At 45.0% G+C, this 143,770-nt stretch overlaps 9 protein-coding genes across 10 annotated transcripts in view; 6 read left to right on the top strand and 3 right to left on the bottom strand.

Annotated features, from left to right (window-relative positions):
• The window catches only part of LOC142817744 (uncharacterized), a 625-nt gene extending 101 nt beyond the window's left edge, over window positions 1-524 (bottom strand). The window contains exons 1-2 of the mRNA XM_075895256.1: window positions 383-524; window positions 1-251 (exon numbers count right to left, since the gene is read on the bottom strand). The exon at window positions 1-251 is cut by the window's left edge and continues 101 nt beyond it. Coding sequence (XP_075751371.1) covers window positions 1-251; window positions 383-465 — 334 coding nt within the window. The 5' untranslated portion in view covers window positions 466-524. The remainder of the gene's footprint in view (window positions 252-382) is intronic.
• Window positions 525-7,022: 6,498 nt separating this feature from the next.
• Window positions 7,023-8,509, top strand: LOC142761734 (uncharacterized). Its single transcript, XM_075895259.1, has 2 exons — window positions 7,023-7,114; window positions 7,241-8,509. Exons 1-2 carry the CDS (start codon window positions 7,075-7,077, stop codon window positions 8,317-8,319), a joined length of 1,119 nt encoding a protein of 372 aa, XP_075751374.1. The 5' UTR covers window positions 7,023-7,074; the 3' UTR covers window positions 8,320-8,509.
• A 4,400-nt stretch (window positions 8,510-12,909) lies between these two features.
• On the top strand, window positions 12,910-14,357 carry LOC119174684 (uncharacterized). Of its 2 annotated transcripts, none has more exons than XM_037425711.2 (2): window positions 12,910-13,040; window positions 13,170-14,357. In XM_037425711.2, exon 2 carries the CDS (start codon window positions 13,188-13,190, stop codon window positions 14,175-14,177), a length of 990 nt encoding a protein of 329 aa, XP_037281608.2. In that variant the 5' UTR covers window positions 12,910-13,040; window positions 13,170-13,187; the 3' UTR covers window positions 14,178-14,357. The 2 variants fall into 2 exon arrangements, with proteins under 2 accessions (XP_037281608.2, XP_075751373.1); XM_075895258.1 differs by having other exon boundaries at window positions 12,913-13,040; window positions 13,173-14,357.
• Window positions 14,358-20,654: 6,297 nt separating this feature from the next.
• Window positions 20,655-22,255, top strand: LOC119174685 (uncharacterized). Its single transcript, XM_037425712.2, has 2 exons — window positions 20,655-20,818; window positions 20,925-22,255. The coding sequence occupies exons 1-2, from the start codon at window positions 20,693-20,695 to the stop codon at window positions 22,077-22,079; spliced, it is 1,281 nt and encodes a 426-aa protein (XP_037281609.2). The 5' UTR covers window positions 20,655-20,692; the 3' UTR covers window positions 22,080-22,255.
• Window positions 22,256-34,529: 12,274 nt separating this feature from the next.
• On the top strand, window positions 34,530-63,615 carry LOC142817741 (uncharacterized). Its single transcript, XM_075895253.1, has 7 exons — window positions 34,530-34,843; window positions 46,861-47,004; window positions 48,096-48,338; window positions 51,090-51,554; window positions 52,982-53,807; window positions 54,596-54,756; window positions 55,904-63,615. Exons 1-7 carry the CDS (start codon window positions 34,828-34,830, stop codon window positions 56,836-56,838), a joined length of 2,790 nt encoding a protein of 929 aa, XP_075751368.1. The 5' UTR covers window positions 34,530-34,827; the 3' UTR covers window positions 56,839-63,615.
• On the bottom strand, window positions 56,738-65,299 carry LOC142817743 (nectin-3-like protein). Its single transcript, XM_075895255.1, has 6 exons — window positions 64,953-65,299; window positions 62,411-62,521; window positions 61,765-61,959; window positions 59,779-60,069; window positions 58,704-58,982; window positions 56,738-57,622 (listed from the first exon to the last, which is right to left on the bottom strand). The coding sequence occupies exons 1-6, from the start codon at window positions 65,050-65,052 to the stop codon at window positions 57,528-57,530; spliced, it is 1,071 nt and encodes a 356-aa protein (XP_075751370.1). The 5' UTR covers window positions 65,053-65,299; the 3' UTR covers window positions 56,738-57,527.
• Window positions 64,600-115,951, top strand: LOC142817742 (uncharacterized). The gene is made up of 2 exons (XM_075895254.1): window positions 64,600-65,142; window positions 114,629-115,951. The coding sequence occupies exons 1-2, from the start codon at window positions 65,122-65,124 to the stop codon at window positions 115,790-115,792; spliced, it is 1,185 nt and encodes a 394-aa protein (XP_075751369.1). The 5' UTR covers window positions 64,600-65,121; the 3' UTR covers window positions 115,793-115,951.
• LOC142817241 (glutamate receptor ionotropic, kainate 2-like) lies at window positions 80,082-107,352 on the bottom strand. Its single transcript, XM_075894304.1, has 5 exons — window positions 107,160-107,352; window positions 98,022-98,220; window positions 95,096-95,321; window positions 82,430-82,749; window positions 80,082-81,265 (listed from the first exon to the last, which is right to left on the bottom strand). The coding sequence occupies exons 1-5, from the start codon at window positions 107,309-107,311 to the stop codon at window positions 81,176-81,178; spliced, it is 987 nt and encodes a 328-aa protein (XP_075750419.1). The 5' UTR covers window positions 107,312-107,352; the 3' UTR covers window positions 80,082-81,175.
• Window positions 115,952-139,233: 23,282 nt separating the features above from the next.
• On the top strand, window positions 139,234-142,100 carry LOC119186298 (uncharacterized). Its single transcript, XM_075894303.1, has 2 exons — window positions 139,234-139,690; window positions 141,116-142,100. The coding sequence occupies exons 1-2, from the start codon at window positions 139,258-139,260 to the stop codon at window positions 141,943-141,945; spliced, it is 1,263 nt and encodes a 420-aa protein (XP_075750418.1). The 5' UTR covers window positions 139,234-139,257; the 3' UTR covers window positions 141,946-142,100.
• Window positions 142,101-143,770: the final 1,670 nt, after the last annotated feature.

Here is a 143,770-nt window from a genome sequence, read left to right as displayed (position 1 = left end):
TTGACGACTTGACAGACGAGAACCGCAATGGAGGAGTCTTCTTCAACATGAACCTGATGGCCGTGGTTAGCGGTATTCTGCTGGACGCCTGGGGAGATGTGCTGATGAGAGTTGTGGTTGTGAGCAGGAATGCCGTGTGCCGAATGCTGCGACGAAGCGAATGTCCTGGCTGAGGGTACAGCTTCCACGGCCATTGAAAAGGCGAGGACAGCGATGATGACAGTAAAATGCATAGTGGCAAACCAGAGTTCCTGCGGGAGGGTCAAATCATAGGAAATGAGTATTTCACAAGAAAAGCCGAGGAGCTTTGCACTTTTCATTAAATCCGCAAAGGGTCAACATACAAGCAGATATATAGAGGGGAAAAAAAACCGCGACATACCACTCTTCACGTTGAGGTACAGTTTCAGGAGTGTGGCCATTGTGCAGGACGGGAGTGCTTTTATACGCTTCTTTCGATGTCATGGCACAGTGTGATTGGTTAGGCTGGATCGCATGCGTTCTAGCACTGCCCGCGCGGTTAACGTAATGCAGTGTTCGACACAGATACGAATCGAGGCTGATAATGCAAGTTTATATGTTAACGATGGTGGTACGTTGCTGTGACGTCTGGCGCCTTGAAAGGCTGTGTGGTGTTAATCACAATATCATCCCGGTAAGCTGCAATTCCGATGTGATTTATACGTGAGGTTTAACGTCCCCGAGCCACCGTATGCTTATGAGAGACGCTGTAGTTTAGGGTTTCCGCGATTTCGACCAACAGGGGCTTATTAACGTGCACCCAAATCTGAGCACACAGGCCTACATTTCAGAGTCAGATCTTTACGGTATATAATCATCGTATTTTAGAGCGGAGTTTTCATGTGATTTGTTACACCATTTTGCATCGACACAGAGTGAGCCAGCACGCGCTCTCTTTATCTGCTATATTTTGCTTCGCTATATAATAACATATAGCATATCCAACGGTAGCATATTGAGCGCGCGCTCGCGTCAACGAGAAGTCTTCTTCTTCTTCCTGTCCTTCGGGTACCTTGATGATGATAATGAGTTGGTCGCACTTCAGGGACGCGATCTGTTGTAAACAGTCGACGGTGTGCGTACCAGAAGCAAAACCACATTTAAAATTTGAAAAAAAAAGGTTGAACCACGTAAAAATGAAAAAAAGGAAATAAAAGAAAAAATGGAGAAAAAGATTAGCGAAGAGAGAAACACAATAACTTGAAAACAATGAAGAAACTGGAATCCTGAGAGAAACAAAGAAGCTGCCTAGCAGCGCACTTCCTGCAGGTGTGGCAGTAATAGGATAAAGCGGCCTTAACCTTTTTTACAATTACGGAACAGCAGTGGTCTTGGAGTAGACGTGCTCACTGCGTGACGAAAACTTTCCGCATTCACGCGGGTCATTCCACGTATAGAGCAGTATTTAAGGAACGTAGGCGATGCACTCTATGAAATGGAGCCGTAAAGAATGATACGAAGACATTTCTGTTCGTTCGAATACTGCCATATAGGTTAGCAATAGGGCACACTTTATTGAGTTTTCGTGTTTGCGTCACTGAATCCCCGAAATGAGGGAATTGAACTCCAAAATTGCGCCTCCGAATGTTTGCTTAGAAACTCCTAAGAGCGGTACGCTTTAAGTACTCAACATCTGTGGGCACTCGCCCGCTGGATTTCGTTCCGACCGGTTGTGCCCCCGCGATCTCCGACGACAGCGCAGCTCTGGCCAACTGGGCTCGCCCTGCGCCATCTCCTGACGCCGACAAGAGCTCTCGCCGAGTGGTGCCCCGTCCTCGGGCTGCTGCGACCGTGTTCATCTTTCCTATCTTCTTACTTCCGTCGTTTTCAGTCGTTCACTGTCCCTGTGCCTCGCTTTCTCTTTCATCTCTCTCTCTATCTTTTTACTTTATTTTTTTTATTTTATTTATACAATACTGCAGCCCACAAATGGGCCCAAGAAGGAGTGGGGGTGTTACAGAGCCTTTAGAACAATTACACAATCTTTAGCGAGGTAAAAACAATAAACAGGACAATACAAAATATTTTGAAAACACTGTAAAATAATAATACAAAATTTTACAAGTCAGACATTTGATCAATAGATTTCAGCATATTGTCAGATGAAAGAATGTCATGCGGGAGGTTATTCCAGTCGGTTATAGTGCGGGGAAAAAAGAATACTTAAAATTGTTAGTGTGCGCTGTGATAGGCGAGAACTTTGCAGAATGGTAATTCCTGGTGTGACGCGATGATAACGGAGTCAGGAAGGCCGATGTTTCGAGTCTGATATTCCCGTGTGATAATTGGAAAAGAAATTTTAGCCTATTCATTTTGCGCCGAGATTCCAAAGTAGGGATTTTATTCATCTGCATTAGTTCTGTCGGGGAGTCATAACGGCGGTATCGGTTGTAAATGAAGCACCCTCTGTACCTTTTATTCCCTCCTTTACCCCCACACCTCGTGAGCTACTATTGAGGTGTCCTCCCCTGAGAGACAGTTACGGGGCTAACTTCTCTCTTCCTTTCATTTAAAATCACTAACAACATTTGTGGGTCTATCATAGTGAGAAAAGAGGCGCAGAAGTCTTCGGCTTCTGGTGTTGTTAGTTTAAGCAAGTTGTCGTTTCTATTTTGTCATGTAATATAGCACGACCCTGTATTCATGACACATCTGACATGTCGCATCTGTTGCTTTTATTATCTAGCGAAATTTTGCACACTGTTCTTACGATATATACGCTATAATGGCCTGTAGTTTAACTGCATCACACCCGTAAGATAAGAGAGACGTTTAGACATTCTCGGTGGTCGGGCAACCCCCCACGGTAGAATTCCCGTGATCATCGAAACGGTTCACCGCCACTTAACTATAGTGGTTCATTTCAGGGGAAAAAATGATGCATTACAGATACATCCCTAACAATTCCGCGTGACGAAAAATTTGATTACCAGACACTGTTGTTTCGAACATACGAAAGCTTGGTCAGTTTGGTGTATCACCATTGTGTAGAAAAACAGTTTCAGTTAAGAGGGCCCTGCAACACTTTTCAGCATTGTTCGAAACCACTACCCATCGCTTGTCCAGGCTCCTGAGCACACGTAGTCATACTTTATTGCAGGGCTCTTGAATTCAGAAAAAAAAAGACAGAGAGAGGTTAAGAAAAGGAAAAGACGCAACTTCTGCAGCCGTAATTGGGAGCATGGCTCATCGCCCACATGGAATATGGGAATAATTCTCAAAGTCAGCTAGAAATGCCTCACTCTCCTCTCGACAAATGATTCTACAAACCCAAGTGACCAGGCTATGAACAGTAATACACGGGACACTGGCCGATTTGAGCATCGTCAGCAGCATGTTCAGAGGGATTTCATCTCTTTGCTCTCAAGTCTATTCTTTCTTAAAGGCGAAGAAATTTATTGTCGAGGTTTATCGATCCACGTACGTATCCGGCACGGGAAGATTCGTGATTGTGAGACACGCAAAAAAAGGTTTAACAATTCAATAATATCAGTCATAATTGCAACAGAACAATATAAAATACCTACAAGCAGAAACCTTTTATACCAGTGGGCGACTTTAATGTACACATTATAGACTTTAGGACCGAGCTTCGTCATCGACTTTTCAGGTCACTTCCTTTCGCTCAATATACATTATACGAGGTAACACTCGCGTAACACATACCAGAAGCAGAAAAATTCTGACAGTACACTAATATGAATCTTACTTGTGATGGAGAAATATGAAATAACCTTACACCGCTCTTTTGTATTTATGCCTGATTAGATGTGAAAAAAAAAAGGTGCTTGCCCTACTTCGTACACCTAAACTGTTTCTTGCTACGTACCACACTCATTGTATCGTCATTGCGACAGTACTGAGATTTTTTTTTTTTGTGATGTGACTTGTACAATGCATCGTCTCACAGATTTGCACCGTCTTGAAGAGCGACTTCAGTTTTTAAATTTTTAATAAGAAAGGAAGGAAGCAACTTTCAATAAGCTGTCAACTGATTGATTGATATGGGGGGTTTAACGTCCCAAAACCACTATATGATTATGAGAGACGCCGTAGTGGAGGGCTCCGGAAATTTAGACCACCTGGGGTTCTTTAACGTGCACCCAAATCTGAGCACACGGGCCTACAACATTTCCGCCTCCATCGGAAATGCAGCCGCCGCAGCCGGGATTCGAACCCACGCCCTACGGGTCAGCAGCCGAGTACCTTAGCCACTAGACCACCGCGGCGGGGCAATAAGCTGTCAACTAACATATACGGTATTCTTAGGAGAGACAGGTGGAACCACCAAAATGGTTGGCATGTGTCTTTTGAACATGACGCCGTCACAAGCTTCAAGTATAAAGACCTGTTTTCAAAAAGAAAACGCTCTGGCGAATTGCTGATCAAACTTTCAGGTACAAAAAGCTTTTTTTTTTCGAAGTAGTGTTTGATCTCACGGTAGTTGAATTGCCATGAAAGGTCATCGATATACTGTCGTTGGTAGATGACGACATAGCTAGCTTAAATTTGTATGTTTTCAGTGAACTGACGAGTACTGTGATTTTATCTATTTTCTTCCTTTGTGCTGTGGTCCTATAAATAGTCAAGATTATTGAACTCGGTTGTTTTCGATACCTGCTCAATTGACTCTGATATTGACTCATGTTTTTTGTTATTTAGTTGCGAAACTCCACAAACTATAGTTTTTTTTACTCTTTCTTCTTTTCTTTGAAACGACTACCTGGGATAATGAGCGCTTGTGAAATGCCCCTGTATATTAAAAAGTGCTTTTGATTTTCTACACATTTGACAACAAACTTTACATATATATATACTTTTGTTCTTTAAAGTACAAGTAATATGTTATTTTGTTAGCGAGCATTTTAGGAAACCGGTGAAATTGAGTACTTGTTGATGGCATGCACAGTTCTTAATTAATACTGAAGGCAAAAAAAAGAATAAGTAATTTTATTTTCTACAACCTTACCAGGTTTTGTATTTTAAAGCACTTTTTAGGACTCATCAACTCTCTACTTATAGACTAAATTTAAAATAAAACACATCTCCACCGAATGAATGTTTTCGAGCGGGCGAAGTTCACTCCTGAGGTCCTTGATGTCCATGTTGAAGTCACCGACTAGCATAAAGGATTAGTTCTAGTAGGTCTTTCATATTGCTCCGTCACAATCAAGATTCATATTAGTGTACTGTTAAACATTTTTTCGCGCCTGACATGTGTTACCCGAGTGCTACCTCCTGTAATGTATATTGAGGGACATAAAGTGGGCCAAAGAGTCGACGACGAAGTCCGGTCCTAAGGTATACATAATGTGTACGTTTAAATCACCGAATGATGTAAAATGTTCCTGCTTGTAGGTGTTTTAATTGTTCCGTCACAATTATGATTGATATGAGTCAATTGTTAAACCTTTTTTGTGTGAGTGTCTCACAACCACTCATCCCCCCCATGCCGTACACGGACGTGGTTGGATGTACCTCGATGCTAAGGTTCTTCCCCTTTAAAAAAGGAAAGACTTGTGAGCAGGCAGGTGAAATTCCTTTAAACATGCTGCCGATGATGCTCAAATCAGCTAGTGGCCGGTGTCTTAGTGTTTGGGGCGTGTTCATTTGGGTTTGGGGCACCATATTCGTCGAGATGAGCGTGACGCATTTCTCGCTGACTTTGAGAAAGAATTGTAAATTCCAGGTGGGCACTGAGCCGTGCTCCCAATTTCATCTGCCGAAGTTGCGTCTGTTCTTTTTCTCAACATGTCTCTTTCTCTTTATGAATTCCAGGCCGCGTGCCCCGAAATATTCAATAACTCAAGTGTGCTGAGGAGTCTGGACAACCAGTTGGCAGTGGCTCCAGAACATGCTGAAGAATTGTTGCAGGGCCCCTTAACTGAAAGTTCTTTCTTACACAATGCTTAGATCGAATGTCCAAGCCCTCGCGTGTTTTAGAGAACAGTGTCTGGTAATCAATGTTTTTTGTCACGGAGAATTTTCGCGGCTATAGCTGTAATGCATCGTTTTTTTTTTCACCTGAAATGAGTATCTATAAATAAGTGACAATGAATCGTTTCGATTATCACTGGAATTCCTTTGTGGGGCCTTGCCCGTCCACCGAGATTGTCGAAAAGCCTCTTTTATCTTACGTGAGTGATGCTGTTAAACTACAGGCCATCATATTTTCGATATCGCATAAGCAATGTGCGAACTAATGCTAGATACTAAAAGCAACATAGGTGATATGTAAGATGTTTCATGAATATAGATTCCTGCTATCTTATAGGAGGAAATAAAAACGATCATTAATTTTGCACTGTCAACCACAGGAGCCGAAGACTTATGCGCCTTCTTTCTTACTAGAGTAAACCCCCAAATGTTGAATAAATAAAGCGTACTGCTCTTGGGAGTTTCCAAGCAAACCTTCGAAGGCGCAATTTTGGATTGATATTTTCTGGCGAGGGGCATTTAGGGACGCAACCACGAAAACTCGATGAAGTGTGGATTTTCCGTAAAATGTGACAACAATCCAACGAACACAAACGTCCTCCTATTGCTCTTACGGCTCACTTTGAAAGAGTTCATTGCCTATGTTGCTTGAGTTTTACTTCCTACGTGGAATGAACCACGTGAATGCGGACACTTTTTGTCACGCGGTGAGCTACTTTACGCCGAGACCACTCCAGTTTCATAAGTGTAAAGAAATTAGGGCAGCTTCATCCTACTGGCGCCACACCTGAAGGTAGTGCGCTGCTGGGCAGCTTTCTTTTGCTTCTTTCAGAATTTCTCTTTTTCTTCTTTTCAAATATGTTTTTTGTTTTCTCTTTGTTTATTTTTCTTTCTATTTTTGTTTCCGTGTATTCTTTTTCTTTTTTCTTTTTCTATTTTTCACGTACTTCAATGTTTTTTTTTATGTGATTTTGCCTCTGGTACACCAAGCGTCGACTGTTTTGACCACAAATCGCATGCATGTGTTTGACCACAGAACGCATGCGATCCAGCCTAACCAATCACACTGTGCCATGACATCGAAAGAAGCGTATAAAAGCGCTCCCGTCCTGCACAATGGCCACACTCCTGAAACTGCACCTCAACGTGAAGAGTGGTACGTCCTGTTTTTTTTTCTATTTTTCTTCCTGTATGTTGTGCCTTCACAAATCTATTGAAAAGTGCAAAGCTCCTCTGCTTTTTCTGTGCAATACTTATTTCCTATGCTTTGACTCGCGCGCAGCAACTCGGTCTGCCACTATGCATTTCACTGCCGTGTTCACTGTCCTCGCCTTCTTAATGGCCGTGGAAGCTCTACCCTCGGCCAGGACGTTCGCATCGTCGCAGCATCCACAGCACAACATTCCTGCTCACAACCAGGACTCTCATCAGCACGTCTTCCCAGGCGTCCAGCAGAATACCGCTAACCAAGGCCATCAGGTTCATGTTGAGGACGACTCCTCGGTTGCGGTTCTCGTCTGTCAAGTTGTCAAGGTTCCTGTTGGACACCCTGTTCCTCGGCCAGCACCCGCAGTTCCAGCCACACCCCCAATAACTGCTGGCTCACCTTCTATCGTAATGTCTTCACAAGAGACTCTGTCAGACTTAACCACCCGCGTCAGGACTGCCATGAATAGCCTTGTGGAACCACTCGCCGCAGCCTTGCAGAATGCATCACTGTGGCTAAACCGTACGTCGCATCAGCAGCACCAACACATGGCGGCCCAGCATGAGCATGCTGAACTTAACCACCAGCATGCTACTCATAACCCTCACTCCCATCAGCACATGCATGGCAGCCAGGTCCACCAGCAAAGCGGGCACACTAATCAGCATCCCACTAACGTGCACACCCATAACCACCAGGCTCACGCTGCTCAAGTTCACCAGTCACAGCAAGCGGCTCCTGCGCAGGCCGTGCCGATGACCGTTGTCTCCGTTCCTGTCATGCTTCCAGCTGTACACGCTGGTTCTTTTCCCTTCGTGAACCTTTCCGCCGTCGTTCCTGCAAGCATGAATGTGTCTTCACTACAGTTTACTGGTCCTGTCCGCAATGCCATTTTCCAGGAAGGTTCTTCTTCTGTAACAGCTCCTGGTACGAACATTGTAGGCCGTAGTGGTGACCAACCCACGACCGTGGGTGCAGCCACCCCCGTAACTCTGCCGTCTCGTGGGCCCTCCTCCGCAGCCGTTTCTCACAAGTTTCTTGCCAGACAAGTCGCTACTCCTCCGCCTATTATTCACGTACTAGTTTGCCCTGACTTCTGCTGCCGCCGGAAATGTTGCCACCTTGACGAGGACTTCGATAAGCCGCTGTTATGATGCAACTTCACGTGCGATGCTTGTGCTTAGCATACTTTTATAGCTATTTTCAGGAGCGTAAGCCCGCTTATATATGTATTGTCACTTCAATTGAGAACTGAATGCATGAGTTTTTAGGCTGACAGATCGTGCATGTCTTTGAACCGGCAATAAAGAAACCACTTTTATACGTGTGACTTGTTCCACTTCATCGGAGTTCGTGCCTCGTCGATGGTGTTCGCCCTACTGTGGTGCCACTAGGGCTTCATTATTCGCCGGCCAGTTCAATTCGCGGCGACTCCCTCACAATTTCTCAGTTGCACTGCGTTGCACGCATCTGTGACTTTCTTGTGGGAGGCCTTACAAGTGCATGACAGCTTCGACTACCGCTAGCTGCAATGCCGATTGCCCCCCAAAAAGTGAAACAAGCATCGCACTGAACTTCGATTTGCGGCAGCCATCGTTTATGAAAGGTATCTGAAATAGTGAAGCCAGATGGCAAATGCTGGATGTTCCCTTTTAATCAAGCTTTTCCTTTGCTTAAAATCTGCTACACTGAAGCACACTCGTGATTTGGCAGATGCGATTCCAGTGGTCACGGAAGGCCCACCTAGTAGAATTGACTGATTGTTTAATTCGGAGTACTTACGGATTTGGTGCCAGCCCGATTTGGATGACATTGGTTTAGTATGCGAAAGCGGCTGCGTTGGTTAAGGCACATATTAAGACTAAATAGAAGCGTAAATACTGTGCAGCCCATAAACGCCTGCACGTCGTAACATGAAAAATTCGTCTAGCAATCTAGAACATGGTATTTTAAGGTCTTATTTCCATTTATCCTCTGGACAATAAATACATTTTCCTGAGCCTTCAAAATTGGAATTCGCCTTGTGTGTGATTACACGTATATACAGTTAAGAGTGTTGTTAATTTGTTATGCTATTGTTTTCTTTCTTTTTAGAATAAAAATAAATCGGTGCGATACATTAAAAAACACCAAGCAGGACCAGCGCTATTATTCTTTAGTCTTTTCTGTTTTCGTTTTATCGAGCTCTTTCCTAGTTTAACTATGTGTACTAAATTTGTACGCTTTGTAAGTCAAATTTGCACTTTATATTCAGATGTTTAGCTTGGCGAAACGATTGGCCTATAAAGCACGCTGTACAGGGTGCTCAATGGCAACTGATTGGCCTGCAGTAAATTTAAGTATGAATTTTTTGTAGCTCACAGGGTCAGGAATTAAACGCGGGTCTCCGTGCATGCCAATGGCAACACCTGACGGCAAAGGGTTTCAAAGCCTATTTGGCCGGATTTCATTCAAAACCATGCCACGTTTCCTCTTCCGCGCACTCTTTTTATCCGCAGCTGTTCCTCTATCGCATGGCATTGAGAGAGAGTTATGCGGGAGTGAACGAATTTGCTATATCGGAAAGAAACGACGACTGAGGTGGTGCAGCATATGCCGAAATAAGCTTTGCATGTAGCCGGAAGCACGAACCGCTTATGCTGTTCGAAAACCCCCAGGGTGGTCGCGTTTCAAAGAAGAGGAAATGCTGGTGACCCGTGCACTTTGCGATGTCAGTGCATGTGGAAGAATGCCAGACTGTTCAAATTGAAGCTTAGCACTATGGAGTGCCTCATAATCATTTCGTTGTTCAGTCGTGTATAGAATGCAGGAAGAAAATAAGACAATAGTCGCAGAGGTTAACCGGGCAAATGACCGGTTAACCACGCATGCGCGTGCCTGTTTGTGCTGCATCTCTACTGGCGTAGAAAAAAAAAATCACAGCATATCCACGCATTGAATGATGATCTTTAGGCGAATCTCCAGTGGTTCATCGGCAAAACCGTGAATATTCCGTGAATATTGTCCCGCACGTCATCAAAGACGACCGTCCATCTGTTGGTCTGTCTGGCTGTACCCTACACATCGGAGTGGAGCGAGCGCTGTAGCGCAATGCATCACCATCTAGTGAGCACTCCGAGTACTAGTAGGGGCTAAGACAAACAACTGCAACGGTAGGCAAGCCTACACTTTAAGGAGCTTCGTCCCTAAATGTTGGACTCTTCGTGGATTCCAAAGTGTGTTCGTCGAACGCCAATGTCCATTGACACGGGGGGACGAGGTTTCTTTAGGTGGCGTTACACGGGGTTGGTCATAATTAAACGTGAGTTGCACATATTCATTCTTGCATTAGTGGGGCACACTGGGCATAGAGATGCTGCGCAAACGACGCAAGAGTGCTGTATAGCCCGATGCCAGGCATGACCAGCTTCCGTTGGCGCAAGCCGGCTGCCACCTGGCGTAGTAAAGTGTGGGATTGGTCTAGTTTTGTAATGCACTAATAACCTTCTCAGCGCAAAACTTACGACAATTAACACTGCTTAAGCAAGTGATCTTATTGTCTTTTTTGTAACATATATATGTGCGTCGTAGCAGTGATAAATTTAGTTGAAAGTCTGCGCTCGTCATTGTCTCTTGTGTTAGTTGTAGGAAGTTTTGCGCTGAGAGGTTTAATAATGCCACCTGGCATCATGCCAGGGCTCGGATGGAGACAAAGACGAACGAATGAAAGTGAGCATGAGAAAGTAAAGGCTTTCACTTAAAATAGTGTGGGGCGTGTTGCGAGGTGAGAGTTTCAATTTAGATAGCAATGGACAGGGAAGTTCAATTGGCCCACGCGTGCTGATTGTGAGATTTACTGTGAAGAGAAAGAGAACTGATATTTAAAACCAATAATTTTTGGCCTAACGCAGGGGGATTTTCCATTCAGGGCTATATATAGACTGGTTACAGCTCATCACCAGGACTGGTCCATGGTTGTCGATTTGCAGGATCCATCCTCCTTAAGTGCAAGTTCTTGTGTTCAGTCTGGTATTGTTTGTCGTCTCGCACATTCCTATCATCTTGTAGACCTTACTTAGCACTCTAAATGCTGCAAATATTCTGTCAAGGTATCATTATTTCAAAGTGGCTGCAGCTAGAACCATCGGGGTGATTCTAGTATGTCTTCTGAATTTGAAGCAGTCATAGGCTGAATTCAAGCATGAAGACGTGTATTTAAAACAGTGCTCAGATGATTGTCGATCGTCTTTTTTGATTGATTGATTTGTGGGGTTTAACGTCCCAAAACCACCATATGATTATGAGAGACGCCGTAGTGGAGGGCTCCGGAAATTTTGACCACCTGGGGTTCTTTAACGTGCACCCAAATCTGAGCACACGGGCCTACGACAATCGTCTTTTTTGACTAAGGAGTTCTTTGCACTAATGGTTACGTAAAGTATTCCCGGCTTTAACCTACCATGAAAGTAATTAGCATTTCATTGCCGCAGGTAGATGGTGACATGACCTTAGTCAAGAACTATATATCTTTGAAAACAAGACTATCCTAATTTTATGTGCCTCTATCTCTTAATTTTAAGGGCGTGTAGAGGTTGTACGTTATTCAATAAGGACTTTTTTTGTCTGCGTGTGTATTTCACAGCATTATTGAAACATATGTTTTCCCTGTATTTCTGAAGCTAGAGAAAAACGTTTTCGTTTATTTTTATCTTACTGTCCTTTCACCCACTAAAGCGACTGTCTTCGGCACGCTTGTGGAATGTAAATATTATAAAAGCTTTTTCTGTGCTCTAGACGTTATAGAACGAGTAACATTAGGGCAATACTTCATCTTCTTTTTCTCTATTTAAAGCACAGCCTAGGGTGCCGTGTTTGATTCTAAACGCTTGGAGAAGCTGATTGTATTTCTTGTGAACGTAAGCAGTGAATAATATATTTATATATATAGAATCTGTCAAGGCGTTGTTTTACCGCTTTTGTGAGAGTCGACCGGTACTTTGATCAATGGCTCAATTCACGAATTCGAGAGCTTCCACGAGCAGTTCCTGGTAAAAGCAGGCTTACTAGATATGTCACTGGAGGAATTGACCCACTACAGGACTCATTCCTCTTCTCTATAAAACAAACAAGTGAACCAGAAAATATAAGTTTCCAATTTACTCGCGTTTCTTCAAATACTATCTAGCAGCCAGACCTTTGTCAAGCTGCTAGCTAGCAGCTTTTTGTTCCTGACGTGGTGTTAATAACTCGCCCTACTGAAGGCCTAATAAAAATTATTGAGTATATAACTAATCTAATAATCAAAGACCTCTTTTGAATAACATCTGCTATATCTTACTTCACTAAATGAGTGCATTGTGAAAGAAAAAAAATCAATACAGAAGAGAAGGCCGCACGAGCTGTGAGGCAAAATCATTCATTATTTCAAAAATTATTCTACTATGTATCGTGTCACGCAGCCATGATATATCAACCAAGGATGTTATAGTTGTGTGTTCCGGTTTGATTTGTAACCAATACACATTTCTTTTTTCCGTTGGCCTGCACACGAGTACTGAATCGCGCGAGTGTTTCCCGTTTATTTTCGGCCACTTGAATTGCAGCCTGTGAATCGACAAGACAATAAAAATCACTACTTCGCGCTAGCCCCCTCGACGTCACAGCCACGTGCCACCATGGCGTGTAAAGGCGAAAAGAAAGAATACATTTTTTTTATCGACCACAACCTGTATCGGCATCCAACACTACGTCACGTTAACCGCGATAGGAATGCTTGAAAACTTGTGATTCACTCTAACCAATCGCATTGCGCCATGACATCAAAAGAAGCGTATAAAACCACTCTTCTCTTGCACGGCAGTCGCAATCCTGAAAATTCACCACTAGAGAGAGAGTGGTACGTCTCGTTTCGCCATTTTTAATTATGTTCTTCTGCTTTGTGCCTTGACGCCTGTTCTGAAAAGTGAATAAGTGGTTCGCTTTTCATACTCAGTTACCTATTTTCTATGCTTTGATTTGCACGCAGCAGCTCCGGTCTGTCACTATGCGTTTTACTACCGTGTTCGCTGTCCTCGCCTTGTCAACGGCCGTGCAAGCTGTACCCTCGGCCAGGACATTCACTTCGTATCAGCATCCCCAGCACAACATTCCTGCTCACAACCAGCATTCTCATCAGCACGTCTTCCCAGGCGTCCAGCAGAATACCGCTAACCACGGCCATCAGGTTCATGTTGAGGACGACTCCTCGGTCGCGGTTCTTGTCTGTCAAGTCGTCAAGGTTCCTGCTGGGCGCCCTGTTCCGCAGCCAGCCCCCGCAGTTCCAGCCACGCCCCCAATAGCTGCGGGCTCGCCCTCTATCGTAGTATCTTCACAGGAGACCCTGTCAAACCTAACCACCCGCGTCAGGACTGCAGTGGATAGCCTCGTTGAACCCATCGTCACTGCCTTGCAGAATGCGTCTCTGTGGCTGAACCGTACATCGCAGCAGCATCTGAGCCAGCATCACCAGCACATGGGTCATCAACAGGGCGGTCACAACCACCACGCCCACCAGCATGCTCTTCCCAACCACCACGCCCATCAGCACATGCATGTCAGCCAATTCAGCCAACATGGTCATCATGGGCATGAACATCAGCATGGCGTTCATGCTAACCATCATCTCAATAACGAGCACCACCAGGCTAATGCGGTTCCCGCTCATCAAACCCAGGGTGTGGTTCATGAAATAGCTGTACCGATGACTGTCGTCTCCGTTCCTGTCATGATTCCAGCAGTACACGCTGGCTCGTTTCCCCTGGTGAATATTTCCTCCATCGTTCCTGTAGGCGTCAACGTGGCCTCGCTTCAGTTCTCAAGCGCTGTTCGCAATGGCACATCTTTCGGAGGCTCTTCTGCTGCAAGTGTCGCTGCTACCACGCAGTCGGCAGCAACGCCTACTCCTGCCGGTCCCAGGTTTCGTGCCAATGAAGTCTTTACACCCGAACCTATTGTTAAAATACCAGGCTGTCCAGACTCCTGTTACCGTCGGTGATGGTCTGCATCGGGTATGGTTCCTAAGGATGGGAGAAGGTTGCTTTACCTCTGCCCAGTTTTCCCCCTGTTTCGAGAAAGATTACTTTTATCATCACTTTTTTTTAAGTGGGAGCGTTTTACAGTGATAGATTCAGCATGTATGTAACGCTGCAATAAAGAGTCCGGTTTTATGCATAAATCTTGGTTCTATTCTTTTTTTTTGTCCATTTAGGGTCTACTATACATTCCGGCGTCGCAGAGAACTGGTCGTTTCAGAAATTCTTAGTGCACGCAACTGAGTTGAGTGCGCACCTGCGTCACTGCTCTTGGTCTTAGTTCAGCTTGCACAATAAGCAACCTCAAGGCTGTTGCAGAAGCGGTCTTTCGAACGTATTCCGATACGCTACCTGAACTTCCATTTGCTAGAGCAAATTTCCCCACCTTTCGCATAAAACGTCGTCATAAGCGGCCAATCGTCGAAGCAAGTTGGCAGGTACTCTCAGCGTGAAGTTATATCCGTACAGCCGGAAGCCTTCGCGATAGTGCAGTCCGTGCCACCCAGTTATCCCCGTGGACAGGCGCGCGCATCTTTTCTGGCATCTCTTCGCTTAATTGTGTGCCGATCCATGGTGATAAGTGGACGGCACGCACTATATATCATCACGCCAGCTTGCCGTTGTTCTGGTTTCAATCGATGCCGATAGTACATCCGCGCGATTCACTGATAGCAATTCAAACCGGTGTACTTCAGCCCTCTGGGATTGTTGCAAGTGTACGGCGCCTCTCACGGGATTTCGCAAATGGCGTTATGAAATTTCAGCTGTCATCGATGGTTTACAAAGCCGCGTCGAGTGGTACTCAAACAACATTACGAAATCATTTGCGCGCTTGAAAGTGGCTTTAATGTTAGCGTGAAACAGATGCCTAGCAACTCTGGTAACTCGGCCAAAAAGAGTGCGTAATAAGATGAACGTATGTTCGTTCATCTTATTAATGTTCATCTTATTAACTGGCGCGCATGGCTTGTAGCAACCGTTCATTGAAACTCAATGCTTACCTTATTTCGTCAACCCCCAATAATCACGCAGTGTCCTATGAAGTGCAGTCATGAGTGGGTAATATAGAAACACACCGTTCGCTTTGCGAAAGTCTATTCTCGATCATCGGGTGTTACTGTTGCAAGCGATCAGTCAGATAGCCTTAAGAATGCCTACTTGGAACCACGCTGATGGCGTAATAGTTCTCTAAAGTTTCGAAAAAGTCAGATTGGCCACAAGCACAAACTAATGAATTTTACAGCAACAAAACAGATTGTTATAAGCGGTAAGACTAGCAGCTGACGTTTCCAGCAGAGTGGCTACTTGGCTCAGTACTGTATACAGCCTTCAGCAAGCTTAACACGAATGCTCCGCAGCATCTCCTCAAACAGTTTGATTGATGCTAGCATCACGTAGCCTTGGGTTCTGTTTCCGAGATATTACTCGTGCATGCCGACATACTATAGAAACATACCAAGGTATTACATCGGCAACAGCGCGCAACGCTTCGCCGCTGGCGTCAGTCAAAGTAGTCACGCGTGGGAGAGTTCGTGTTAAGTTTGCCGACGACTGTAACGTATGGTCCTTGCACATTAAAGCCCTTACGTTTCAGAGTGATAAGTTCCTTATTTAAATCGCCCTTTGAGCACAGTTCCCACGAGGAAGCGGAGCTCATGTGCCGTCGAAGCGGCGCCTAATTATGTGTACGTGACAGGCCGCAGCATCGAGCGCCCTCTGCTGTGGATATGTCAAGCGGCTGATAGGAAAACAAGGCGCGCTCTACCACGCAACCTGACTGCGTGTTTGTTCGGGTGGAATTGCTGTATTGTAAATATGTTGCCTAATTTAAGAATAACATATATCCGGATTATCAGCCCACGAAGAATGAATCAGCCCGCAAGGCTGACTTGGTCGCATGTGATGCGTTAAAACTCGTTAGCAACCAAAATAATGCAACATTTTGTTTTACTTGGAATGGTGTATGAGGCCATTGATTTCAACAATAGGGTTCTGAAAAAATAGAAATGGCTTTAAAAAGCTTTTTTCTTTTAACTTCGGCGTTTTTGATGCATTTTATGATTGTCATGAGACAAGGAATAAAATAAAGCGTAATAAAACCACTAGCTATATACTTTAGAAATAGCGAAAGTATTAATGTTAATACCTACCGAGCTTTTTTATTTTCAGTAGAGGTTGTTTGTATAATTAACTTCCTGAAATAGACGTATTTTGTGTGGTTTGCCATGTTTGTGATTTTTTCCCTAAAGCATTTCAAGACGAAAAAATCATTTATTAAGATTGTACATCACTTGTGCTTTGAGAATAATAAATAGTGTGATTAAAATGCGCGCCATTTTTTTCATTACTTAGGTGCTCTCAAAGTACTGAAATCGCGGAACTGGCGACAAAGCGTTTTTAGCCGCCAATGTTGATAAATATTTGTTCAGCCGAACAATTTTTTTTTCATCACAAAACTAAGCTTAAAAGCAACGTTCGGGTTCTGTTGGCTAGAGCTACAGTAAATTTCATCACAGTCCGGAATGGTGACCATGACCTCGGTGTTCGATTTTATCTGGACAATCCAAGCACCGAGTACCGTATATAGTCTGTAGTAGAACTACTGGTCAGTGGTGAAATTCTTTTGCATATGTGCTACAGTACATTCCAGTGCTGTTTTCACTTATTGCGATAGCAATTAAATGGGCACTCTCGTTCGATCTTCGCCATCGCCTTCGCCATTTTGTCCCGGATAGGTACATGCATGTAATGTAATATTGTGAGAAAGCAACACAGACGCTGCATGCATTGGCGCCCGCTCGGCTAACGGAAGGCAAGGAGAAGTAAGTTTGATAAAGAACAGCCGACCTACAGAGCCGCTCTGGCTGCTTCCCCTAATCGTTGGTTTTGTGGAGTCCCCGAGACAAGAGACCATTATCTAATATATTCTAGAAGATCCGCCACATTGCGCTAAATTACATTTGTTGCCTTCTTCCGTCGCGTAAGATTGGAGTTAAACATTCCAAATGTACTTTCTTTGGGCCTTTGTCCCTAGGATTCAGGGACAGGAAAGTTGCCGATGTGTGTGGTTTATTAAAGCTTCGAAGAAATTCAGACTGTAGAACAGAATATCACTCCTGAATTACCTTTTTTCCGAAGTGCTTTATTTATTTATTTAATTATTTATTTATTTGCTTACTTATTGTTCTTGCGGAAATCTGCTTCATTTTCTATATCCGTTATCTTTAATTGTCAATTTGTCATATTTATTTTTTTCCTTGATCACTCTTATTAGTTTAAAAGACGCGAGCTAACTAATTAACCACAGTATTTTGTGAGAACTACTCGGTTCTTGGCCAATCCCCAAGCGTGGGTGTGTGCCACAGAGTCAAGGCTTTTTCTTTCTTTCTTTCTTTCTTTCTTTCTTTCTTTCTTTCTTTCTTTCTTTCTTTCTTTCTTTCTTTCTTTCTTTATTTCTTTCTTTGTTTCTTTCCTTCTTTCTTTCCTCCTTTCTTCCTTTCTTACTTTCCTCCTTTCTTTCTTTCTTTCTTCCAAGTGAACGGGTGCTGTATCTGAGTCTCGTTCATTAACAATGGCGCAGTCGTCGAAAACGCCGCCTCAAAGTGGACACTACCTAGTGCTCGTGCGTCCTCGGCGTTCCTGAGCCGCCATACAAGGAAAGCCGTGCGCGCTTCCTCGGCCATGAAACCCGTACGCCTAAAAAATAAAATGAAATGGCTATTTCGATCACCAAAGTGGTCCAATAGCGCATGCGCATGGAACAGCTACTACGCTGCAGAAAAAAGAATTCGAAAGACTTGCTGACAAAGAAAAACGTCTTTTATTTTTCACAAGCGCTACCCGTTATGTTAAGCAACAGTCCCAAAAAATTCTGGAACACAACTAACTCCGGCAACTTCCAACCATTAGCACTGTACAACGATCGGAACCATCCAATTCCTGCACGATCGTGATGCTGCTGAACAACTAAACAACTTTTTCTCTTCCGTGTTTATCGATGAACCTGTCGACAACTTGCCTTCATTCCCTATTTACAACCATAGTGTGATGCCTGACATCACATTCTGCCCCAACGTCATTGCTAAACTCATAGACTCATTAAAACTCTCATCTTTATGCGGCATCGATGGTATCAACGCAAAAATGCTCAAAAAGACAAAATCAATTGCTAGTACACTACTTTGCCATATTTTTCAGCAGTCACTATCATCAGGAGTGGTGCCAGAAGACGGGAGTGTGGGCAAGATTGTCCCAGTCCCCAAAAAAGTTCCTTCATCTCTTTGCAGCAGCTATCGCCCCACTTCCCTTACCAGCGTTTGCTCCAAGCTAATAGAGCGTGTAATCTACTCTATAACATCGTCAAATTCTTAACGAGTAATAATCTTTTTCATTCTAAGCAGCATGGCTTTCACTCAGGATTTTCGTGTGACATGCAGCTAGGTCTATTTTATTAGAATATTAGCTTTACCCTTGATTTAAACATATATAAGTGTTGACCCCCTCTTCTCAGACATTGAAAAACGCTTTCGATAAGATTCGACATAACTGGCTGCCGCTAAAACTTTCTCGTTTAAACAAAATTTCAAATGTATTTATTGGATTCGAAACTTTCTTACCAATTGTCTATAGTTTGTGCATGCTAAATAACTTTGTCTAATCGAGCCGTTCCTCTGTAATCTCTGGTGTGCCGCAAAGTAGAGTGCCCAGACCCCCCCCCCCCCCCCCATTACTTTTTCTCATTTATATCAGTGACCTTCTATCAGACATTTCTTCTAGCATTCGCCTCTTTTCAGACGACTGCGTCGTATACCGTCCAGCGCAGATATTAAAATATTACAAACCAACCTCCACCTTATATTATCGTGGTGTAATAAGTGGGCAATGTCTTTAAACGTAAAGAAAACTTCATTGGTATCGTTTCATCGCAGGCCCCATTACCAGTCAGCACAATATACCATTTCCGGCTACGCAGTCTCATCCGCTGATTGCTATAAGTACCTCGGCGTCACAATCTCAAGTTACACTTCCTGGTCAGCTCACGTCACTAATATAGTCTATTCCGCGAATCGCACTCTGGGTTTTCTGCGTAGAAACTTAAGACTTGCACCCTCATCAGTCAAATAATATCGTATACTACGCTTGTTCATCCGAAATTAGAATATGCGTGCTCTATCTGAGAATCCCCATCAATCTAACTTATCCAACGTTCAAAATCGATCGAAAACTGCGCTGCACGCTTTATCTATTCTGAGTATTCTTATAATTCCAGTGTTTCCAACCTAAAGCCCGGGCTCACCTTTCTGATCAAGAGACACGATGTCTCGTATCTCGGCTATGCCTGTTTAATAAGTTTTATCATGCTCCCATCAAAATTCCAGCTGTCCTGCCAGTTCATCGCACATCCACCCGCACAAACCATGCAATAGCAGTATACCCTCCGCCAACAAAAACTACTGCCCCTCTTTACTCCATTTTGTCTCAAACGCACGGAACTGGAACCGTCTGCCTGCATATACCGTGCCCTCGAAAATTCAAGATTGCCCTCGAGTCACTTTTTTCTGTAATCAATAATACCCATCCTTCATCTAATACCCCAGCTGGGCCTTTGAGGTATTCAAAATAAAATAAATAAATATCAACTACCCCACCAAGCACAATTCAGGGGCGACGTCTATGCCTTCTCGTCACGTCAAAACTTTCCGGTGCTGCAAACGCCGTCCGGGGACAGTGTCCAGGCCTCCTAGGCGGCTCTACTTCCACTGATCGATGCCACGACATCAGTTCTCGCCAAGGCACCACCCGGGCTCCTCTCGTCTGGGAACGCGGCTAATGCTCCCATCTACGAAGATCCCGTGAACTGGATTCTATCGTCCAATCAGCCTCCCCGGACGCCATCCACACGTCCTTAGCTACGGGTTGTGCCGCCGTGAGTCCCAGCGTGCTAAGCAGATACCGGCTCTGGCTCTCGATGCGGATCACCAGAAAGTGCAACTGAGATTTCCCGTACAATCGCACGACTCCACGTCACGGTTAACGCCGTGAAAGCGCCGAGTTCTGTGCTCTCTACGGAGATTCTGCCCAAGTTGTGCGCCGACATCATGTTGGGTGCAGCCGCCTTATATGACTATAAATAAGTCAACAAATATAGCAGTCCTGCATCAGTTTCATTTAACAGCTGTTAATAACTGAATAGACTTGTGAGATAAGAGTGGGCCCTCACAGGAATTGAAGTTGTTGTCTGCTTTGTTCAGTAGGCAGTGTGCCAGCTAAAATTATATTGACTGTCGCTCTGTGATCGAGGTGTGACGCTTTTCAAATCCTAAAAGCGATTAACGTGCTATCTCTGAGTACTTCACGAAATGTGCTAACTTGAGATTAGGTTAGCATAGCAAAACAAAAAAGTAACAAAAAACATGCTCGCATTTCTTTCCACGAGGTGTGTAGGGGCGTGATACTATGTCACGGTGAATTGATAGCAATGCTTATTACCTCGTGGCGTGTCTTAGCCAATCGAAGGGCTCCATGCGGCCGACATAAGCGTATAAAACGGCTCGCTTTCCGAAAGCGAGCGACACTCCCGGAATTACGCCGCTGGAACGTAACGGTACGTACAGTCTCCCGGTACTTCTTTTTTTTTTCACGGTGTCTATTGCGCCCTTACGAGCACGTTGCAAGTTTTAAGAATTTCTTCGGTTTTGCTTTTTACGCAGGAGCTCGGAGCCACCAAAATGCAGTACGCTACCCTGTTTTTGTTTGCCGCTGCCGCCCTCGCTGTGGCGGTGCACGGCAGGCCATCTGCCAGGACATTTGGTTCATCGCAGCACCCTGCTCACCCTCACGACGCCACACTAGGTGCTCAACATGATACCACAAACCACGGGGTTCAGGCTGGTGGCGACTCTTCGGCCACCATGCTTGTCTGCCAAGTCGTTAAGGTTCCTGTTGGCCAGTCCGGTGCGCCGCCATCTCACGCCGCACCCGGGGTTGACTCAGCATCGATCATGCCATCTGCGGGCGCCTCGGGCCCGCAAGAGGCCTTGTCTAGCCTCAACTCTCGCGTCAGGACGGCCTTGGAACGCATCATCGACCCCGTCGTGACCGCTTTGCAGAACACATCGCTCTGGCTCAACCGTACGTCGCAGATGCACCAATCGCACCAACACCCTGCTCTTCACCACGACCATCAGCACCAGCATGCTGGCATGGCCAACCACGCCCACGTGGCTCACAACCATCACGAACTTGCTGGCATCATCAACCATGCTCACAACCACGTCGAGCATCAGCACACGCAGCATGGTGGGCACGCCCATCATCCCGGCACTCAAGGGCAAGTCCACAACCACCCGGGGAACCCTGCTCACGTTCCCCAGCTCCCGCAAACAGTTCCGAACCAAGCTGTGCCCATGACCGTAGTCTCGGTTCCTGTCTTGGTTCCCGCAGTACACGGCGGCCCTATTCCTGTCATGAACCTGTCCTCCAGTGTCCCAGCCAACGTCAATGTGCCATCACTGCACTTCTCAAACCCCGGCCAGGGCAACGCTACGACATCGTCCCCCGTCGAGCTTGTCAATGCTACCTTGCAGTCGGCGTCAACGGCCGCTGATGCTAATCTTCTTGGGCGCACTGCTGACTTGCCTACCACGCCCGTCACAGATGTCACACTTACTCGGGCCTCTGATGTGTCAACCACTTCTACGCTTTCTAGTATATTCACTATTTGGTTTAGGTCCGGAACCGTGGAAGACTCTACCGAGGCTACCAGCACATCGGAACGAACCACGTCGTCCCAGGGGCCCGTCTACACGTCTTCCACGGACGCATCTACACCTGGTCTCGAGCGTTCGACTACGGTCTCGCCGTAACTATTGTGCGGCCATTGATGAACCATTACGGTGTGACAATTTTCTTGCTTTTTCAAGGTCAATCTATATTTATATATGCATCCTGCCACTTCAGCGGTAGCATTTTATTTCGCATGCACCTTTGCATCGACGCGGCTTCTATATGCAGTTGGCAATAAAGTGAGCGTTTTTATTCACGTGCCTCTCTTTTGGTTGTCCAATCTACCCACTTCATTTTCATAATGCCTTGAGCATGCCTTCGGTCTAGCGGAGTCGTTCGTGCCACGATGCACTAGTTTCTTTCGGCGTACAAAAGGTGTCCGCGCATACATTCTATCGTCTAGGAGTTGTTCTCCGCTCGTGACATCGCCAACACAGCACTGTCCGGCAAGCAGTCGTTCACGTGCGTTATCCTTGCGATAACGCTCGTATGGTATGACCAGCCTCTCGTGGCTTGAGTTTCGTGTCTTAGTGTTAATGCATGCCCATCGTGTTTCCCTCGGCCAGTGCTGTGCTCTTCCTACTTTGAGTATACGTGCTCGCAGCGAGCACAGTCCTTTTATAAGAGAAGGCACACTCCATTCAGTTGCCGAAAAGGGAGTCTGTGATGTTTCTGGAGCTTGGTGATGCTAGCACGTGATGGCTATGTAACTGTTGTGCAGTGACGCTTTTCGATCTTGTAGTTACCCTCGGGCTTTGTCTGACGCCCTGCTACACTGACGGGTTAGCTCTGAGATAAGGTTAAAGCAAGAGAGCAAACGCTGGACATGTAATATAAATGACCGTTTGACACCTGGTATATTGACGCTTTTTGCACGCCAAGCAGGTATGTCATTTTAATCTAACGTATAAGGTGGTGCTAATGAATTGTGCTCATTTGCAGATTGCGATGATCGCTTGTGCAAGGTTAAACTATATATTGGAAGATGTGGTACATTTTTAGTTAGTACAATTTAGCCCAGTTTTAGTGTAGTATTGTACCTTCTGAGCTGCTACAGAACTCTAAACATTACGAAATTTTATACATAAAACACCAGTCTAGGGCTGCTCGCTGTTTTTGTTTGAAACGTTCCTTTCGTAAGAAATCTCGTTTAAAAAGAAAATGTTAACTGGGTGTTTCGCTGCATTGGAAGAAAGGCTAATATCCTAACTTGCGTTTGAAAGTTTATTCGTGGCGCGCCGTATGGCACCGAAGTCGGTGGTTAAGCAACATATTTTCTAAGAATTTTTTTTACAGTAGCGCAGTACGTTCATGAATTCAAAATTAAAGTTGGCCAAGTTGAAACGTTGCTTTCGTCTGTCTCTTTCCTGGCGCACATGTTTTCTCGTGCCGTTCTAGCTACAAAAAAAAAAAAAAATCGCTGCATATCCACGCAGTGAATGATGATGAGAGAGGCGAAGCGTCCGCCAGCCCGTCCGCGCGAACATCCATGCGTCCATCCGTGACTCCATCTATCCGTCTGACCGTCCGTCCACGCGTCCATCCATCCGTCTGCTAGTCTCTGTCTGTCCGTTCGTGCGTCCATCTAGTTCACACTCCAAGTACTGCCATCTCGCATCCCCTGTGGCACATAGCAGCTCTAGAGCTGGTATGTGCTACCGGTGGCCACATACAACTACATACATAGGAGGATGTACAGACCCACGCCTTAAAGAGCTTCGCCCCTAAAACTTTATCTTTTTGTAGTAGCGACGATGTCAAGTACAATCGTTGTTTATGGAACAAAGCAACCTTAAGTTGACTGAATACACTCCTCCCCAAAAATTGAAAAGTGGCATCCATTAAAAAGAAAAAAAATCAACTTCGAAATTTGTCTTGGTTCACCTTTTTCGTCATTTCCAGTATACTTCTGGTTTTATATATGACCCAGCCGAAAATTCTCGGAGGCATAAAGGCGTCTGCTCTAATTTAAAGAGGACTTTAGGTAAAGCCGTAACTTAGCGCGAACTGGTAAATTAGGCTTCGAAACGTCTAGTGTCCCTAAATTTACTTAGGTTTATTATACGTAAAGAAAATCAGTGAGATGTGCCACCTTTAAATTTCCCACTATGATACCAATATTGAAGTGTCCCCATGAAACTTGGTATCTTGCGTTTCTGACTGCCCCAAGAGACATTGTTTTTAACATCTTACCGATTAGAAGGTGTGTAGCTCCCAGCATATGCCGTGAAAATCTGTGGGGTCAGAGTTATAGCTGCGGAAACATTATAGGACGGTGCAACCACCCACGTTTTTTTTTTCTCTTTTCCGTTTTATCGTTTTTCTAAACGTCTCACTGCATGAAGCGTGTAGTTTTTGATATCGGGAAAGAGCAGATTATCAATGCGAGAAAAGTCAGTTTTCTCTTCATTGTCGCTTTCTTATCAATAAAAATAAGTCAATTTTCATGAAAGAAAAACCTTCTTGACAACAAAGAAGTGTAAATAACCCCGTGGGGCATCTGCGCCTGCCGTTACTTTAACAAGAAGAAGAGAAAGGCTACGTGCGAGCTGGTCAAATTTCACGCCCTGACCGCGTCCCACCATCGGGAAATAGGTGAACCTGCAAAGAACCCGTCGACGCCTTGCTAAGGTATGACAACGTGTTCGTGCTGCAGGACTGTTCTAAATTACGCGTGCTTTCCTTAGCTCGTCAAGAGCTGCCACGATAGAGACAGGCGCACATTTGCGAAACTTTGACGTGAATAAGCACGAAGACACATTTTGCGTCTTTTAATTTAAAAACATAGTACTCTGTCATTCTTTATGAAAGGGAACACGCAGTCGTGTGACCTGCTCGCTACAACGGCTGCCTACAGTATCCTGCAGCACTTGTCCAGTGGCCATAACACGTTGTTGTGTTTGCCAATAGATGGCGCCAAGAGCTAACGTCTTTAATTTCGCTGTCGGTTGATGAAGGTCCTGTGCAGCCACCGCAGAGCGCAGGCCCCGCACTCGCGTGTTCCCTTTCATAGAGGACTACAGTGTACATTCAGACATTTCAATTGTTCGGATGACGGCAGAGAGCTTGGCATCGTAGTCCACGCGCCACGGCTTTCTTCAATCCTAAATTTACGTTGATGTCATTATTTTCCATTTCTAAGGATCGTATGCTGTAGTTTTTCTCTTTTTTTCTTTTGTATAGGCCCTATGTTTTCCGAACTGTATCCCATCTCAGTACAAGAAGCACTGCCTTAAAGGGACACTGAAGTCAACTATTGAGTCAACATTTATTGTTTAAATGGCGGTTCAGAAACCTCGCAGTGTTACTTTTGTGCAAAGGAAGAACTTATTTTGAAATAAAATCACGTTTTAGTGGTCCGCGTCGAGTTAGCGCACTTCAAATTACCCGACTCAAGAAGCGGACTGACCGGACCGACTCACGTCGCTGTTGCCGTGCACGACGTTGCCCGACTTTACTGCGCTAGCAGCAGCAGACTGAAAGCAGTGGGAGCCACAGCAGCAACAACTGCCATTGATCAATTTCCCGCCATGGGCTTTGAGATTGCAGACGCTATTGTTTCAACTGCGCCCCGCTAGATGACAACATCTGTCCCATGTAACCACGTGTAAATTGAATTTTTGAACCACTCGCGCCATTCTTCATAGTACGTCCGGCGGTTCTTTTTTCCATGAATCAAACCAAAACAAACAAGCAGCATTTTATTGAGTCTCCTAATGCACAGAGCGTTGTTTATTTAGTGCAGTTAGATCAATTACTAGTGAATAATTGTAGGCGGTCCGTCTGATGTCACCGGGATCATTTTGAAAATGCCCTACTGCGGCGCTTGTGTTCTTGTACTTTTTCTTTAATTTCTCGGTAAGTAGGGCACTGTTGATAATATTGTCGTTTCAGGTGTTGTCATGCATTGAGCATTCACTCTGACGTAAAATGTTATTTACTTTAGTGTCCCTTTAAGTATAGCACTGCTACTGCATACTTCGTTATAGATGTACTGTTTGATGATAGATTGTTGGCATTATACATATTGCAGTACCTATCTCTGCACGCTTCAACGTACACATAAAGCAATAAAATGGCAATGAAAGAGTACAAAGGCATGGTGGGCGCACCTTTCGTAGAGCGGCTTATTGTAGAGCGGCTAAATCATAAACTCATTTCGTAGAGCGGCTAACTCATTTCGTAATGAGCGGCTACCTCATTTCGTAGAGCGGCTAACTCATAAAAAGAAAAATAACTGTCAACTTTTGAAAAAAAAATAAATGGTTATGCGTGATTACGCCACCTTTTCTTTAACATTGACACTCGTGTTTCGATTATATCATGGTGAGCAGGTGCATGTGAACTGTTCTGTTCTGTTCTGTTTTAACTGTTTTGCCGTGGAGAGGTTGAGGTGCCTATTGCCTCGGCTACTCCATATCACAAAGTTCTGCAGCGAAAAATAAAATAATGAAACAGAACGGTACCCGAAAATTAACAGTAAGGAAAAGAAAAAAAAAACACATAATAGGACTGAAATCAGTTCAAATAACATGCCAATACACAGTTTTCTTCACGCAGTTCACACAGTCATAAACTACTTACACGCACACCTTAATAATCTAATGCCAGTATATACATGACCACATTTTACATAATACCAATCTCTGGCTGTCAGTCATAGGCGCTTGTCCAGTCCGGTCTCCACTAAAAAGTCTGTCAGGAAGATTATTGCCTTTTTCTGAAGATGCATCTCAGGCCATGGTCCAAGTAGTTTCTTGATTGTGAGGGGCCGTCTGTCCAAACTTGCATGTGAACTGTTTTGTGAAGTTTGTACCGTTTATTATAAAGACTTGCCAAACAGTTTGCAGCAATCTCGAGCTTCAGTTCAAAGAGTAGAGCGCGATAGCCTGATCTGGCTTCGTACGCACCGCTCTCTTAATCGCAAGCCTCGCTTTGGTTCTCAGTGGACACCAGACCCGTGCAGCTAATGAAGGAGCGTGTGTGCGCACAACATTGACCGTTTAAAGTTATCCTCGAATGCGTATATGGCAAGGACTCTATATACAAAATGCCTTGAACGCCATTATTCTTGCATTTGCGAATTAGCGAAGTAACAACCATGCGTCCTCAAAGCAGCACATGCGCCACTGCACACATCGTTTGTGCTGTTGCTGATAGTGACGTTGACTAGTTAAATCACGGTGCTCTGTAATTGAGGGCCTTGAAATCACCAACTAGCAAACACAAACCGAGTGTTTTGACTCCAGATTTCATGGCAGTCTTATGCGTTAAAAGACTGAAGGTTATGCGTTAAGGGACGGACAATCGACTTCTCGTGAGAGTTTTTACCGTGCGATCAAGCTGACTTGTCATGGCGTTTGTAGCTGCCGCAGTTGATCCTAAAAGCAACTGGTTATTCTATAAAGCAGTATTGATCAGAATAGTCCCTGAACTGTATGCAGACGTCCTCCAGAAACGCTGTGAAGCGACAGAAATGCTGATAGCCCTCCTCGAATTTCGCTCAAGGTTCAGCTTCACGGTAGTGAAGGAGGCTGTCGTTAACCATGCTCATGTTGACATTTTCAGCTATTTCTTAACATAAAAAGCTGGTAGAAGACAGGAGTATAGGCATATATTTTGGGGGGGAGGGGGAGGGAGAGGTGCACCTTTGTGATTTGAGGGGGTACCTACGTCCTTGAAATGGTCTTTTTTTTTTTTTTTGCTCTGTATGTCATGGAGAAAAAAAAATTGCGTGGGAGGGGCGCACAGTGCTTGTTGGGCCAGCCTCTGGCTACGTAGCCACTGGTAGAAGTCTTCCCAAAGCTTGCCGACTTATAAGAATTCTTTCCCGCCTCGCAATACATGCGTCGCCGGCTTCAGTGATTCACTGCGTCAGCGCGTTGACGGAGCTAAACGTGAAGACAGCGAGGTGCTCTTCTTACTTCTCCAACTCGTCTCAGCCATAAATTTCTATGCTGCCCCTCATGGGCACCCGATCACAGCCACTGTTTTGCTCAATATAGGATGCTTTGATGCACACTTTGCAAGCATCGCGACACAAGAGCTCAAAACAAGCGAAGGCATATCTGCACGTTTTAAATTAGAAAATATTTTTTAAAAAATAATAGCATTTCAACGCTAGTGAAGGGAAAATAGCACAAACCAGTGAAATGTCATGTGATTGCCTACAAGTACCTCTTCACTTTCTTACCACGAGAGGCCCCAAAAGAAAAAAAATTGAGTGACGAAATATAAATATAACTCTGCGTTTAACGAGAACACCTGCATGAGTGTAGGCAATCATTCCACTTGGGCGTTATCTCGATGTGTTATGAGTGGTTTGTCGGTCTCTTTATGAAAGCTTCTCCCTCGACGTGACATTTGAGTTTTTTTAACAGTCTCAAATACTCGTATGGCTTTGTGGTAGAGCACCTGGTTGCCGCGTTCAAGATAGCTTCAATTCGCAGTCGTACTAAAAATGCTTACTTTTTATTCATTTGCATCTATTTCAATTTTCACCAAACTACGCCGATTTCCCGCTCGAAACAAACGACGCGGATGCCAATTCCAGAATTTTTGCGAAGCGAGCTCTTTGACAATATCGTATTAACAAGCACGTTCGTGTGTGACTGTGTTATGTCCATCTGCCGTATCAAGTCACATTAAAGAATCGTGTGTTCGCGTAGAAGTGAAACTAACAAAACTTTACTATCCCAGCGCCATTTTAGGTTGTGCACTTCTGGTGACGCCATGGTGCCGAACCATCGGGAGGAGCCGAGCGAATATTCCAGGCGAACCATGTCCGTTTTACCGCGGGCACACATTTCTAGCTCGGGCTCCAGTGTAGGCCTCACCCGCAAGCCCTCCAAGCGAAGGCACCACAAGAAATCTTCAAAATCGCGATCCAGCAAGGACCCAAAGAGGACCAAGTTCTCGTCACCCTACGCGCCTCAACGTCGCCTGCGACGGCATCCCTCTGCAATCTCTCAGTCACGATTCTGTCCGCACAGGCGAGAGACATATTCGGGCCAGCTTCCGGCGGGGGGCTTGTCCGGCCTGCCGCGGAACCACCCTCTCCTGGTGCCGAGCATCTCATCGTTCTACCCTCCGGGTGCATCGCCTCTGGCACCCGGCACTCCAGTCAACATCCCGGGTCTGCCACCTCTCATCGCTGGCAACCCCGTGCCACTGCCGCCTGGATTGTTCCCGCCTTCGCCATTCATGGGCCTTTCATCCCCCGCAGCCTTGGTTGGTCCCATGATTGGAGGCGGCGCAGCGCAGCAACCCATCGTGCTTCCCTTCCCCATCCCGATGCCGATGCCCATGTCTACGTCGGGAGGCGCTCAACAGCCAATCGTGATTCCGGCTCCCCCTCCACCGCCGCCTTCGTATCCAGCACCAATGCCTTACCCGGTCTCGGCGCCAGTCGCGCAAGGCGGTGGAGGCTCGGACAACATGGCTCTCATGATGATGATGAAGGCCATGCAACAGGAGCGCCAGGCTGCCACCCAGCAGCGCCAGGAAGACGAGGAACGGCGTCAGGAGGAGAAGCAGGATGCGGAGAGACGCGCGCGAAAGAAGGAGAAGGAGGAAGAGAAGAAGAAAAAGAAGAAGGAGAAGGAAGAGGAGCGCAAACGCAAGAAAGCGGAAAGAGAGAAGGCCCTGGAGGAGCGCAAAAAGGAAATTGAGAAGATGCAGGAGGAGAATAAGCGCCAGATCGAGGAGGCCCAAATGAAGGCGGAAGAGGCGGCCGCCAAGAGAAAGGCCGAGAAAGAAGCAGCCCAGGCCAAGAAAGCTGCTGAAGAGGAAGAGGCCAAGAAGAAGAAAGAAGAGGAAGAGAAGGCGAAGAAGGAAGCTGAGGCCAAGGCTGCCGCTTCTGGTGCCGGAGACTCTATGAAAGATCCTACCAAGCACGTCATGAAGGACCCTACAAAGAACTCAGCCAATAACGATGCTGTTGCCAATGCTCCAGATTATGGACATCCCGGAGCAGCGGGCGAAGAGCATCCTCTTTTGGGTATTGAAGACCAACTACCGCCACTATTTCCCTACCAACACCTTCCTGCAGGTCCCATGCCTGCCTTCAATATGGGTCCTGACGTAAAGTATGCTGATTCAGCCTTCTTTTTAATGTTCCCTTTGTGCTTCCATTTCTGTAAATTGGGTTATTTTTCGCTGTTTTCTCGTGGATCTGCCTGTGAATACAGTCACGAGCAAACGCTTCGCAACCGACTGGTGCCACACCTTTTTTTTCTTGTTGGCAGCAAGTGTTTGAATTGGCATAGGTATACACATGTTCTAATGATGCAATATTGGAAGCTTTCCATGCTATAGAACACGGCTTAGCGCCACTCGGGATTGCTCGAAATTCTTACGACTGACAGAGGGGGGTATTTTGACCGGAATAGACAATTCTGTCCACCATTTTTGTTATCTGCTATAGGCAAATAACGGACTGATACACCGCTCGGTCCACTAGAACGGATGTAAAACGGTCTTTGCGCGTTTTGAGCTGAATGAAAACGCAAGTGCACAAGCCGGAGAATTGTACTGGCCTGCTTTGTTTTGTGCCTATCTTACTCGAATCGCGTGCTGATAATTTACAAAAAAATAATGCAAGGCAATTTTCTTGAAACGTCTTAAGAATTTGCGATAATATTTGTCCCCCAATGAAAGCATTACCACACGCGAATTTCTAAGACATATGCACGCGTTTACCGGTTGGCGTCGCTCTCCATAGGCAGTGGGCGCGTTGCCGCATCAAAATGCAACACGCTCACACGCTTTGATGCGTGCGTGTGGTCAAACAAGTGGTCTTGACGTTTGTGTATATGACGCAATTGGTTTGGGTATTTAGCATCGCTTGTAGAGCGAAGGGCAAATAAGTTCGGGCTAGCATTGAAATTATGGTTTCAAGTCCCTGGTTGTGTGCTGCGATGTAATGTTTGGCAGCCTCGACTACGGATCGGCAACAGTTTTTGACTACGTCCAAAACAGCTTTGCTGGGACCCTACTAGGTAATTTTACGCTACGCTTTCTGTCGTGCTTGAAGAAAATTTCTTATCGCTTTTTGTTTTTGTTATCGTCTCCAACGTTTACGGTGAAGCTGTTCGAATGACGTGTTTGTAAGTACCGCAGGAATGGTACCTCAATAGCCCAGTAAAACATGAACGCAAGAAGAAATGGGCTCGAAGACAATAACTAACTTGAAAAAATCAAACTTTAGTTTAATTTCAAAATACTCCACCGCTGTGGCACAGTGGCTACGGTTTCCGGGCAATTGATACGAAAGTCGCGAATTGGATTCCGGCCATGGTCGTAGCTTTTTGCTGGAGGCGAAACGCTCTAAGCCCGCGTGCTGTGTGATTTCACTGCACGGTGCACCATAGGCACGAAATTTCCGGAGCACCCCAATGTGGTGTTTCTCTTTCTTGTACAAGTATACTCAAACAAATATATCGTCATATTAAATCTCGCATTAGTCGTGCTTATGAACCTTCCCCAAACTAAAGAACGAAAAAAAAAACATGCCCATAAATATCGCTTTGAAAATATGTGCATTACTTAGTCACGGTAATTTGATACCTGTACATCAATCAAATACTGGCAATCATGAGTGACATGTCGTAAAGTGCGACAATGTAATGATATAATATGTATGGAAGTAATCAAGCTTTATCGCCGGAATCTTTGCCCGCGAGACTGTTTCATTATGTGCACATGCCGTAAATGTCCATACGTGAAGAGCACTAGGCCTCCCATCGACCATGAGACACAGCTCGAAAATCGATGCATATCTACGTATCACTCATGTTTCTTGATGTTCCCTGGGTATACCAACATAAGTTTACTTTTGCCTAGTCAGGAGCGTTTGGAGTTGATGTCGTTTGCCCACATGTTTCTATTTTTTTTTGGGGGGGGGGGGGGGAGAATAGTTTGTAGAGTTATGGATAATCCCGGGCAATAATTGTTAAAATTTGGCTCTTGTCGTCACCCTCGTTTCACCCGTCGTAGTACTCGAACGGTTATGGTGCTCATCTGCTTACCCGAAGGCCGTAGGTTTGAATACTGGCCACGGCGGCGGCATTTGGACAGGCGAATTGCTGGAAGCTCTTGTACTTTCCGGAGCTCACAACGAAGGCGTCCCTCGTAATTATATCATGGTTTTGGGATGTTTGATCTAAGCAATTAACGTAAAATCACGTGCCAGTGCCCCTGCGTGAGAAAGCAGACCCTTCCTTATTCTTGGGATTTATAATATGCACCAATGACCGAGCAAGCACAACCCCTTTTAACACATTTTTAAATGCGAAGCATTTCTTAGCGAACTTCGGCGACTTTGAGCGTATCTATCTATCTAGCCGCCTACGACTTTTAGCTCTCCTGGCCGTTTCGATGATGGCATCACTACCAAACTTCATATGGCATAACATGACTGTATGAAAAACATATCTGGTTAGTCATAACATGAAAATCGCTACATGTATGTCATGAATGTCATAATTTACATTTCATGGTCCTGCAGCTCTTGCGGTGGTTTCGTTCACAAGGCATGTTGCAAAACTGGTATGGTATGGTATGATTGCATTCTGAAGACAAGCGACCGACCCTAACATGAAAAGCATGATGTCAGTGGCAAGTAACAACATGACTACATGCCACGCTCATGATGCGCTCGCGGCCGTTTCGCTAGCGTCACATATACTAAATTTTGTATTACGGTACGTGAATGGATGACGAAGGTACGTGACTGGTGCAAACATGAGAATTATGAGATGCGTTTCATGTAACATGACTACATGCCACGATCATGATGCACCGGCGGCCATTTCGCTAGCTTCACTTATACCAGATTTGGTATACGGGACGTGAATGGATGACGAAAGTATAATACTGGTGTTAACAGGATAAACATGAGATGTGTGTCATGTAACAACATGACTACTTGCTATGCTGATGATGCGCTCGTGGCCGTTTCGCTAGCTCTAAATGTTCCAAACTCGGTATCACGTGACGCGAGCGGACGACATAGGTAAATGGCACATCCAAACACGATAACCATGACAAGCGTGTCATGTAACAACAAGACTACATGCCACACTCATGGTGCGCTCGTGGCCGTTTCCCTAGCCTCACATATGCCAAATTTTGTATTACGTAACCTCAATGAATGACGAAGATATGGGATTGGTGCAAACATGATAATTATGAGATGCGTGTCACGTAAGAACATGACTACATACCACAGTTAAGGCGCCAATACATTTCGACGTGACGTGATGCGCGTGCTCGTCAGCGTTCATTTCGTCGCGTCACTACGGCGTTGCCACGCTAGACACTGGTCTTGCCATACACTCGCAGGCACGCGCCGCGCCGCATTGCTTTGACGCAAGCACGTTTCAGCGCGTCCAGCGTCCCTCCGCCACGAAATGAGGGAGACGCAATGTTGTCTGGGTAACGCATCGGCGCGAAATGCAGCATGTCGCATTTCGCGCCGGTGGCCATCGCGCCGCGCCGACGGACGCTGGTCGCGCCTGGCGCAGACTATACAGTGCTCGCGTTTCGCTAACGTAGCGTCGCTGTGCCCAGCATGTGCGCCTAAACGCTACATTGGAGTATATTTGGCCCTTCACGATGCGCTCGCGACCGTTTTGATAACTCCACATATACCAAATTTGGTGTTACGGCGCGTCAATGGATTACGAAAGTATATAACTCGTACAAACATGATAATGCTGACAAGCGTGTCATTTAAGAAAATGACAACATACCACACTCACCGCATACTCGCGGCCATTTCGCTAGCTCCACATATACTAAATTTGATATCACGTGACGGGAATAGATGACGAAGGTAATCGACACATCCAAACATGATAGTCATGACACGTAAGTTATGTACGGCATCATTTACCTCCACCTCGTAACATTGCGCTGATTTTAGAGTGACATATTAACCTTCCTCATTCGTTCTTCGCATATCATTGATTCCAACTGTACCTGGGATCTTCCAATTTTTTTTCTTTTATGTTGTCCGCTACGGAGTCCTGCAAGAGAGGTTAGATATGTGCATGATTTATCAGTATGTTTTTTTCAATATGTGGTTTCTCGGGGTTGCTGTTATAGTTTTCAAAAATACTTCGAAGATTTAAAAAACGTTCTTCCACTCTTGTCATTACACACGAAATTTCTACCAATGATTCTTCGCAGCGTGGTAAATTCAGTAAGTTTACGCGTATTGAATAAATCATTTCATTAGAAGCACATTCGCGCATTCTTGTTAGAGACACTTTTACCACCATCTTCTTGGAGACGCTCCTACCGCCAGGCTGGGGCTAGCTTGTTCAGCGACCAAGCCAGCGCCAGCCTCCGAATCTTGTCCGATATCTTTCCTCGTAAAGAAGGCGCTGGCGCGGGACTTTGCGGTATCTTCGTCCTGGTTTATTTCTGCGTACATGTTTTGCCGTGCTATCTATATATAAACACTCGACTCTTGCTCCATAGGGCGATTCTTTGGACATGTTGTTGGTTCATGATGAAGGCTTCCTGTGCAGAAAAAAACGAGAACAAACGAAGAATGAAGACAGCACACAAACCAGTGAGCCTGCTGTCTTCGTTCTCGCTTTCTCCGTGTTTTCAGCACCGTTAGCCTTCATCAGCGGCGTTTTACTCTCGAATGTAGACTTGCCGTTCAATGCTTTGATTCCTCGCCCAACCGTCGTTCACAGCCCCGCGCTGCAGGTAACCCAGCCTGGATGTGCCGGACGCATTCTCTGCTTCATCCTGCTTGGCCTCATCATATTCTTGGTCATCTTCATCCTCCTGCTGTACTTATTCGCCCCACATATGCTCCCTTTCTTATGTAAGTCTCTACACGCTAAGCTTAAATCTTGACAGCGTCAGTACGTTTTCTCTTTACGGATTGTTAGCGCTACCTTTATTTATTTATTTATTTATTTATTTATTTATTTAAATACTCTCAATGCCATTTGCGGCGTTACAGAGAGGAGTGGTTACAAGTTAGAGATGGCAGTCTTGAATGATGCATGATCAGGGTTGCTGGCGATGGAGGCAGGAAGGTGGTTCCATTCGGATGAAGTCTTCGGCACGTAGGAGTGGAAGTATATGTTGGTATGGCAGAGTGGCACATGGACTTTGAAGTTATGGTCGATGCGAGATGAAACGTAAGAAGGTGACGAGAACAATGTGCCCTTTATTTCAGGATTCATAAAAAAAATTTTGTGAAAGAGACAGAGTCGGGCCTGTTTCCTCCTGTTAGAAAGGGTAGGAAGGTCTAGGGAATTTTTAATTGATGAGATGCTAGCGGTACGGGAGTAATTAGCGACAATGAAGCGAGCTGAGCGATTTTGGATGGCTTCCAGTGCATTAACAAGTGAACAAGAATGAGGATCCCAGATTGATGAGGCGTATTCGAGTTTAGATCTGACTAGTGTTTTATAAAGAAGAAGTTTTAATGAAACAGGTGCTAATGAAAAGTTACGGCGCAAGAAGCCGAGAGTGCGGTTAGCATTGTTAATCACATAACTGACATGATTATTCCATGTTAAATTGTTATCTATGTGAACACCAAGATATTTGTAAGTATTGACAGACGACAACAGAAAATTAGAAATTGAATAAACAGGGCTAGTGCAGTCAGTACTTCCTCGAGAGATCCTCATTATTTTGCACTTGCCAATATTTAGTTTCATTGACCAGAGTGAGCACCAAGATGTAATGTTGTCAAGATCAGATTGAAGTAGTGATGAATCATGAGAGTTAGTTATTATGCGGTAGATGACACAATCGTCGGCAAATAGCCTGATTGTTGATGTAATGCTGGATGGAAGGTCATTAATATAAATTAGAAAGAGTAAGGGTCCAAGGACAGAACCTTGCGGCACACCAGAGATTACTGAACAATTGCGTGAGTCATGATCGTTAGCTGTTACATGTTGGGTTCTGTTAGATAAGAAGCATTCGATCCATCGTAATGTGTTTGAGTCAATATTTAGCATGCTTAGTTTTAGTAGGAGTAAACGGTGAGAAACGGTGTCAAAAGCTTTTTGAAAATCAAGGAAAATGCAATCGATAATGGAGCCAGTGTCAGAAGCTGAAAATAAGTCGTTGGTGAAGAGAAGTAGTTGGGTTTCACATGAGTAGTGTTTCCTAAAACCATGCTGACTGTTGTGAAAGAAGTTATTTTCTTCGAGAAATATAATTAAGTTAGAATAGATTATGTGTTCGAGAAGCTTACATGGAATACTAGTCAAAGTGATGGGCCTGTAGTTAGAAGGATTAGATGAGTCACCTGGTTTAGGCACAGGAACCACCTTCCCCGCCTTCCAGTCACTGGGCAATGAGGCATTTTGTAATGACTGTGAAAAGAGCTGTGAAAAAATGACTGAACAATAAGTGGCAGTTTGTTTGAGAAATTGGGGAGCGATTCCATCTATGCCAGGTGCCGAGGCTTTCATTTTTAATATGAGGTGAAATAGCCCCAATTGATCAATGATGATTGGTTCCATTCGGGGATATCCAGGATCGGCTTGAATTGGTAAATGATTGGAGTTGTCAACGGAAAATGATTTTTTAAATACGTCTTGCAAAGCCTCGCAGCACCTGTCACTTGCAATCGCCAAACCAAGTTCGTCACAAAGATCAATGTTCTTATTTTTTGGACCATTTACTAGACACCAAAACTTACGAGGGTTAGACTGTAGAAGAGAGGGAAGGGTATCGCTGAAGAAACTATGTTTAGCAACTGCATAAGCTTTTTTGTATTCTAATGTTGCGTTGTGATAAGCCGCCCATCTCTCCGTGGTGTCAGATGATGAAGCGCTGCGGTAAAGTCGTTTTTTTTTATTACGTAAGCGAAGAAGTGCTGATGTGAACCACGGAGAGCGGAACGCCGTTCGAACAGTTCGTAAAGGAACATAACAATCTATAAGTGAATTAAACTTATTTTTGAACGATACCCAGTTCTCCTCTACAGTGTTATCAGCGGCACATGCAATGTATTTTTCAGTGAAAACTTCCAACTCAGTACATATAGATGCATAATCAGCTTTCGCATAATCTTTTATAACTTTAGTTGCGTGCATAGGACGCTGTGGTTGCATTGCGCAGGTGAAGTGTACAATGCGATGATCACTAAGCCCGGGTAGGTAGTGAATCGATGAAATGACCGAAGGATTAGTTGTGAAAACCAAATCAAGTATATTTGAAGAAAATGCTGTGATGCGCGTGGGTTCATGGATTACTTGGGTTAAATTAAAATCATTGCATATGTTTAAAAAGCAATTACCTTCCGCTGAAAGACAGCTAGCCGTTCCATCCCCACTGCCCCAAGTAACTTCTGGGAAATTAAAATCGCCCATGACAAATATATGAGAATTTGGGTACCTGACAGAAACTGCGTGCAAACAGTCATGGAAGTTTTCGCAAAAGTCTGAGGGGCAGCGAGGCGGTCGGTAGCAAACGCACAAAATCACATCCTGATACGCAAATCGAACGCACGCGCATACAATTTCTAGTGGCGAACTTATGGGAACAATATGAGAGGAAAATCTATCTGATATCGCGATAAGAACACCGCCCCCTGTTCTTGTTATACGATCTGATCTGTAAAAATTGTAGGTGTTTTTGCAGTGTAAAACCTCAGTGTTGCGAATTTTACTTGACAACCAAGTTTCTGTTAACACTACTATGTCCGCAGAACAGTCATCAATTATAGAAGATAACTCGTCACGTTTACTTAGCACACTTCTAATATTTGTAAACAAGACTGAAACTGGTTCAAGTGTTGCGGCACGTTTAGTAGGTTGGGATTGCTAGGAAGAGGGAAGAACACTGCTAGGAATATTGGTACTTGAAGGGGAAAGTGAAGAAGTAAATTCACGGGTAAGTTCACAAACGCTGTCGGTTTGACTGCAGTAAACGAAGCATTTTTTGTTAATGAATAACTTGTTGTAACGCACTGCAAACTGTTGACCAGTCGACTTTCCGTACTCGTACAATTTTTTACGCGTGTTCCTAGTTTCTTTGCAAAAATCTTCACTTAAGCTGACACCGATACCTTTTAATTTGGCCTTATTTGCCATAATGCTTTCCTTAACCTTAAAATTAGAAAGCTTTACAATTACAGGACGGCACTTCTTATTTGCGTATGAACCAAGCCTATGCGCACGTGAAATGGCATCGGTCGGCAGTTGGAGACCTAGAGTGGACATAATCTCGCGAACCTTATCTTCGGACTGCGACCATGTTTCGGCTGCAGCATCAGGTATTCCGAAGAATAGAAGGTTTTCTCGCCGTGACCTATCCTCGAAATCATCTAGGCGTGAACGTAATTCAGCGTTCGCCCCACGAACAGTATCACTTATAGTTTGCTGCAGGTTACTTGGAGGCATTTTGTCGAAGGAATTTACACGAGCTTCTACAGCAACCAATCTTGAGTTAATATCTGACACAGTTTGCTCCAAAATCGCCTGACTGGACTTCAATTCATCAAGAACTGTTTTTAATTCTTTATGGCGTGTTTTTTTTATTATAACGACTGTGAACTTGTTTCAACTCTTAAGCATGGCCCAGAAAAAGTACAGATAACGCTTATTAATGATAGAGTCTTGGATGCCTGATCATATGCGAAACCTCACCGTCGGCGTCGACACGAATGATGCAGAATATCATCACGTGATGACGTTATCGTATGACGTCATCATGAAATCATGAAGCGCCAAATTTCAGGACATGATTACGTAACTCAAGATAAGGTCACTTGGTTTCAGTTGCCCTGATCACGGAGGCAGGGCAAAAACAGATGAGCTGTAGAAATGTTGCAGAGCCTCTTGTCCTGGAGTGGATCCAAGATCTCGTTAGATGAAAAAAAATTTGGGAGGGAGGAACAAAACGTTGATTGATTGATATGTGGAGTTTAACGTCCCAAAACCACTTTATGATCATGAGAGACGCCGTAGTGGAGGACTCCGGAAATTTCGACCACCTGGGGTTCGTTAACGTGCTCCCGAATCTGAGCACACGGACCCACAGCATTTGCGCCTCCTTCGGAAATCCCCAAAGCAGGCAAGGCCGTGAATACGAAAAATCTGAGGCCCATATCACTGACTTCGTGCGCGGGCAAGCTTATGGAGACGATGGTACGGGATCGCCTCTCCCCATACCTTGAGGGCAAGGGCTTCTTTGCAGACGCCATGTTTGGGTTTCGCCCACACATGTCTGCACAAGACGTCCTTCTCCAGCTCCATAGGGCCGTCATACAGCCCATAACTACGCAACACGATGATAAAGCCATCCTCGCCCTTGATCTGAAGGGGGCTTTCGACAATGTTAAACACAGCAGCATCCTGGCTAACTTGAATTCAACCGATTGCGGGGCTAAGGTCTTTGCATATGTCAGAGATTTTCTCTCTAAACGCCAGGCACTTCTTCGGATCGAGGACGAGGAATATGGCCCGTACATTATGGGAACACGGGGTACCCCACAGGGAGCAGTGTTATCACCGCTCCTTTTCAACATTGCTATGATGCGCCTTCCAAGCGAATTGGCCAGGGTGGAAGGCACACAACACGCAGTATATGCCGACAATATTACAATCTGGACCACTGAAGGGAGCCTTGGTGAAATGCAGGAACGCCTTCAGCAGGCCGCATCCATAGTCGAGGCGTATGCCAACGATTGTGGACTCCAATGTGCTCCAAACAAATCAGAGCTTCTGCACGTTAGAGCGAAGCCAAGAGATAAGTCAGCCATACACATCTCCCTGTCTGGGGTTCCCATCAGAGAGGTGGAGGAGCTCCGGATTCTGGGCCTGTTCATTCACCACAGACTCAGACCGGACTTTACTATAGCGAAACTCAAGAGAATAGGCGAACAGGTAGGGCGCATGATCCACCGCGTTTCCAACAAGCGGGGTGGTCTGCGGGGCAGGGACGCGCTTCGGCTCGCCCATGCCTTCGTGACTAGCCGGGTCCTCTACGCCGTCCCATACCTTCACACTAACAAGCAAGAAGACGAAAGAATAGATGCCATCATTCGTAAGGCTACTAAACGAGCTCTGGATCTCCCGGTGGCCACTTCCAACGCCAAACTGAGGGCGTTAGGTGTGCTCAACTCCTACCAGGAGTTGCGGGAGGCCCACCTTATGAATCAATATACGCGGCTCGTGCAGACGGCTCCCGGGCGCCGCCTGCTGAACCGCTTACATATACAGCACACTTGCACTGCAGAGAAGGCGGAGCGTATTCCGGAACTGTGGCGGCATATGCTCTCGGTCTCTCCACTCCCCAGTAACATGGATAAGCACACGCACGAAAGCAGAAGACAGGCGCGGGCTCGGACGCTTGAGAGGCAACACGGCTCCCGACCTGGTGTATTCTATGTAGATACAGCAGGGCCTTCGCCCACGGGATTTTACACGGCCTGTGTAGTTCACCGGGAAAAGCATATCAGTGGGCTCTCGTTCCGAGCACAAAATCCAGAGCACGCTGAGGAAGTCGCGATAGCGCTTGCTGCTGCGGACCCCAACTCGAAAGTTATCATCACGGACTCCCGGAAAGCATGTGCTCATTACTTGGTAGGAGAGATATCCCCCCTAGCCAGCCAAATTCTAAAACGGGCTCTCGCTGATCCAGCCCCGAAACGCATCGTATGGGCTCCTGTCCATCAGGGCTTACAAGGTAATGAGGCCGCTGACGCGGCCGCCCGAGCGCTTACCCACCGGGCTCCTCACCTTGACTCTTATGACTCGGAGGCCAATACACCGCTGCTGCGGTTCAAAGAAATTCTCACCTATTATCGCGACACTCACCGCCTTTACCCGGCTTCTGCAAAGGGGCTGAGTAAGGCGGAAGAGCGAACTCTAAGGCGCCTGCAGACAGGTACTCTACTCTGTCCTGCAATCCTAAAACATTTCGATGCGAACACAGATGGGCGGTGCTCACACTGTGGGGAGACGCGTGATATCTTCCACATGGTATGGGTATGTCCGAAAAATCCCCACCTACCCCCTTCCCCTACCCCTTCCCGAGAGGCATGGGAGACTGCCCTCCTCAACTGCTCATCACTAGAGTCTCAACGGGCTCTGGTGAGACGGGCGCGAGTAGGGGCCTCGTCATGCGGTGTCCCGGACTAAGGACGCCGACCATGTAGCGGGGTCATGCTTTGGCCCCGTACCTCTCTCTTTTATAATAAATGTTTTTCATCATCATCATCCTTCAGAAATGCAGCCGCCGCGGCCGGGTGGAACAAAACATTGACTGAGAAGGAAAAAAAATAGTGGACCCTAAAGCTTTGCTTTCAGGAGTGGAACACGAATAGTGATATCCTGTTCACGGTGCTTACCACAAGCACTTAGTGCATGAAACCTTTCAGAACTTTCAACACACTTCCTACGCGGTCCTATAAGGGAATTGGCGCAGTTTCGTGTGTGCCTCTTGTAGTGGGTGACCGGCTTTAAACTACGAAATCATTATGATAATCACATGTTCTAACGCCCGCTGGCAATGTGCGCTTGTTCCACGCATCATTACTGCAGTATTTAATGCTGCACTGTGAAGCACGTATACAGGACACGTGTGTTTATAAAACATAAAAGCTACATCACTACTTCAGCCACTTTGCATTCCGGTGCAGATAGAGAGACAGAGAGAAAGGGACACGTTTAAAAGATAGCTCGAGGCCCAGTTTAAAAAGTGGACAATCGCCCCGCCATGGTGGTCTAGTGGCTAAGGTACTCGGCTGCTGACCCGCAGGTCGCGGGATCGAATTCTGGCTGTGGCGGCTGCATTTCCGATGAAGGCGGAAATGTTGTAGGCCCGTGTATGCAGATTTGGGTGCACGCTAAAGCACCCCAAGTGATCGAAATTTCCGGAGCCCTCCACAACGGCGTCTCTCATAATCATATGTTGGTTTTGGGACGTTAAATCCCCCATATAACCATCCATCCTTATGTTTTTAGTCTGCAAACGCGGCTATAGTGCGCCAGCTAAAGGCGAAAACGCAGGCGGTGTTTTTAGCTGGCCAAAAAGGCAACATGAGGTGGACGCCGGCGTTTCGGTAGAACGCGTCTTTCACGCAAGCCGAGGAGTGTCCCCAAGGAGGTTTAAAAAAAATGGCAGCATATCCACGGGGTGAATGGTAGAGAGTGGGGCGAAGCATCCGTCCGTCCATTCGTTCTGGCTTCCGTTCGTCTATGCGTCTGTCTGTATGACAGTCCGTACGTCCATCCGCCCGTCCGCGCGTGCGTCTGTTCGTGCTTCCGCATGTCCATCCGTGCGTCCATCCCTGCGTTCGTCCATGCATCCACCCCTGCGTCTGTCCATGCGCCCATCCATCCGCGCAGCCACCAATGCGTCCGTCCATGCATCTGTCTGTGTGTCCGTTCGTCCACCTATTCAACACTACAAGTACCACCATCTCGCATCTTTTCATCATATATTCCCCATATAGGAGCACCGCCATCCTGCGGACATTCCAAGGAATAAACAAGAGGTGGCACACACACACTTTCTTACGGCGTGCGCTTCGTGTCTACTTCCCAGCTTTAACCACCTCGAGTTCATGGTATATACTAGTTCACTGTATTCATGGGACTGCGGCCCAACGCTAGCTAAACCTTTCTAAAACCGAGGTCATGCCCAGCGAGTTTAAAGTAGGAACCCTTTCTTGTCAGATAGTGTTTTATGTACATGCCAATGGCTGATAATGGGGAAGGAGAGACAGGATAATTCGGCTTTTAGTTAACGCGCACGCTGCGAATTTTTTTATTGTTGAACAACGCACAGGAGAAATCTCCCACCGGTACCACCTTGCAGGTCAAAGCGTAAGAGATGTTACGCACTACTACGAGGGACAAACGGGTGCCGCTTTAAGGAGCTTTGCCCCAAAAATTGCTGGAGTGGAAGCTCCCGCAATGCTTTGCTAGCAAAAGTGAAGCCAGCTTTCGCCCTGTCTAGATGTCGGAAACATGCTTTTTTCTTGTAGTGCGCACCTAGAGATCAAGTAGTTTTCTTGTGCTAATGTAAAGGCTACATTAAATCTGTATTTAGGAATAGTTGTTCTTGACGAAATAACACAATAAATGAGTTTGGATGAATGACCCTCCAATGAACATTGCCTCCAATTGGAGGTGCTTATCAAGGAAGACTAGAAACTCTAAGACGCAGTCTGAGAACTATGTCACCCGAAAAAGTTTGCACATTAAATTTTCTGGGCGTGCGAGAAAAACGTTTCGTGTTTATTTTATCGTACCCCTAGTAAGACGGCCGCCACAGCCGCCATCTTGCTATGGACACGGCCTCACTCCTGGGCAATAATTTTATCTCCAGCAATTTTTTAAGCCTCTTTCAGTGTCCCCGCGAAATCGCTTTGTATCGATGTTACCGTGGGAGAGTCTGCTACCCGACACACGTCGTTTGTCGTAACCAAGAAGATTTAATCCTTAGTCGTAACGAAAGAGAAAAGAACCTCCTTGGTCGTAACCATGATAACGACATCATCCAAAAGGGGTAGCGAGGTAGGTTACAATTCCGGTGTGTCTTTTCAGGTTGGCATTGGAAGCAGTCTTTGACGTAAGCAGAGAAGTTAAATTCAAAAGAGAACGTTTCTCGTCATCGTCTGTGGAGTTTTTAACTTCTTTTTTTGTGCACCAATTAGCATATTTATGATTGAATTCGCTTAAGATATTATTACTACATGCTTTCCGGTGCTGAATTAGGCTGTCGCAAAAGTTTCGCGGGCCCCCTTTAAAAGCAAAGAAGTACCTGGCGTCTTATCTGTGTGCACATTTTCTTACATCATGTCAGTAATAATGTGTCGGGTTCTATCATTGACTCGCGAGGTAGTTGAAACACCAGAGGACTTAAAGATAATGCAACCGCTTGCTGTGCATTTCTCGTATGAATGCTTCATCTGAACGTGGCAAGAGTTTATTGCAGCTACTAACGGAACGACGAGCGCAGCAGCAACCTCTGCAGAAAGTGAGGGCCATTTCAAAGGTGAAATCGTCAACATTGACGTCCCTGCAGTTAAACATGGCAAGGGAGCCCCGACGGCCAGTTCTTCAACACACGCTCTGACGCTGAGGGCCAGTGTCTCGTCTCCATCGCCCAAAGATGCGGCAACTGCTCCCTTGGACATGAACACGATCGAAATAGCCCTAAACGACAGGAACTGGGCTGGAGCCAAGGACTTGGTCGACTCTCAAACAAGAGACTCGACAACAACTTCTTCCGCAGAGCTCAAGCGAGAACCATACAGTTCGTCCTTTCCTTCTGGCGGCGTTGCGAATGGCACCAGTGATGTGAGCTCGAAAGCAGAAATCTCTATTTCTGTGCGTACGAAGACGAAGAAACCCGACATGGCAAACCAAGCCAATAACACCGTGGCGTTCGTGACCACGTTGACGCTCGGCGCTTTTCTGGACCAGGGCTACCGGAAGAACCTCAAGGCGCGTCTTTTTGCTGGTGGCCAAGACGACGCCTATAAGACCGCCTTTCCAAAGCGTCCGCCGTTCGATTACGGCAACATTTGGAACGACGACGACTCCGGGGACGACAGCGCCACTTCATCGAGGTTCACGTTCGAAGCGAGCACCAAGTCCCCAATTAGGGAGCTGCTGGAGCGCGTCCAGGGTTCCCAGCATCGAGGCGTGCGACAGACTGCCACCTCGCGCGCATCGCTACTCATCAGCCAAGAAAGAGCGACGCGCGAAGTTTCGGATGCGAACGTGGGTAATATTGCCACCGTGTTCACAACCGATAGCGAAACAGAACCTGAAGGTGGTATCACGCTGGAAAACTTCAAGCTATACACCATCGCTCACGTCGACCGCTTCAAAGAAGAGTTCGAAAAGGTGTTTAAGGAGTTAAAGAACGAGAAAAAAAAGAAGGCAGTTGTATAGTTGTGTACTGCAAATACTGACAAATAGATTGTATGGACAAGAAACGCGGTATCATTCAGAAGATTGAGCGTATAGAATAGGGCTAATTTATTAGGGATCCAATTTATTCCTCTTTGGAATTGTTCATATTAACTGGCTAGCGCCGCATACTAATCGAAACAATAGCGTATTTTTTTTCAAATAATGTTGGTTTACACCGTATGTGTATATTTATCACATCGCCGTTGAACGTATTGTTATAGCGTGGCGCCAGCCAAGTGTTTGGTATGTTAGATGAAAAATATACTTGCATAAGTTAGCGCATTTACAGAGGACTGTCTTATGTTCTGGCTGATTGTGAGTGATATTGCTACATGCATGCATACTGAGATTCTATGGGGCGACGCGCGTCGCCACCTAGAATCTCAGTATGCATGCATGTAGCAATATGCTCAATATAGTGCACTCTGCTTAGTCCCACTTTTATAAGTTAGAATTTTAACCAGCGCAATCACAGTTCGTTGATTCTGCATTTTTATAAACGTGCTGAACATTTTGTCAGACCTCCGTCTGACGAAAAAGTCGCAGTTGGCGATGATTCATGACAAACGAAGGTGACCGTTCAAACACGGACTGAAGGCAACAGATCAAGGCAACACAAACTCCGCAGTAGTTCCGCAAGTATTTGTTTCTAGTCGGTCACCTCGCCATGCGGACAAATTACTATCTAGAACAAAGGGAATTACTTTTTAAGTGGCTCCTACAGGGCTATGATGAATATTACTTGTTTTGGGGCATTTTTTAAGTCTGTGCTATTTTTCTGGGGGCTTCAATACTTGGTTAAAAAGAAGCATGGTAAGAAAATGAAAACACGACACGAACGGGGCCCCATAACACTCGGTTTGCACATTTCGAAGTGTGAGCATCCTACAAATCTGTGCCATTATAGTGGGCGAGAAGGTAAGCGTTCCTAAAACAAATAATAGAAGGCAGACTGAGTCGTACTTTATAGCTCAGGCATTTGTGAGCAGAGTACAGTTCAAATAAAATGTCCAGAAATTCAAACGCGAACAACTGGAACAACATCAAGACGTTATTTAGTTTACGCTCTCACCGATATATTTAACAATGGTTGATTCAGGTTATGTGACGTAGTAGCGACTGCTACATGCTTAGAAACGTGTAATTAAGCAATTATATGTCGTGAGTGTACTTAACAATGGCTGATAAGAGTTAGCTGCTTTTAGTGTTTCAATTCCTGAGCACAGTACACTTGCCTGTCTCACGTCTGGTGATCGAACAATCAACATTGTTCCTAATACGTTACTACACGTACTCGCTCAATTTTGGCAGAGTTCTTCATAGTGGGTATCAGTCATTCATGAAAGAACACCAAGCAAACAGCATAACCTCCATTATTATATAATTAAACAACATTTTATATGACAACTCAATTATTGGCCAACCCCCACAGTGGGTGTGAGCCTCAGCAGAAAGAGTACAAGAACATTAACCTCGAAAATTAGAGGTAGCTTTTACAAAATTTCTATGCCGCATACCCACTTCTAATTTTTTCATAGATGTGTGCTCTGGCCTTCTATATGCTATTACTGTCAAGAACCTGAAAATATTGATCATATTTTGCTCACTCACCATTGCGAAAATCATTTTAAAAACGTATTCAGAAGCTTAAAAATTGCTCTGAATTTCGAAAACATTCTTTCCTTTGGCGTGTTTTCTACGGGCTTCCAGAACCGGAGTGTCTGCTTAGCCATACGCAAATTTCTTGTAAATTTTAGAAGAATTCTCTGTTAACAGAATTTCCTGCATACTGTAGGGTTACTGTATTACTCTATGTAGTACATTCATTTTTAAGGTCTTGTTTATTCTTGTTGCGATTGATTTCATTTTTATCTGTTTTCGAATGCTCAAACTTTGTTGTAAGCTAACCACCGGTTCCATGGCCGCTCCCTCGTAGTGGGTAGAAGCCACAAATCAAGCTACAAGCAAGCAAGTAAACCTCTCTCGGAAAAGAAGAAGCATCTCGGGTTGGCAAGTGTTGTGAAATATTTCCCTGCTTCCCTGAAAAACACGTCCTGCAGAGCTGGGCTTTCCGCTTGTGGTGAGTGGCTTTTTTAGAAGTTCCTTTACCTAGCAGAACTGTTTCAACTTGTGTGAATTTTGTGAATTTATTCCTTGACTATCACCATATTCTTGCACAAATCATGGAGCTGCCTTCGCTTCCAAAAGCTCAACCTTCGTACGCGAGATAGATGGTATGTCTGACTTTTCTTAGTTTATTTTGATAGTACGTAGTTGTGTGTGGACGCTGATATCCCGTTAGCAAAACATCAACGCAGTAATAATAAAAGACAAAGCTCACAATACAATAATTTGCGTAGCCAGCCGCTTTCTTTGTAGTCTTGCAGGGTACTAACACGAAAAAATATACTTTAGGTGAACCTTTTGTAATGACGGCCCAGCTACCCATTACCTGTTTGTATGCTTCCTCTTGTAGACGCGCGCAAGGATTATCAATTACCGAGCTTCAGCGCAAGGCCGCCGCGTTCGTGCCATACTGACCGAGCTCAAAATAAACAGGCCTTGTCATGGAGGCAAAAATGAAAATAAAGTGACTATGTGCTTCTGAAAGGCATACCTTAAGTTCCCCGATTTTGGTGAGAATAGGCGGAAAGTAAACAACTTTTGATATTCCAATAAAGTTAACTCGGCCGCTGTCATATATTGAAAACACTACATGCCGTTAACCCTTGATTGAAGCACGTGACGGTACAGGTATGACGAAAAAAACGTAACGGGGTGTTGGCGTCCCCTTTCGGTGGTTAGGAGAGGGGGGGGGGGTGGGACTAACCTCCACCTTTTGCCTACCCCGTGTTCCCGCCACGCTTGCTCAGCTTGAATAAGGTAGGTTAACAACAAATGTTATTGAATGTCTGACTTTCGCAAATCAAGATGACTCCTTGCGGTTATTCGGTGACCATACTGAAAGCTCTCATCACTGGCAATTCCTGCTAGGCTGAACAGAACGTTTTCGTTCAGGAAATAAAAATAAGGTCACGAATGCGCAGATTGTGAACGTAAGACACAAGCACTAGCTTACATAATTGTTGTTCAATAATTGCCCATAGGCAAAAATTGAGCACAATCCTGAGGCAAGTGAATTACACACCGTTGCTTTTTTCTCCATCGCAGTTGTCTCCAGAATTGGTGGAAATAAAAAAAAAATGAAGCGGAGGGCGGCAGAAAAGGGCAAGGCGAGATTATCAGTATCCGCTCCTGAACTAAGCGCTCGGCCGAGTAGGTCTTTCTCAAGCGCAGCTGCACCCTGGGCGTCTCCTTCGGTACCCTGCATGACAGGAACGGGACCCGAACCATGGTGGAGAGCTCCAATGTTCGACGTTATGAGCAGCATGGGACTATTATCACCGTTGGCCGGTATACTTGTTTGTTCGTTCGTTTCTTTGTTTGTATTGTTAACCCTAAAAGGATCATTCAAACAAGGGGTTAACACTCAAATACAGCTCAGCAAGAAAAAAAATACGTGACATGAGTATAAATATGTTTTAAAGGGCACTGCTTACTTCAAAAATATAAAAAAGTAAAAATAGAAAAAAACGCACAAACGCACTCTTCGCATCCACAGCGTGACCTTAATTATTAGCGTTTATATATTAAAAATACCCAATGATCCGAATAGTCAAGAGCATGGAGCTAGTTCAAGAATGCAGTGAGAGAAGTAGAGAAAACCAGTGAATCGGTCCTCATCGTATACTCATCAATTACTCGTGGGAAATAGCTATACTATAATAGTCTATTCGCGTCAATGGAGGTTCAGTAAACATATGCTATACCTGTGCCTCAAACGTGGATTTTGTGGTGATCTGAAAACGTCGGGCCCGTTGATCTTAAGCCTATAATTGACAATAACGAAACAAATAATAATTGTTCTACTGCTGTTCTTAATTCTAAAGCAGGAAGATTTGCGTTTCGGCAAAGTTCATTAGGGAAGAGACCGCGACGATATCAGTTAAATATGAATCAAGCTGCTAGACGTCGGACTTGATTATATTTGCGTCGATTCATTGCCGTGCGAGAGCCCAACGCTATTTTACCATATTTTATGAAGGGTCTTCTTATGGTTGTATATGCTAAGTTTTTAATTTGAAAAATTTCACTACGTAGCTTGCGCATTGAAGGTTTCAATTTTAAGCAAGTAAATATTAGCACTGACATCATGCCATCCCGTAAAAACACATCACTGTCCGTAATGTTTTGAATTATGATGTATATGACTGCAGTGTGAACACTTCAAGTTCAATCATTTAATGGTTTCGTCAAAGCTTATGACGGTGTTTCATTTTACGATAATGTAAACAAAATGACTGCGCATTTAAGGTCGCATTTACATATACAAGAATGAAAGACTCTCTGAGATTATTTTTGAACGGCTTTTCCCTCTTCTGGCTATCACATTTATTAGGACAAATGCATATATCAAACCAAGTCCAATAAATCAATCAAGTTTGATGCCTCGGCTAGGCTTACGGTGGCTATCCTCGCCGGGCTGGCGTTTTATACACTGTACTTACAGAGAGCTGCATGTCTATTTCGCGTCTGGTGCTTCACGTTGGCACATGCCAGGCTAATTTCATATGCAATATGCACATAGGACTGGCACTTTGAACATTTATAAAAGAGCGTCTAAGTTACACACCAACAGCGAAGTATGCTGAATGGTTGATAGCGTGAGCGCTGTGCCATGTAAAAGTAGAATTTGTACGTGCGGTCTTCTGTAACTATGTTAAATGACGCTCAATAGTAGCGCGTTTATGGAAACATTTCCTGCAGAAAATTCTGTAAACCATGATGCTTTTCGACGTCTTACGCAAACGTATAAAAGTTCGGCGCATTCGCGTGCGGGCATTTCAGAAACTGAATTCTCACGTTCTATCTACATTAGCAGCAGGCAACAATGCAATGATACAAGAACTTATCCAAAACTTCGGTGCGGTGGTTTTCTGTTTTAGTGATCTCTAGTGCGCATCACAAGACTTCCATTCAAATTAAATTAAAAGTTTTATTTACCAAAAAAAACTGGAAGGTTGCCAAGGCTAGAAGCCGTGAGGACGGCTTGACAAAGACCCTGGTGACCTGTACATACACATGGCAGTAATGGGGAAATCATTCGAGGAGCACAAGTACAAACAAAATTAACCATTCACCATCTCCGTAATGGAATCTGAAATAACTTCACGCAATCAGACGTGGATTATTTTTCGCCCTTCCGACACCTGTGTTTTTTCTTCTCTTGCTGCCCACATTTTTATCTCATTACATCAAGGCTAACTCATGACACACTGTGACTACAAACTCATCTCTTTACCATGCTTTCGTATATCTCTAACTTTTGGGTATCGGGTCCACGGACACTGGACGCAGTGAACAACGATTTTCGCTTAACCAGCATTAATTCGATTAGTCCTGCCTTGTCGCGTCGAAAACGTGGGCGTCGCGTAAAAGTATATGATTTGTTGTATGTACGTGACAAGCTGACGTGAGCAATTTGGCCTCAGTTGCGAGACTTCATTCGTAAGAAACGAATGACTTTCCTTATTTGTACTTCCAGTACAATGGTGTTTGTTATGTACAACAGCATTTCATTTCTAAACCGTCTGCTTGTTGAGCGACAGAGACATCGGGATATTTGAATGCATGTCTCTTTTTTCTCACATTTCAATCACCAGCTGTAAAATTCACAGAGTCCCTCAGCCATCCACCGAAGATGACTCAACTGCGACAAGCGTTCATTTTTTTCTCCTTTTTGTCAGTTGATGTTCTGATATTCCTTTGCCCCCCTCAAAAACTTTCTACATCTCACAGGGTTTCGCGATGGTTCAGTGATTGGGCCATCTTTGGCATACCCTTTATTTCATTGGGTTACGTCATGATGACGTCATATGGTAATTTTATCACGTGATTATTAGTTTTTCATCACTCATATTGATACGACTGATGGGTGACGCCGATCATTGATTTTGCAATTTTACGAGGCATGCAATACACTATATAGAAAATATTCTCTATAGTAAATCCACCATACTAAGTGCTTCCCCGGATATGATTTTTACAAAATTCATAGGTCTCTGAATTTTGTTTTTCTTTTTTTGAAAGTGTCCTTTTTTTCAGATACCAGAGTCACTGATGGTGCCGATTTCGAAATGTCTGACACACTGCGAGGACCGAGTGAGTACAGGTGGCCTGGGCAGAAAATGACACCTCGACGTCAAACGCCAGCAGGGTACCCACATCCAGTAAGGAGGATGACTGCCGCATCTTCTTCGAGGGAAAGACGTTTTCCGCATGGGGCGAACATGGAACCTGGCTTAAGTTGGATGAGGCCAGGACATGACGGCAGAAATAGGCCGGGAATGCCTTACAGGATGTCCGGTATGATGCCGGGAATGATGCCTAGAATGATGCCTGGTAGAATGCCTGGTATGGTGCCCGGCATGATGCCCAGAATGATGCCTGGTATGATGCCTGCGATGATGTCCGGTATGGTGCCCGGTATGGTGCCTGCTGCCTACCCAGGCATTACTCCAGGAATTTCCATGGTACCAGGAGCACCTATGATGCCTTCCGTATTACCAGGTAAGAACCCATTCTTTCCAATTTCGCTTCTTAACCCACACGACCCTGCCTTCAATTTTCAGTCTGTTCTGTTTTTCTCTTCTCATTGTATCATCATCAGCCAAACTACACCCACTGAAGGGCAAAGGCCCCTCCCATGATCCGCCAATCTACATGGTCTTGTGCTTACTGCCGCCTCGTTATAGCTGCGAACTTTTTAATATCATCGCCACATCAGACTTTCTGTCTCCCCTTTGGGCGTTTGCTTCTGATATAACATGATCGATGACTATTGCATAACTCCAAGAGCATTGAGCCAACATAAACGTTGCGGCCCTTTCTTAGAGTATGAATTTACGATGTAACCGCCATGTCACTTTCCCGATGGTGGTGCACAAAAAATAGAGGCACAAAAGGAACACACCCGACACAGTGCAAACAAACAACTGAGAATGGATTGGAACAAACAGACATGTGCAACCAGTTGCGTGAATACATGTAGAATAAATTATTACATGAGCAGGCAGATCGTATGAATGACCCATTTCCAGAAAAGCTACACCAGTGCCAATTAACGTGACAGAGGTTTTCGCGGCACATGAATCACCAACTTTTTTGATAAAATATGCTTCTTCAATTTCACGCGCTACCCTGAATTTAGATTTCACTGTAGTGTGGCTGAACGAGGGTGCGCAACCACATTCGCTACAATCTACAGGAATGTTTCAGCTCGCCTGTCACTTCAGAGAAGCTTTGTGATCCAAAATCCTATTATTTATATAACGCCATTTCTGTTCAGCATAACACTTCACACACGAAAACGGAATGTCGTACGCCACATCAACGGCTTAATCGACTTTGTTTTGCACCTGTCCTTGACCTGGCAAAAACCCGTGCCTTGTTTCTCACCATCGAGCTTCCTCTCCACAGCCGTGTAAACGCTGCCTAAATTGTTGCCAGCCGAAAAGAAAACACAATTTTATGCCTCGCTCCATTTTTCTCTAAACGGTGTCAGACACCATGTTGGTACAGAACTATTGCAACGTGAAGTTGTCGTATTTGTCAACTGACTGTCATGATGTGAATTCATGTTGTTATGTTTAAGTGAAACTGCCTCAAATAAAGCATTAACAAGTGGACATAATGTTAGTTTTGTGTCTATTTGTATCTGTTTTCATTTGCGCTGTTTTACCTATGCAAATGTATGAGCTGGCTCCTCGTACTCAGGCATAATCGAGGTGGTAGTTGGTTGTATATGGGCACGTTGTCTTAGTTGATGCGGAAACAACAGAAGGAACATCAGCCATCACCTCGAGCCAAATTATTTTGGCGTCATTGCTGCTTTTTTTTACTAGACCGCGTTTCCGTGCATTGTTATCCAGTTAAGGTTGTAGTTCCACATATTATCACTTCGCAAGTAACCAACGCACAACCTCGTATCGTTACAGTGCCGATCGGTGGAGGTACCGGCGGGGGCGGTTCGAGGACTACCGTCATACCAATGCCGCTTCCGATGCCGATGCCCCTACCTCTGCCATCGCCAGGTGGTGGCGGTGGCCAGGGCCCAGTTATCCTGGCAGGCACGTCCCCGCCATCTTCTGCTGCCCAACAAGCCTACCCTTGCTCGGCGCCTTGCCACCAACACTACGCTGCTCCTCCTCAGCAGGAGCCGCCACTTAGTCCTTTGGTGGACGCGGCTGCCATTACTATGATGATGCAGCAGATTCGATTGCTGCTGTCTCCACCACCGGCACGAACGCGGCGCTCTAGACAGCGATCGCCTGAGCAAGCTGCTCCTTCTCCTCCGGCACCCGCTACTCTGGGCCCTGGTTTGCCTGAATGTCATCTCCCTTTTCAGTCGATATTACCTCCTCAGGCACCAGTGGAAGGAGGCCCTATTGACTTGGTGGCCGCTCTGCAAGCAATGCTGGCGCAAGCAGAGGGTGTGGATAGCCAGAAAAAGCCCTCCAAGGTGACTGGAAAAAGAAATAAAGCAGGCAAGAAGGCTGAAGAAGACGCGGAGACAAAACATCGCATGGACGGGGGCAAAAAGCCTGTGGAGGAAGGTAAGGAAGCGTACGGTGAAAAGGATAGGGACGGAAAAGAAGAAGAGAAGCAAAGTAGGAAGAAGAAGGAAACCGAAAAGCAAGGAGATGAAGTTAAAAAGGTTGACAGCACTGACGAGAAGCTCAAATCTCCGTCGACACAGGAAGGCACGACCCCTGGTAAAGGGCCAGACCCTAACGCCCCTGCTTTAAGCCTGAATTTTCAGAGGTAAGGCAAGACCAATTTCTAATGCGCATACGCTTAGTCTGTAATCCTTGTCTGCACAGCATCGTGATCATCATAAGCCTGGCTACACTCACAGCAGGACCAAAAGCTTTTTCTATGTTTTGTAAAATAATTTGATTGTGTGCTCGCTGCCATTACTTTTTCATCACAAAATTGTTCATCTTATCTGCCCACCTGACCTGCCGCCTCCTCCTCGCACGCGTACTTTCTCTTGGAATCCAGTCTGTTAGTTTTATTCACCAGTAGTTATCTTGCATTTGTACAATATGCCCTGCTCCTGCCATTACAACCTGTAAAGAACCTGCAAAATGTTTTCAACGTGTTTACAAAACGTGATCGGTAGTCAAAACATCGTAGAACACGTGAGCCAAATACTTTAACACAAAGCACACGGCCTGGAATTCACAATTCTCAAAGTCAACAAGAAAGCACTGCCATTAACGAATGAAGATGATTAAACATAGTTTCATTCACGCCTGCAAACTCAGAACTGTTAGATTTATGAACTGTTTGCGAGGCGGGCTGTGGACATTGCTATCACATCACGGTGTTGATGAAGGACGCCTTCATGAATATTTATACAGTTTTCAGGTCGAAAAAAAGCTGTTTATAAATAACCATGTGCACTTGCAATCTACCACTGCAGGAACAAACACTATGAGGGTGATAATTCTGTTCCGCTGTAAAAAATGGATTGTGAAAAAGCGATCGTCAGTGCCTTTGAAGAATGATGACTGCCTCACTTAAACAGCACAATTTTTCGAGCGCAGCACAACCGAGCTTGGAGATCACCTGCCGACGTCCGATGATGCGACCGTAATTGCAAGCCGTAATGGTTACATCCTCTACGCCTGCTTGGCTATCATCATTTGCATTCTAGTGTTCGTGGTTGCGTTGGCTTTGGTACCTGCACTGCTTCAACACGCAAAAGGTAGTACAGCTTTTTATCTCGATGTTTGCCGATAGAATGTAGAATTAACGATGAAGGAACGACAGGAAGAGTTTTCATAATCAGGTGGTGACTTCCCGACAACGGATGTCAATGCCGACGTACACTGGTGTAGTTTTTTTTTTGATGAAGTAGAAAGCAGAGAACATAACATCATTCCCACCCTTACATTTGTAGTGAGAACACTAGCTTAGTGAAGCGTCAGGTTCCTCTAGTTGCTTCTGCCATTTCTTACATGTAATTATCAAGGGTGAGTCTTTAAGGTAGAAAAAAATTACGCTGCAATACAGCTGCTGTGCAGGCATTCCTCAAGGTGTTCAAGTTCAAACTCGAATGAAACTTCAAATTGCTTCATAATCTTAGACATCGCTGATAGAATCGAAACGTTTAACAAGAAGTATCAAATACATACATACATACATACATGCATACATACATACATACATACATACATACATACATACATACATACATACATACATACATACATACATACATACATACATACATACATACATACATACATACATACATACATACATACATACATACATACATACATACATGCATACATAAGCCTGTGGTGTACTTATTTACATGATTTTATTCAATGTACCCTCACGGGCATGAGGATTTGCTTATCGGTGGCACTTGTCTGTTGTTGAAATCGAATGAAAGTACACGACTTAAGGTATCGTCACACAGCCACATTCATGCGAAAGCTGTGTTCTGTTCCCTATCAGAAGTGAGGTTTCTTTTACGTTATTTTCATTTGCTCTAATTATTTACTCCTATTTCCTAACTACAGCACTACATTTATTGTCTACAAAAGAGACCCCGTTGCCGGCCCAAACTTCATTAAGTCTGTTGGTTTCACTAGGTTTTCTCGAAAACAAGAAACAAGCCTGTGATTGATTCCTTTTCTTTCGTGGCAGAATAGCACGTATTTTGATATTCTGCTCTAATAACATAATACTTCATTCCATTATAAGCCTGGACTGATAACTACCTCTCAATACGCCACACATGAATTACGTTCTCAGAGTTTCACACTAGTGCACGTTTACTTTCAAGAAAAAAAAAGAGAAGAAACACTCGGCCTTTCTCTATCTATATTTCGTTTACGCAGGAGTCGTTGGTTTTAGAAATCGGCAGGACTTGGAATCAAGTCCCACAGACTGGAACGATACAACACTCACGGAACATGCTACTGACCATGGTGCCACAACGATGAACCCGTTTATGGACATCGTGGAAACCTTCGGCGAAGTCGGTGTCGGTGATGGTCTGCGAGATTTCGAGCTGCCGTCGCCAGAAGGTCCACACAATACAGTGGGGTTCGCACTGGATTGGCTCATGGAGGCTGGGGCCATCATTCAAGCTACAGCGTCCAAGAGACAATCTACTCGCCGCTCGCTTCCTTATTTCAACGAGCGCGGACTACTTCAGAATACTGCAACCTCGCAGTTCGTGACGAAGCACCCTTCGAAGCTGGGCCTAAAAATGGCGGTTAGAAAACACTTCGACTTGCCGCTCCCTCTCGCGGAGAGTGGTGGTGGCGTGGACGCATCTGTCTATCACTCGCTCGTCAACAGTACTGAAAGCGTTAACGTCGCGTCTAGCTTGACGCCCGAGTCCACACTGTCTTCAGCACCTATATCGGTTAAGGCATTGATCGAGCGTACTCTAGCAGCGACGTATTTTGAGGAGGTCGCAAATGCCGATGTTCAAACTAGGCGGAGAGTCGACAAACTTCTCGATGATCGCATGCATCGAGACAGCGCAAGCACTTCTCGGATGTCATTACCTGGCGAAGGTGGTCCTGCCGTTTTCCCAGAATCCGCATATGATGATGACATCTCGGCCGAATACCAGTGGCCTTCAGGCCTTCGAAACACGACGACCCGGAAGCGTCGGATCAATGTCACTCTGAGCTTCCGGTTACCTCAGTTGCCCACGCTTAACCATCGGAGTATTATCATCCGTGGAATGCTTCGTGATTCGACATACAGAGAGGATCGACTTTCGCGTCATAAAAAGGACGGCAGAAATTACGGTATTTAGAATTACTTCAACGGCTATCATTTCCTTTTTTTTTTCTTTCTGCTAAACATGTTCAACTTGAAGCCACACATGTGTCGTTCGGGTTTGGTTTTCGGAACATTTTCATCTTCTTTATTTCTTTTGTTATATAAATCAATTATGTGGATTCGCAGAAAGGCTGCTTGTAGTATATTTAGATATGCCTTTGCATTGAATCAGTTTATTCGTTAAGGAGCGATTGTGGATGGTGCAAATGACCCTGTCTGTTTTAGATGGTTGCTCACTCACTTCATTATTGCTATAGAGAAGCGGGATAGGTTGACTTTCTTGTCATGCACTGATGTTGGAATTTAATATATTATAGAAAATTTTAACTGAATAAGGGCGCACACACAGACACGGACACTAGAGCAGGAAATTGCACAGAACAAGACCAATTGAAAACAATTTCCGAGAGCAATTTAAAGAGCTTTCCAAAAGCACAGACCAAGAGCAGGTATTCAGTTAAAAGATGAACCAATGCCAACTAGCCCAATTACCCGTGCTACTACAATATATAAAATATTGCTCTTACGTACATTTGTGTGCGCTAATCGTCATTACTGTTCTTGGACTAGTTTGTTGATATTTCCATACTATAGGACGCATTTAGGGTCTATATTCTAAATAAAGGAAAAGCTAACTTCAAGAGATCGCCTAATGTGCGCGCATCAGAAATTATGGACTTGCGATGTTAACGATGCGAGAGCAGATAGTGCGAAAACTTGGAAATCAGCTGTCAGTAGCGTCGACAGGTCATAGGCTCCTGCAAAAATGAAAAGAAATAGCGTATTTGTGAGTGGGTTCCTTCATTCGACATTTGGACATCTATTGTTTTCCCGCAGTTATGTTACAATGAGAATTTAAGCACCCCAGATTTCATACATTATAATTTTTACTTTCTTTCATTCAAACACATTATATACTTCGTCTACCAAGTAAGGAAATTGTTCAATTTCCTCTTCGAAATGCGCCATATAGGATGAAAGAGTGTCGTTGATAGGGTTCACTATTGTCTTGCTATTTTGAGCTGCTATTTGCAGAAATAATAGAACGAAACTTAACCATACTGATTTCAAAACAAATTGCTATACCATTTTGTCATAGAAGCCGTACACTGAGTGTTGCTCGCAAAAGTGTCTACATATCCATATGCCACTTGGCGTGTGGTGACATAAACAAATATTCAGCTATATTTACCCACCCCAATCGACATTAGTCTCGTTGGAACCACCATTAGTTAGCACTAGCGCGTATGGTATGGTTACACAAAGCGACAGCTGCTCTGTCAAACGCCTGTACTGACTGTATGGTAGCGCTTACGGCTACGGAAACTCCACTGTTTTGCCTTCTTTTTAAAGTACTGTGGTGGTGTTACAGCCCGTGTTACTGTGTTACGTTACAGTGCACGAGTTTCCAGGGGTGGTGTTTCTCGAATGCTCACGCTATAAATATTCCCGACACATGTTGCATGTACTGTAATCCTCGTGTAGCCAGGAGAGGGGGGGGTCTCCACCTGTCAGTCGATTACTTGTCAGTCGATCGCATTGTTCCTTCCCAACTGAATATATCCGCACTTAACGTGGTTTCGTACGACCTCCAGGATGCATCTTTGACGAAGCGATAATACCCCGTGACGAGATCGTGTGACCTCATGTGATGATGTGATCTTGTGACGTTGTCAATACATAAGAAACTTACTAGAACTTGACGTCGTCGCAGCATTACGCAACGGGCGACCAAAATGACATGAGGTTTTTGTGCCACTTGATTCGCCCGCCATACTTCGCTCAAGCAGTCAACTCTACTAGATGGTTGACGCCCTAAAGAAATGACGTTATTCTTACCAGTAACAGTGACGGTGACGAAGTTGCTCACTGCCACACCACAGCTGTTCCAAGCGCGGCATTGGTAGCTTCCCGAGTCGGAACGATCGAGCTGCGCCCTAGTGAACGGAACCGAAACAGTCGGGACACTAGGCGCTCGGCTGATGCTGAAGACGTGGCCATTGAGATGCCAGCTCACTTCGACTGCTGGGGGATTGGCATCAACTTCGCATTCCATAAAAAGGTCCTCTGCGGAAACGATCTTCGTGGCGTTTACTGTCAGTCGGAGCGAGGGTTTGTCTGCGGTTTCAAAAAACAAGATTAGATAAGCTATGCTTCTCAAAGGCATGGCCCACGATCCTCTAGCAAGTGACTCGACCCGCACGTGGTTCTTTTCATCCCATATTCTTTTTTAAGTTCTTATTAGGTATGTACATGAGCTGCACAGACATGACAGGTCACAAGTACACTTTTTTCAACGCGTGCGGCCGCAATGCGTTAAAACATAACCATAGACAAATAACCTGGACCGAAATTCCGAATACACGTATCAATTAGAGTCATTCTATAGATCAGTACCGACACGCTGCTCAAAACAGGAAGTCCCGTCAAATTTCCTTCACAAATCAGCTATATTGTAAGACTTGAAAGAAGGCCTTCTTGGAAACGTTAACGTTAGCGAACATTGTCCCGCAGTCGTAATGCGTTCCAAGTTTGAGATCGAACACGTGTAGAGACACATTTAAACATTACACAAGGAATGTTGCTATCTTCGTAACGAATACGTTTTTAATAAGCAATATAGCGTGCTTCTCGACGCATGCGCCGCTAGATGTTTCCATAATATCCCCTTTCTTTTCAATTCATATTTGAGTCGTTTGACAATAAGCCGAACAGTTGGCAGTCAGGGCTAGTCCACTGTGCATCTCTTCCGTGTTTACATTGTGCTGTGTTTTACTATGGCGAACCGGACACAACAGAAGAGATGAGTTTGTATCTGCTGGCATGCGTACCTCCTTTCTTCACGAATCCGTATCACCTACAGCACAACTTTCGGCCTTCTAAGATTAACGTACAGAGAACAACGCAATCTCACAGTGAACGTCGACGACGAAGCTGGCGTTCAGCCGGTCTTCGGTGACTGGATGAGCGACGACGCAAGTGATCGTTTTGCCTCGGTCCTTGGCGGACACCGTCAACGTCAGCACGCTGGTGGCAACATCGGCATCCTCCTGTACGTGGGTGAACGTGGCGTCCTGAGGACCTTGGCCACCAACGTACCACGTGACAAGGGGAGCGGGTCTCGAACCCAGAACCTCGCACTCTACGCTGGCGGGTATACCATCTTTGAATGGCCGAGCCCGGATGTGCACTGATGATGCAGGGGCTGGAACGTGGAAGAAGTGTGCATTGCAGGTTCTGTGGCTTTGAACTTGGCATACACGTACCGTAAATTTAGGACACCGGAATTTCTGAAGAGTGCGGAAACACAAGTACAAAGTATTTCTACAATCTAATGTCTGCACATCTAAAGCTACAAGTTTTTTAATGGATGCTCTGAATGCGTCATAAATGGTTGTAAAAGGCACCAAATAAGTTTGTAAAGTCGCATAACGCTCAGACGTACAAAATTTCTAAGCGGGTGCACGAATGAACCTACCACAGTAATTCATTGTTCTGTACACTGTATACCACAAATGTAGTTTTGTAGACTCAGTTGTCATGCTTTGCATCAGCCAACCATGAATACGAACAGATCCCTGCCATACTTACCTGGCTGTCGGAGTAAGCTTTTTCGCCAATAAGGAAAGTCTAAACGTAGCTTCACCCATGTTCTGTCTAGTTTATACCAAAGTATCTAACACATTTCAAACATTTTCCATGCACGTAAGTGATGTTGTTTAGCGCAATACATGGACGGAAGTTTTTAATGAATACTTTTTGTTTCGTCAGTAGCGTTGTTGAAGCTCTCCGTCGTGGGTGATTCAATAATCTACGCCCTTAAACGTGTGTATGCCGGTAATATGTCAACGAAACACTAATAACGTTGTAAAAGTTTCGTTGTATGGGCATAACAAGTGAAGCTTAGGGCTCTTTAAGTGTTTTTGTAGTAGAATGGTTCACTCTCGTAGTAAAGCGCGGTGCCCCTTGAACGTGTCCCTCTCTTCACTCTGATAGTAGCTATCAATATATTAAGTTGAAGACATTTCACTGTGGGAAGTTGGATTACCAGTGGATCTTATACGGACGCACTCTTTGCCACGCACGACCACGCCAACGCAGTGGTTAGACTCTGCTTATGTAGTGAAACACGTACGAAAGACTTAGCGCTGCAGTCAAGTTTTCTGCGCAGCCTTTGAGGTCGTTTCTTCTTTTAGCGATCGATGATGTCACATCATCGCAGCGTGGTTAGATTTGGTGATTGTGACATCAATACATGAATTCGACGTTTTCTAAGAGCACGTCACGTGGCTTTTCATTTATGCTCATGGAGACATGTGGATGGAGGGGACAAATTGGAAGCGTCCTGCAACACTTTTTCAAGTAATCGTTGAATGGCTTCTTTAAATAGGTGTATCACCTCACGAATCGACTGGCGCAGAAATATTAGGAGTCAATCAAGTACGAGCGAGTTTATAAGAATCCATCGCACGCTTTAGGCGTTTTCTCTTTCTTTCTGACCCAATTAGTAGGAGAAAAAACTGCATATAAGCCCGTTCATCAGCGCACGTCATAATTTTGACTCCTCTCTCTCTCTCTCTTTCTTTTTTTTTTTGACAAAGCGTGGCTTACTTTCAGTGTGCCACGGCATCTCGTAGTATAAGGGTCGGTATCGGCTGATAACTGCGCAGTCCTCGATGCAGAAAACCCATTAGCCACGGGAAAGATCTATAGCTTTTTGAGAATTTATTGCAAATTCCAGGCCACATGCAGCGGTTGTGGTCTCTCGATTGGCAACCTTTCGTGGCCATACTGAAAGAATTCTTCGAGTACCTCTAAGCAAGCATACAGCTCCGCTTTGATAACCACGTTTCCCTTTATCTTCGTAGGGCGTCGTCTTCAACAAGAGAGATCCACTTACTCCAGATCTCGAGCTTCACGGTGGTGTTCAATGTGGCTCCCAAAGCGTTGGTAGCAACGCACGTGATAGGGGTATCGCGGTCCCTCCGGGCCAAGTTGTGCCTCGTGAGCTTCGACTGCGTAGGCATGCCTTTGACCTGTAAATGACCCTTGCTGATTGCGGGAGCCGAGTTCCAATACCACGTTAGACGGAAATCTGCAAAAAATGATACAGCTTAAACGCGAACCGTAAAGTGCGTCAACTACATCAAAAGCATACAATAAGTAGCCTAAAAGCAACAAGGGGCTCATAGGTGTGCGTAGGGTGCTCCATAAGGGAAGAGGAGAGGCGAGTTTGACCACAGTGCCCCCCCCCCCCCACAGTTTTATATACTTCCCAATACTATGATACGGTTTTGAGGGGTGTTGAAGTACAGGGCTCCAAAACGTCCGATCATCTGGTCCTAGCTTGCAACAGTACACGGACCATTTTCGCCTCCACCAAACTGCGACAGCTGCGGCCGGGATCGATCCTGCCACCCACGGGCCAGCAGCCCAGCACCAATTTAACTGATGCATGATGGAGGAACGTGCCACTTCTCGCTACACTACTACAAAAGGCACTCTCAGTTAATCGAAAGACGGGAATAGCGCTGCTCTATGTTCACCACTGTTGGCTTTGCAGGTCAGCATCAAGGAATCGCCCTCCATGTAAGGTCCTGCTATGCCTTGAACTTCGTCTCCCTTCTCGTCAAATATGGTCGGCTGGTTAGTGGAACCTGCAAAAGGAATATGGGCGTTTGTTATAGTGTATAATAATCGTCATGTAATAAAAAAAATAACCTGGGGAATATCCTGCTCGATATTTTTTTGTGTGTTCTACTGAAAGCGTATAGTCTAGAATAAATCGTGTAGCGTATAAGAAAGTATGGCTTTCTTTAAGCGTGGAAACAGTTATTATTTTTGTTTTTTTTTTCTAATTTTCGTCATTGGGGTTTTTTGGGGCTATGATTCTCCGAGGTCAATTTTCAGTGGCTTCCTGGTCATTGCGGCTTCCGGGACAATTATTCCGCAGACAATTGCTCTGTCAATGACAGATGCTGTAAGACAGCTTCGTCACCTGGCACGTAGTTATTGTCAGCTGGAGTCAAACACCCCAAACATAAAACATACAAGGCGCCATCAAATAAACCCTTAACTAGAACTTTGACCTCCATCTGGACATCGTCGACGTGAAGCTTCACTTATTTGTCGGCTTTAGTTGGGGGTTGCCTTCGTGAAAGCATATACAACCCGAAGTGGAGTGACCGACAGTGAGGTCTGTGGCACCGAAGAAGACATCGACCATCTGCTAAGCCGTTGCCCTCTGTTTCTCTATGCGAGACGAAAACTTTATGACGCGTTGCTACAATTGGACGATCGGCCACTCTCTGTGCAGACGCTGCGGGAGCACCATCCTCGTCTGTCATCAGCTCAGAAGGAAGTTAAAGCCTTCTTGAGTTTTCTGAGGACTACGAGGCTCTGTGAACGCCTTTGACTTTTGCATATTACCAGTGCCTCATACGCGTCTGCCCGTGTACTGACAATTTCCTCTTATCTTTCCCATCTCTTTCCTCTTTCTCTCATTCTTGTGCTCCCCTTACCTATATTCCCCCAGCGTAGGGCAGCAAACTGTGGCTGGTTAACCCTTCTACCTTCTGTCTTGTAGTTCTTCCTTCCTTCCTCTTTTTCTTACTGTGTCAAGGCAAGCACCAGTATTGAAAAATAAAAGTGGACGAGGTAGGGTGTGACGGGTTGAACAACTATGGCCGCCTGCATGTGAAGATAAGGCATTGTGTTTGCTAAGAACAGATAATGAATGTGACGCCATGCATTCGCAAATGTGCACGTTTCATTCTTTTCATTTCTTATTGGGTTCAAGTTGTCAAGTCTAGAAAGAGACGATAAATTTTGGCTTCTCAAAGTTTTATAAATGTTATATTGTAACTATAATTGAACATTATATTGGTGCATCGTCGACAGCTTTCTTATATTTTTGAATTCAACTTTTGTTTCACGATGTGCTAGATGAATCAGTGGAAAAACATTCATTAAGGTCCTGCAAGAAGCACGCGAACGCGCTCAGGGCTCCCTCATTAGGACATAGAGGCCTATCCTAACAGTCACATCGCTGGCTAAGATAATGCGTTTAACTTTGATCGGTTCCTGTAAAAGCCTACCAAACCCACCCAAGAAATCGTTTGATTAAAAATACCGAGTGATATATGCTTTACCTATGCCTTTCACTGTCAAATCAATGCAGGTACGGAGCAGTTAACTGTACTGACGTAGGGACGATAATGGGAGCACGAAAATCAACATGGTGTTTGTATTGTCCGTTTGTGGTCGTGAAATAAAACGAAAGTTCATAAAATAGAATCGTGCTCTTGCAGGTTTTCTAAGCCTTAACAATATTCCGGAAAGCCGTGACAGACACGTATGTACACGTACGGCTATATACTTCACTCATGGGCCTAGTACTCCCCACTGATAATTTCAGCTTTCATGTTCGTCTTCGAAACTGATACTCGCTGCCCATGCCCCTGGCTTAGGACAGATTGCTCACGCGAGAAGCTTGGATGTAATCGGCCTGGGGTCGATAACAGCACAACTCAAGGCGCGGTGCGAAACCCTGCGCATTCTCACAGCCAAAATCAGATAGCACATGAACGCCCTAGGTAGGAACGGCCCGCTATCGATAACAATAGAACTGGAGGCGCTGCGCTAAAACACACAAGTAAAATTGTCTTGAAGGCGCAGAATCGGAATCTATAGCGCACATCCCGACATTGGTTGCGCGTTTGGCCGAAGTTTATGGGGTACTGCAATTTAACGGGAAGCCAGGCATTGCTCTGGTTGATAAGTACATCCATGGACACGTCTGTGTAGAGCACGCGAACAGCCGTTTTTTGCTCGGCGGGGAGAAACCTTGGGTACAGTATCAGGCTTTTACGCGGCCAGCTTGACAACTAGGCTGTGCATCCTCCTGATACATTACGTCAGAGTCCGAATCTGCCTCAAAGTTTCAGTCCGCAGAGCAAAAACCGGTTGCGATAGCGCTCTACACAGACGTGGCCATGGCTGTACGCTTGCATCGGTTGCAAAATCAAGGCAGAGATGCTACAACTATTGTACTGCAGATTAGTCGACAAGGCTCACTTTTACACGCACCTACGACAAGCAAGGCAGTGGATAAAGTCCGGGAAGCACCATCCTTAAAGGTCGCCTTGCAAACATAAGTCCCTTGGTCTCGCGGCTTCAGCGTCGTCATGGTCAGTGCCGGACTGTCTTCGTGTCCACCGCGGAAGAACGCCCTGCCCTGCCAGTCGGGGCGTGGACGATGCTGATGAGCGGCCTTGCGGTGAGTGTTCTGTAAGCGCCACAAGTGGCCGTTGGTTAGTTATAACTTGGCGCAACAGCATTGGAAAAGTTTTTCTCTTCGTTCAAATGACCGGAGAATGGTACGCTTTCAAAAAAAAGGAAAAACACCATATATTTAGTAGGTTTCGTCGCGTATAGCTACACCAGTCGAGCGCGTGGCCAAGCGCACACGATGGTGATACAACGGCTCCTTGCTAGAGAATGTTTGTGTGCTATCAGGGACAGGTTCGGCTTTTCCGGTGAGTGTGCATCCCCTCGTTTTTACCGGGGTGATATAAGCTTCTGCAAGAACGATTTCGATGACCGAAACAAGCAGATGGGGACGATGAGCATTCTCAGGAACGGCCTCCCTTCCAATAATTCGAAAATAGGACGCGTTCGACGCCACTGTACTGCTTTTCAGTGCAACCGGCCACGCGCTTTTGAGGTGTAGCTCACACTCAGCGCGATAATACCTACTGGTGGGAGGTATTCATAGCTCGCACATGCCGCCACAGACGCTGGTTCTTCACGTAGTATACTTCTAACATGGTGATCTTGATAACGTCAAATCGGCTTATCCTTGCGTCATTTAAACCCGACACCATGGTCTAGTGGCCAAAGCACTCGGCTGCAGACCCGCAGGTGGACGGGATCAAATGCCTGCTGCGACGGTGGCATTTTCAGTGCAGGCAAAAATGCAGTGGGCCCATGTGCTCAGATTTTGGTGAAGGTAAAATACCCCAGTCGGTCGAAATTTTCAGAGCCCGCGACTATGCGGCGTTTTTCTCGTTAAACCCCAACAATGGTTATGGTGTCAGGTTACCTGGTTCATAGCGAAATCGAATGCCGCTTTGAAACAAACACCTGTTCGCATGAAAAGCGAGAGGGCCTGCATGCAACGCGTATACTAATAATATTACCGTGACATCGGAAAATTCGGGTCAAACCATGTTACTACTTTAATATGGCGTGCTCATCGACGTCAGTTCCAACTATCTATGCGTCATATCTGCTTTTATCACTGGTCGTGGTAAGGTTACAATAATCGAGCTTTGTTGTGCCTTCGTGACAGCGTCATAAATATGTTCCCATCAACATTTCACAGCCAAATTGCATATGAATAGCTACTGGCGTAGCACGCCCGCGGTCAAATCATGGATGCGTTGACAATTTTAGGCGACTCCATCGACGACTCTTTCACAAGTGTCACGATGCTGTGCGGTGGCACCTCCCGCTAATCGCCGAGCCTCTTTGTCTCGTGACATCTTGCCTGCGCGGTTACCAGGAGTTGCCTTTTGAGGCGTGTCGTTCACTCGGAGAACGAAAAGTTGGTATAGACTGAACAGCAATGCGCAGAGAAGTGACAATGGGCATGAAAACACAATGACGCCGCTGGCTTCAGTGACTTTCATCTCCACAGTTACGGAAAGCCCCCGAATTTCCCGCTAGACAATTTGGAAACTACAATCTTGATGGTGATCACTATCGGCAGCGTTTTTCAATCTGGATGGTAGCTACATTAGTAAATTTTAACCGCTACACTACAGTCATCCATTGCAGTCTCACCTTCTGGATATCTTTTTTTATATTATACAACTGAGGCTTCGGTTGTCCAATGCGCTGCCGTCTACACGGGGAACCAACTGATCCTTAAAACCCTCGCTAATAATTTTTCTCCCGAGATTTGAAAAATGTTTTGTTCACATAAACCTTTGTTCAACTGATACTTGGAGGGTCTAAATTGAAACTTGGAGGCTCGTAAAAATTCGCACAGTTTGAAGGCGTTGTTGCAAGAATGTCCTCAAATTACATTACAATTTTTAATAAGCCAAATGAATTACTTTTCATTTTTCTGTCATCTAACAAAACACGATATTGTTTTGTTTGAGCATGTTCATCTGAGGCTGGAACTTCGATATTGTAACGTCATGCAGAAGAGCGTTTTTATATCACGCAGTCTGGTGAAGAAACCACCCGCTGGCCATTTTTTCATAACCTCTTTAGTTTTTGTGGGCATGCGCTTGACAGTGTTCTACTGTGCGCAGCCAATCCCTCGAGAAATCGGCTCTCATTGTGGCCAGTGAAGAAGAGGATGACAAAATAAACGTACGCTAGGCTCAATGGCAGGTGACTATAGGACAATGAATGAATGCTGAAACTAAGAACAGAAATGAAATGGCGTTCCTGTGTATGTATTGGTGTAGTAAATATTTCCGCTAAGTGCAGTTCCACTGTCGTGAAACCTGGGGAAGTGCGTAGCATGGACTTTCCAGCACTTCCCTTCGTGATTGCGTGCTTTCTGAAGTGGTAGCGACCTCTCTTTAGCGGCGCCACTATCAACCACATGTTTCGAGAGCATTTTTTGGAAATGTAGGTAAATTATGGTGATCGATTCTAGGTCATTTCTGTAGTTTATATATTGGGTTACATTGTTAGTTTACGTTCACTTGTTTGGAGCAATGCTAGCGTCATTTCATGCCTGTATTTACCGTTGCGAGACCATGGGGCAAGAGAGAGTGGATGAACACGCACGGCCTCTTCGGTGCTGCCCTGTGAAAGGATTCCTTCTTTCTTTTAACACTATTTCTTCAGGCTCGGCATTCAGACAATATGGTCCAGTGGTTATGGCACTCGGCTGCTGAATTCAAGGTCGCGGGTTCGAATCCTCGCTGCAGCGGCCACATATTCAGTGTAGGCAAAACTGCTTTAGGCCCGAGTACTTATATTCAGGAGCAGGTTAAGGAAGCCCGAAAGGTCAAAATTTCTTGGGCCCTACCCTACGGCAACCATCCTAATATCACGGTAGTTTCGTATGTTCAAGCCTAACAGTTATTATTGCTCGCAATTGTAGAGTCGCTGGTTCGGTTAGGTTTTTCCGGTCGCTCCAGTCGAAACATTCAAGACAAGAAGCTGTGGGTTGCACAGCGCGAACTCATTAGCATATCAAAGAAGGCTCTAAGTCGGGTTTGTTCACCAAGTCAAATGAGCTTGACGTTGTCTTCCTCGTACACTAGTTATTTTGGCTATTGTTCGAGACCCGACCATTCGTTTGAAGTACTCTCTGACCTGTAAGCAACCCGAGCACGCGCGAAAGCCACAGACTTTAACAGTTGGAACTGAAATCACGCTGCTTTTTTTTTCATATTGGGTATTTTTCAAATAAAGTGTACTAGAACGCAATGTAACGGTATACTACTTAGCCAAGAAACAAATATTATATAACAACGCTTAATAAACTAGGCCTAGAAACGGTGAGCATGGTTTTTCGTTTGTTGCGTTGACCTTGTGATGGGCTTATAAAGTCTGGTCTTTTATAGTAGCTGCTGATATGGTGATGTCATATTGTAGTTATCTGTTGGACGCTATATTACCAAGAAAAGAGCGTACACGTCGTCGAAATTGTAGTCGCTGAGACGGAAAAAATAGTTTACTAGCGTTACAACCCACGCTGCCTGAAATGAGCCAGGGAAGGACACAGAGGAAGGTTTACAGATCGTTTAAAATTGCGATAATTGATATGTGGGGTTTAACGTGCCAAAACCACCATATGATTATGAGAGACGCCCTGGTGGAGGGCTCGGGCAATTTCGACCATCTGGGGTTCTTTAACGTGCACCCAAATCTGAGCACACGGGCCTACAACATTTCCGCCTCCATCGGAAACGCAGCCGCCGCAGCCGGGATTTGATCGCGTGACCTGCGGGTCAGCAGCCGAGTACCTTAGCCACTAGACCACCATGGCGGGGCGTTTAAAATTGTGAATCCTTGAAACGGTTCATATCGAATTAATAAGCTAGCAAGGTTTCGTAGGCGTAGCGAATGCGGCAAGATTTGTAGGTTGTTATATATAGTTGCATAACGAGTTGCTGAAACACGTTACCTAACCTGGACAAAAGAAAGACGGTGTATGGGATGGGTGCTAATCTTCTAACCAGCGTTTGTTTAGATAGTGCGCATGTAACATATACCGTTTGAATCCCAGGTATTTCATATACTTATCCTTATTATGTCAACGAACTGAAACCGTGGAGCAGTCTTAATTTTTTTCTTTGTGTACGCCGAAACGCGCAATAACCATTGAAGTTGTTCACGAAACAGCAAAAAAAAAAAAAAAAAGCAAACAGCGAACACGAAAGTATACTACTTGTATCAGTTAAAACTGCTGCATCACCAACCATTATATATGTTTGTAGGCTTATTCTACACAATTCTGTACACCACTTATTCTTGCTGGTTGTGCCAACTAGTGAACAAGACATGAATCGGAACTCTCGCAAAACACATAAGCCTTGACTTAGTCACTTCTCAGCCTTCAGTTACACCCATAGTAACTTTGCTGAAACAACTACATTGCTTGGCATGCCGTTTACCGCCAACCATGACAAGAGTATAAACTTTTTTTTTTTGAAGTTGACATCACCAAAAAAGACTTTTCGCTGTAATTCTAGACTAAGATTTCACTCGATTCTTGAAGAAACAGAGTATCAGTGACCTCCGGATAAACAGAATGGAGTCGGGGGGTATGAAAGCTTGTCATACATCATTCCTAAACACGAAATGTTCTCGAGCTAATGTTTTGCCTAGCGGACTTATCTATCACGGCGCCTCGAAGAAAAGTTCGATCGTCGAAACATTAGCTCCACCACAGCATTTGTTAAGAATCTTTGAACTACAGAATAAATAGGTACTTAGTTACCACTGAGTTAAATATCAATACTATAACGCGCATAAATCAACACATCAGGGCATAATTTTTTTTCTCTATACAATATTCAGTTCCTCGAACTAATGTTGTCAGCATGACACTTGAAAAATGATCCTTCATTTATGGCGTCTGAAAGAGTTAGTGAAGGTTCCTTGGTTGTCAAGCAAGTGCGCATGTGGCTGGCTTGTACGTTCTCCTTATTCAGCACTTATTCGTAAGGCACTATTTTGCATACATTTAATAAATATAGTCAGTATATTTTTCCAAGTCGTTAAACTCACCTCTAAATGCGCCCAGTTTTCCTGAATCAGTACCTGGTATTCATATATGGGGCCTTTGTTGTCTTCCTTGAACCACTGTATGAGAACCACCTCTTTGTCTTTGGTCGGCGGACAGTGCATCGTAGCTCGTTGTCCCTCGGTGACGGCGATCTTCGCAGTACCTGTTAAATCGTGGGTAGGCAATGCGTGGCGGGGTGTCTTCTAAATAGACTACTCTTATCCCAGGAACAATGAAAATGTATGAAGTCTTCGCAGTTATTTTCATTTATTCAATAATTTATTCTGGTCGAAATTTCCGGAGCCCTCCACTACGGCGTCCCTCATAATCATATGGTGGTTTTGGGACGTTACACCCGAAAAATCAATCAATCAATCAATAATTTATTCGTCTGGAACGTTAACCGCCGGCCTTCATTGGGCATTAGAGTCCCTTCTCTTTCCTTTATTTCTCATCTTTACTCTCCCATTTCCTATTCCCTCAGCGTAGGGTAGCAAACAGGCCATGTGCCCGGTTAACCTCCCTGCCTTCTCTCTTGTTGTTCTTCCTTCCAATGGCCCCTTGGTTTAAGTGTAAAGCTAGCTTTCCTGCGACGATGTTGGCCAGACTAATGAAAAATAGTTACTTCTGCAAACAGCTTCTTGAAGCACAGTAGACTCAGCTCTCTTGATATAAGCACGCAAAATAGACTTGTCGAACACCCTGCCATTGTAGGACCTTGTTTCCAGTAGGAGAACCGCAGGTCTCATACGTAGGGCACAGTCCTTCATTGCATGAATCCAAAGTCTTATGGCGAACCAAAATGGGTCGTAATATACCTTATTCGCAAATCGTTTTTTTTTGGGGGGGGGGGGAATGTATATACATGGTGTCCCACATAACTTCAGCCAGGAATTTGAAAGTGAAAGGCGCTTAGGAGGTGAATCGAACCAAACGCATACTACTCAAACTGGCCTGTAGGTACTCAGGCAACCTTTTTTATCTCCCGATATTAAATAATTATTATTTCCTAACTACCTATTTTTTTATTTATGAAGTGGAAACACAATATATGAATACTGAGATGTAGAGCACTTTGAGAGACCGCCGACTCAATTGTCTCCTGTGCGGTACGTCTCGCGCTGTTGTTTTTTCCACGTTGTAAAAAAAGCCCCCGAAATGTGAAAAGAAGCCGTGTGACGGACCGCGATGGAGCGCACTTATGTAGTGCTGCTATAGGCTAGCTTTCTTTACGACACAGAAAAAAGTAACAGCGCTAGACGTATTGTGCCGGAAACAATTCAGTCAGTGTTTTCTGAAAGTGCTCTACATCTCAGTGTTCATATTTCGGGTTTCCAGCCCATAAATAAAAAAAAAATAAATGATTAAAATTATTAAGTAAATATTAAGAGGATAAATGAAAATAGCCTGATTACTTACAGGCTAGTGCGAGTACTACGCGTTTGGTTCGATTCGCCGCTGAAGTGTCTTTCATTTTCCAATTCTTGGCTCAAGTTATGTGGGACACCATGTATATTTATATAAAAAAGCACCAGGCCTGCGTGCTACGCACAGCACTGTCACAGCGGAAGCTGAAAGAGCCTCCTACCTAGAGCCTTTTTACAACACCTTCGTGGCAACTACTACAAGCACACTTGCATGGTTCCCACTAGGTCAAAATTATATGACACGCCACCCGCTACGCGCTTTGTGGGTTCTGCAAGACAAAAATAAAGTTTGTTTCATTTCATTCGCTATAGCATAATTTATCATTCTTCGGAAAAGCATATTACCCAGAGCACACTTGAAACCATCACGTGCACTTTCTTAATTGTGTGAGTGACAACTATGAAGAATAATGTCTGAGGCTGTTTTGTTTATTTTGAAAGTCTGCCCCTAGGCATAATAAATTGATTCAATGGGTTGGAGCAATGAATTACCCACTATACGAAGTTCGCATTGTTGTACATCTCGTTGTTACATTAATGTTCCATAACGCTTTCTCACACATGCTAACGGGATTCCTTACTCAACATGAAACCTGAACAGGGTCAGTTTGGAACATAGTTCCAATAAAAAAAAATCGCGACTTATAAACGATTTCAAGCAGTGGGATCGTTCTGCGTTACCGTAAATTACCCACGACCTTGACCACTCCCGCATGTAAATGAGTTAAAAAGCAGTGTAGAGTTATATACAATGTTTCTTGGTCATAACTGGTATGTTGTGTAGAGTTGAGAATTTCGTTTAGCCTTCATTACTACTGCTTTGGGGTCTCGCATCTAGCTCGAAGTTGACAATGACGAGGTCTGTGCACGTTTCCCTGGTGGTTGTTGGTTGTTTCCAGTGATACGAAATGCTTCACAGAGTATATCGAGACGTCATACACTGAACAAGTCAGTTGTTGTCTGTGATCTTCATAGCCATCAGCGTCATGGCATATGGTGGATACACTACATGTGCTCCGCCGTGATGACAGGAAGAGAATGTGTGGTCTGGAACGCGCTTGTTCTTCATCAGCGTCATCGTCATCGTTGTTATTATCGAGGGATGACGGCGGACACGACTCGACTCTAAGAAGCTTCGCCCCTTAAAAAAACGCCGGAGCTTAGAGGTGTAAAACCCTGGGCTGCTAGGGAGAGGAAACAGGTTCGAACCTTATCAGGTCCTGGGTTATCATCATCATCATCATGATCACCATCATCATCATCGTCGTCATCATCATCGGCCTGGCTACGTCCACTGCAGGACAAAGGCCTCTCCCATGTTCCGCCAGTTAACCCGGTCCTGTGCTTGCTGCTGCCAATTTATACCCGCAAACTTCTTAATCTCATCTGCCCACCTAACCTTCTGTCTCCCCCTAACCCGCTTGCATTCTCGGGGAATCCAGTTAGTTACCCTTAATGACCAGCGGTTATCCTGTCTACGTGTTACATGCCCGGCCCATGTCCATTTCTTCTTCTTGATTTCAGCTATGATATCCTTAACCCCCGTTTGTTCCCTAATCCACTCTGCTCTCTTCTTGTCCCTTAAGGTTACACCTACCATATTTATTTCCATTGCTCGCTGTGTCGTCCTCAATTTAAGCCGAACCCTCTTTGTAAGTCTCCAGCTCTCTGCTCCGTAGCTAAGTACCGGCAAGATACAGCTGTTATATACCTTCCTTTTAAGGGATAGTGGCAATCTACCTGTCATAACTTGAGAGTGCTTGCCAAATGTGCTCCACCCCATTCTTATTCTTCTAGTTACTTCAATCTCGTGGTTCGGCTCCGCGGTTATTACCTGCCCTAAGTAGACATAGTCTTCTACAACTTGAAGTGCACTATTACTTATCTTGAAGCGCTGCTCTTTTTCGAGATTGTTGTACATTACTTTCGTTTTCTGTAGATTAATTTTAAGACCCACATTTCTGCTCTCCTTGTCTAACTCCGTAATCATGAGTTGCAATTCGTCCCCTGAGTTACTCAGCAATGCAATGTCATCGGCGAAGCCCAGGTTACTAAGGTACTCTCCATTACATCTTATGCCTAACTGTTCCCATTATAGGCTTCTGAAAGCCTCCTGTAAGCACGCGGTAAATAGCATTGGGGAGATTGTGTCCCTGCCTTGCACCCTTCTTAATTGGTATTCTGTTGCTTTCTTTATGAAGCACTATGGTAGCAGTTGATCCGCTGTAGATTTCTTCCAGAATGTTTTTATATACTTCATCGACGCCCTGATTCCGCAGTGTCTGCATGACGGCTTATATTTCTACTGAATCAAACGCCTTCTCGTAATTTATGAAGGCTATGTATAGTGGTTGGTTATATTCTGAGCATTTCTCTATTACCTGATTGATAGTATGAATGTGGTCGATTGTTGAGTAGCCGGATCGAAATCCTGCTTGTTCCTTTGGTTGGTTGAATTCTAATGTTTTCTTTACTCTGTTAGCAATTACCCTTGTAAATAGCTTGTATATTACAGAGAGCAAGCTGATCGGCCTGTAGTTCTTCAAGTTCTTGTCATCTCCTTTCTTATGTCCTGGGTATTTTTGTTTAATTTTTTCCCCGATAGCGGTTATGGACAACAGTTGCAGGAGTGGCGGTGGACAAATACGGCACCCTTGTTTTGATTTCATTATGACTCTCACTGTTAAAGTTTAGTTTTGAGGGTGTATATTCAAACATTAAATTTGTGATCCAAACAGAAGGACTTAAGGTGCACTGGTTGTGCGTAATCTGAAGTATTGACTCCTGTTTACTTATTATGCATTGAATAGAATAGTTTCGGTCTAAGGTTATCTTTTCGGTCCCCTAAAGGTTTCAGCTTATGGTCTCTCTCCTCCTCTCAAAAGCTTTGAGATACATATGTACGAAGTACAAATCTGAGATAAATATGCACGCAGTCTACCTAATTAGACTCAACATGCTTAATTGTAAGAACACGCACGTTGTGAAATGAGTCCCAGACAGGAGGGAAAATTGAAGTACAGGCCTGACGTCATCATGGATTTACATTCTTATTTAGAAAGTTCCTCAAGTGGGATAGAAAGTTGAGCGAGTTGGTAGGCGTTCATGTTTGGTTGAAACGGGATGAAGACCATGCACGCAGAGTACAGGCCGAACCCATCTATTGACCTGTAATTCTTATGCTTCTTCTCCGATGGTTTGAGGCAGGAAATCAGGAAATTTTTATGACAGATACCCAGTGGAATGATTACTTATGAGTCATGCTGCCCCACCTATGCTTTCGTTTTAATATAACGTCCAACAAGCTTTTGCCAAATTTCATCACGTCATGTCCAATATTTTTCACTTTCAGTTTTGACAGGGATGCAGCATACGCCCGAGAACGGGGGGGGGGGGGGGGGGGGGGTCAGAAACTCATTTCGATTTTACAATGTCATGCGAGACTATTAACATATCAGGATGTTGTGGGCCTGATGTCAGCCGCAAAAATGTGGTTTTAGGAACTTCCGTAACCACCTTACAAGCCACAGGACTGGATGCACGTCTTTATATTCACCCCAGTGCACCAGGATTGTATCCTCATCTCCCTACTTGGCCGTCGTCATGCATCAGTATTTCGTAACTTTGTCCTTTTCTCCGGCGTAGTGCAGCAGACTAGTTCAACTGTAGCTCATGCCGACACCTCTGCCTTTCTGTGAATAAATTCTCTCTCTCTCTCTCTCAGTACCAAATAACCCGTAAACGTATCGTGTTAAACAGTCTTACCTTCTCGTTCTCTGCGCTGCCACTTGCTTGCAGTGTCGCATGCGCAGAAGACGCCACGAGAGAGCAAAAGCAAAATCCACAGCATCGCACAACTCACAGCTGTCATCCTAACGTGCGCTAGGCTTCTCAGCCATGAAAACAGGCACCCCGCTGTAGTGCGGAATGGCGATCATTTGCCGCCGGTGATTCCAACGTAATAATCAGAAGACGGCCATATTTATTCACGTCACAATTCACGTGTTCTATACGTCACACTAACGTGGGAAGTTTCAGTACTAGGAATCTGGAGAGAACGGAACGATGCGATATCCTTGAGGCCTGCAGTTCGTTAAAAAGTTATCAAACTTTCTCGAAATGATTGGGGCACGCCTCCAATTCTAGTTTTCAAGCGTTCCAGGGTGGCTTGCGAATATAAAGGCTCTAGGTGTATCGAAACACGATGCGTAGCAGGCTGGAAGTTGTTCTCCTGGTTTTCCGCCACGCCTCGTTCAAATCGACCCCAGGTGCACCGCAAATTAGCTGAGCCCTCCACCATGCAGCAGGTCGCCGCGCGTTGAAACAGAGCTCACATCCTTCTTGAAGTGTCCATTTCTTGCTCATTTTCCTGCCGGCTGTATCGCGAACGTTTAGAGGCAATCACCAAAGAGAGCATGCGGCATCAATACCTGGGCCGGTATTGGTGCCGGCACAGGTATTACAAGCCAAATAAAAGGCGGCCACGCCGATTCCAGATTTTTCGTTGTTGATCATGCGTCGTTTTAAGCAGTTTTACTAAAGAGTGTGCGCTGCCTCGTCTGCAGTAGCAGCGGAGAAATGCACTTTTGCCTGCGGTGTGACTGAAGAAGAATTTTTTTTAATAAAGTGATGTCACAGTTTTAAATGGTGATTGAAATTTCAGCAGAACTTTTGCCAGAGGCGACAAATTTTCTTACATATTATTTCATTGGCAGTGTGCATTCAATTGATGTTTCGATAGCGTCAGGTTTCACTTGCTTCTTGAATATTGAAAATTAATAAATAATTGTGAATTACCAACAGTCTAGCCAGTGTCATCAGTGGGTATGAGCCTCTTATAGATGCAGCAATAATAAACGGGTTAAATTATGTCATTGTCTAAAATTCTGACAATGAAGATTGTCAGAATTTTTCAGGCCCCCTTCGCTTGAAAAATATTCTCGAACTGTACTTGCTCTTGTACCCTTGACATCCGTGCGACCTTTGTGGCTCCCTCTCGGATAAGAATGAAAAGAAAAAATCTGCTACTACATGATCAAACTACTGGGAAAGACAGCTACATTACTATCATCAACAGTGGCTGAAGACGCTGATGAGAACAAAATTGTCGCCTCCTGCTGATCCATACCAGCGTGTTTGCGCCTTGACACTGAACCTCGGCAAGACAGCGCGCCTTGCGAGTCCTAGGGGAGACGTTGGCGCCTGCGTCACCATCCACACCACCGCTCTGACCGGCAATACCACAGCCATCAACTGACACCATGTCTTCGAGGAAATCTAAAAGCGCGAACGCATCACAGATGTCACAAGGCAAGCCCAGCAATAAGAGTGGGTTTGATGTGCTCTCCGCCGAAGGCAACGACGACACCAAAAATGGCAAGAAGCGGAAGAGAAAAAGTGACGAGAACGACGACTTCGAAACGACCACACATATGATGACAACAACGCAGGGGACACTCAACGCACTTAACAAAGAAGGAAAGGGTCCTTCACCCGCTTCCGGTCGCCGAAAAAGCACCACCGGCGGTGAAGTTGCAGGCCGCCGGAAAACTACGAGTTCCACTGAAAAAACGACACCCTCGAATCGCAGGAAGAGCATGAGTGCCATCGAACTGCCCTCAATGGGGCGCCTCAAAAGCAATGTTCCTGATGGGGGTCGAAGGAAGAGCATAGCCTCTGCGTTGGGAGGGCCCCCTCAAGGTATGCCAATGGGACCGATGGACCCAAGACATATGAAGAACAATCTCGGGCCTTCCGACATTAGCAGTCTCACCTGCAGCTGTCAGGGGTGTTGGTGCCGATGCTGCCAGGAGCTTCGTGACCCCAGCAAGCAGTGGCTGGGTGAGGCCGGGGAGAACAATAGGCAGGAAAGCACCCGCATTGAAACAGTGCTGCACTTTGGCAGGTGTGACTCCACGGGCATGCCACTCCAAAACCAACCAAGCCTCTCCAAGGTGACGTCGGAGCCGGCGCTAAGGCAATACGGCAGCCGGAGAACGAGTGCCGTGGCGGAAGGCATCGACGACGTGAACATCACCATCCGCACCAGCAAGTCTCACTCGGCAATCGACCAGGCGTTGGGAAGTGACAGCGACATCACTGTCAACATAAGGGTCGTTTTCCGAGATTCGCACGGCGAGGAGGCTTCGATGACGTCCGTGGTTCGCGCTCGTGCGGATGGCAGGGAGGTCCGGCCGCACGTCGTCAGGTCGACGCCTGGTCACGCCGCCGTCGATAGTTACCCGGGAGTCGACGAGGTCCACATAAAGGTCTGCTCTGGAGACGTACCTGGCCCGGTGAAGTCTACCGAAGCTGTGACTCATGTTCCCGCACCGACTTCCAGAAGTCGGGAAAGTCTCAGCAGGGAAGTGGTGAAGCCGGTGCATCTCAAGACCATGCTGCCGCCACCGCAGTCGGCACCCACCATCGAAAACGAGCGTGACAAATGGGCTGGAGGCATTGAGATGCTAGACGTGCCTGCGCTGGACTACGTTGGAGTGAGTTACTCCATCAACGGCTCGTCGTTCAGGGACTCCGAGACTGGAATATCCGTAGATATAGGACCGCCTGATCAAAGCGGCTCGGGGTCACTGCCCCCGGCAACACGTACCACCGGGTCCGCTGAGCGCTTGACAACACGTGGTACCGGGTCCGCTGAATGCTTGGCGCTGGCTGACCTGGAAACGCTTAGCGCCAACTTGTTGAAGAAAGTGCAGAATCTCAGGCGTATACACATGGAGAACAAGGCGAGGCGCAGCATGGGTGGTGTACCGAATCGTGGCACGTTTCCAGGACCGCAACCCTCGCCCTACGCTGCGGCAGGAATTGGGGGCGCTGTCAGTGGAATGTCCTCGCATTCTCAGGTCGAACGTTCCTCGAAGAAACGAAAGAGGTTGAGAAAATCTAAGGACTTTCAAAGTACAGAGGCCTAGCTGAAGCGCTACATATCTCCATGGTGAAAGAAACTGTGTGTTGAATACGCAGCAATATCGTAAGAAGGCAAGTCAATGCAGCGGTGACGAGTGGGGCAAATACTATTACGTTTGTGAGATACCATTAACGTCCGCATTGGTGTTAAGCTTAGTGTCATTGAATGCGATCGTTGTGCAATGTAATGGTACCGTATATAACGTGTTGGTATAAGAATTTGATAAAAATTTCGGTGCATTTCTCTTTGCAATTTTCATTCAAGAGACGAAGTGCAATTAACTTCTCCTGAACGAAAAAATCTATTTGCGTAGTAGATATCGAAAGTGCGAGCTAACACCTGACCATGTGACCACATTTTATTGTGATGGTAGATGACATCTTAGTGAACAGTCAGTGTGTATACAGAACATTAAATTGAATATTTGAAATAGTTGACGAAACCTTGATGCGAATAATAATTTGAATTTCAATAAATGTTGTGAAACAACCAATATTAAGAGGGACATACGAATGACGTCTCGCTATTAGCAACTATGGTGATGTGAATGAATGTTTTTTTTTCTGCTTGCAAACGGCTAATGCGCTTACAGAGCTGGTGGGGTCATCGTTTTGTGTGCTTGTTTGTATCTGTTATTTAGCTCATCTAGCCAGGGATCGGTGAGTGCAAATACACGAATAACTCGTTTATTTCACACTTTCTCATCTCCAAAAGTAAAACTCATTTTGCTGCACATACAAGAGTTTCAGAATATGGGCAGTTTCGCTACAATGACATCATCATGATAAAAGGCGCAGAGGTCAAACGCAGTATCAAAGATTTAAGCAAATCCCAAATTGCTATTCAACATCCAATAAGGCTTCTAGGCGTGCCCAGAAACAGTGCTGGCCCGTAGCCAGGGAAGGTGCCCTAGCCTCCCACTCCCCGCCTCAATTCCAGATCGAGAGGGATATTATACCAAACTAAATACCGAAAATGAATGTTCCTCAAATTTTTCAACAAGCACCCCCCCCCCCCTCCCCCACCCCGAAAGAAAATTCCTGGCTAAGGGCTTGAAACTGTGAGCACGAGAGTTAACGCTCAACATTGCTCAAAACACCTGTTTCTATTCAGGAAAATCTTCGTGAGGCCCATACGTGACACGTAAATTATCACAAGATAAGCATATCAATCACACTTCAGGACCATAGACAGGGCGACATCTTCAACATGCAAGATTCCCATTTTACTGAGAATCGGGGTAGCGAACGGGAAGCTCGTCTTGTTAACTTCCCACTCTTTCCTTTCCTCTTCTCCCCTCCACCATGCCATGAGATTTAGAGTTGTTTATTATGAGATTACTTAATGCGTCACGTGCCTTTCCTCATACAACTTAGAAATCGGGCACCGAAATTAACAAACTTCTCCCTTTGAAGTGCGTTTTCCCATTGGTAAGCTAGACTCGCTAATATATGTGCCGCATCATCATCGGTCATATTATTCTCTGGTGGAAATTATTAGCGTAGTAAGTTTTTTATAAACACACGCCCATAGTTGTAGATGTAAGACTTTCTTCTTTTTTTCGAACAATTTTGATGCATCCACAATAAAGGGTCACGTGAAGGAAACGTTCTTTTTGTTGTACTTTGAAAAACCATTTCACACAACTAAGAACACAATTGTTGTGGCAGGGAAATTCTTGGTAAACCATAGAACGCGCGAAGAGAGAAAATACGCAGATGGCTCCGCCGCCTCCTCGAGTTTGTCTCATTAGTTCGCCGTAGCCTCATAGATATTGATAGCGTATGCTTAGAACCTATTGGTATTTCATATTGGTAAAAATAAATATCCTAATGTTCTAAGCGAGCCGTATGCATTGCAAAGGAAGTTTGAGAAAAAATTATATTAAGCTAATGATATTAAGCTCTCATCAATCAACTTCATAATCGATAAAGTCACGCTGACCTTCAACTGCTCAGATTCTCCGGTGACATTAAAAATAAAACATCGATTTTCAAGTCCTTTTTAACAAAGAAACTGTGATAGAAATTGAAGAGTAAGAGAATTTTCAAAGAATGACTAATCATTCAAATACTATAGGCCACTGTTTCGCGCCGGTGTTTCAACGAATGGTATACCAAAAACTGTCATAATGAACTTGCGTGTGGTCGCAGTTGTAGCTAGCCAGCATTATTTAGAGTTGCATGGTTAGGTTGTAGCAAGAAACTCCTAAGTGGCAAGAACTCTTACACTTCCTATTTTACCAATCAGCCACAAGTTTATTAGACCGTATATTTTGCCGGACACCATCCAACCACATTTCCTGCATCCAATATTTGTGGTGTGTCTAGTGAGCAATGCATTTTTAGCGCATGTGGGCCGATGGAGTTTCGAAGCCTTGTGAATATTACGTGACACGGCTATCTTTCTAAGTTGTTAAAGACCTTGAAAATCGAACGAGCTTTCCAGAAGTAGCGCGGCATGCTGTACGTAGTTACACAAGTACATAGTTTCCAGATACAATTCTTCGACCTTCGCGGATTTTGCGCCTAGACATTGTTCAACGTCTTTGAGAACCACGGGGATGCGATTCACAGCTTGCAAAACGCTGCTCTGTCAGATAGGCTGCAACATCTCTCGAGGCGCTGCTACTGGCGTACATATCAAAGGTGCGTCTTCCAATGATCTTGACGATGAAGAGGAAGCTGCATGATCACATTCTCATCTCGCTCAGGTCCATGGACTTCCTCCAGACATATCCAGCCTGCTTCATGTGGTCTGACACAGCGATGGAGTTCAAGTGCTGCATGAGAGGGAAAAAAAAACTAATTATATGGCAACTGACTGCCTAAAAAAGAGAAACTAGGAGTGTTCATTTGCAGGCCGAGTTGTCATGAAGTCATGAGTTCATGCCAAATTTCTATTTTTATGCTCATCATCTCGCACCTATACTCATCGGTTTACAAGTTTAATGTAGTTTGACTTATTTTGTTACGATTTATAAATGGTAGTATGCAATTCAAAAAAATCTAATAACTTACGCTCTGGTTCATATTATACCATATGCACAATTGTTGCTTGTATAGACTGGACCTTTAGGAGGAACAGATGAGATTCACCTCAAACCGTGAAATCAGTTACCGAAACTAACCGATTGCGCTGCTATACTTATTCGTAAAAAAATCAGTGTTGTGTGTACGTTTTTTTATTGTATCTACTTTTATGCGCATTGAAATGCTTATTTGTAACTGAAGTTTTGAATTCCACGTAAACAGTATCATTTCCACTTCTCGTTTGTTAAGTCTTACATGCCTCATCAAACGTGAACAGGGACAGCCGATGGTGTCACGAATGGCGCGAAAAGCCCTCATGTGATGAGATCACTCTGTCAGTTCATCACGACGTCGCACGATGCAAAAATTTATGCCCTTCCTATAACGTCAAATAACATGACGTCAGATGAAGGCGTCATCACGTGGCAACGTGGCTAAGCCAGAGGCGCGGAAATTTTGAAAGCACTGCAAAACCAAATGAGCACGTGCGATAAAAACTATCGACTCAGAAGAAAAAGGTGAGTAACTCCTTCGAGTAGTGTTCAGCAAGTTCGTAAGCATTGTATGACTTTGCACCGAATTACAAATGGCGCAGAAGCAACGTATGAAGTGCATAGTGCACCGTATTACCTTTGATGAGTAATCCTGCACTGAGTGTACACACCGAACCGCTACCACTACTACAACTAGTACGACTATAATTACTACTACTTAGTTACTTACAAAATTGTCTATTATCTTACTCACATAATTGCTTAGTTACTTATATGTGCTACTATTGCCACGCTTTGTCGTAATTAGAACAAGGCCGAGAAAAAATTGCTGCCTGGTTTTTTTATATTTTTTAGCTGTTGTTATCTACGAAGGCAAACGAAAAATGAGAGTACACCGGGGACTCCCATTAGCTCGCGTACCGTCTCTCTCTTGGCCCTAGTGCTGAAGACGTAGAAGAGTTCGCCCACAGCGAGGATGCCTGCGATGATGAAGCCCACGTAGACGATGACGAACGCGCCTGCAAGGTCCGCGCCGGTCAGCTGGCGAATCTGTACGCGTGCCTCGAGCGAGTGGGCCTCTTCGTCTTCTTCGTCGCTGTCACCGTCTCCATCGCCGTCCACGTCATCGTCCTGTCCGCAGTACTGGTTGGGCTTCCACCAGCGTTCCTGGAGCCACTGAAGGCGCCCGTCCTCTTGGAGCTTGAGAATGCCCTTGGACAGCAAGCTTCGGTATTCAGAGCCTAGGATAGAAAATGGACAGACAGAGAAAGAGAGACAATTATTGTGATAGAATGGCTGCGACACCGGCCTGAAACACTGTTTTGACTTGCTACTTGACTCAGATGTTAGTCCTGCCACCAGATACTTTTTTTCGAGCAGGAATGGGGCTCAGCCAGCTGCTACATATGTTCATGCATGTGTCGTGTTTAAGTGCGTTATATGCATGTAATAAACGCATGCAAAACTGGGTCATCGGAGGAAAGAGGTTTACATACGCATAGCAGACACGATAACAGGTAGTGTCAAAGTTAGGAACGGTTACAAATTGGCAAAAATGAGGTTTTCTTCGAGTAGCAAGTTATGCTTTTGCGAGAATGCTCTATAGCGTTTCTGTTGGCCAATGTATGCGCCCTTCCTGAAACAATTACTATTCAACCAATGCTTGATGTCTGTTTGTGAGGAACGGATAAAATATATAATTCATTATTGACACCTCCAAAATAACTATTTATTAGCGGAGCTCTTTAGGATTTTTGTATAAGCTGCTGAATTTTTTATGGGCCACAGAACGCCGGTTGCTTTAGATAGCATATGTAGGAATATTTACTGACCAGTACATTGGCTCGCACTAAATCTACAATCATTTTACAGATGTGAGGGTGGCACTGGAGGTATTAGCTTGTAACGAAGAGCGTCAATGCGTGCGAATATGAAGGAGTAGAGTGAGTCTGAGTAAATGTTAGACATAAAAGTCGACAAACCCGATTCTGGGAGGTCGCGCACTTTTTTTGAATTTTTTTGGTAAGTGGTTGATTCAGTTCCCATTCTTGTACTATTGGCGTCGCATGAAACTTGAAGAGCGGCGAGGGTGGCCATAGTAAACTATGGCAACCCTCCAGTCACCATCCTTGACGGAGTGCGCATCCGGTTAAGAAACACTGCGCCTATGCGCGCCTGCCCATCGTCATAACTGGAGGGCACTCACTATACCATTGCAAATGCTTGCCGCAGCACGGGTTTCATTTGACGCTGACTGTGCGTATGTGTGCCTATGTGTACGTGCTTGTGTGTATGTGTGGATGTTCACGCACTTCACACGTGCACACAAACAACCCTAGGGAAAATATCAGCAGGTTTCAAGCCTCCAAACCACACCCCCTGGTGCCGCTATCAACTGAGTCAATTAATACGAATGAGATTTTGTTTGAACACGTATGTGGCCCTGTTCGAATGTAACTAAGCACAAGCGCGATTGTCAGCACAAGTGCGTACTGGTAAATAGTGGAAGAAGTCACTTCGGACACGAGTGAGTGTTATGTGAGCTTGAGAAGGTGCCAGCAAGAACGTGTGCGGCAGCCAACCTGCGTGAGTGACCTGAGGCTCTACGTTGTACTATTAGTAGAAGTACTATTAGTAGAAATACGGTGTTTTATATGATGTATCATTATGTATACAATACAACAAGCAATTTGATTAATGATCATTCCTGGTGGACTTGCTCTCGCCTTTAGGTCACCTGTCAGCTTCAGCCGGTTACCTTAATTCCGTAAGCACGTGGAAGCTTACTACGACCTTCTTTAGTTCTGGACGCCAGCTCTCTCATCTGGAATGCATGGTTAAAATTATTTCATCATACAGTACAGTAGGTCGCGCCTTTCAGCCTTGTGCTATGGGACCTTCTTCTGTATATACTCACCCGATGCGTTTATGTATTTTGCAACAAACAAAGATTTTTTGATAGATAGATAGATAGATAGATAGATAGATAGATAGATAGATAGATAGATAGATAGATAGATAGATAGATAGATAGATAGATAGATAGATAGATAGATAGATAGATAGATAGATAGATAGATAGATAGATAGATAGATAGATAGATAGATAGATAGATAGATAGATAGATAGATAGATAGATAGATAGATAGATAGATAGACTGATAGATTCAAACTTTAGCGATGAAGCAGCCAGCACTGAGAAGCTACAAAATGGGCTCATGGAGTTGAATGCTGTCGATTCAACTTTTTTGATTTGATTGATTGATATGTGGGGTTTAACGTCCCAAAACCACTATATGATTATGAGAGACGCCGTAGTGGAGGGCTCCGGAAATTTAGACCGCCTGGGGTTCTTTAACCTGCACCCAAATCTGAGTACACGGGCCTACAACATTTCCGCCTCCATCGGAAATGCAGCCGCCGCAGCCGGGATTCAAACCCGTGCCCTGCGGGTCAGCAGCCGAGTACCTTAGCCACTAGACCACCGCGGCGAAGCGATTCAACTTTTTTTTTTTTCGCGGATGAATTCACCCTCAAACCAGGTGTTAGGATAATTGCCTCACTGGTACGTTTATAATAGAGCACAGTAACAGAGGTTCCTAGTGAGCGCAATGCGTACACTTGCGCCAATAATGGTTGTAGTATAGATTGTCAAGAAGCGAGGTGTCACAATTTCGGCTTCTATGTATCGCGCTGAGGCAAACACATTGTCCAAGAATTCAAGCTTTTCACAATACACAATCACATTGCGTTGATGAGTTTTGGGCTGATAAGAATGTGTAGGAGTGCAGCTTGTCATACTCATGGTAATCCTTTTGGGTGATGCATTGACTACATACAGATAATGACATATGTAGAACACCGAAAAAGACCAGAAGCGCTAAAGTAAGAAGTAAAATCACTTTTTTATTACTTTTTATACACGTGGTATTTGTTTCATTAAGAAATTCAGAAGTATGCTTGATGAAATATCATAACTCGTACAACACTCAAACAAACATCACCATTCATATAATGACGCACAAGAAGTAGTGGTTGTGCATATTTGCGGAAAAAGATGTTAAAAATTGCGTTCAACTAAATGGCATTAAACAAAAACGAGAAAAAATAAAGCTGAAAGCTTCGCAACCTCCCCAGCATTCTACCTTGAGTTTTCAGAACTCGTACTGCAAAGGCAGTACGTTTTGAACGGTTTGTCGTTGATACAGTTGGAGTGTGTTCCAGTCAACTCGAGTCTGTTTATATAGCTCAAATGATACTTCGGTACACTACTGTCAATTACGGCACCAAACACTTCGAAAGTGACGTTTCGCGTGGTCGTCAGCTCAACTCGAAGCTCTAGCCTGCCGATACCTTCGCCACCTCCTATGACGTCCGCTTTGTTTACGCGAGCTAGTTCCCACCGAACACAGCGGCCCGGGAAGTTGGCCTGGGTCGCGTCGTTCATGTGATCGATGGCAAATCTGGCAAAGAGAGGAAGGTCTGCAGCGTACGGCAACACCGTGGACCTCGAACCGAGACAGGCGCAGGCGTCGGGCTGTGCGAAGACGTCACCGCATGACCTCTTGTGCGGAAACGGCTGTAGTAAGCTCAAGCCCCTCTCTGTAGAGCTGTGCTTGTCGTCGGGCCATCGGGCCAGGGCCAAAAGCGTCGCGTGGATGTCGTACGCCGACACCATCCGGCGCTGGTTGACCTCGAGGGCGACAGCTACGTCCGGATTCCTTCGAAGGAACGCCTCTGGCATCACCAAGAAGCCGAAAGGCGCCTTGACCTCGTGGTCGCCGATGGACGAAGGAAGCGCCATGCTCCCGACACGCTTGCCGTAGTTACTGAGAAGCAACAGAGCCGTTCTGTTCAGCACACCACTCTCGGTAAGGTTTCTAAGGAAGAACTTTAGAGGTTGGTCGAGGTAACCGACGGCATTGACGTCACCGCGGACGTGCTGCGAAAGCCAGACGTATCCAAACTTGCGCACCGGGCCCGTGTCCAGCTCAAATAGGGCATTCACGTACTTCAGCAAAGCCTCCGATCTCGAAGTGAGGCTCTGACACGAAGCGTTCCGCTCCTGCTTTTCCATGGCTTGCACGAAGGTCCTGGCACTATAATCGACAGGCGGGTTTCCATACCCCCACCGATCGTCCACGAATGGAGAACCGTCTTTGGCCGAGTCGAGTGCGAACAGCGTCGCATAGCCTCGTCCGGAGTACGCGCTGACCAGGTGTAGCGGGACGTGTAAGTTCTGGTCTTCGGACAAACTCGACATCTCGCGCACGTCCACGCCAGCCAGGAGTGAAAGCTGGCTTTGTAGCGGGTCGCTGGTGACGGCGGTGAATCCTAGGAGCTCGTACGCCTTCAGCTTGCTCGAAAGGTACTTCCGCGTCTTTCTCAGGTGTCGCATCGAGTTGAGCCTGGAGACGGAGTCGATGCCTATTACGAGCACCGAAAGTTTGTCGCGGAAAGCCGCCCAGGGGATGAACCACTCGCCTTGACCGCGTCGTAACGCCGTATTGAGTCGCTTCTTCTGAACTGGCAGCAGGTGAAACTCCGTGAAAAGGGGCATCCCGTCTCGAACACAAGTTATTTGTACGTGCTCTTCGAGCAGATGTTCGCCGAAGACGAGCGGTCGACGCGGCCCGGTCTCGACCTCCTGGGCTACCCCTATACCGCTGCTGACTCCTACAACGGCGTGGTAGTGGCACTGCAGGGAGCTTGGTGTCAGCCCGTAAGTGTCTTCGAGGCGCTTCGCGTTCAAGAGGGGAACGCTGACGTTGACGAAAAAGACGAACTGTTCGATGCCGCGGCACTTGTTCTCGATGCTTAATCTCCTGCGGTACAAATACGCAACCGACCAATGGAAAGGCTCGTAGAGTGGAAACAGGCACTCAGACGAGTTGATCACGTAGTGAGGGCCGTCCGACTTGATGGACAAAGACACTCGCTTGAGGGTGGCGAGCTCCAGCCGTGACGTCAAGTAAATCATCCATGGCACGAGGAGTGCGTAGAGGGCCGCTATGCAAAGAAACTGCCGCATAGCTCTTCGCGACCACCGATGAGCCCCCAAAAGACCCATCAGTGCTTCTCTCTTGTCTCGTTGTCCGATAGGCCTACTTGTCCGCTCTGACAGCACGCGCTGGATCGTGCTGGCGATGATGACACGTAAGTATGGCACGTACCCACGAAAGGTATGAGCCTAGATTCGGTTTTTACGACTACGAGTATGACAAACAGTTAAACACCGAAATCAATAATGATTGTTCAAAGCCAAAAGATTAAGTACAAAGTGCGTAAGTAAGAAGCATTCATTATTGAAGTTAGAGCCCCTAAAGAGAATAAACAACTCTATTGCTGACCCAAATATCGTAGGATGTGCATTTCGATGAAGGAGAAGTGCAAGAGGCTCCCGTGCACGTATTGCAAGGAGCATCATCAGCATCATCATCAGAACGCCAGGTGGTCTAAATTTTCGCAGCCCTCTACTAGAGCGCCTATCATAATGCTATCGTGGTTTTGGGGAAATATAAAAACGGAACAGTTATTGTATTATTCTAAATAAAGACATGGTATAGACACACAGAGAACTTCTAGTGCAAAAAAACGGAGACTTTGATTAGGTTTCTACCACACTTTATCGAATAGAACTAGAAGTAGAAGAAAAAGTAGTAGAATGAAAAAAAGTAAGACACGATCCTTAATTTAGGTATCTAGAAGGGGCACTCCCATGTCAGTGTTAGTTTTCTATCGTCTATTTCTTGAGTTAAATTTTGTGTTTCACCACAGTGCCGAAGCTTATCTCAGAAGCCACAAAGAAAAAAAGTGGGTAGTTGAGATATGCTCCATCAGGTGCCGCAACCATCCTACTTGGTTACCAGAGAATCCCCTGCACTTTCGATGAACTCGTCGAATTAAATTTCGTTAATTACCCAACAGTTACTTGGACCTTTCTTAAGTAAACTTGCGCTCCAATATCACAAGTATCCAATACGAATCGTAACTTGAATGAGAATAGTTGATTTCGAACCTGTTTTAGGTTTAAAACACGCTTTCAGAGTCTTCGTGAAAGCGGAAGTGCTTGACCAGAAATACTGGACAAAGAAACAAAGAGTTTCACTGCTTATTCTTGGTACTAGAGCAAAAAAATATTGCTTGCTGAACAATTCACATGTCTATTGTGCAAAGGGTCTCAGAACGACACCATGCGCATTGTAAACATGCACGGTTTCTGACGCTAGGGGTAGAGGCAGCCATTCCGCAAGCGTTGCCAATATCACCCCTTTCATACAATCCTGCACCTTAGATAAGCAGGCAGGAAAAAAAATTGACGGCAGATCCACCAGGTGAATGATGATGAGATTGGGCGAAGCTCCTGGAAGTAATACCGTGAAATTTTCTTCCGTTAATTCGCCTGGCGATATGCGCGCTTGCTCGCCGCTTCCCATTGTCGAAAGTTTTCAAGATCTGCTTCGTGACGTTGACGTGCTGTCTCGGCCTCTCGTTCCCGTACGGAAGGATCTTGCCGACGCTGACGTGCAGCTGCAGCTTCTTGTTCACGTACGGCGGGATCTTGCCGACGCTGCCTTGCTAATGTGGCTTCTTGTTCCCGTACAGCAGGATCTTGGCGGCGACGTCGCGCAGCTTCCCGGTGTGCTTCTGCCTCGCGTGCTCTCACTTCAGGGTCCTGTCTGCGAGCGCGCGCCGCCGCTGCTCTGCGCGCCCGCCTTTCGGCATCCTTATCCATACGAGCACACACCGACGGCAACGAGCATCGGCAACTACAAACCTGTATCGATATGGTTTTGATTAAAAAAACATTGCTTTAGAAAACACCTGGCGTCTTTCGCTAAGCATTTGGCGTCTTCTTTTTGTTTTGCTTTAGAAACATCTGGCGTCTTTTCGTTTTGCTTTTAGAAAACATCTGGCGTCTTTCGTTGGTTTATTTTATCAATCAACCGCGTTCTGAACAAAACTTTTAGGGGCGAAGCTTTTTAAAGCGGCACCTGTTCGTCCCTCGTAGTCGTAGTCGCAGTGTGTAACAAGTGTTACATTTTGACCTGCAAGGTGGTGCTGGTGGGAGATTTCTCCTGTGCTTTGTTGAACAATAAAAAGTTCGCAGCGTGCGCATTAACTAAAAGCCGCATGCTCCCGTCTCTCATTTCCCATTAGCAGCCATTAGCATGCTCCAGTAGGAAACGTTAGTAGAAGTAGAAGTGTTAAAAGCCGACTTCTGCTGTCTCTCATTCCCAGCAGCAGCCATTGTTTACCTCCAAGGTAGTGCCTGGGGAGATTTCTCCTGTGCGTGATTAAACAATATAAAATTTTTGTTCAAAACGCCGTTGGTTGATGAAATAAACCAACGAAAGACGCCAGATGTTTTCTAAATGGAAAACGAAAAGACGCCAGATGTTTCAAAAGCAAAACAAAAAGAAGATGCCAGCTGCTTAACGAAAGACGCTGGGTGTTTTTTATCGGGCGAATTAACGGAAGAAAATTTCATGGTATTACTTCCAGGAGCTTCGCCCAATCTCATCATCATTCCCCTCGTGGATCTGCCGTCAATTTTTTTATTGTTTAATCACGCACAGGAGAAATCTCCCCAGGCATTAGCTTGGAGGTAAACAATGGCTGCTACTGGGAATGAGAGACAGCAGAAGTCGGCTTTTAACACTTCTACTTCTACTAACGTTTCCTACTGGAACATGCCAATGGCTGCTAATGGGGAATGAGAGACAGAAGAATTCGGCTTTTAGTTGACGCACACGCTGCGAATTTTTTTTATTGTTCAACAACGCCCAGGAGAAATCTCCCACCGGCACCACCTTGGAGGTCAAAGCGTAGAACTGGTTACTCACTACGACTACGACTATGAGGGACAAACTGGTGCCGCTATAAGGAGCATCGCCCCTAAAAAAAACAGATTGCAAAAGCATCACTTCGTTCTCGAATCGGTACGAGCATCGCGTGTGCAATAAGACCTTCGAATGTAAAGCCCAATGGAGCCCCACCAGCGGCATTCTGTTATTTTTTCCCTCTCTTTCATTTTTAATTGCTTGTTAAAGTAATTAGAGATAGACATGACAACGATTCTTCTGTTGTACCTTTTCTTCTACCCGCTTTTCTTTCTGAACCTTAACTATTTCGACATGAACTGTGCACTCGTTTCCAGAATTGTTCTTATAGTTGCTATAAGATTGCTATACTTTAAGCAAGACAAATGACTTGAACGTGTTTTTCTTGGCTTGCCAGCTTTCCACAATTCATATGATATTATGTCTATACATACCAAGCATTCAAAGTGGCTTCTGACTGTCGTTTTCTCTTATGCTGCGAGTGCAATGTCCTTGCATCAAATGATGCTTAACTGGGCCTTCGATCGATAGCTGTATGTAAATGCTGAGCAAATCAGATTTTCTTCTTTAAACGAGGAAGTTTTATCTGAATGAGGATAATAGGATTGCTGAATTTTAGAGGCTGTCATTTCGCTTTTTTTTACCAAACCAATTATTAATATGCTTTCTTTATGTGGCTTTTCGTCGTACTCATCTCCTTGCTGGCTATTTTTCTGTCGTAAATCTATCTATCTATCTATCTATCTATCTATCTATCTATCTATCTATCTATCTATCTATCTATCTATCTATCTATCTATCTATCTATCTATCTATCTATCTATCTATCTATCTATCTATCTATCTATCTATCTATCTATCTATCTATCTATCTATCTATCTATCTATCTATCTATCTATCTATCTATCTATCTATCTATCTATCTATCTATCTATCTATCTATCTATCTGCCTGCCTGCCTGCCTGCCTGCCTGCCTGCCTGCCTGCCTGCCTGCCTGCCTGCCTGTCTGTCTGTCTGTCTGTCTGTCTGTCTGTCTGTCTGTCTGTCTGTCTGTCTGTCTGTCTGTCTGTCTGTCTGTCTGTCTGTCTGTCTGTCTGTCTGTCTGTCTGTCTGTCTCATTTTAACCGACTCACAGTGGCGTCCTATCTGAGCATGTTTCTTCACACGTCTGTTGTTCTAGCCTACAAAATTCTCATGGACTAAAACACCTCAACTCGCCTAAGACATGTCACTTAAGTAACCTAAAAATTTGAATGAATTGAGGGAATACTTGTACCGCTCAATCGCTGATGTTCCCCTTGTTGAACGACGTGATGTTTGCTCTCCTTTTCGTAATAAGTGTTCTTTTTCTCATGCCTAATCTGCATCAAGTAGAAGCTAAAGTTGACAAGTATAGCTGAGTGGGTAAGTTTGGGTATCTTATTACTATAAAACTTTAGCTAAGCTCAGCATGGACATGAAAGAAAGGGACGAAGACAAAAGCGAAAAATTCTCTAAAAATAGGCGATATGATGGGCGAGACCAGTGGGAGCTCAGCGCTCACTCAGACACTTCCTTTTTTGCTTTTGCGTTTATCCCTTGGCTTCGTGACTATACTCTGTAGCGCTAAAGCTTTACAAGAATAAGTGCATAATTTAGTTTCATATGGACCTCCTGAATGATTCTTCATAGCAGAATCGAACCATTTTCCCCGGTGGAACAAACAAGGGAACGAGTGGCGTGCAATGAACTTTTTCCTTATCGCACTCTACCAGCACAGCATGGATCTTTCATGGCCATCGAATAACCTCGGCGAATACGGTAGATTTGCCGCACTCACTGCCATCGTCATCCCTTATCAGATTACTGGTTTCCGCTGCGAGCGTCGCCAAAAAGCGCCATCAGCCAAAGCTCTTTATCATTTCACTCGAATCTGAGAATGCTGAAAAATTCAGTATTCCTTTCGAAAGGACAGCTGCACCACCACCGCACTGCTTCCCAACGCCGTTGCAGCGTGACCCCAGCATTATGCTAATGCGTTTTACGGCGTCTAGGCGACCTTATCTGCCAACGGGGGATAAGGTATACAGTGTTGTTTTTCTCTTTGAATAAAGGAGTGTTCGTGTGCACCACCCTGACTCTGGTTGAATTTGGGCGAGTTAATCAGATGACTTTACGTAAGCTCTTTATGGTGAGTTGATGGCCACGGCGTAATGGGGTCGGAAAAGCTTTGCAGTGAGTTCAGAACGGTTGGCACGGAACCGCGCTGCAGGTAGACCAAGTGAATGAGTTATATATTTTGTTCGCCGAGCAGGCTCATGAGTCTACAAGAAGCTGTAGCTCAAGAAGAACATATTGAAACGTTAACACGCGTGACTAGTGCTGACTTCCTACCGTGGTACGACACCGTTATCGTCGTTGAAACCACTAATCACGCTGTTATATAAGAGTTATTGTTGCTATATTTTGTTGTTTTTTGCCCCCCACGCGTAAGAACAATAGCACGCCCCACATGTGGGGTGTGCTACGAAGTAAAACGCGCTCGTACGCTTTACTTCATAGCACCTGGTTTTTAGTTATCCTTTTTTATCGTTTATGGATAACCATTGTTTCATTTATTTTATATAGTTCGTAGTTTTCTTTTCGTTAAGGTTATGATGTCTTTTTTTTCTTTGTCGTGCCGTCCTGTTATGTTCTGTTATCGTTTCGTGCTTGTAAAGTTTACACTACGGTACTTCTTTCAAGTGTATTTTATTATTTCACTGTTCAAACAACAATTACTTTGCGATGGCTATTATTAGAATGATGGGAAATGCCACTTTGAAATATTCAAAAAAATTTTAAAGGTCGTTGTATTTCTTACACCGCTATTAAAAAGGATTTTACGCCAGGTATAATGTGTCCGCTGATTCTAAGCATCATCATCATCTTCTTCTTCATCATCATCATCAACCTACCCGTGCTGTCTTCTAGAGTGCTACAGAGTACTGGAGCGATATTCTAATGCACTTCACATAGCGTGATAGGCGTTGCAGAGGTAAGCTAGCCAGAAACGGGGCTCCAGGACGCTCGTGCAAACGCCAGCTACAAGTGAAACTGTGTTTATCCTATGAATTTACTTTGATAAACGTACGTGGCAGATATTGGGATGAAGCTTATACAGGGAGGATGAATGAGGGTTGGACATTGACTGAAGCTTTATCAAGCATAACCATGTTAATATAACAACTGAACGTGAATATGGCATGCCAATATCAGCAAAACTTGACATATAACAAGGAAACAACACCATTAAAGCTATAGCAAAACAATAGCGAAACCTAGTCCAAATCATCGAGTAGAAGAAAATGATTTTCCTTTGTGCCTTTAGCCATGCAAGATCAATGCTATGCAAAGCTAGCCGCGGCCACGTTTTCATCACTTCGGATTTACGAACTGGAAGTCATGAATCTGCTAAATTATTCAGCATAGGAGAACACGTGTAAGAAAGCCAAGAACCACCTGCTTTGTAGTCGGTCATCGATAAACCGGTAAGCGTAAACGATGAATAGTTAACGGTTTTAGGCCCAATATGTCTGTTAAACAGCATTTACCTTATGCGTTTACAATAAAGAACATGCTCAAAGCATAACCAGAACAGGATAGAAAGAGATACTAACAAAACATCATCACAGTAGAGGGAGGAATTAAAAAAAATACCTAAAAGGCGGATTTTTATTTTTGGATGAAAAGAAATAAAAGGTTAATGTGTAACACTTTAAGTGGTATTGCTACAGAAGTTTCTGATACCCAATTTAAATAAGACACCAGGGAGTGATTTGCACGTTTTTTGTAAAAAAAGCATCTCTCAGATTAAGGGTGAATAAATCGCTCGTACTAGGGGTGTCTAGGTAATTTGTATGCAAGTGATATCGCTCAGAATACCTCCCTATGGCCATTTAAGTACAATCCAAAAAATTTTTATTATGTTGTTGTTCCCCGTTAAGTACACTCAGGCTATTCTAGCTCTTTTTTTTTTACATTTTCACTCCGATAACTTCATGCTTCTCAGCGGGTTTCGTTTTGCTCCGTGCGCTCGAAACTGACTCCAATGTAGCGGTGTTATTCACTAACTGCTGTCCTAACGTGCTTGAAAACATGACCGCATTCACCCGTGAATGTTCTTTTATTGGAATTAACATGAACGAATTAGTTGTCAAAATTTCTCGGTGAATGCAACCCAATCGCGTATACACATTAGTAAAAACAACAAAGTAAGGAATTCTTTTGCAAATGTTTCGTTCGGTATTCCTGGCGCCTACAATTAGCAGAAAAACACTAATGTTTAATAAATAGAAAGCTCTAAACTGCCTAATCGGACTATTTCTCAAGCTTCGTTGCTTAAGAAGTTCACCAATGCGCCAGTTCGGCCATTCGTGAACTTTGAAAAAAAAAAGGACTGTTGTGCATTTATGCCGTCCATTCATGTTATTGTAAAAGCAGCGATGCTGCGTGTGTACAATATGTGTCGTTTGTCTGCTGTGTGAATTTAGGTCTCTACGTAAGTTCGTTAACATTGTCTTATGACGCAATTAGGTGGTACACATATTGTGCGGCTTAATGCGTTCACTGGCTATCAGCGTGCATTTGTTCGCGTCTTCACAGAGTGCTTCAGCAGTGTAATTAGGCTCGGGCCAAAATTAGCTGGCGCACCCTGCACACTTAAAGGGCCGAGCACTATCACCTGAAAGGGTTCATTCCGAAACGCTAGCCACCTACCCACCTCTGGCGGTAACGATGCCGTAGGCCGAGTGGTGAACAAAGGTGTCGGTCATGCTGAACTCGCAGTCACTCTGCGTGACGTGAGCGGCAGTTGCGTACTCCATGATGAATGCCACTTTGTCTTCGTTCTTGACGCGGTCGAGGCCCTCCGCGAAGGTTCCCGGGTTGTTGCGTCCGCTACGTTCGACGAACTGCGACATCCTTTGATGCAGGGGCACGTTGGAGTGCTGAAAGTGTAATCATCGTAATCGTCACCAGCTCGGCACGTCCTTCGCAATTGCACTGAGCGCAAAACAACGGACATGCGAAAAAAGACACACTGTTTTATTGCGTCCAGCAGCACACATCTCATGTGCACTGCAGAACAAAGGCTGTGATGTGCAACACATCCTGTTAAGATACCTGCCAGTTTCTTTTTGCGCTTTCGAATTTCCCGCTTCGTCACTCCGCTTAATCCTTTGACGATCCTCGAACGCGTTTCTCTTCTCTTGGTGGCCATTCCTAAGCTCTAACCTTACCATCTGTTATCTATTCTTTTCACGACAGTCACCTAGTCACTTCTATTTCTTTTTTCTTTCGAAGGACCGCGCATCCTTCCCTCAAGTTACGAAAAACGAGCGCGTTATTATTTCCAGGCGCTTCTCGTCATTGTGGCACAAGTGGTGTTGCCAGTAATCTGTTCCAGTGTAGTCATGAAGAAATAGCCTCTTGATCAATTCACATGGAAGGGATATCAATTGGGAATTGTCTTTTATTCTCCTTTGCCGTGCAGCCAGACACCCGTTGGGAATTGTCTCCAATGAATACCATGCGAGGTCAATTGATACGATTTCGTTTTGTGCGTTTTAGACGTAAGGGTGGAAATGACCACGTGGAGTTAAAAAGCGCGACATTTCACTACTACATAGGCTACACCTATTTGTTCTTTGATTCTCTTTGCTGTTTTCTTACCTCCTAAGGTTACGATTATTACTTTCGTTCAATCACAGGCTGGGTGCACGCTCAGTTGACAGACTTTCCATCACTCCCGACAGGCATGAATATTCGGAGCTTTCTCATTTCAGTTAGCTTGCGTGCCACAAAAGCGAGACGACAGCCATAAGTTCTTTTTTTTCTTATTTTAATATATTTAATTCTCATAAAGGCGTCGATACTCCTCGTAAACCTTGAATCGACGTACAGCATATGTAAGTAGGGGCCGTCTGGTTAGCATGAAATCCATTCCAAATAAATCGCTAGAGTGGGTGCGATCTGTTGGAATTTCTTTTAAAAATACAATGTTTTTGTACATTTGTTTTAAAACTAGTTACACATTCCAACGCTTTGAACTTCTAGGTTCAGCGATTTTTTTCTAAGTGATCAAGCTTGTGGATGGCAGCTTTGTCTTTGTCATGTTTGTGCGCTCGACCACTAAGGTGTTTTGCTGAAATTCGTATATTAATATCAACATGAGTGACTGTCTCAGATCACTGTGTATTAGTCATGAAACTAATGCATTACAGAGAGATAGAAAAAATATGTGCAGACTTCTGCTAACATTATTGCCATTTCCATGCAATATTGGTGAGGCACAGGTTTGTGCAGCCTGAGGAAAACGTGTTTCAATCCAAAGAATGCCGGATTCGCGTTCCAGAAACTTTCCCTTGCATGAGAAAAGTCCAACACTCCCTATGTGGACATAAAAACAATGGAAGGAAAGAACAGCCTGTAATCTGTGGCACACACCCACGCTGGAACAATGATTCCGGCCGAAAACAAACTACTCGAGGTTCTTCTTTTTAGACATCTTTTATGCATAGTAAATATCTCACACGGTGCTCGGCAGAATGCAAAAAAGTATTTTTGTTACCTAAACTCTAGTACTAAAATATTCACAATATTTCTCAATAGTTGGACTTCTTGACCTGTACCTATTGTGCGAAACTGCGGCTTACCGGCTCTTTTTCTTTCGTATCGCTGTACAGTGTGTGCCATACAATGAAACAACGGGGACGCATAGCAATACATATTTATTTATTGCATCTTCAGTACAGCTGACAACCAAAGTTAGCCACCTGTAACCGATGTCAGTCAATGTTAGTTAACGCTGCTACTGCGGAAAAAGTATAGGGCAAGCTTCGCAAAAGACGTACAATTTTCTTACCAAGATTAGTTTATGCTGTAGTGCACATTTTGTCACTAACGTAGCTTTATGTGAGAGCTGGTACGACCTACTTTTTATCCAAACATCTTTTTTTTCACTAATTTTGCTCAAAACGAGGGGGAGGAAAAGAAAGGAGACTAGGGAGATGGTGGAAGGTCAGCCACACAGGAGTAGAAGGTTAGAGGTATAAAATATAGTCATAAGTGAGCAGGCAAAAAAGAAAAAGAAACATTCGAGTGAGTCTAAACAACTTTTCTTCTTTTCACAGTATACCGGGCACAAGATCTCAAGATCTCAGGCTTATGGCGTTCCCTTGTAGATGTTCGGGCCATTATGCTTACTTAAGGCTTGCAGGCTTTTGCGTGCGCACGAGGGGGGGGGGGGCAGGGGAGGCATGTGCCTCTCCCCAAGTCACCTAATTGGAGGAAAGCGCTGCAATACCCCCCCCCCCCCTCCTACCATGTATGGGGATCTCAGCTTACTAGTGGACAGGTGAAGTGTGTCTATTAAGCACTAGAGTATTAAGATCATTGGTTTGTCTTATTTGTTAGTTCGCGATTCAGTTTTGACTGCCGTTTTCTTTTCTTTTTGTGCTTGGGTGAAAAACTGAACGCTTACACCACTTGCATTACAAGTATTCGCATTGAAAGTGGGAGTGGCGTTCCTTGTATCCATCTTGCAGGAACACGCACTTGCACGCATGCACGCCGCATTCATTCACTCACTCACTCACTCACTCACTCACTCACTCATTCACTCACTCACTCACTCACTCTCGTCTCACCTCAAGGTAAGCGCGAGTGCTTCCACCTCGTATGGCGATGTACGTGAACCCGGGCGTCTTCATAAGCTGGTCGACAGAGTCGTAGTCGGGTCCTCTGTCCTGCCAGAGGATGCTCTCGCACAGGTTGCTCACCACAATGGCGAGCACGATGAAAGTGAAGAAGTACCAGAAGCCAGCCAACACGCGAGTAGCTGGGGCTCTGCGAACATAGGTAACGAGTTGGCGGAATAACGTGAAATTGTTATGAAAATCTGGGCCAAAGAAGGTCTAAAGAAATGCCTCTTGTTAACTTCACCGTACGAGTTATACCTCTTAGTGCATTGCCACGTCGTAAGAGCTGCGCAAGAATCACAAATGTGTGCGTGCGCTTTGTTTATCTTTCGTTTGCGCTTGTTTGTTTTAGCACGCCTTGAACTTCAACTTCAAGTCACCTCTCGTATTGTTTGTTTATTTGTTTGTTTGTTTGTTTGTTTGTTTTGTCATGTGCTCTGATCAGAGGCGTAGCCGGAAAGAAAGCGAGAGGCGTTGAAAGAGGGAGGGGGGTTGTTGAGCCCCCCGCCCCGTAAAGTATTCTTGGCTGCACCATTGCATCTGACTCCTCCTTTTTTTTCTCTATCTCTCTTTCTCAATACAAGCTCTACCTTAGAAAAATTTTCCCTCTTATCTCTCCTGCGCTCTGTACTTGTAGCATATAGTCGGTTTTTTGTTTTAAGCACACACATCACTTATTACATTCAATTTCGGTGCTGTTTACCCTCACTGTCTTGTATGACGCCATGTTAAGGATCCTTAGGGTTAAACGAACGAATGACATAGCCAAGATCGAGGGCGCTGGCTTCATTACCGGCACAGGCGGCCACATTTAGAGTGTAGCAAAATGCATTAACAGCCGCGTACTTTTAACTATGTGCATGTTAAGGAACCCCATGTGGCCGAAATAACTCAAAGCCCCTCACTATGGCGTGTCTAATAGTATTGTGGTTTCAGAGTGCTCAAACCATAAGTTGTTAACGCGATATCCTTAAAGAGTTTGTTTTGCAGTAATTCCGGTGTCAGTGTTGCCGATCACGTAGTTGGTTTTGAGCAAAAAAGCATCTTGTGCATGACCAATAATTGACAGAGATGGAAATAAAATAAACAATAAAAATTTCCTTGTCCAAGTGAGGATCGAACACAGGCCGTTTGCGTGAGAAGCAGCTGTTCCGTCACAAGGTCACACGCCTCTTTAGAAATGCAGTGAAAATAACTTTTATGCCTTACAAACACAAGCGTCCTGCATACAGGTTTCACAATGCAATGTGCAATATCGAAGAATATTTGCGTTGTACAAGCGTACATTGCCATCGGGCGTCAAGAAGGATAGAAGCAAACATAAAGAGACAAGGCAGGGAGAAAGAGAGAAAGAGAATAAGGATGGAAGAAAGGCAGGGAGGTCAACCATGGCTGAGCCTGGTAGGCTACCTTGCACTGGGGAGAGGGCAAATGGAATAAATGTTAGAGAGAGAGGGGGGAGAGAGGGGGGAGAGAGGGGGAGAGAGAGGGGGGAGAGAAATCTCACTCATGACGTCGACAAAACGGCAGGTTTACAAAAAGACATCTGGTTGGCTACTCTACACTCGAATATTAGCGAAGGGGACAAGAACTATGAGAAAAAGGAAGGAGGTAAGAGAAGGAAAATTATAAAAAGAAGAGAGAGTCAGTAATTTTATTGCAGATTGTTGAACTCCACCGTGAATCAGAGAGAGGTATTCACGCAAACCTATCGTCTTCAAAAGAAATGATTACCATAGCGACTTCGTCGTTTAAAGACGGCCACCCGTTACAAAAGGCAAACACGACACCACACGCATTTTCTTGAAACCGTGTAATGGGTGCATAACAAGTTCGAAACGTTTCACGCACACAATTGCACGTAGTTCAAAGCATGCTCCCCCATTTCACAGAATGTAGCGACATGCAACACATTCACAGACACAAACCACTTTCAACTTCATAGACTACAATTTAGAAATACACAATTTATACTTCTCCAGTAACCTCATACAAAAATATTTAATGAGTGGTTGAAGCATGTTCTAGGGACAGGATATCGCTATCGCGTCCAGCTCCTATATAGGCGGAGCTTATGGGTCCTTCAATGTTTTATCATTACGCTAGGTATAGCCGCGCATGGGGCACAAACTATCGCGCAAGTGCTTTTAACAATACAAGTCAACTCAGCTCAAGTCAGGTTAATGCCTTTCTTTTATGGTCACCGAGAGAATACGCAAGGTCTTCCGCAAACATCGGACTGTGTTGACTAGAATAGCATCGCTTAGCGAATATTATTCTTCCGAGTTTATTCGTATCTCATGCCCTTGTGGTGAAATGGGCGAGCATATTATTATGAAGTGCTTATATTTGGGTACTGTTAATGACTTTTTTGATTAAATTTTACTGTCCCTGCAGCTTGCGTATCGTCATTAATCACCTTCATAATGTCCAGGTTCAATACTTGGATTACTGTTTCGATAAGGCGTAAACGCGTCATTTGCTTGGAAAATTTTGTACCAAACCACCATATTACGTTTTCCAGAAGATTAAATACTTCAGCAATCTACTTTTTTTTAAGATATCGGAGCGGCCTTTGTTCAACAGCACTTCGGCGTAAAAGTTCATTAAAGAATTGACCAGACCATGAGAGGCGTGGGTGTGCACTTCCTCCTCTACTTTTCTGTGAATAAAGCTTACGTAAAACAAATCAAACGCACAAAATAGATGATATTCAGCGAGTATGACAATGACTGATATAGTAAGAGGAGGGGATATTCATTTAGACCAGCCCATACACTTTTATTACTTTTTTAGCGTATATTTAGCCTCAAGTGTGCACTTTTAAAAAAAGACACTGCTACTTACTAACTTTGAGGTAGTAAATTGTTGTCACAACATTCACTACATAAGTAGTAACTGTAGGTAGTAAACCACAGACATTTACTACCTCTGGTTGCTTCTAAGTTAGTAAACGTCTGTGGTATACTACCCGCAGTTACTACTTGGGTAGTGAATGTTATGAACACAATTTACTACCTCAAAGTTAGTAAGTATAGCACTGCCTTTTTTTTAAAGACTAGTAGTTTTACGCGATAGCTATGTTTCGTATTTTAGCCCCGCCGTAGTTGTTTAGTAGCTAAGGTAGTCGGCTGCTGGCCCGCAAGTCGTGGGATTGAATCCCGGCTGCGGCGGCTGCATTTTAGATGGGGGCGAAAATGTTGTAGGCCCGTGGGCTCAGATTTGGGTGCACGTTAAAGGACCCCAGGTAGTCGAAATTTCTGAAGTCCTCCACTACATCGTCTCTCATAATCATATGGTGGTTTTGGACGTTAAACCCCACATATCAATCAATCAATGTTTTGTATTTTAAACAATTTCGGTGCTTTTTTTCTACTTTTTATCGGAGGGAAACGGTGTCTTTGATGATAACACAGTAGATCGACGCAGGAAAATACCGTTCCGCCTCTCATATGATTGATCGCTACGTTGAAAGTGTATGTTCATTGCGATGTTAAAATACGCGCAACCAAACAAACCAGCACTCAAAAAAAGCCATTGTACGAGAAAACTTTGTGAGTGTTTAGAAACTCAATTATTTCAGAGGCTGTATTTATCGCAGAAATTCCCAGAGTAAGATATTTCAATACTAATTACTTTGCAAAAATGTAAAAAAATATATTTAGGCTGCATTACAAAGTATTTTTCAAGTACCAATGTTACATTAGACGTAATAACATCACATTGCTATTACTTTTCAGAAGTGGTGAAATTATAATATAATTACGTTTACAAAAATTCATTATTCACTGTCTAGGTCAAGTATACAGTGCATCTACATTGAAATCTCAGAGATATTTAGAGCCCCGTTCCTAGACATCGCAGTCAAATAAACATGTGCTTGTTTACTTAATTCAGATTCGGTCAAATGTTAAATTCCACAAGCAAAGTGAACATGTATATTTTATTGAAAAGTAATAAGAAAAGGATGCGATTTTTTTATGTTACTCGCTTGAAGGTATTCATCACATCACCACATTATGAGCCTACAAAGTTATTTCACTACGTTGCTAAGCCAGAGAAATGTAATTTACTTAATCTAATTTCATTACTACAAAGTCCGCTGTACCCTCAAGTTCAATCATTATTACGTGAAAAGCGAAAAGAGCAGGCCCGTAGAAATGTTTCATGAGTTTCGTGTTTAGTTCCACTCAGTAACCCAAAGTTTGCAGTACCTTCCTGTCTACGTAAGAAGAAGAAGGTTGTTTTTTTCTTTAATTTGAAAATATGTAAGTGGTATCGGTATGAAAATCACGGATGCACTTATGAAGGACTGAGCAAACGTAGCGATGATTTAATTTAAGTTGGCACGTTTCTGTTTTATTGAAGAAGCAGCAGCGCCTCCTGGTTAGATAATAGTTATTGCGGTAGTCCTCTTGCACCCGAATTAGTGCTACTCTTGAGGGCAATGTAAACGAAATGTAATTAATTTCACGTTCCAAACTAATGAAGGTGCGACAGACGTTCTGCTTTCTATAACACAATCCTGCCTCTCATCGCGCTGTTAATACTGTTCGTTTTTTCTCTTTTTGCTGGCATGTTGCTCTGCGAACGCAGGCGCAAGTAACTTACGGTGGTCATGCAAATGAAGCCACTTTTACACAGATCTCTTTTTCTTACAGCTGACTCATGGCGTTGGGGTCGTGTACTTTCTTACTTCAGCCCAACAGCTATATTAGGTCGGTACTGTTTCGAGCCCACAAACACGTTCAAAGTCTGTATGCATAGTCAGCGTAAAAAGTTCAAGTATCTCCCTGTGCAAGAAGTGCGAGAAAAATCTGAATATAACCACTTTGTTGGCCCACTATCTTTGACTGCAGTATCGAGTACTAGAACTTGCAGCCTTGGTTGTTTGATGCCTTGAAATTCGAATTGGATTCCACTGAAGATACTGGCACTTTAGTGATCTCTCCTGCATGCACTGCTCGTAAGAGGGCTTTGAGCTCAAGTTGAAATGCGCACGCACTTATTAGCAGACGTTGAACCTGCTTATCATACATTTCTCACTCCAGTGTACGAACCGTACTTAACTAACGTACACGCGCTTCTTAGTTTAAACCAGTTTCATAACCTAACGAGGACGTATCTCTAAAGCATGTCAGACATGTGGAAGGGGAGAGGCAATCACAAAAATTTGGGTTATGTCAGACTTTTAAACTGGTATGGAACCGCTTAATGCGGACCTGCGACCAATATGGAAAGTTGTAACGATGTCTGAGAGATTTATTATCTACCCAACTCGGTTGTCTGCACTTCAAAGCACTCCGTACAACCTGTAGGACACGTTGGATAATTCGAGAGTATGCACCGCACTCACGGATTGCAACACGACTGTCAAGAACCAGGTAATGTAATGCACGTGGCGTTTTTTTTTTACCCACTTCAGCTGTATACGTCGTATGGAAGGTATATTGATTCTAGCACATACGTCAGAGCCCACGTTATCATTGGTGGCGGGTTATGTAGCTGTTTACTTAGGCCACATGATGCTGTGATCTCGAACATTCGCTCATAGAAGTTGTTGATAAATATTTTGATGTCATTTTTTAGCCTGTGAGCACTGCAAATACAACCGAAGGCGTGTACCCATGCTTACAAGTATGAAATAATGAGGATGGGTGGTATGGAGTATATTAATCTGCCACTGTCCTCGATTTGATGTAGAATACAAACGCATTCTTAACGAGCTGCCCAGATTGGATGATTGGCCGCTTCGCGAGCAGCTGATATAACATGACATCGTCCCCATTGGTCTTCAGCTCGCAAGAAAATGAAGGCGCATTTGTTCTTATTGAGTACGACGTACAATTATACATGAAACTGATCCATGCGCCAGGTGTCAGTGCAGGACGCAAGCTATTGAAAATATGTGCATAGCTGCTGGCGGTGGGGCAAGGGACGAGGGGAGGGGCATAGTTTTGTACGCACTGATGTAACTATCCAGGACCACAAAATATTTTGCCGTTGTGGTCTCCTCATGATCTTGTTTGCTAGTTCCGCATTCAGTGCTTTTTTCGGAAATCTTTGTGAAAATAATCAAAAATGTTTCAAAAGCTGGATACATTCGTTGATATTCTGAATATTCACAGGTGACGACCGTGGGAATACGGAAATTCGATTTTTGTCTTTGGTATTTTAATATATTGAGAAATGTTTTGGTTGTTACATCCGTTTCTTAATACCTCCGGGTGTAGTTGTGAACCAAAAGCAGCCGACATTGATGCCTCCACCTACACTGCGTCAAGTACTTCTCTAGTTCTCTTCGCCATGTGCTGCGCAAAGATCTCGCTATTGCCAATAAAAGCTAGACATTTATTTCGTCTAGTTTCCTGACTCCATCCGCCAGTTCATCCGGAACCAGATTGTGAGTGTACTCCGTTGTATGCGCTGATGGTCTGCACCTTATCTCGAACAAGCATACCATTTATTGACGGAGCAAGATTAAGGGGGGTTTCGAATTCCCGCCACTTTACACACAAATTTGTCAAATTGGAAGTGTATAACTATGCGTATACGTTCATAGGTCAAGGCTGGCTGAAATTTCCCGGAACGAAATTCTATGTGCGCCACTGATACCATCCTCTCATCACTACACTTATGAGAACTTCACCACAAGGACCATACTGTATAAACCAAGTTCCAGTACTGGTAGTCCATGGCAAGCACGTAAAAGGGTTCAGATAAATGCGCTGAACACCACAAAGGCAATTCCAGCTGGACTACGATCGCAATGACTGAACCCCCAGTCGTCGCGACGCACAGTTTTTCTCCCCCTCTGTCTCCTAGTCTTGTTTCTATAACAACGCAGCTCTTTAAGCCCTGCAGCCGCAAAAAGCTCGGCGTGTACGAAAGGTTAGCGCCTGCCGGTGTCTGGCATTACTGTGCGACAACTGTAAACGTGCCCTTAGAAACTTACTGTTTAACTTCTTTTAGCGTGGTTTAGCCTTTGTTGCTGGCCCCTGCTGGTGTTTCGATAAATCATGCACACAGAATGATTCTGATCAAGCGCTCGCACCTCGAGCGCAGTTGTGCCAAACCAAAATGCAGTCTTCAAGGCAGCAATAATTTTACACGCTGCACAAAACGTTCTGTTTTCGGACCAATGGAGATAGAAAATTTGCCTGCATTGCAATTATTACGCAAATGAAACTGGCTCTTCACAACACTCGTGCAGGTTTGTTCGGCCCACTTCATTAAATGCAGTGTAGAGCTCAGCAGAGACTAATGGTACGTAGTTCACGTTAAAAGAAGGCCCCCAGTTACAGGGACTACATCGGACGCCGTCGTCTTCTACCCGTGGCAGATAAGTAATAAGTGGGCTGGCACCTGAATCAAAACGTGAAAGCTAACAGTGAAAATTAATCTTAGAGGTGTTTCTTGAAAATTGCAGCGATATCAATGATGTTGTCTCTTCTTCCAAGGAACCTGGGAAACAAAACAGCCGCACTCAACATGAATTGTCGCACAGCGTACGTCGCGGTGTCCTTGTTTTGTTGCCGTTGTATGTCATTTTATTTTAAAGTGATACCTGTTAAGAGGTTCACAAAAGACGACTCATCATCCGTCTTACTGCTTCAAGTAATATAACCGCATTCTAGCTCATTTAAGTTTCAGTGTGAACATGTACTGTTGTTTAGGTGAGTTTAGGTTAAGTTTGATTCATGAATAGTTTACTCGTGAGTACAAACCATAATAGTTTGCGTGAAGCAATTGACATAACCGCACAATAATTACATTCTATAATTTCTCAGTCACACTGAGCACTTCGAATCGTGAGCGATTCTCATCACCACTGATCTCTATAAAAAGTGTCTGATGTGACACAAGTGCAGAAATAGGCATTTTGTGCTGACGTTGTGTGCTTAGATCAATACACAAATATGTTTGTGGTTTCACAGGAGAACGATTCTCAGGTCTAGTTAAAAAGCTGAATTGTACAACTTCACTACGAAACGGACAACTCTTCGCCTGCATGTCTACGATGTGGGAGTGTTTTCAAGACGCGACCAGGGAAAATACAGGTGTTACCTATCTCTTCCCTGTCAGTATCTTCGCGCCCACATCCTTGATATGCAGAACCAACTGGCCCAATTAAGTGCACTGACTAACTTCTCCTGCAGTTTATGCATTTTCTATTTGTACCTCCCCTGCGCGCCGTTGAGCCCCTTCATCTGACCGCTTGACATTACTCTAAACACCTCCTAAGGGATGTGCCAAAAATAATACAGCACAAAACTTAAACACATCCCGAAAACACCGCTGGTACCTTCGAAAAAGCAGTACCGGAAGCTGCACACGGAAGGTCTTCTTGGGCAGGCCGTTCGGTAAGAGCCAGTTTGTTTACAAACAGCGAAACCGTCTATTAAAAAACTGTCACCATCATGAACGTATATGTGCCATGGAAAATGCGCCAGTTCCCCTGCTCACGACTGGTCCACTAAAAATCATAAAGACAGCAAATGTACGGCAACCTATTAATTCTAGACAGACGTAGCCAGCACTTGAGAAAAGCTTTAATAAACCATCGAGATTAAACCAGCGATAAACAACGCGGCCAACCATTTCAGCTTCGCTGAAGCATCTGTACAGAGTGCTTCAGTGGTAAGCACGACAAGAGAATGCGAGGAAACGGGAAGGTTCGAGAAGATCCTCGAAGCGATGGCAGCTCAACGCGAACTGCGACGTATCGGTTAGACCTACGGGAAGTGGAATCGCTTGGTGTCAGCGCCAAGTTAGACATCAATGTCATGTCTGTAACTATCTTTGGGTCAAGTCAAACCTCTCTGGGCTGAGCAGGAAACCTAGCAACAGAAAAACCACGTTGGACTACAGAATCTTCAGGTATACGCTGTTTTAGGCCTTCCGCGGCTTAATGCCGCCATTTTCCTCCCTGGAGTCCATCCGACTGTATGCTCAACGATTTCCACCATACCCTTGAACACACTCGCTCACAAATAGGCTCTTTTGGAATAATCTCTCAATCTTTCTCTACCTCTCGATCTCGGTCTTTATCACGTTTTAATCTTTCTCCCCAGCAGGACCTCTAACCTGGGGTCGAGGCTCACTCGTTGATGGAGTAGTGTTGTGAGCACGAAGAGAAAGCAGTTGAAGAGGTTGAAGCGGTTTTCCATGCACTCGCCGCCCTTTCCGTCGTCCACCAGCATCCACTCGCGGAAGCTGAGGCGCGCGCTGATGTACATCACGAATACGGTGCACGCCGTGGCCAGGAGAATGTAAATCCACACCTGCAATACACGGGGCCGCAGAGTGACAAAGTGACAACCTGAACGAGCGTTGCGACAATGTTTGTTGTAAACTAATACGAGAAATGTAGTAACTGTTTCAAATATTCAAACGAAACCAAATGAAACAGACACTCGATAAAGAGAACTTTAGTTTTGTGCAAGCACTTTTCACCTATAGCTAACAAGTTATGTGTCTGGAACCATGCTTTTGAAGCAGGCACATGCGAAGCAGTTATAAGTAAGCGCAACAAATAAGTTTGTACTTTCCCGTGAGTCTTGCGAATGCGAATGCACTGCGACCGTGCGCTCGAACATGAGCTATCTATAGCTCACAGATAATAAACTACAATCCACTGCGCGAAAGTTTTCACAATAGAATGACGTGACGCAACGACGTGCCATGACAAAAAAACGTGATTAGACATTTTTTTTTTCTTTTTCTGTTTGCTTTTTCAACGTATTGTTAACGCGAATTTTCCTAAACCGAATAGTAATGTGTAGTTCGTGATCTCAGAACCGATCACAGCGAAAACTGTTATGAAGTAGAAGCAGCCGACTTTGGAGACGTAGTTGTCCGCCATCGTTACTGCCGGTTTCCGTAACCACTGTCGCACGAAACGGCAATAGCCTCCAGTCCTGCATGAAACAGGCAGCATAGACGCAATAAAATCTGCAGCAGCAGACTTTCTGAAGCATGTTGTAAACTGTCTTGGTATACGTTAGGGGGCGGGGGGTGTAGAATGAATGAATTTTATTGAAATCGAGTCTGGTCGTTTACTTCGGGCGAAATTGGGAGAAAAGGGGATCGGAGTAATATAACAACAAGGTGTCGCACAATGCCAATTGGTTGGCGAATGGGTCTTTCAAATATTCCAACCCATCACAAAGGAATCGGTCGTAATTTTTGATCATCATCAGCCACAGAGATAACCAAGAAAATCTAATGTCTTGAATGTGTAGCGGGTACCTTCTCCGCGAAACGATGAATGATGGCATAACAAGTTCTTTCCTGCATCACAAAATTTATTATACTTTATGGCGTACCGACTACCTTGCATGCGCCCTTGAAGCGATTTAAACATGAGAGCTTACAACGTTCTCGAGAAAGGCCGTGCTTCAGGCTTTCACAGTGACAACGCTACATAATTCGTGCAGGCCTGGCGTAATTTTTTTAATATAGGTCGAATGTACCTCCTCAAAGAGTGTTAATTGTTGTTGTTTTTGTTGCTTTCCTTTAAGAACAACTGTACTTTTTTTATGAGTTCATTTATTCGGCCTTAACGAATATACCTGAAATGTGTGAAGATACCAAACCCGGTAGTGGTAGTTTTTTGCTAATTAAGGAGTGTGTTAGCTCACCATTCTAATTACATTTATACGCGCACGGCACGGAACTACACGAGCGCTTTATTGAACTGTCGCAAAACGTTCACACCTGATCGGGAAGAGACAGATATTTTAATGACGAGTTAGATATGTTAGTCTGGCTTTCCATCTGACATGCAACTCTGGGTATTGGGTGACGATTATTATATATACACTGATAAACACTGATATGGATTAGGTACTTTTCAAGGATTCCTTATGGATAATAATAAATATTTCTAAGGATTATGAGTGGGTAGCGGCCTCTGTCGCACACTTCAACGGCTCGACATCCCGCAATCTCAAAAACTATGCGCACTATTTCTCCAGGCCAGCACACGAGGGCGGCAGTAGCCACGTCGACAGGCGCTTTCAAAACTTGCATCCCAGTGACGCTTTCCTCTTGAATAACAGCCACATACTCAGAGGCTATGATTTTCGTTACGGCGAGCACCTCCATTTAACCTCGGCAGCCACAGTCCTCACCCTCTCAGGAAAAGTAGAAATTGTGAATCAAACCAAAAACCTATTAAGACTAACGATAAGGCAGTCAGTCCAACGTGCGACTACTACGTCAGAATGTTGAAGCATTGCCTACAAATTTATAGTAGCCAAGCCGAATACACAATGCCGGCCAGTAACGTTCGCTGTATCGGATGTCACTCGACGGGCCGATTTCACATGGGAAAGAAAGGGGTACTTGCTTACGTCGTGGTGACGTAAACATGACGTCACAGGACGTCGCCATGGTGCCATGAGTGGCTTCACAATGACGTCATGTGGTGATGTCATCACGAGGCAAATTTTCGCAAAACTTGTGTTGGTGCCACGGACACCGATGGTTCGTTTTAGAGTATGCTGAGGCTCGTATACGGCTGTCGCCTAAAATAACGAAAAGAAACGCGCATGCGAGGCACAAAGGACCTCCACTTTCCTCTCGAGTGAGGGGCAGGAAGAATGCCCAAATGCCCCCGGGACTCCTGGGTTGTCCTTTTTTGGTGACCGCCACCAGACCAGCCGTCATGTAGGGCAGCGTGAAGTCGATCACCCGCTCACGCATCTCGGTGATGGTCAGGCCGGCCAGTGCCACGTCGGCTTTCTGCGAGCCAGCGTTGCAGAGGGTTATTCAGAAATAAAAATAAATATAACTAGCAAGAACAAAGCAGTGGTGACATTCAAATGCATCTCAACAGGCACTGTATTAAAATCAGAATAATGTCAAAGAAAGCGGAACGTTATCTCTATATTGGTTTCGGTAATAATGCCGCCTTTTGGCTTTTCCAGCCTAAGCTGCCGTGAGGTGCCATTTCGGACAAGAAATAGCATCCAATCTCGGGGCAATGCATTCTAAAAGAGAGGCTCACTGATTCCCCGACTTCACCTTGTTTATTTGCGTATTTCCAGCGCTCGTGAAAACATGATAACGTCGTGAGCTAAATATGCCGGCCTAAGGGGATTAAGAATAGCCAAGTTATGCAGTAATGCTACACCATCAACGCCTTCCACCATTCTCCGTCTAAAGATCGCGTTGTCTACCATTTCATTGTGAAAGATGGCTCCATCGTTAGCAGATTATGATCTAAAAACGTAAGTTCCATCACTTGTGCTTATATTGGGGTGCGAGTTTATTCTTCTTGCACTTACATATAAGCAGGCGGGTGTAATCTTTGCACCAGTAATCGAAGCCATGCCCTCGAGCTCATCAAGGCGACAACTGCAGGCAAAACTAGTACGGCGAAAAGACGGGCTAACAGCGTGACGTAGAATACCAATTACTAAAATGACAAGTACTGACTTATCGAGAAAATCAACGCAAGCAAGGCGGATGATAATTGTTCTTGTTGGAGAAAATGCAATCATAACAAGTATAAGCTGTTGATAGATTGTATGCAACAAAGGCTGAATGACAACCTGCAATATGGGCTTAGCAAAAGGGAGGGGAGGAGGTGTCTGAACTCCACCCTCCTCGGAAACGTTTCAATTTTTCTTGCGTATATATACACGCACACATACAAACGCCCGTAAGAACAGAATATAATAATGCGACCGCCCCCCTCCCAAAAAAAAAAAAAATTCTGGCTACGCTTCTGACCTGTGCGCAGCTATAAGCGCCATCTATTCAATCCTAAAGCGACTAGAGCAAACAACCATGCACGTGATTAACCGCCCTTACAGAGATGACGCTGTTATCTTGATGTTGTTGTAGAACTCAACGTACGGATCGATACGGCCTCAGAAATTTTATACCGGAGGCCCGGCAGCTAATTTAGAGGCCATATATGAAAATTTGGGAGAGTTCTCAGAGTATCCGCAACTTGGCGCCACCCTGTCAACCGCTGTTAAGTATTCGTTGGCTGCGGCCAGATCCACTGGTGTCCGAGATAGCAGGCTGCTGTGGGCGCTCTCTCTCTCTCTCTCTCTCTCTCTCTCTCTCTCTCTCTCTGTGTGTGTGTGTGCTGTGTGCGTGTGTGTGTGTGTTGATTTGATTGATTTGTGGGGTTTGACGTCCCAAAACCACTATTTGATTATGAGAGACGCCGTAGTGGAGGGCTCCGAAAATTTTGACCACCTGGGGTTCTTTAACGTGCACTCAAATCTGAGTACACGGGCCTACAACATTTCCGCCTCCATCGGAAATGCAGCCGCCACTGCCGGGATTTGATCCCGTGACCTGCGGGTCAGCAGCCGAGTACCTTAGCCACTAGACCACCGTGGCGGGGCGTGTGTGTGTGTGTGTGTGTGTGTGTGTGTGTGTGTGTGTGTGTGTGTGTGTGTGTTTGTGTTGCGGGAGAGTTCGACATTAACGTCTTAGTCAGTCAGACTGTTTGTACGCCAGTTTTTGTACGTTTGTCAGAGTATTGTAATAATCTAGTCAAAAAACAAAGGTCCAATTGTGCACCATGCCCTCTTTACGGAGAGTGGAAGTAGGCACATTATTTGCCGCTGTAAACTCTTTTGCTAGTACAAGTGAAGAAATTAAAACATTACAGCTAAATACGAACTTTTGGGCGTGAATTCCTCCAAAAACGCAATCTGATATTAGGCACGTCGCAAAGGGAGACTGTCACGGACGGCAATTTTTGGCGACACCGCGTCACGGCAATTAACGGGAGCCGTACTCCCCGACTGACCGTGAGAAACGGCGGCGCATGAAAGGGAGCCGAGAAGTGCAAAATGGGGTGCTCTTCTTAGAACGTCGCCGCCGACGGTTAATCCTTTCGTAACTGTGGCGGCGTCTGCAAGGTCGTAGAAGGCCACGGTATACCCCGAACAAGGATTAGACTACGAGACACACCGGCTGAGAGCCAAACGTTTGCCCGTTCATAAAACCCGTACGCCTGGATAATAAAAAGAAACGGCTATTTCGATCACCAAAGTGGTCCAATTGCGCATGCGCATGGAACAGCTACTACGCAGCAGAGAAAAAAGAATTCGAAAGACTTGCTGACAAAGAAAAAACTTTTTTTTTTTTCACAAATACTACCCGTTATGTTAGGCAACAATCCCGAAAAATTCTGGAACGCAATTAACCCCAGCAACTCCCAATCATTAGCACTGTACAGTGATCGGAACCATCCAATTCCTGCACGATCATGATGCTGCTCAACAACTAAACAACTTTTTCTCTTCCGTGTTTATCGATGAACCTGTCAACAACTTGCCTTCATTCCCTATTTACAACCGTAGTGATTGATTTATTTGTGGGGTTTAACGTCCCGAACCCACCATTTGATTATGAGAGACGCCGTGGTGGAGGGCTCGGGAAATTTTGACCACCTGGGGTTCTTAAACGTGCACCTAAATCTGAGTACACGGTACAACCATAGTGTGATGGCTGACATCACATTCTGCCCAAACGGCATTGCTAAACTCATAGACTCATTAAAACTCTCATCTTTATGCGGCATCGATGGTATCAACGCAAAAATGCTCAAAAAGACAAAATCAATTGTTAGTGCACTACTTTGCCATATTTTTCCGCAGTCACTATCATCAGTAGTGGTGCCGGAAGACGGGAGTGTGGGCAAGATTGTCTCAGTCCCCTCAAAAAGTTCCTTGATCTTTTTGCAGCAGCTATCACCCCATTTTCCTTACCAGCGTTTGCTCCAAGCTAATAGAGCGTGTAATCTAGTCTAACATCGTCAAATTCTTAACGAGTAATAATCTTTTTTATTCTAGTCAGCATGACTTTCGCTCAGGATTTTCGTGCGACATGCAGCTAGGTCTATTTTATTACGATATTAGCTTTAACCTTGATTTAAACATATATAACTATTGACGCCCTCTTCTCAGACATTGAAAAAAGCTTTCAATAAGATTCGACATAACTGGCTGCTGCTAAAACTGTCTCGTTTAAGCATTACTTTGAATGTATTTAACTCGAATCGAAACTTTCTTACCAATCGTTAACAGTCTGTGCATGCTAACTTTATAACTCTATCTCATCTAGCCGTTCCTCTGTAATCTCTGGTGTGCCGCAAAATACAGTGCCCAGACCCCCCCCCCCCCCCCCCCAATTACTTTTTTTCATTTATATCAGTGACCTTCTATCAGACATCTCTTCTAGCATTCGCCTCTTTGCAGATGACAGCGTCGTATACCGTCCAGCGCAGATAATTAAATATTGAAAAACTACCTCAACCTTATATTATCGTGGTGTAATGAGTGGGCAATGTCTTTAAACGTAAAGAAAACATCATTGGTATCGTTTCATCACAGGCCCCATTACCAGTCAGTAGAATATACGATTTCAGCTACGCAGTCTCATCCGCTGAATGCTACAAGTATCTCGGCGTCACAATCTCAAGTTACACTTCCTGGTCAGCTCACGTCACTAATGTAGTCAATTCTGCGAATCGCACTCTGGGTTTTCTGCGTAGAAACTTAACACTTGCACCCTCATCAGTCAAGTTAATATCGTATATTACGCTTGTTCATCCGAAATTAGAATATGCATGCTCTATCTGAGGATCCCCATCAATCTAACTTATTCAACGTTCCGAAATTGATCGAAAATTGCGCTGCACGCTTTATCTATTCTGAGTATTCTGACAATTCCAGTGTTTCCAAACATAAAGCCCAGGTTCACCTTTCTGATCTAGAGACACGATATCTCGTATCTCTTCTATGCCTGTTTCTTAAGTTTTACCGTGCTCCCATCAAAATTCCAGCCGTCCTGCCAGTTCATTGCACATCCAGCCGCACAAACCATGCAATAGCAGTATACCCTCCGCCAACACAAACTACTGCCCAACTTGACTCTTTTTTTTGTCTCAAACGCACGGAACTAGAACCGTCTGCCTGCATATACCGTGCATCACTCTGACCCTCATCAATTCAAGATTGCCCTAGAGTCACTTTTTTCTGTAATCAATAATACCCATCCCTCATCTTATACCCCAGCTGGAGCTTTCGAGGTATTTAAAATAAAATAAATAATTTTCAACTACCCCGCCAAGCAAAATCCAGGGACGACGTCTATGCCTCCTCGTCACGTCAAAACTTTCCGGCGCTGCAAACGCCGTCTGGGCACAGCGTCCAGGCCTCCTATATAGGCGGCTCTACTTCCACTTATCTGCACCACCGCGACACCAGTTCTCGCCAAGGCACCACCCGGGCTCCTCTCGTCTGGGAACGCAGCTAATGCTCCCATCTACGAGGATCCCGTGAACTGGATTCTATCGTCCAATCCGTGCGGCCGACATGACAGGGCTCCGTGCGGCCGACATAAGCGTATAAAACGGCTCGCTTTCTGAAAGCGAGTGACACTCCCGGAATTTCGCCGGTGGAACGTTAACGGTACGTACAGTCTCCCGGTATTACTTTTTTCTTTTCCACGGTGTCTATTGCGCCCTTATGAGCACGTTGCAAGTTTTAAGAATTTCTTCTGTTTTGCTTTTCACGCAGGAGCTCGGAGCCACGAAAATGCAGTACCCTACCCTGTTTTTGTTTGCCGCTGCCGCCCTCGTTGTAGCGGTGCACGGCAGGCCATCTGCCAGGACATTTGGCTCATCGCAGCACCCTGCTCACCTTCACGACGCCCATAATCATGCCTCACTAGGTGCTCAACATGATCCCACAAACCACGGGGTTCAGGCTGGTGGCGACTCTTCAGCCACCATGCTTGTCTGCCAAGTCGTCAAGGTTCCTGTTGGCCAGTCCGGTGTGCAGCCATCTCACGCCGCACCCGGGGTTGGCTCGGCATCGATCATGACATCTGCGGTCGCCTCGCACCCGCAAGAGGCCCTGTCTAGCCTCAACTCTCGCGTCAGGACGGCCTTGGAACGCATCATCAGCCCCGTCGTGACCGCTTCGCTCTGGCTCAACCGTACGTCGCAGATGCACCAATCGCACCAACACCCTGCTCTTCACCACGACCATCAGCACCAGCATGCTGGCATGGCCAACCACGCCCACGCGGCTCACGACCATGCTGGCATCGTCAACCATGCTCACAACCACGTCGAGCATCAGCACACGCAGCATGGTGGGCACGCCCATCATCGCGGCACTCAAGGGCAAGTCCACAACCACCCCGGGATCCCTGCTCATGTTCCCCAGCTCCCGCAAACGGTTCCGAACCAAGCTGCGCCCATGGCCGTGGTTTCGGTTCCTGTCTTGGTACCCACAGTACACACCGGCCCTTTTCCTGTCGTGAACCTGTCCTCCATTGTCCCAGCCAACGTCAATGTGCCGTCACTGCACTTCTCAATCCCCGGCCGGGACAACGCTACGACATCGTCCCCCGTCGAGCTTGTCAATGCTACCTCGCAATCGGCGTCAACGGCCGCTGATGCTAATCTTCTTGGCCGCACTGCTGACATGCCTACCACGCCCGTCACAGAGATCACACTTTCTCGAGCATCTGATGCGTCCACCACTACTACACTTTCTAGTATATTCACTATTTGGTTTAGGTCCGGAATCACGGAAGACTTGACCGAGGCTACCGGCACATCGGAACGAACCACGTCGTCCCGTGGGCCCATCTACACGTCTTCCACGGACGCATCTACGACTGCTCTCGAGCGTTCGACCACGGGCTCTCTGCAACTATTGCACGGCGATTGATGAACTATTACGGTGTGACTATTTTCTTCTTTCTTCAAGGTCAATCTATATTTATATATGTATCTTGCAACTTCAGCGGTAGCATTTTATTTCGCATGCACTTTTTGCATCGACGCGGCTTCTATATGCAGTTGACAATAAAGCGAGCGTTTTTATTCACGTGCCTTGCTTTTGGTTGTCCAATCTGCCCATTTCATTTTAATTATACCTCGTGCATGACTTCAGTCTGGTGGAGTCGTTCATACCACGATGCTCAGCGTGGTGTTTTCTTTCAGCGTACGAAAGGTGTCTGTGCACGAATCCTATCGTATGAGTGTTGTATGAGTGTTATCTTTGCGATAACGCTCGTATGGTATGACCAGCCTCTCATGGCTTAAGTTTCGTGTCTTAGTGATAATGCATGACCATCGTGTTTCCATCGGCCAGTTCTGTGCTCCCGTTTCTACTTTAAGTATACGGGTTTGCAGCGAGCCCAGTGTATTTATAAGAGAAGGCACGCTCTGTTAAGTTGCCGAAAAGGGAGTATTTGATGTTTCTGGAGCGTCGTGATGCTAGCACGTGGTGGCTAACTGTTGAGCAGTGACGCTTTTCGATCTTGTAGTCGCCCTTGAGCTTTGTGTGACCCACTGCTAGAATGGCGGATTAGCTCTAAGATAATGTTGAAGTGAAAGAGAGGAAACGCTGGACGTGTATTATAAATGAACTTTTGTCACCCGGTATATTCAAGTTTGTTTTTTTGCACGCCAAACAGGTATGTCATTTTAATCTAGCGTATTAGGTGGCGTTCAAGATTTGTGCTCATTATCAGAGTGCGATGATCGCTTGTGCAAGGTTCAACTATATATTGGAAGATGTGGTATATTTTAGTTAGTACAACTTAGTATATAGTTTTAGTGTAAAATTGCACCTTCTTAGCTGCTACGGAGCTCTAAACATTATGGAATTTTATACATGAAACGCCAGTTTAAGGCTGCTCGTTGTCTTTGTACAAAACGTTCCTTTCGTAAGGAACCTCGGTTAAAAAGAAAATGTTGACTGGGTGTTTTGGTGCATTGGAAGAAAGGCTAATACTGATTGATTTGATTGATATGTGGTGTTTAACGTCCCAAAACCACCACATGATTATGAGAGACGCCGTAGTGGAGGGCTCCGGAAATTTCGACCACCTAAGGTTGTTTAACGTGCACCCAAATCTGAGCACACGGGCCTACAACATGTCCGCCTCCATCAGAAATGCAGCCGCCGCAGCCGGGATCTGATCCCGCGACCTGCGGGTCAGCAGACGAGTACCTTAGCCACTAGACCACCGCGGCGAGGCAAGAAAGGCTAATATCATAACTTGCATTTGAAAGTTTGTCCGTGGCACCGAAGTTGGTGGTTAAGCAACATATTTTCTAAGCTTTTTTACATTAGCACAGTACGTTGTTGAATTCCAATTTATTGAAAGTTGGACAAGTTGAAACGTTGCTTTCGTCTGTCTCTTTCCTGGCGCCCAAGTTTTTTTGTGCTGTTCTAGCTACGAAAAAAAAAAAAATCGCAGCATATCTACGGAGTGAATGATGATGAGAGGGGCGAAGCGTCCGGCAGCCCGTCTGGGCTTCCATCCGTCCGTCAGTTCTTGCTTCCGTCCGTCCGCACGACTGTTCATGCGTCCGTCCGTGACTCATTCCGTCCGTCTGCTAGTCTGTGTGTCTGTCCATCCGTGCGTCCATCTAGTGCACACTCCAAGTACTGCCATCTTGCATCACCTGTGGCACATAGGCGCTATAGAGCTGGTATGTGCCACCGGTGGCCACCTACTACAACTACATAGATAGGAGGATGTACAGATCCACGCTTTAAGGAGCTTCGCCCCTAAAACTTCATCATTTTGTAGTAACTGCGATGTCAAGTACAATCGTAGTTTATGGAACAAAGCAACCTTAAGTTGACTGAATACACTCCTCCCCAAAAATTGGAAAGTGGCACCCGTTAAAAAGCAAAAAAAAATCAATTTACAGAACTCTGAAATTTGGCTCAGTTCAACTTTTTCGTCATTCCCAGTAGATTTCTAGTTTTATATATGACCCTGCCAAAAAGTTGCTGGAGGCATAAAGGCGCCTGCTTTAATTTAAAGGGGCCTTTAAGTAAAGCCGTAACTTAAAGCTGAGTGGTAAATTAGACTTCGAAAAATATAATGTCCTTAATTTTACTTAGGTTTATTATTAGTAAAGAAAATCAGTGAGATGTGCCACCTTTAAACTTCCCGCCATGATATCCAATAGTGAAGTTACGGATTTTAAAGTGTCCCCATGAAATTGCATGAAACTTGGTATCTTGCGTTTCTGACTGCCCCAAGAGACACTGTTTTTAACATCTTACCGATTAGAAGGTGTGTAGCTCCCAGCAGATGCCGTGAAAATCTGTGGGGCCAGAGTTATTGCTGCGGGAACATTATAGTACTGCGCCACCACCCACTTTTTTATTTTATTGTTTTCCTAAGCGTCTCACTGCATGAAGCGTGTAATTTTTGATATCGGGAAAAGGCAGTTTATTATAGCAAAAAAAAAAAACAGTTTTCTCTTTAGTGTCGCTTTATTATCAGCAAAAATAAGTCAATTTTCATGAAAGAAAAACCTTCTTGATGACGAAGAAATGTAATTAACCACGTGGGGCATGTGCGCCTGCCGTTACATTAACAAGAAGAAGAGAAAGGCTACGTGCGAGCTGGTCGAATTTCACGCCCCGACCGCGTCCCACCATCGGGAAATAGGTGAACCTGCAAAGAACCCGTCGAAGCCTTGTTAAGGTATGACAACGTGTTCGTGTTGCATGACTGTTTCAAATTACGCGTGCTTTCCTTAGCTCGTCACGCGCTGCCACAATAGAGACAGGCGCACATTTGCGAAACTTTGACGTGAATGAGCACGAAGACAAATTTTGCGTCTTTTACTTTAAAAACATAGTGCTCTGTCATTCTTTATGAAAGGGAACACGCGATCGTGTGACCTGCTCTCTACAATGGCTGCCTACAGTATCCTGCAGCACTTGTCCAGCGGCCATAACACGTTGTTGTGTTTGCCAATAGATGGCGCCAAGAGCTAACGTCTTTAATTTTTGCTGTCAGTTGATGAAGGTCCTGTGCAGCCACCGCAGAGCGCAGGCCACGTACAAACGTGTTCCCTTTCATAAAAGACTGCAGTGTACATTCAGAAATTTCAATTGTTCAGATTACGGCAGACAGCTTGGCATCGTAGTACGCGCGCCACGGCTTTCTTCAATCCTAAATTTACGTTGATGTCCTTCTTTGCCATTTCTAAGGATCGTATGCTGTAGTTTTTCTCTTTTTTTCTTTTGTATAGGCCCTATGTTTTCCGAGCTGTATCCCATCTCAGTACAAGAAACACTGCCTTAAAGGGACACTAAAGTCAACTATAGAGTCAACGTTTATTGTTGAAATGGCTGTTCAGAAACCTCGTAGTGTTACTTTTGTGCCAAGAAAGAACATACTTTGAAATAAAATCACGTTTTAGTGGTCCGCGTCGAGTTAGCGCACTTCAAATTACCCGCCTCAAGAAGCGGACTGACCAGCCCGTCTCACGTCACTGTTGCCGTGCACAACGTTGCCCGACTTTACTGCGCTAGCAGCAGCAGACCGAAAGCAGTGGGAGCCACAGCAGCAACAACTGTCATTGATCAATTTCCCGCCATGGGCTTTGAGATCGCAGACGCTTTTGTTTCAACTGTGCCCCACTAGATGACACCGTTTCTCCCGTGTAACCACGTAAATATAGAATTTTTGAACCACTCGCGCCATTCTTCATAGTACGTCAGGTGGTTCTTTTTTCCATGAATCAAACCGAAACGAACAAGCAGCATTTTATTGAGTCTCTTAATGCACACAGCGTTGTTGATTTAGTGCAGTTAGATCGATTACTAGTGATTAATTGTAGGCGGTCCGTCTGATGTTATCGGGATCATTTTGAAAATGTCCTACTGCGGCGCTTGTGTTCTTGTACTTTTTCTTTAATTTCTCGGTAAGTAGGGCACTGTTGATAATATTGTCGTTTCAGGTGTTGTCATACATTGAGCATTCACTCTGACGTAAAATGTTATTTACTTTAGTGTCCCTTTAAGTATAGCACTGCTACTGCATACTTCGTTATAGATGTACTGTTTGATGATAGATTGTTGGCATTACACATATTGCAGTCCCTATCTCTGCACGCTTCAACGTATACATAAAGCAATAAAACAAGCAATGAAAGTGTACAAAGGCATGGTGGGCGCACCTTTCGTATAGCGGCTAATTGATAACTCATAAAAAGAAAAATAACAGTTAACCTGTGAAAAAAAAACAATAAATGTTTATGCGCGATTACGCCACCTTTTCTTTAACATTGACACTCGTGTTTCGATTATATTATGGTGATCAGGTGCATGTGAACTGTTTTGTGAAGCTCGTACAGTTTAGTATAAAGACTTTCCAAACAGTTTGCAGCAATCTCGAGCTTCAGTTCAAAGAGTAGAGCACGATAGCGTGATCTGGCTTTGTACGCTCTGCTCTCTTAATCGCTAGCCTCGCATTGGTTCTCAGTGGACACCAGACCCGTGCAACTAATGAAGGAGCGTGTGTGCGCACAACATTGACCGTTTAAAGTTATCCTCGAATGCGTATATGGCAAGGACTCCACGAAATGCCTTGAACGCCATTATTCTTGCATTAGCGAATTAGCGAAGTAACAACCATGCGTCCTCAAAGCAGCACATGCACATGCACCACTGCACACATCGTTTGTGCTGTTGATGATAGTGACGTTGACTAGTTAAATCACGGCGCTGTGTAATTGTGGGCCTTTAAATCACCAACTAGCCGCACAAATCGAGTGTTTTGACTCCAGATTCCATGGCAGTCTTATGCGTTAAAGGACTGAAAGTTATGCGTTAAGGGACGGACAACCGATTTCTTGTGAGAGTTTTCACGGTGCAATCAAGCTTACTTGTCGTGACGTTTGTAGCTGCCGCAGTTGATGCCAAAAGCAGTATTGATCAGAATAGTCCCTAAACTGTATGCAGACCGTCCTCCAGAAACGCTGTGAAGCGACAGAAATGCTGATAGCCCTCCTCGCATTGCGCTCAAGGTTCAGCTTCACGGTAGTGAAGGAGGCTGTCGCCAACCATGCTCATGTGTGTCGCCCCGCCATGGTGGTCTAGTGGCTAAGGTACTAGGTTGGTCGCGGGTTCGAATCCCGGCTGCGGCGGCTGCATTTCCGATGGAGGCGGGAATGTTGTAGGCCCGTGTACTCAGATTTGGGTGCACGTTAAAGAACCCCATGTGGTCAAAATTTCCGGAGCCCTCCACTACGGTGTCTCTGATAATCATATGGTGGTTTTGGGACGTTAAACCCCACATATCAATCAATCAACCATGCTCATGTTGACATTTTCAGCTATTTCGTAACATCAAAAGCTGGTAGAAGACAGGAGTGTAGGCATATATTTGGGGGGGGGGGGGGGAGAGGTGCACCTCCGTGATTTGAGGGGGTACCTACGTCCTTGAAATGGTCTTTTTTTTTTGCTCTGTATGTCACAGCGAAAGAAAATTGCGGGGGGGAGGGGGGCACAGTGCTTGTTGCACCAGCCTCTGGCTACGTAGCCACTGGTAGAAGTCTTCCCGAACCTTTCCGACTTATAAGAATTCTTTCCCGCCTCGCAATCCATGCGTCGCCGGCTTCAGTGATTCACTGCGTCAGCGCGTTGCCGGAGCTAAACGTGGAGACAGCGAGGTGCTCTTCTTACTTCTCCAACTCGTCTCAGCCATAAATTTCTATGCTGCCCCTCATGGGCACCCGATCACAGCCACTGTTTTGCTCAATATAGGATGCTTTGATGCGCACTTTTCAAGCATCGCGGCACAAGAGCTCAAAACAAGCGAAGGCATATCTGCACGTTTTAAATTAGAAAATATTATTGAAAAAATAATAGCATTTCAACGCTAGTGAAAGGAAAATAGCACAAACTAGTGAAAAGTCATGTGATCGCCTACAAGTACCTCTTCACATTCTTACCACGAGAGGCCCCAAAAGAAAAAAAATTGCGTGACGAAATAAAAATACAACTCTGCGTTTACGAGAAAACCTGCATGAGTTTAGGCAATCGTTCCACTTAGGCGTTATCTCAATGTGTTATGAGTGGTTTGTCGGTCTCTTTACGAAAGCTTCTCCCTCCACGTGACATTTGTGTTTTTTTAACAGTCTCAAGTACTCGTATGGCTTTGTGGCATAGCACCTGCTTGCCGCGTTCAAGATAGCTTCAATTCGCAGTCGTACTAAAAATGCTTACTTTCTATTCATTTGCATCTATTTCAATTTTCACCAAACTACGCCGATTTCCCGCTGGAAACAAAAGACGCTGATGCCAATTCCAGAGTTTTTCGAAGCGAGCTCTTTGACAATATCGTATTAACAAGCACGTTCCTGTGTGACTGTGTTATGTCCATCAGCCGTATCAAGTCGCATTAAAGGATCGTGTGTTCACGTAGAAGTGAAACTAACAAAACTTTACTATCCCAGCGCAATTTTAGGTTGTGCACTTCTGGTGACGCCATGGTGCCGAACCATCGGGAGGAGCCGAGCGAATCTTCCAGGCGAACCATGTCCGATTCATCGCGGGCACACATTTCTAGCTCGGGCTCCAGGGTAGGCCTCACTCGCAAGCCCTCCAAGCGAAGGCACCACAAGAAATCTTCAAAATTGCGATCCAGCAAGGGCCCGAAGAGGACCAAGTTCTCGTCACCCTACGCGCCTCAACGTCGCCTGCGACGGCATCCCTCTACAATCTCTCAGTCACGATTCTGTCCGCACAGGCGAGAGCCATATTCGGGCCAGCTTCCGGCGGGGGGCTTGTCCGGCCTGCCGCGGAACCACCCTCTCCTGGTGCCGAGCATCTCATCGTTCTACCCTCCGGGTGCATCGCCTCTGGCACCCGGCACTCCAGTCAACATCCCGGGTCTGCCACCTCTCGTCGCTGGCAACCCCGTGCCACTGCCCCCCGGATTGTTCCCGCCTTCGCCATTCGTGGGCCTTTCATCCCCCGCAGCCTTGGTTGGTCCCATGATTGGAGGCGGCGCAGCGCAGCAACCCATCGTGCTTCCCTTCCCCATCCCGATGCCGATGCCCATGTCTACGTCGGGAGGCGCTCAACAGCCAATCGTGATTCCGGCTCCCCCTCCACCGCCGCCTTCGTATCCGGCATCAATGCCTTACCCGGTCTCGGCGCCAGTCGCGCAAGGCGGTGGAGGCTCGGACAACATGGCTCTCATGATGATGATGAAGGCCATGCAACAGGAGCGCCAGGCTGCCACCCAGCAGCGCCAGGAAGACGAGGAACGGCGTCAGGAGGAGAAGCAGGATGCGGAGAGACGCGCGCGAAAGAAGGAGAAGGAGGAAGAGAAGAAGAAAAAGAAGAAGGAGAAGGAAGAGGAGCGCAAACGCAAGAAAGCAGAGAGAGAGAAGGCCCTGGAGGAGCGCAAAAAAGAAATCGAGAAGATGCAGGAGGAGAACAAGCGCCAGATTGAGGAGGCCCAGAAGAAAGCGGAAGAGGCGGTCGCCAAGAGAAAGGCCGAGAAAGAAGCAGCCCAGGCCAAGAAAGCTGCTGAAGAGGAAGAGGCCAAGAAGAACAAAGAGGAGGAAGAGAAGGCGAAGAAGGAAGCAGAGGCCAAGGCGGCCGCTTCTGGTGCTGGAGACTCTATGAACGATCCTACCAAGCACGTCATGAAGGACCCTACAAAGAATCCAGCCAATAACGATGCTGCCGCCAATGCGCCAGATTATGGACATCAAGGAGCCGCGGGCGAAGAGCATCCTCTTCTGGGTATTGAAGACCAACTACCGCCTCTATTTCCCTACCAACAACTTCCTGCAGGCCCCATTCCTGCCTTCAATATGGGTCCTGACGTAAAGTATGCTGATTCAGCCTTCTCTTTATCCTTCACTTTGTGCTTCAATTTCTGTAAATTGGGTTATTTTTCATTGTTTTCTCGTGGATGTGCCTGTGAATACAGTCACGAGCAAATGCTTTGCAACCGACTGGTGCCACACCTCTTTTTTTTTCTTGTTGGCAGCAAGTGATTGAATTGGCATAGGTATACACATGTTCTAATGATGCAATATTGGAAGCTTTCCATGCTATAGAACATGGCATTGCGCTAATCGGGATTGCTCGAAGTTCTTACGACTGACAGAGGGGGTATAGCGACCGGAAAAGGCACTGCTGTCCACCATTTTTGTCATCTGCTATAGGCAAATAACGGACTGATGCACCACTCGGTTTACTAGAACGGATGTAAAACGGTGTCTAGGTGTTTTGAGCTGAATGAAAACGCTGGTGCACATGCCGGAGAATTGTAATGGCCCGTTTTGTGCCTGTCTTACTCTAATCGCGTGATGATTATTTACAAAAAAAAATATAATGGAAGGCAATTTTCTTGAAACGTCTTAAGAATTTGCGATAATATTTACCCCTTAATGAAAGCATTACCTCAAGCGAATTTCTAAGACATATACACGCGTTTACCGGTTGCTGCCGCTCTCCATAGGCAGTGGGCGCGTTGCCGCATCAAAATGCAACGCGCTAACACGCTTTGATGCCCCCGCCGCGGTGGCCTAGTGGCTAAGGTACTCGGCTGCTGACCCGCAGGGCACATGTTCGAATCCCGGCTGCGGCGGCTGCATTTCCGATCAAGGCGGAAATGTTGTAGGCCCGTGCACTCAGATTTGGGTGCACGTTAAAGAACCCCAGGTGGTCTAAATTTCCGGAGCCCTCCACTACGGCGTCTCTTATAATCATATAGTGGTTTTGGGACGTTAAACCCCGCATATCAAATCAACACGCTTTGATGCGTGCGTGTGGTCAAGCCAGTGGTCTTGACGTTTTTGTATATGACGCAAATGATTTGGGCATTTGGCATCGCTTGTCGAGTGAAGAGCAAATAATTTCTAGCTAGCAGTGAAATTTAGTTTCGAATCTCTCGTTGTGTGCTGCGATGTAATGTTTGGCAGCTTCGACTACGGATCGGCAACACTTTCTGACTACGTCCAAAACAGCTTTGCTGGGACCCTACTAGGTAATTTTACGCTACGCTTTCGGTCCTGCTTGAAGAAAATTTCTTATCTCTTTTTGTTTTTGTTATCGTCTCCAACGTTTACGGAGAAGGTGTTCGAATCACGTGTTGGTCAATACCGCAGGAATGGTACCTCAATAGCACAGCAAAACATGAACGCAAGAAGAAATGAGCACGAGACAATCACTCAATTTAGACAATGAAATTTTTCTTTAATTTCAAAATAGTCCACTGCTGCGGCACAGTGGCTACGGTTTCCTGGGCAATTGATACGAAAGTCGGGAATTGGATTCCGGCCTCGGTGGTAGCTTTTCGCTGGAGGCGAAATACTGAAGGCCCTTGTAGTGTGCTATGTAAATTCACGGTGCACCAGAGACTCAAAATTTCCGGAGCCCCCCGCTGTGGTGGTTCTCTTAATCATACAAGTATACTCAAACGAATATATCGCCATATTGAATCTCGCGTTAGTCGTGCTTATGAACCTCCTCCAAACTATTGAACGAAATAAAAAAAAACATGCTCATAAATATCGCTTTGAAAATGTGCATTACTAAGTCACGGTAATTGGATACCTGTACATCAAACAAATGCTAGCAATCTTGAGGTACATATCGTAAATGGCACCAATTTAACGATATATCATATATAGAAGTAATCAAGTTTTCTCACCGAAATCTTTGCCCGCGAGAGTGTTTCATTATGTGCAAATGCCGTAAATGTCGTCCATACGTGCATTGTATAACTCGTGTTTCTTCACCTCGAGTATACCAACATAAAGTTAGTTTCGCCCAGTCATGTGCGTTTGGAGCTGATGTCGCTTTCCCACATGATTCTATTATTTTTTTTGGGGGGGGGGGGAGGGGGGGGTGAGGGGAGGCTGAGATGCGTTTGCAGAGTTACGGCTAATCCCGGAAAGAAAGCATTTGTTTTTGAAAGTTGGCTCTTGTCTTCAGCTTCGTTTGACCCGTCGTAGTAGTCGAATGGTTATGGTGCTCATCTGCTTACCCGAAGGTCGTGGGGATGAATACCGGCCACGGCAGTGGCATTTGCATAGAGGCGAATTGCTGGAAGTTCGTGTACTTTTCGGAGCTCACAACGAAGGCGTCTCTCGTAATCATATCATGGTTTTGGGACGTTCCACCTAAGCAATTAATGTAAATTCTGGTGCCAGCGCCCCTGCGTAAGGAAGCAGACCCTTCCTTTTTTCTGGGGATTTATAATATGCACCAATGACCGAGCAAGCGGAACCCCTTTTTAACACCTTTTTAAATGCGAAGCATTTCTTCGCGAACATCGGCGACTTTGAGCGTATCTATCTATCTAGCCGCCTACGACTTTTAGCTCTCCATGCCGTTTCAATGATAGCCTCACTACCAAACTTGATATGGCATAACATGACTGTATGAAGAACATATTTGGCTAGTCATAACATGAAAATCATGACATGTATGTCATAAATGTCATAATTCACATTTCATGGCCCTGCCGCTCTTGCGGTGGTTTTGTTGCAAAACTGGTATGGTATGATATGATGGCATGCTGAACACAAGCGACCGACCTTAACATGAAAATCATGACATCTGTATCATGTAACAACATGACTAATGCCACGCTCTTGATACGGTCACAGCTGTTTCGCTAACGTGACATATACCAAATTTGGTATTACGGTACGTGGATGGATGACGAAGGTATGTGACTGGTGCAAACATGACAATTGTGAGATGCGTATCATGTAACACGGCTACATGCCACAGTCATGATGCGCTGGCGGCCATTTCGCTAGCTTTACTTATACCAATTTGGTATTACGGGACGTGAATGTATGAGAAAGGTATGATACTGGTGTAAACAGGATAAACATAAGATGTGTGTCGTGTAACAACATGAATACATGCTACACTCACGATGCGCTCGTGGCCGTTTCGCTAGCTTTACATGTACCAAACTCGGTATTACGCGACGCGAGCGGACGACATAGGTAAATGACACATCCAAACACGTTGACCATGACAAGCGTGTCATGTAACAACAAGACTACATGCCACACTCATGATGCGCTCGAGGCCGTTTCCCTAGCTTCACATATGCCAAATTTTGTATTACGTAACCTCAATGAATCATGAAGGTATGGGACCGGTGCAAACATGATAATTATGAGATGCGTGTCACGTAAGAACATGACTACATACCACAGTAAAGGCGCCAATACATTTCGACGTGACGTGGTGCGTGTGCTCGCCAGCGTTCCTTTCGTCGCGTCACTCCGGCGTTGCCACGCTAGACACCGGTCTTGCCATACACTCGCAGGCACGCGCCGCGCCGCGTTGCTTTGACGCATGCATGTTTCAGCGCGTCCAGCGTCCCTCCGCCACGAAATGAGGGAGACGCAATGTTGTCAGGGTAACGCATCGGCGCGAAATGCAGGATGTCGCATTTCACGCTGGTTGCCATCACGCCGCGCTGACGGACGCTGGTCGCGCTTGGCGCAGACTATACAGTGCTCGCGTTTTGCTAACGTTGCGTCGCAGTGCCCAGCATGCGCGCCTAAACGCTACATTGGAGTATATTGGGCCCTTCATGATGCGCTCGCGGCCGTATTGCTAACTTCCACATGTACCAAATTTGGTGTTACGGGATGTCAATGGATGACGAAAGTATATAACTGGTACAAACGTGATAATGCTGACAAGCGTGTCACTTAAGAAAATGGCAACATACCACGCTCACAGCATACTCGCGGTCAATTCGCTAGCTCCACATATACTAAATTTGATATCACGTGACGGGAAAAGATGACCAAGTAATCGACACATCCAAACATGATAGTCATGACACGTAAGTCATGCACGGCATCATTTACCTCCACCTCGTAACAATGCGCTAATTTCAGAGTGACGTATCAACTTTCCTCATTCGTTCTCCGCATATCATTAATTCCAACTGCTCCTGGGATCTTCCAATTTTTTTGCATGTTATCCGCTAGAAAGTCTTGCAAGAGAGGTTAGATATGTGCATGATTTATCAGTAATTTGTTTTTTCAATATGTGGTTTCTTGGGGTTGCTTTTACAGTTTTCAAAAGTACTTGGAAGATATAAAAAACGTTGTTCCGCTCTTGTCATTACACACGAAATTTCGACCAATGATTCTTCGCAGCGTGGTAAATTCAGTAAGTTTACGCGTATTCAATAATTCATTTCATTAGAAGCACATTCGCGCATTCTTGTTAGAGAAACTTTTACCGCCATCTGCTTGGAGACACTTCTACCGCCAGGCGGGGGCTAGCTTGTTCAGCGACCAAGCCAGCGCCAGCCTCCGAATCTTGTCCGGTACATTTCCTCGTGAGGAAGGCGCTGGCCTGGAACTTTGCGGTATCTTCAACCTGGTTTTTTCCTGCGTACATGTTTTGCCGTGCTATCTTATATAAACACTCGACTCTTGCTCCAAAGGGCGATTCTTTGGACATGTTGGTTGTTCATGATGAAGGCTTCCTGCGCAGAAAAAAAAAACAAGAACAAACTAAGAATCAAATAATCAAGACAGCAGACAAACCAGTGAGCCTGCTCTCTTCGTTCTCGCTTTCTCCTTGTTTTCAGCACCGTTAGCCTTCATCAGCGGCGTTTTACTCTCGAATGTAGACTTGCCGTTCAATGCTTTGATTCCTCGCCCAACGGTCGTTCACAGCCCCGCGCTGCAGGTAACCCAGCCTGGAGGTGCCGGACGCATTCTCTGCTTCATCCTGCTTGGCCTCGTCATATTCTTGGTCATCTTCATACTCCTGCTGTACTTCTTCGCCCCACATATGCTCCCTTTCTTATGTAAGTCTCTACACACTAAGCCTAAATCTTGACAGCGTCAGTACGTTTTCTCTTTACGGATTGTTAGCGCTACCTTTAAAGTATGTTTCTTTATTATTACGACTGTGAACTTGTTTCAACTCTTAAGCATGGCCCAGATTAAGTACAGATAACGCTTATAAATGATAGAGTCTCGGATGCCTGATCATATGCGAAACCTCACCGTCGGCGTCCCTCGGCGTCGGCGTCGACACGAATGATGCAGAATATCATCACGTGATGACGTTATCATATGACGTCATCATGAAATCATGAAGCGCCAAATTTCAGGAAATAATTACGTAATCTCAAGATAAGGTCACTTGGTTTCAGTTGCCCTGATCACGGAGGCAGGGCAAGAACAGACGAGCTGTAGAAGTGTTGCAGAGCCTCTGGTCCTGGAGTGAATCCAAGATCCCGTTAAATGCAGAAAAATTTTGGAGGGAGGAACAAAACGTTGATTGATTGATATGTGGAGTTTAACGTCCCAAAACCACTTTATGATCATGAGAGACGCCGCAGTGGAGGACTCCGGAAATTTCGACCAACTGGGGATATTTAACGTGCACCCGAATCTGAGCACACGGACCCACAGCAATTGCGCCTGCTTCGGAAATGCAGCCGCCGCCGGGTTGCAACAAAATATTGACAAGGAAGGAAAGAAAATAGTGGACCCTAAAGCTTTGCTTTCAGGAGTGGAACACGAATAGTGATATCCTGTTCACGGTGCTTACCACAAGCACTTAGTGCATGAAACCTTTCAGAACTTGCAACACACCTCCTACGTGGTCCTATAAGGGAATTGGCGCAGTTTCGTGTGTGCCTCTTGTAGGGGGTGACCGGCTTTAAACTACGAAATCATTATGATAATCACATGTTCTAACGCCCGCTGGCATTGTGCGCTTGTTCCACGCATCATTACTGCAGTATTTAATGCTGCACTGTGAAGAACGTATACAGGACACGTGTGTTTGTAATCAGCAACTTTGCATTCCGGTGCAGATAGAGAGACAGAGAGAAAGGGACACGTTTAAAAGATAGCTCGAGGCCCAGTTTAAAAAGTGGACAATTGCCCCGCCATGGTGGTCTAGTGGCTAAGGTAATCAATCGGCTGCTGACCCGCAGGTCGCGGGATCGAATTCCGGCTGTGGCGGCTGCATTTCCGATGAAGGCGGAAATGTTGTAGGCCCGTGTACTCAGATTTGGGTGCACGCTAAAGCACCCCAAGTGATCGAAATTTCCTCAGCCCTCCACTACGGCGTCTCTCATAATCATATGTTGAATCCCATTTAGCCATCCATCCTTATGTTTGTAGTCTGCAAACGCGGCTATAGTGCGCCAACTAAAGGCGGAAACGCAAGCGGTGTTTTTAGCTGGCCAAAAAGGCAACACGAGGTGGACGCCGGCGTTTCTGTAGAACGCGTCTTGCACGCAAGCCGAGGAGTGTCCCCAAGGAGGTTTAAAAAAATGGCAGCATATCCACGGGGTGTATGATAAAGAGTGGGGCGAAGCATCCGTCCGTCCATTCGTTCTGGCTTCCGTTCGTCCATGCTCCTGTCTGTGTGACAGTCCGTACGTCCATCCGCCCGTCCGCGCGTGCGTCTGTTCGTGCGTCCGCATGGCCATCCGTGCGTCCATCCCTGCGTTCGTCCATGCATTCACCCTTGCGTCCGTCCATGCGCCCATCCATCCGTGCAGCCACCCATGCGTCTGTCCATGCATCTGTCTGTGTGTCCGTTCGTCCATCAAGTGAACACTTCAAGTACCACCATCTCGCATCTCTTCATCATATCTTCCCCATATAGAAGCACCGCCATCCAGCGGACATTCCAAGGACTAAACAAGAGGTGGCACACGCACACTTTCTTACGGCCTGCGCTTCGTGTCTACTTCCCAGCTTTAACCACCTCGAGTTCATGGTATATACTAGTTCACTGTATTCATGGGACTGCGGCCCAACGCTCGCTAAACCTTTCTAAAACCGAGGTCACGCCCAGCGAGTTTAACGTAGGAATCCTTTCTTGTCAGATAGTGTTTTATGTACATGCCAATGGCTGCTAATGGGGAATGAGAGAGAGGAGAATTCGGCTTTTAGTGAATGCGCACGCTGCGAATTTTGTATTGTTGAACAACGCACAGGAGAAATCTCCCAACAGTACCACCTTGCAGGTCAAAGCGTAAGAGATGTTACGCACTACTACGAGGGAGAAACGGGTGCCGCTTTAAGGAGCTTCGCCCCTAAAATTGCTGGAGTGGAAGCTCCCGCAATGCTTTGCCAGCAAACGTGAAGCCAGCTTTTGCCTTGTCTAGATGTCGGAAACATGCTCTTTTCTTGTAGTGCCCACTTAGAGATCAAGTGGTTTTCTTATGCTAGTGTAAAGGCTACATTAAATCTGTATTTAATAATAGTTGTTCTTGACGAAATAACACAATAAATGAGTTTGGGTGAATGATCCTCTAATGAACATTGCCTTCAATTGGAGGTGCTTATCAAGGAAAACTAGAAACTCTAAGACGCAGTCTGAGAACTATGTCACCCGAAAAAGTTTCCACATTAAATTTTCTGGGCGTGCGAGAAAAACGTTTCATTTTTATTTTATCGTACCCCTAGTAAGACGGCCGCCACAGCCGCCATCTTGCTATAGACACGGCTTCACTCCCGGGCAATAATTTTCACTTCAGCAATTTTTTTAAGCCTCTTTGAGTGTCCCCGCCAAATGGCTTTGTATCGATGTTACCGTGGCAGAGTCTGCTACCCGACACACGCCGTTTGTCGTAACCAAGAAGATTTAATCCTTAGTCGTAACGAAAGAGAAAAGAACCTCCTTGGTCGTAACCAACGTTACTAAATTATCCTATCTAGATAACTTATCTAGTAACGTTGGTCGTAACCATGATAACGACATCATCAAAAAGGGGTAGCGAGGTAGTTGGGAAGGCCCCCGTGAGGTTACATTTCCGTTGTGTCCTTTCAGTTTGGCATTGGAACTAGTCTTTGACGTAATCAGGCAAGGTAAATGCAAAAGGGAACGTTTCTCGTCATCGTCTGTGGAGTTTTGAACTTCTCTTTTCGTGAACCGATTTGCCTAATTATTATTGAATTTGTTTAAGATAATAATACTAAATGTTTTCCTGTGCTGAATCAGGCTGTCGCAAAAGTTTCGCAGGCCCCCTTTAAGAGCAAAGAAGTAGCTGGCGTCTTATTTGTGTGCACAATCCCTTACATCGTATCAGTAATAATGTGTCGGATTCTATTACTGACTCGCGAGGTAGTTGAAACACCAGAGGACTTGAAGATAATGCAACTGCTTGCTGTGCATTTCTCGTATGAATGCTTCATCTGAACGTGGCAAGTGTTTATTGCAGCTACTAACGGAACGACGAGCGCAGCAGCAACCTCTGCAGAAAGTGAGGGCCATTTCAAAGGTGAAATCGTCAACATTAACGTCCCTGTAGTTAAACATGGCAAGAGAGCCCCGACGGCCAGTTCTTCAACACACGCTCTGACGCTGAGGGCCAGGGTCTCGTCTCCATCGCCCAAAGATGCGGCAACTGCTCCCTTGGACATGAACACGATCGAAATAGCCCTAAACGACAGGAACTGGGCTGGAGCCAAGGACTTGGTCGACTCTCAAAGAACAGACTCGGCAACAACTTCTTCCGCAGAGCTCAAGCGCGAACCATACAGTTCGTCCTTTCCTTCTGGCGGCGTTGCGAATGGCACCAGTGATGTGAGCTCGAAAGCAGAAATCTCTATTTCTGTGCGTACAAAGACGAAGAAACCCGACCTGGGAAACCAAGGCAATAACACCGTGGCATTCGTCACCACGTTGACGCTCGGCGCTTTTCTGGACCAGGGCTACCAGAAGAACCTGAAGGCGCGTCTCTTTGCTGGTGGCCAAGAAGACGCCTATAAGACCGTTTTTCCAAAGCGTCCGCCGTTCGATTACGGCAACATTTGGAACGACGACGACTCCGGGGACGACAGCGCCACTTCGTCGAGGTTCACGTTCGAAGCGAGCACCAAGTCCCCAATTAGGGAGCTGCTGGAGCGCGTCCAGAGTTCCCAGCATCGAGGCGTGCGACAGACTGCCACCTCGCGCGGATCGCTGCTCATCAGCCAAGAAAGAGCGACGCGCGAAGTTTCGGATGCGAACGTGGTCAATATTGCCACCGTGTTCACAACCGAAAGCGAAACGGAACCTGAAGGTGGTATCACGCTGGAAGACTTCAAGCTATACACCATCGCTCACGTCGACCGCTTCAAAGAAGAGTTCGAAAAGGTGTTTAAGGAGTTAAAGAACGCGAAAAAAAAGAAGGCAGTTGTATAGTTGTGTACTGCAAATACTGACAAATAGATTGTATGGACAAGAAACGCGGTATCATTCAGAAGATTGACCGTAAAGAATAGGGCCAATTTATTAGTGATCCAATTTATTCCTCTTTGGAATTGTTCATATTAACTGGCTAGCGCCGCATACTAATCGGAACAATAGTGTATTTCTTAAAATAATGTTGGTTTGCATCGTATGTGTATTTTTATCCCATCGCCGTTGAACGTATTGTTATAGCATGGCGCCAGCCAAGTGTTTGGCATGTTAGATGAAAAATATACTTGCCTAAGTTGGCGCATTTACAGAGGACAGTCTTATGTTCTGGCTGATTGTGAGTGATATTGCTACATGCATGCATACTGAGATTCTATGGGGCGACGCGCGTCGCCCCCTAGAATTTCAGTATGCATGCATGTAGCAGTATGCTCTATATAGTGCAATCTGCTTAGTCCCACTTTTATAAGTTGGAATTTTAACCAGCGCAATTACAGTTCGTTGATTCCGCATTTTTATAAAAGTGCTGAACATTCTGTCAGACCGCCATCTGACAAAAAAGTCGCAGTTGGCGATGATTCATGACAAACGAAGGTGACCGTTCAAACACGGACTGAAGGCAACAGATCAAGGCAACACAAACTCCGCATTAGTTCCGCAAGTGTTTGTTTCTAGTCGGTCACCCCGCCATGCGGACAAATTACCATCTAGAACGAAGGGAATTACCTCTTAAGTGGCTCTTACATGGCTATGATGAATATCACTTGTTTTGGGGCATTTTTGAAGTCTGTGCTAGTTTTCTGGGGGCTTCAATACTTGGTTAAAAAGAAGCATGGAAAGCAAATGAAAGCACGACACCAACGGGGCCCCATAACACTCGGTTTGCACATTTCGAAGTTTGAGCATCCTACAAATCTGTGCCACTATAGTGGGCGAGAAGGTAGGCGTTCCTAAAACAAATAAAAGAAGGCAGACTGAGTCGTACTTTATAGGTCAGGCATTTGTGAGCAGAGTACAGTTCAAGTAAAATGTCCAGAAACTCAAACGCGAACAACTGGAAGAACATCAAGACGTTATTTAGTTTACGCTTTCACCGATATATTTAACATGGTTGATTCAAAATATGTGACGTAGTAGCGACTGCTACATGCTTAGAAACGTGTAATTAAGCAATTATATGTCGTGAGTGTACTTGAAAATGCCTGATAAGAGTTAGCTGTTTTTAGTGTTTCAATTCATGAGGGCAGTACACTTGACTGTCTTACGTTCGGTGATCGAACAATCAACATTGTTCCTAATACGTTACTACACGTACTCGCTCGTTTTTAGCAGAGTTCTTCGTAGTGGGTATCAGTCATTCATGAAAGAACACCAAGCAAACAGCATAACCTCCATTATTATAAAATTTAACAACATTTTATATGACAACTCAATTATTTAGCAACCCCCACAGTGGGTGTGAGCCTCAGCAAAAAGAGAACAAGAACATTAACCTCGAAATTTAGAAGTAGCTTTTACAAAATTTTGATGCCGTATACCAGCTTCTAATTTTTGATAGATGTATGCTCTGGCCTTCTATATGCTATTACTTTCAAGAGCCTGAAAATATTGCTGATATTTTGCTTACTCGCCATTGCGAAAATCATTTTAAAAACGTATTCAGAAGCTTAAAATTTTCTCTGCATTTCGAAAACATTCTTTCGCTTGGCGTGTTTTCTACGGGTTTCCAGAACATGAACGTCTGCTTAGTCATATGCAAATTTCTTGTGAATTTTAGAAGAATTCTCTGTTAACATAAATTCCTGCATACCGTATAGTTACTGTAATACTCTATATAGTACGTTCCTTTTGAAGGTCTTGTTTATTCTTGTGGCAATTGGTTTCATATCTATCTGTTTTCGAATGCCCAAATCTTGTTGTAAGCTAACCACCGGTTTCATGGCCGCTCCCTCGTAGTGGGTAGAAGCCACAAATCAAGCTATAAGCAAGCAAGTAAACGTTTCTCGGAAAAGAAGAAGCATATCGTGTTGGCAAGGGTTGTGAAATATTTCCCTGCTTCTCTGAAAAACACGTCCTGCAGAGCTGGGTTTTCCGCTCGTGGTGAGTGGCTTTGTTACAAGTTCCTTTACCTAGCAGAACTGTGTCAACTTATTTGTGAGAATTTGTTCCTTGATCATCACCATATTCTTGCACAAATCATTGAGCTGCCTTCGCTCCCGAAAGCTCAACCTTCGTACGCGAGATAGACGGTATGTCCGACTTTTCTTAGTTTACTTTGATAGCACGTAGTTGTGTGGATGCTTATATCTTGTTTGCAAAACCACAACACAGTAATAAATAAGACAAAGCTCACAACCCAATAATTTGCGTAGCAAGCCGCTTTTTTTGTTGCCTTGCAGGGTAGTAACACGAAAAAATATAGTTTAGGTGCACCTTGTAATGACGGCCCAGCAACCCATTACCTGATTGTATGCTTCCTCTCGTAGACGCGCGCACGAATTATCAATTACCGAGCTTCAGCGTAAGGCCGCCGCCTTCGTGCCATACTGACCGAGCTCAAAATAAACAGGCCTTGCCATGGAGGCAAAAATGAAAATAAAGTGACTATGTGCTTCTGAAAGCCATACCACAGGTTCCCGGATTTTTTGTGAGAATAGGCGGAAAGTAAACAGCTTTTGAAATGCCAATAAAGTGTTCTCGGCCGCTGTCATATATTCAAAACACTACATGCCGTTAACCCTTGATTGAAGCACGTGATGGTACAAGTATGACGAAAAAAACGTAACGGGGTGTTGGCGTCCCCTTTTGGTGGTTAGGAGAGGGGGAGACTAACCTCCACCCTTTGCCTACCCCGTGTTCCCGCCACGCTTGCTCAGCTTGAATAAGGTAGGTTAACAACAAATGTTAATGAATGTCTGACTTTGGCAAATCAAGATGACTCCTTGCGGTTATTCGGCGACCATACTGAAAGATCTCATCGCTGGCAATTCCTGCTAGGCTGAACAGAACGTTTTCGTTCAGGAAATAAAAATAAGGTCACGAATGCGCAGATAGCGAACGTAAGACACAGGCACTAGCTTACATAATTGTTGTTCAGTAATTGCCTAAAGGCAAATATTGCACACAATCCTGAGGCAGGTGAATTGCCCACCGTTGCTTTTTTCTCCATCGCAGTTGTCTCCAGAATTGGTGGCAAATAAAAAAAATGAAGCGAAGGGCGGCAGAAAAGGGCGAGGCGAGATTATCAGTATCCGCTCCTGAACTAAACGCTCGGCCGAGTGGGTCTTTCTCCAGCGCAGCTGCACCCTGGGCGTCTCTTTTGGTACCCTGCATGACAGGAACGGGACCCGAACCATGGTGGAGAGCTCCAATGTTCGACGTTATGAGCAGCATGGGACTATTATCACCGTTGGCCGGTATACTTGTTTGTTCGTTCGTTTCTTTGTTTTTATTGTTAACGCTAAAAGGATCATTCAAACAAGGAGTTAACACTCAAATACAGCTCTGCAAGAAAAAATTACGTGACATGAGTATAAATATGTTTTAAAGGGCACTGCCTACTGCAAAAATATAAAAAAGTAAAAATAGAAAAAAAACGCACAAACGCACTCTTCGCATCCACAGCGTGACCTTAATTATTAGCGTTTATATTTTAAAAATACCCAATGACCCGAATAGTGAAGAGTATGGAGCTAGTTTAAGAATGCAGTGAAAGAAGTAGAGAAAACCAGTGAATCGGCCAGCATGTATACTCATTAAATACTCGTGGGAAATAGCTATACTATTAATAGTCTATCTGCGTCAATGTAGGTTCAGTGAACCTATACTATACCTGTGCCTCAAACGTGGATTCTGTGGTGATCTGAAAACGTCCGGTTCGTTGATATTAAGCCTATAATTGACAATAAGGAAAAAAAATATTAATTTTTCTACTGCTCTCCTTAATTCTAAGGCAGGAAGATTTGCGTTTCGGCAAAGTTCATTAGGGAAGTGACCGCGACGATATCAGTTAAATATGAATATAGCACCTAGACGTCGGACTTGATTATATTTGCGTCGATTCATTGCCGTGTGAGAGCCCAACGCTATTTTACCATATTTTTTAAAGGGTATTCTTATAGCTGTATATGCTAAGTTTTTAATTTGAAAAGTTTCACTACGTAGCTTGTGCATTGAAGGTTTCAATATTAAGCAAGTAAATATTAGCACTTACATCATGCCATCCCGTAGAAACACATCACTGTCCGTAATGTTTTGAATTATGATGTATATGACTGCAGCGTGAACATTTCAAGTTGAATCATTTAGTGGTTTCGTCAAAGCTTATGACAGTGTTCTATTTTAGGATAATGTAAACAAAATGACTGTGCCTTTAAGGCCGCATTTGCATATACAAGAATGAAAGACTCTCTAAGATTATTTTTGAGCGGCTTTTCACTCTTCTGGCTATCACATTTATTAGGACAAATACATATATCAAACCAAGTCCAATAAATCAATCAAGTTTGATGCCCCGACTACGCTGACGGTGGCTATCTTCGCCGGGCTGGCGTTTTATACACTGTACTCACAGAGAGCTGCAAGTCTATTTCGCGTCTGGTGCTTCACGTTGGCACATGCCAGGCTGATTTCATATGCAATATGCACATAGGAGCTGGCACTTTGAACTTTTCTAAAAGAGCGTCTAAGTTACACACCAACAGCAAAGTATGCTAAATGGGTGATAGCGTGAGCGCTGTGCCATATAAAAATAGAAATTGTACGTGCGGTCTTCTGTAACTATGTTAAATAACGCTCAATAGTAGCGCGTTCATGGAAACATTTCCGGCAGAAAATTCTGTAAACCATGATGCTTTTCGGCGTCTTACGCAAACGTATAAAAGTTCGGCGTATTCGCGTGCGGCCATTTCAGAAACGGAATTCTCACGTTCTATCTACATTAGCAGCAGGCAACAATGCAATGATACGAGAACTTATCCAAAACTTCGGTGCGGTGGTTTTCTGTTTTAGTGATCTCTTGTGCGCATCATGAGACTTCCATTCAAAATAAATAAAAGTTTTATTTACCAAAAAAACTGGAAGGTTGCCAATGCTGGAAGCCGTGAGGACGGCTTGACAAAGACCCTGGTGACCTGTACATACACATGGCAGTAACGCGGAAATCATTCGAGGAGCACAAGTACAAACAAAATTAACCATTCACCATCTCCGTAATAGCATCTGAAATAACTTCACGCAATCAGACGTGGATTATTTTTCGCCCTTCCGACACCTGTGTTTTTTCTTCTCTTGCTGCCCACATTTTTATCTCATTACATCAAGGCTAATTCATGACACACTGTGACTACAAACTCATCTCTTTACCGTGCTTTCGTATATCTCTAACTTCTGGGTATCGGGTCCACGGACACTGGACGCAGTGAACAACGATTTTCGCTTAACCAGCATTAATTTGATTAGTCCTGCCTTGTCGCGTCGAAAACGTGGGCGTCGCGTAAAAGTGTATGATTTGTTGATGTACATGACAAGCTGACGTGAGCAATTTGGCCTCAGTTGCGAGGCTTCTAGCGTAAGAAACGAATGACTTTCCTTATTTGTACTTCCAGTACAATGGTGTTTGTTTTGTACCACGGCATTTCATTTCTAAACCGTCTGCTTGTTGAGTGAAAGAGACATCGAGATATTTGAATGCATGTCTCTTTAATCTCACATTTCAATCACCAACTGTAAAATTCACAGAGTCCCTCAGTCATCCACCGAAGATGACTCAACTGCGACAAGCGTTCATTTTTTTTCTCCTTTTAGTCAGTTGATGTTCTGATTTTCCTTCGCCCCCCTCAAAAACTTTCTACATCTCACCGGGTTTCGCTCTGGTTCAGTGATTGGGCCATTTTTGGCATACCCTTTATTTCATTGGGTTACGTCATGATTACGTCATATAGTAATTTTATCACGTGTTTATTAGTTTTTCATCACTCATATTGATACGGCTGACGTGTGACGCCGATCATTGATTTTGCCATTTTACGAGGCATGCAATACACTATATAGAAAATATGCTCTATAGTAAATCCACCATACCAAGAGCTTCCCCGGATATGATTTTTAAAAAAATTCGTAGGTCTCTGAATATTGTTCTTCTTTTTCTGAAAGTGTCCTTTTTTTCAGATACCAGAGCCACTGATGGTGCCGATTTCGAAATGTCTGACACACTGCGAGGACCGAGTGAGTACAGGTGGCCTGGGCAGAAAATGACACCTCGACGTCAAACGCCTGCAGGGTACCCACATCCAGTAAGGAGGACGACTGCCGCATCTTCTTCGAGGGAAAGACGTTTTCCGCATGGGGCAAACATGGAGCCTGGCTTAAGTTGGATGAGGCCAGGGCATGACGGCAGAAATAGGCCGGGAATGCCTTACAGGATGCCCGGTATGATGCCGGGAATGATGCCTAGAATGATGCCTGGTAGAATGCCTGGTATGGTGCCCGGCATGATGCCCAGAATGATGCCTGGTATGATGCCTGCGATGATGTCTGGTATGGTGCCCGGTATGGTGCCTGCTGCCTACCCAGGCATTACTCCAGGAATTTCCATGGTACCAGGAGCACCTATGATGCCTTCCGTATTACCAGGTAAGAACCCGTTCTCTCCAATTTCGCTTCTTAACCCACACGACCCTGCCTTCAATTTTCAGTCTGTCCGGTTTTTCTCTTCTCATTGTATCATCATCAGCCAAACTACACCGACTGAAAGGCAAAGGCCCCTCCCATGATCCGCCAATCTACATGGTCTTGTGCTTTCTGCCGCCTCGTTATAGCTGCGAACTTTTTAATATCATCGCCAGATCAGACTTTCTGTCTCTCCATTGGGCGCTGGCTTCTGATATAACATGATTGATAACTATTGCATGACTCCAAGAGCCTTGAGCTAACATAAACGTTGCGGCCCTTTGTTAGAGTATGAATTTACGATGTAACAGCCATGTCACTTTCCCGATGGTGGTGCACAAAAAACATAGGCTCAAAAGGAACACACCTGGACACAGTGCACACAAACAACTGAGAATGGATCGGAACAAACAGACATGTGCAACCAGTTGCGTGAATACATGTAGAATAAATTATTACATGAGCAGACTGATCGTATTAATGACCCGTTTCCAGAAAAGCTACCCCAGTGCCAAATAACATGACAGAGGTTTTCGCGACACATGAATCACCGACTTTTTTGATAAAATATGCTTCTTCAATTTCACGCGCTACCCTGAATTTAGATTTTACTGTAGTGTGGCTGAACGAGGGTGCGCAACCACATTCGCTACAATCTACAGGAATGTTTCAGCTCGCCTGTCACTTTAGAGAAGCTTTGTGATTCAAAACCCTGTTATTTATATAACGCCATTTCTGTTCAGCATAACGCTTCACACACGAAAGCGGAATGTCGTACGCCACAGCAACGGCGTAATCGACTTTGTTTTGCACCTGTCCTTGACCTGGCAAAAACCCGTGCCTTGTTTCTCACCATCGGGCTTCCTCTCCACAGCCGTGCAAACGCTGCCTAAATTGTTGCCAGCCAAAAGAAAACACAATTCTATACCTCGCTCCAGCTTTCTCTAAACGGTGTGAGACACCTTGTTGGTACACAACTCTTGCTACGTGAAGTTGTCGTATTTGTCGACTGACTGTCACGTTGTGAATTGATGTTGTTATTGTTAAGTGAAACTGCCTCAAATAAAGCATGAACAAGTGGACATGTTGTTAGTTCTGTGTATATTTATATCTATTTTCATTTGCGCTGTTTTACCTATGTAAATGTATGAGCTGGCTTGTACTCAGGCATAATCGACGTGGTAGTTGGTTGTATATGGGCACGTTGTCTTAGTTGATGTGCAAACAACAGAAGGAACATCAGCCTTCACCTCGAGCCAAAATATTTTGGCGTCATTGCTGCTTTTTTTTTACTAGGCCCCGTTTCCATGCATTGTTATCCAGTTAAGGTTGTAGTTCCACCTATTATCACTTCGCAAGTAACCAACACACAGCCTCGTATCGTCACAGTGCCGATTGGTGGAGGTACCAGCGGGGGCGGTTCGAGGACTACCGTCATACCAATGCCACTTCCGATGCCGATGCCCCTACCTCTGCCATCGCAAGGTGGTGGCGGTGGCCAGGGCCCAGTTATCCTGGCAGGCACGTCCCCGCCAGCTTCTGCTGCCCAACAAGCCTACCCTTGCCCGGCGCCTTGCCACCAACACTACGCTGCTCCTCCTCAGCAGGAGCCGCCACTTAGTCCTTTGGTGGACGCGGCTGCCGTTACTATGATGATGCAGCAGATTCGATTGCTGCTGTCTCCACCACCAGTACGAACGCGGCACTCTAGACAGCGATCGCCTGAGCAAGCCGCTCCTTCTCCTCCGGCACCCGCTGCTCTGGGCCCTGGTTTGCCTGAATGTCATCTCCCTTTTCAGTCAATCTTACCTCCTCAGGCACCAGCGGAAGGAGGCCCTATTGACTTGGTGGCCGCTCTGCAAGCAATGCTGGCGCAAGCAGAGGGTGTGGATAGCCAGAAAAAGCCCTCCAAGGCGACTGGAAAAAGAAATAAAGCTGGCAAGAAGGCCGAAGAAGACGCGGAGACGAAACATCGCATGGACGGGGGCAAAAAGCCTGTGGAGGAAGGTAAGGAAGCGAACGGTGAAAAGGATAGGGAAGAAAAAGAAGAAGAGAAGCAAAGTAGGAAGAAGAAGGAAACTGAAAAGCAAGGAGATGAAGTTAAAAAGGTTGACAGCACTGACGAGAAGCTCAAATCTCCGTTGACACAGGAGGGCACGACCCCTGGTAAGGGGCCAGACCCTAACGCCCCCGCTTTAAGCCTGAATTTTCAGAGGTAAGGCAAGACAAATTTCTAATGCGCATACGCTTAGTCTGTTATCCTTGTCTGCACAGCATCGTGATCATCATAAGCCTGGCTACACCCACAGCAGGACCAAAAGCTTTTTCTATGTTTTGTAAAATAATTTGATCGTGTGCTCGCTGCCATTACATTTTCATCACAAAATCTTATCTGCCCACCTGACCTGCCGCCTCCTCCTCGCACGCTTACTTTCTCTTGGAATCCAGTCTGTTAGTTTTAATGACCAGTAGTTATCTTGCCTTAGTCCAACATGCCCTGCTCCTGCCATTACAACCTGAAAAGAACCTGCAAAATGTTTTCAACGTGTTTACAAAACGCTGCGGATCGGTAGTCAAAACATCGTAGAACACGTGAGCCAAATACTTTAACGCAAAGCACCCGGCCTGGAATTCACAATTCTCAAAGCCAACAAGAAAGCACTGCCATTAACGAATGAAGATAATTAAACATAGTTTCATTCACGCCTGCAAACTAAGAACTGTTAGAGTTATGAACAGTTTGCGAGGAGGGCTGTGGACATCGCTATCATATCACGGTATTGATGAAGGACGCCTTCATGAATATTTATACAGTTTTCAGGTTAAAAAAAAGCTGTCTATAAATAACCATGTGCACTTGCAATCAACCACTGCAGCAACAAACACTATGAGGGTGATAATTCTGTTCCGCTGTAAAAAATGGATTGTGAAAAAGCGATCGTCAGTGCCTTTGAAGAATGATGACTGCCTCACTTAAACAGCACAATTTTTCGAGCGCAGCACAACCGAGCTTGGAGATCACCTGCCGACGTCCGATGATGCGACCGTAATTGCAAGCCGTAATGGTTACATCCTCTACGCCTGCTTGGCTATCATCATTTGCATTCTAGTGTTCGTGGTTGCGTTGGCTTTGGTACCTGCACTGCTTCAACACGCAAAAGGTGCTACAGCTTTTTATCTCGATGTTTGCCGATAGAATGTAGAATTAACGATGAAGGAACGACAGGAAGAGTTTTCATAATCAGGTGGTGACTTCCCGACAACGGATGTCAATGCCGACGTACACTGGTGTAGCTTTTTTTTTTTGATGAAGTAGAAAGCAGAGAACATAACATCATTCCCACCCTTACATTTGTAGTGAGAACACTAGCTTAGTGAAGCGTCAGGTTCCTCTAGTTGCTTCTGCCATTTCTTACATATATTTATCAAGGGTGAGTCTTTAAGGTAGAAAAAAATTACGCTGCAATACAGCTGCTGTGCAGGCATTCCTCAAGGTGTTCAAGTTCAAACTCGAATGAAACTTTAAATTGCTTCATAATCTTAGACATCGCTGATAGAATCGAAACGTTTAACAAGAAGTATCAAATACATACATACATACATACATACATACATACATACATACATACATACATACATACATACATACATACATACATACATACATACATACATACATACATACATACATACATACATACATACATACATACATACATACATACATGCATACATACATACATACATACATACATACATACATACATACATACATACATACATACATACATACATACATACATACATACATACATACATACATACATACATACATACATACATACATACATACATACATACATAAGCCTGTGGTGTACTTATTTACATGATTTTATTCAATGTACCCTCACGGGCATGAGGATTTGCTTATCGGTGGCACTTGTCTGTTGTTGAAATCGAATGAAAGTACACGACTTAAGGTATCGTCACACAGCCACATTCATGCGAAAGTTGTGTTCTGTTCCCTATCAGAAGTGAGGTTGC

Source organism: Rhipicephalus microplus, chromosome 5 (assembly GCF_043290135.1).
Source record: "Rhipicephalus microplus isolate Deutch F79 chromosome 5, USDA_Rmic, whole genome shotgun sequence".
NCBI lineage: Eukaryota > Metazoa > Arthropoda > Arachnida > Ixodida > Ixodidae > Rhipicephalus > Rhipicephalus microplus.
The sequence above is the reverse complement of the archived record's forward strand: the minus strand, read 5'-3'. Positions and strand labels throughout refer to the sequence as shown.

Coding starts and splice junctions, on each gene's coding strand:
- LOC142761734 (XM_075895259.1), top strand. CDS start 7,075: ATGGCCACACTCCTGAAACTGCACCTCAACGTGAAGAGTG. Junction 7,115..7,240: donor GCACCTCAACGTGAAGAGTG/GTACGTCCTGTT, acceptor ACTCGCGCGCAG/CAACTCGGTCTGCCACTATG.
- LOC119174684 (XM_037425711.2), top strand. CDS start 13,188: ATGCGTTTTACTACCGTGTTCGCTGTCCTCGCCTTGTCAACGGCCGTG.
- LOC119174685 (XM_037425712.2), top strand. CDS start 20,693: ATGCTTATTACCTCGTGGCGTGTCTTAGCCAATCGAAGGGCTCCATGC. Junction 20,819..20,924: donor TACGCCGCTGGAACGTAACG/GTACGTACAGTC, acceptor CTTTTTACGCAG/GAGCTCGGAGCCACCAAAAT.
- LOC142817741 (XM_075895253.1), top strand. Junction 53,808..54,595: donor TTAAGCCTGAATTTTCAGAG/GTAAGGCAAGAC, acceptor TTTCGAGCGCAG/CACAACCGAGCTTGGAGATC. Junction 54,757..55,903: donor ACTGCTTCAACACGCAAAAG/GTAGTACAGCTT, acceptor TCGTTTACGCAG/GAGTCGTTGGTTTTAGAAAT.
- LOC142817743 (XM_075895255.1), bottom strand. CDS start 65,052: ATGACGACGCTGAAGCCGCGAGACCAAGGGACTTATGTTTGCAAGGCG. Junction 61,960..62,410: donor GACCTGCAAAGCCAACAGTG/GTGAACATAGAG, acceptor CATTTTTTGCAG/ATTTCCGTCTAACGTGGTAT. Junction 58,983..59,778: donor CTTCGTCGTCGACGTTCACT/GTGAGATTGCGT, acceptor TTGAAACCGCAG/ACAAACCCTCGCTCCGACTG.
- LOC142817742 (XM_075895254.1), top strand. CDS start 65,122: ATGCTGATGAGCGGCCTTGCG. Junction 65,143..114,628: donor TGCTGATGAGCGGCCTTGCG/GTGAGTGTTCTG, acceptor CTTTTCACGCAG/GAGCTCGGAGCCACGAAAAT.
- LOC142817241 (XM_075894304.1), bottom strand. CDS start 107,311: ATGTACATCAGCGCGCGCCTCAGCTTCCGCGAGTGGATGCTGGTGGAC. Junction 95,322..98,021: donor GCACTCGCGCTTACCTTGAG/GTGAGACGAGAG, acceptor TTACACTTTCAG/CACTCCAACGTGCCCCTGCA. Junction 82,750..95,095: donor CGGCATCGTTACCGCCAGAG/GTGGGTAGGTGG, acceptor TTTCTATCCTAG/GCTCTGAATACCGAAGCTTG.
- LOC119186298 (XM_075894303.1), top strand. CDS start 139,258: ATGTCTGACACACTGCGAGGACCGAGTGAGTACAGGTGGCCTGGGCAG. Junction 139,691..141,115: donor GATGCCTTCCGTATTACCAG/GTAAGAACCCGT, acceptor GTATCGTCACAG/TGCCGATTGGTGGAGGTACC.